We start from the raw sequence: 144,179 nt of genomic DNA, 5'->3' as shown, positions 1-144,179 counted from the left end.
AAACACATGCATAATTACGTTAAACCAGTAATTAAATGTTTTTGCACTCTGTGTATGTAGGTAGTCTGAAACTCGGAGTGATTACACTTCACTTCATTATTTGGTCTGGAAGTATCACCTCTGCAGTAATGAAGGGGACTGTTAAAATTGCATTAAACAGTGATTAGATCTGAGGAAAATCATATTCATTTATCAGTCAAAAGTCCTGCTTCACCAATGTGAATTTGCCTATAGATACTGAAAGGATGCTGATTCGGCAAGAGAGCTATTCCACGAGAAGCCAGGTGGGCCAGAATCTGAATTGCTGAGAAAATGTGTACAGTGTTCAGAGCCTGCAATTCAAGAATAGGTTTAATGCAAATATAGGGACACGTTTTCTCACCGTGCTGAACGCTTTGAACTCTCCCTCCTATGTGGTCTGATGCCTCTAGGACTGTGACATCCGTGAAGCCGTTTTCCTGTAGGATCTTAGTTGCAGCAAGGCCGGCCAAGCCAGCACCAATCACCACTATTCGAGGCTGCCGATGAGTGCGTAGGCCGCTACTAAGAGGATCATCAGTGCTGTCTGACGAAATTTCACAACTTTGCATGCCGTCCAAGCTCCTCTTCTAGGGGGTCTGAGGACAAACGAGAGGACCAAAGTTAAAAACGGCACATGCTGCAGGGAGCCGGCAGGCAACAGCAGTGGAGACTGGACCTCACACACACAAGGAGACGGTATCAATGGGACAAAAGCTGTTCCTGTCAATTTGGTTTCATTTAAAAAGAAGGAAATTATTTTATGACATCAGCATATTTTGGAGACGAAACTCCCATACATGGGACATGAAATAAACCCTGTTGTCTGTCACTATTTGTTGAGCATAAAGAACATAAAAGATTCTTCAGACAACCCAGTTATTGCTGTCAGAGCCTAGACTATACATGAACTAAAATAGATTTCCTAACATCCCTAATTATACTGTAGCTACTCAAAGATGCTTATATTCAGAGAAAATTAGAATGAATACAAGCCATCTTGTTATTCCAGTATGTCAGGCTGGCTTGCTTTGAATGTATGGACAGCTGTGTGTGAGAGGAGCATGCTGGGAGACAGTCCCCTTATCCCAGTAGACAAGTATAGAAAACTATCAAATGGCATGCAAACAATAAGAGTTTTTCCTGGAGAAAACATTCTAGTAACATCTAGTCTGGTGATTTAAGAGTAATTTGCTTTCCCGCTACCACTACCAGTTTTTGATAATATTAAATGGGGCAGTTTTCTCAGTCTTTACATACACAAGCAAATCCATCAACTCCGCTGAGGTAAGAGAGTGCACTCCTGCTGTTACACAATACACACACACACACATGTACACACACTCCCCGCTTTGTTACTACAGCAACACTGGACACATGGCGGCACACATGGTACTATGCCGAAAAAACAGACTGATTTTTCCTCATGTTGAGGTCAAACCAGTTGAATGAATTCATTTGTTCCGAACATCAAACTACAGCTGTGTCTATACGTTGTTCTGTTATACACGAGCCGCGCTGTTCATCTGTGGCCTTAAACAGGTCAGGCAATTCATCTGTCTCTGAACGGCCAGAACTGGGGAGCAGCGTCACGTCCTCTACAAGTTCAACTTCACTTGAGAAATGATGAATGACTCATTAAACTTTTCTTGAACTTTGACGTTTAAGAAACTGCTGTGTAAGCACCACAAAGGTTTCCCATCAGCATCTTCCTTTCTGACCATCAGCTGCTTGGATCACATGACCGCAGAGTGTTGACTAAGGTGTTAAAGAGGGAACCACCAGCTAAACAAGTCTGGATGAGCATCCGCTATGTTGATTTTATATTATAGGTATGTAGTTGGATAAAGGGCTTAGCTTTTACATCCACATATTGTTTTTCTCACCATGAAATAAATAATAAAACTGCAAGTTAATACAGCAGAAAAAAATCCAGTGTAAATATACTAGTAATAACACATATTGACACAACATATTTTTAGTAGCACGTTGTGTTGAGAAGTGACCAAATGTGTGTTGTCCCAAACTATACACATGGATGTGTTGAAAATGTCTTTTTAATGGAAAAGTTTCAACACAAAAAACAGCCTGTTACATCTGTATAGTGACTAATGAATCTAGTCAGAAACACACCCATGGTGATGGTTAAAACGTCACCAAGTTGTGGGTGGTTTGCCTGTGATGCGTTTTCATAGGAAAAGGGTGTAAACAATGCAATTATTTTATGACGTAAGGCATTCATTCGACCTGTAGTCTAGGTAACAACAACACGCACTATTATATTTTTGTGTGAAAATTATATGGTAAATATATTTGCATCCTTTCTCGGGAAAACTTTGAGGTGGTCCTAGCATTCAGCGAGAATTATTCTGTTTGTGTCAGCCAGGCTTGATTTAACAAACAACAGCCCATCCATAGCATTCAGTAACTCCAACTGTAGTGCTGGTACACCGTGAACCTGATGCTATAAATGTGCGCTTGTGCAGAGGGGAACATATGATGTGCATACAGCGACAGCTATATACGAATGACAGATCTAATTCATAGGGAGCGTTTGATCACTTCACACACTGTGGCTTCTCTGACACACACACACACAGATCACGCATCCCTCCCTGGCTCCTTGTAATTCCACGGCTGGTTAATACACTTGCAACATGTCACCGCTCCACGCTTACCACGCTACAGATTACTGCGTGGGCCGGCCTTGGGTAGAGAGGGGGCTGGAGGGTGGGGGAGGGGGGGGGGGGGAGGGGAGGAGGGGCATGGCCACAATTGACCTAGAAATGGCAATCTACGTCTGACAGTGGCCTTTTCAAGGGCAGGGCAGGCCTTCAGCGGGAATGCCTTTAAGTGGCTGTTTGTGAGTCCCAGTGACCCCACCGCCTCCCGTCTTTTTCCCTGAATATACGCCCTGCTTTCCTCAGTCCCTCTCCTTTAATTCTGGACCCCGGCCCTTTCCAGCTGTCCGAACTCACATCTGCATTCGTGCCATTTCCAGTTATCAGTCCCCCTGCGAGTGCCAGCATGGCAGCTAACATCCCACTTCCTACAACATCAAAAAAGCAGAGTGGTCCGGGGCCTCGTGCCAAAGGCCAGACATTCCACACCTCTCTCCCAGCTCTGATGTTCCCAAGCTGGGATGTTGGAGTAGAGATACCCCCCTCCCCTCCCCTCCCTCCACCACCACCACCCTGCTACTGTAGAGTGCACTTGGATGTCATCCTGGGTCCAAATAAACAGGGGAACACTGCACTGGGACTGCAGTATGTAGTAATGACAAAGGTAAACACAAGTTTAGGAAGTGCAGACTCCCCAGAGAACTAGCTTAATACATTCATTCACAAGTGGAGACGACAAGCACATCATCACATTAGGAGGGATAAGGCACTCAAGGGCCTAACAACAAAAAATCCTGAAAGTGAATTATTGGGTAGATATTTTTCACAGAAATGAAGCCAAATATATCCAAACCCGGGACAGTCATTAACATTAAAGGGAATAGACAATATCCTGAAAAGACTTTTACTGTCCTAATAGTGATCCCTCTAGCTTTTTAGACTCAGATACAAGACACAGACAAAGTCAACGAAAATGTGAAAATGTCTAAAATGTGTGATTGAAGAAAGAAAGCAGATAAAAAGGAAAACAAATGATAATCCCACTGTCTTTCTCTATGTTAGCCTATATGCTGTCCGGAAAACTATATAGCATATGACCGGTCACCGCTGCCACGTAATGAAGCCCTGATGCCAAAGTCTCAGCAATTTGAAACAAAGAAACAAGTTCATTGAGTTACTCTGATTAACTCTCTGTGGAAGACAACGTGTGGTGGAAACAGAAGAAAACTTCAAGGGAACACAATTTGAGGCGTCAAATAATACGTAAAACAATAACATATATAGGCTATCCCCCTCTATCTCCAACCGGTGTCCCGTTAAATCACGACCTATAATCTATACGTCGATACACGTTTGGTCTAATGTGACAACAGCACTGCTAGACATATTGTTTATATTCATCGTTTTTGCTGTCTTACCCGAGTTTAACTCGGTTGATATTTGACAGCGGAATAATGTATCTACGCCTATAGTACAGACAACTACAGTAAATAAGCTGTTTAGCCTACTTACGCTCACAACATGAACCGATTTAGCCTTTTCCCTTGGTTAACATTTCTATCAGCGGAATCACCACCACGGTCCGCTGTCTTATCAGTGAATTAAATCGGGCTTTTAGTAGGCTGCTGGTTACCTGACTCTGCTGGTCTTCAGCTTTAAAACCTCTGAGTGCTCCGCTTTTTTCCTTTGTGCCGTTTTTCCCTCAGAGCCGGCTCAGCTTTGTATTTATGTGTGCCTTGAAACCAGAAGCAGCCAGTTTTTCCGTGGCCGCTGCCTCCTGATTAATAAATATGAGGGGCAATGACGCCAAAGACCAGCCCTCCGCTGCGAGCGCGAGCCTGCTGTCCTGCTCTGTGATGCTGACTTACACATCCTCTGTGCATAAGATATACATACATACATACATACATACATACATACATAGGCCTACATGAATGCATACATAAATTTATAAATGACTGCATAAACAAATTCATAAACAAACGCCCAAATAAATCAATAAATGCACAAATACATAAATATTAATAATAACAACAGCAATGTTTAATCATTATTATTTTTGTTGTTACATTGTTATTATATTTTCTCATACAGAGTGTAGTGAGAACAGAAAGGCACCATACGTTTTAAAAACAAATAAGAGCAAAAGATAAAAGTAATGTAGCCTAATAGTAAAAATAAAAGACATCACATGAAGGCAAGTCAATAAGAATACATTTTGAGAAGTGATTTAAACAATGATACTGACCCTGCTAGGCTAACCTTTTCAGGCAGGTAATGAATGTTGACCTACTGTATACTCATGTTTATGCAAGCGCTTTGACTTCTTGTTTGAGATGCTCTTAGCTTCTTTGTATACACATACAAACAAACCCACATTAACAAACAGAGAGATAGATAGATAGATAGATAGATAGATAGATAGATGTTCTATGTATAAAAATGATCAGCCATAGGTGTTAAGATCAACGTTCAAATCCCATTTTGAATAGATAACACTGCATGTGGATGGATGTGTTTCATGTTGTGGAGCAGGAAGCCCCTCAGGAAGCAGGGGCTGTTTGTTTTGGTGGGTTGACCCTTTAACATCTCCAAAGGCCACCCCCAGCTGTTTTGTCTACAGGTCCAAACCCATAAATCAACAGGAAGTCACGTGGACGATTGGGTCGTGCGGTGCACCTCACCTCTCGGATGTCATCAGCATTTGTCTGTCTATGGGCGGAGGTCGCAGGTCGCCTCCCTTCCTGCCCTGTGGCTTTGTTAAAAAAGGAAGTTTATTGTGCAATCTTCTGAATAATCAGCAGAAAATGACACTGGTTGCTAAGAACGCGGATGATGTGCGCAATCTGTTATACCGAAGTGCACCACAGTGGCCTGTCCTGAGAAACCTGAAACTCAGGTGGTTGTTGCGAGGTCGTAGATGAACATGCTGTAAATCTTGATGCAGCTTTATGACTGATTTCCCAGTTGTTTGTTTGAAGATGCCATATTGTTGCTGGTAGCACAAATAGCTATTTTGAACTTATTTAGTGTCCTATTTGTCAGTTTTCTAAAGATACACAAAAGCACGAACATCCAAACTGATACTAGGTGCTGGACAGAAAGACAGTCAATTATTGCAAGATAGAGTCCGCACACTAGAAATTGCTCCAATGATGTTTATTACCACATGTGACGTTTTGAGCGTGAAGCTCTTCTTTAGACAGTCAGTTTTCAAATAGATTGATAATGAGATCTACAACTAGAGTTTCAAAGAAGAAGTACCAGATCCTCAATATTCGTTTCTACCAGCAAGCACATGAGACTTGAAGTCTGGTTTACACTGTGATTCAGACTGACAGCCATCGCTCCCGAGCAGAATCATTAAAGTTTGCAGTGTCTCTAATCCCTGCTGCAGAACATAGTGTTATTGGAAACAGGCCCTCAGTTCAGTAGATTGTCAGAGTTGAGGACGCAAAACAAATTGTAAATTTATTCAAATAATTTCAATAAATTCAAATTAGAATTGAATTTGAAGTTTGATTAAACAGAAAATAAAGTTTGAAAGTTCAAAGCATTTGAAAATAAATTATAAACATTCTGCTACGAATTCTACAACAAATTCTTCTGCTGTTATAAACTGGGATGTTTAGTTGAATGGACATGGTGTGGTGAGGCAATGACAAGCTATGTTATGAGATCTAATTGATAGAAGATGGAGGAATGGAAGCAAATGAAAAGAACAGCATCACCAGCTGGGTGAGGTTACACATTCATTTTCGTCACCGTTTCAAGAAAAAACGGGTGGAACTGATCTAACCAGATTGAGCATAAGGACACCAAACCTGTCCACCCAGCATCTGGGATAAACATTTATAATTTCACATATGAGCCTTTCTTTTTCATTATTTTTTGAAACTGTCATTATGTTATCAACAGCAAGACTTATAACTAAACAGTCGACACATTTCTCCTATAAGCACCGGAGCTGGACACTGCAGACAAGGAATACAAAGGGATAAAAGAAGAAAACAGGTTACAGTTTTTACAAAAACCTTGGTTTGAATGGCACAATAATTTACACTTTTTAACTTCACCATTGTTTTACTTAATTCGAAGTATTACAAAGAATGCATTTGTCATAATATAACACAATATAATTATAACACACAAGAGAGAGAGTGTGCACCTTACTCTAGCCAGATAATTGTCATCCATTTACAAACATGTATGAGCAAGCACAATAAATGCAAAACATCACTGATGTTAGAGTGTTTATTTACATTGTCCGTTGGAGGGTAACACCAATAAATATCATATTTGTTGAACGGAACTGGAATTTCAGACAAAGTCCACAATTCAATTCTCAACTGACTCCACCGCTGAAACACGTGGGCATGCTTTGCTGCTGTCTGCCATGAATGCTGTAGTGGAGAAGGAGGCTGTGGGACAGCAATGTACTATAGCACTAACCATGGACAAAATCTCATTCATTCATTCATTCATTACCTCCGCCAGAGGTAATGTTTTAACCCTCATGTGTGTGTTCACTGGCGGACTCAGGGGGGGGGGGGGCAACCGCCCCCCCCTGGTGCCCCCATGGTTGAAAAAGTGTCGCTAAAGTGCCCTCTAGAGTGGCGAAAACAAGAGGAAGTGCCCTATTGGCTGCCCTTCACATGGGAAAAAAATGATTGAGTGCCCTCTAGGGTGCCCCTTCATGCAATAAATTATGATGATGTGCCCTCTAGAGCAAGAAAATTCGATAACGCGTCTTAATGAGTGCCCTTCTAGTGGAGAAAACATGATGCAGTGCCCTATAAGGTGCCCTTACAATGGTCTAAACTTGACGTTCCCTATGGGTGCCCTTCCAATGGAAAAGGGTGCCGTTATGAAGTGCCCTCTATGCCACCCTACATGACAGTGTCCCAAAGGGTGCCCTTTCCAGTAGAGAAAATGGGATGCAGTGCTGTATAGGGTACTCCTACAGGTGAAAAAACATGATGAAGTGCCCAATTAGGTGCTCCTCTAATGGAGAAGTGCCCCTCCAGTGGATAAAATGTGATGCAGTGCTGTAAAGGGTGTCCCTACATGCGTGAGAATGTGGGGAAGTTTCCTAATGGATGCCCCTCCAGTGGAGAAAATGTGATGTGGTGCCATATAGGTGCCCTTACAATGGGATAAACTTGAGGTTCCCTACAGGTGCCTTTCTGATGAAAAACTCATGAAGTGCCCTCTTAGGTGCCCTTCCAAGTGAGAAAACACGATGAAGTGCCCTTGCAATGGAGAGAAAAAAATCCCAGTGAAGAAAATGAGATGCAGTGCCCTACAGTCTCCCCTACAACGTGCCCTCTCTAGGGCAGGCTTTCTCAAAGTGGGTGCCGTGACGACAGTCTAGGGGTGCCGCCAAATACTTTGATAAGATTTTGAATTTACCTCTCAAACCCTGCTTACATTCAAAACACATTGTACGGCCGCTAACAAATCTTTTCTGCGTTTTTGCAAGGGGCCGATAAGTTAGGCTATTTTGATGTAATCTCATCTGCACTGTCCCTGTTTTTTATTTTTCAATGTACCCTTTAGGTTAGGTTAGATTATGTTAGGTTAACTGTATTTGATAGTAAAAGACAAAGTAAATTGTTGTCAACGGTGACACAATAAAGTTTAAAATACTCATTCCCATTGTTAAAAACTTACATCTATTCCATCCATTTAAGTTTTCAGTTTTAGCCACACCCCCTCTAGAATGTTCAGATGTCAGAGGGGGCTTAATACAGTCTGAGCTGTAACCCTGACATCCTACTACAGTTGTAAAGATTGAGTTTTACCAATGATGCATTACTGAAATACTAATGTATGTACACTGCAAGTGCTTTTATAGATAGCTGTATCACATTTTTTAGCCTAGATGCCTAAGGATCTATGGACTCAATTTGGAAATCAAGCAGAAGTGTAAAAATCCTTCCCTAACCTGTTACAAACAAAGCAAACAAAGCCCCTAACGGCCTATAAGTCTAACTGTTTATATTTTGGGATTATGGAGTTGATAGCTTTTTTGTTATTTTGAAGGTGATAATGGTTAGTGGTGATAGACTATAGCCTATGTGAGTGCAATTTTCATATATTCTTTTTATTCACCATTTCATTTTGCATCCCTAACGAAAAATCACTATATTCTTTTTGGCACTTACAGTGTGTTTGTGATAGCCTACTCAGCGGTGAGTTTATAGTGACCTTGTGGCATAGCCTATAATCTCTTACAGTGGGCTATTACTTAATGCTTTTCTGTGGCATGATATTTTTTGCGTGATAATAGATTATATTCAAGTTGTAAAGTAACCTTCTAAGATGTAGTTACTGTGTTTTACTTCGGAGGTGTTTGTGAAATAAACATTTTAAAGGTTTATAGTTCCCTGTGTGTTTTTATCATAGAGGTGTGGTTATACTTTTAATCTGGATTGCCTAATAACATAATGTTAATCTTAATCAAGGATGAAGACTATTTCATCATACATGATGCATCATAGCTTTTTGCGCGCTGGTGGGGCCCCATGTCGTGCAGTAGGTGCCCTTTTTATTTTTTCGCCCCTGCCCTTCAAACAGCCTGAGTCCGCCACTGTGTGTGTTAATTGTCCGTCCGTCTGTCTGTTAGCAGGACATCTCAAAAAGTTGGGCATGGATTTGTACAAAACTTGGTATGAAGGTTGGTTATGGGCCAAGGAAGAACTGACACAATTTTCATGTCGATTGGTCAAAAGGGGACGTGGTGGTGGCCATGGTCTTCCACGAAAAGGTTCATTTTTGTGCATTTCAGAACAGATTCACATATTACAACTTGCACAAGTGTGCAGGGAAGAACCACTGGGCCATGCCTTCTCACGGTTTTTGTAATGTCTCTGGGTGAAGCCGTGCAGGGTGTTGTCAGACATGGCGGATTTCCATTGGGTGGAAAGCAGGGAAACACCCTGGACAGGTCGTCAGTCCATCACAGAGCCAACACAGATAGACACAGATAAACACTCACACTCGCACGTATGGGGAAATTTAGAGTGTCCAATCCACCTGACTTCTATGTCTTTGGAATCTGGGAGGAAATAAAGTGAATAGGCGTGCTCGACTCAAAACTTAAACTTCATCGACTCAAAAACAGAGGAAGGCCAAGGGCTGAAATGTGTATGTTGCTGTTGCTGCTGTGCAAATTATGTGAGTGCGGACATTTTTCTGTAGTTAATGTGGGAGGAAACCCACGTAAGAACTACTGAGCTATCATGCCACCCAAAATCTCTAGCCTCAAAAATGCAGTTGTAGGGAGTTCAATGCTATGTGGTCATAGTGAGAATGGTAGAGAAAGCAGTGAGATTTGTCTCACTCTCTTCTTTCAATGTGATGTCATTGAAACCCGCCCTCTGCCCAGGCTTTGAAGGGCTGTGATTTCTGCATAGCAGGACTATGTGGCCCTCTTCAGAGTTCAATGCATTTCTGACATGCATGCAAAAACAATCAGTAACGCTATAGCATGCCAAATTACTCTCTTTTGCCCATATTAGCAGAATGTGAAAGCTAATCCCATAAGCCTTGTTAATTTAGGCGTCTAAAACAGACACTGTGAAACTTAAAAGGGTAAAAACACAGTAGAGCGCTATGTTATTGCAGTAATTGGTGAGGTGTCCTTCAGTTTGCTATGCTCATGTGATAATACAGTATCACTTGTTTCAAGGTCACCAAGCTCAAACGAAACTGTTTTACAAACCATGCATGCTGTATATGGTCCTCTCGCACAAACGCTATACTATTTGTGCCATGAAAGGCAAACTAAATCATCAGCATTTACAGCTGTGTGCATAATCTCATGACTGCTTTCACTGGTCTATTGACAGTGCTACCAATAATTGACTTTTTGATATTCACTTCAAATATTCACAGTAATAAAATGATGACCGTTAGCTTCTGTCAATGAGTCGCAAGGTGAGAATATGAACTGCATAATGTTCTATGTGTGCAATGAATAAATGTCTGTGCGGTGGCTAAAGTCACATGTTTTTCTTTTTCTATCAACATCTTTCAGCAGGAGGCATACATTGTCCCAACCCATCATTAATCAGTTGCGATCCATGTTTAGTCATAACTCTGTAATATTACCAAAAGACCTTCTACCTTAAGAGTGATAGAAAGTAGTAGACTGATACCGATCCTACTCTGAACAGGTTTCCTTTACTGTGCTCTATATAGACTACTAGTCTGGTTGTGGCCCTTTGAACTCTGTTGACCATGCTGGTGAATTCATGTTTGAGATTAACGACAATTCGAGATACTGATTGAATTAACTGACTATCACAGCTCTGTTGTTTCCCAATCTGATCTTTTGATGCAGCAGGGTCTGAAGTTCAAAATTGCAGAGGGACTCTCAGTAGGTTAGATTTACAGCTATGTACCTTAGGAGAGGTGGAAATAATTCTCGCTTGCTAACAACTGTATAGTAAAGAATCCGAGTTTAGAAAGCAAAGTTTTTCATCTGTGCAGTAGTGTTGGGAGGAACCCGAGCAATGTTTGTCTACTGAAGGAGACAAATTTCCCTATAATTAGACCATTGTATGAAAATTAGGTGTATAATAGGCTTATTTGATCAAATAGAGTAGACTCCCTTTTCAAAGCAATCAAAATTTTCATTTTTTTAAATTGTATGTATGCTCCTATAAATATAGGTGGCAGTAAACACTTTACTGTCATTACTGTTTACAATGATCTCATTCCAGTGTTTAACCTATGCACAACACTATGGAAGCATGTTCAAAGTACACAGTAATACTCTGTAAGTACTCAATTATTAAGCACTTAAATGCTCTATTCTGTGCACCACTAATCACCTGGGAGAACAGTGCATTAATGAGATTATTGTTTTGACATGGGATGGAACCATACTGTGGGTTCATTAAAGCCTAGCTAAAACCGTAAGGGCACAGCATGAAGCCATGTGGGTCCCTATAAGGCATGTCAACACTCAAAAACAACAACAATCAGCCAATCTTTTATTGACACTGTTACACAGTCACTTACAACACATTTTTGTCCTTTCCATGTATTCGTCTTGGTGGACCAAATGTCCCTTTTCTATCTTAATTATTTTACAGGGCGCTCCAGCCGAGGTGACCATGTTACGTGATTGGCACGTGAATATGCATGTGTTTGCTGCATAATTAAAGTACAGAGGAATGCTGGCGTGGGATTGGTAAAGCAGTTGGATCATGAGAAAGGCCTCTCTGTTTGTTGGTCCACTAGGGTACAGAGACCTCACATTGTGAGTCTGGCCAGCGTTGGGTTTACTGTATTGTCCATCGTTCCCCCACCTCCCTTTCGCTCTCTTGCGCAGCCATGCACAAAAGAGGGGGAAGAAAGTGCCTTTTCATCGATGGGGGAGTTGGACCATGCACAGGAACTCAGTGAAGAGGGGAGCTAGTCAGCTGGCTACAACTGCCATTCATGATTCTGAGTGTTTCCCCAGCAACAACTGACCTGCATGAATCTTACAGAGCGATTCACCACCAAGCAGCGAGGAGGGTGCAAAGGACTGATCAGAGTGCAGTCATTAATGGTTGGTTGATTGCTGTTGTGTAACTTGCTTTGGTCAGACTTCAAGGCCCTCTATGAGTGGGAAAGAATACACGCCAGACCAAGCTTCTCCTCTCTGGTAAGGAAGCGGAGAGTCAGCTGGAGAGTTCAGCTCAGGACGTTTTGGACGTCAGGGTGCACTTCTATTTATGTGAGAGGTTTGCATATTGTCTGAGGCAAATAAAAACCTTGGCAGTGTGCATATTTTGTGGTCAAGAGGTACATACAGCATGTCTCCATAAAGCAGAATAAAACACTTTGACGTCAGCATTTAGTGTGATTGTTCTTATCTACCTGCTGATTCACATTTCCTATGTTGCACCTTAATTCTTCACGTCCTAAGTCTAAGTATACCACAGAATACTTTCCACAATTAAAGTTTTCCACATCTAAGCTCTGAACTTTATACTGTTGCTGAGGGAATTTACAGCAGATGAGATTGTGACAGATAGTTACAGTAGTACCAATTGACGACTCCCGAGCGACTAGTCATATTACAAGAGCAATTGTTTTTCGGAATACTATGATGTTAGATTGGTAATTTCTGCCATCTGAAATTCATTCATTCATTCCTTGTCTTTACCCGCTTATACCTATTCAGGGTCATGGGGGGCCGAAGCCTATCTCAGCATGCATTGGGCCGAGGGCAGGGAAACACCCTGGACAGGTCACCAGTCCATCACAGGGCCAACACTGATAGACAGACGATAACTCACTCTCACATTCATACCTATTGGGCAATTTAGAGTCTCCAATCCACCTGACACGCATGTCTTTGGAATGTGGGAGGAAAGCTACGTGAACATGGGGAGAAAATGCAAACACGGAAATTACAAAAACAATTATAAACACATTTTCTTTTTCTACTTGTTGAGTCACAAAAATAAAGGTACTCTGTGAGGAAGGTACAATGTTTCACTTGATTTCAAACAAACATATTTGATTAGAGCCACAGGAGTTTGATCACCCAGCAAGGAAAGAAGGTAAGGAGCAGAATTTAAAAATGTGATTTTGTTTTGTTAATGTTAATCGGAGCAGGCAAACAGCACAACATCATGCTGGAGAGATTCCATTCACAAGAATCCCCTGTTATCATTCCCGGATATTTTCAGAATTCTCCCCTCCCTCCGTCTCACTCCTTACTCTACCTCACTCTCCATTGTATACACTATCGCACCACCGGTTGCGCAACTGGTCTTGGCCAGAGGTCTCAGTTTTCTGTTGTTGTTGTAGTAGTGTAACATGGAGTCCTGTCGCAAAGTGCTATGGCTAATCCTTTCCCCCTGAAATTGATGCCCCCCCCCCCCATCACAAAGAGCACAGACATGTTAACTAGTAAGCTGCCTTTCTCGCAGAACGGCCCAAAGGACAAAGCAGCTTATCTTATTAAGGCTGAGAAGTGGTGACTATGTGCATATACAGTGGTGTAAACCCTCCCCTCCCTCCTTTATATTCACTTATTCCTAAAATATACTGTTGCCCAAAATATACTGCTGTTGGTGCGGGGATTATGTGAATTTTAGTAATGAGGACACAGTTGAATGAAGTTAAATCTATGACCTGTATGATCCATTCATTGTGCTAATGCACCGAAATCCCCGTTTCCAACAGTTCGAAGCTGGGGAACAAACAGGATCAAACAAAGCTGGGAAGGATTGGAAAATTCTTTGAGATCATAACAGCACTTTCATATCAAAAAATGCTGCTCATACTATGCCTCTACTGTGCTTTAACATATTTTTGAAAAACTGTAATAATATTTCACAAAAGCCAGCTCTTTATAGTGACAAAATATTACAAAAATATTTGGAAGTAATGGTTATTTCAGTTAGAAGCAAGTAAGCGTCAGGAAGTAAGTGTGTGTGTGTGTGTGTGTGTGCATGTGTATGTGAGTGGCATGTAAGTGAACAAGAGCGAGACGGAGAAAAAAGAGAGAAGAATATGGGGAGGAGAGACATAGAAACAACAGTTGCAATTGTACAGTTTATTTGAGAGCTCCCTCCATTACTGTTGTTTTATATTATCTTTCAGCATGATTGTGACCATCTATTGACGAACATCCTGAAGCAAATACAAGCTTTTGTCCGCTAGATGCATGCTTTACTTCTGCTTGGGTGAAATCTCTTTGCCCTCAAACACAGATAGGACCGATGGCTCAGACTGAAAATCCGATACATCATGAGTAAATATTTTGGCCTACTTACCTCGATGCTACAATTGCTTGCCCCTGCTAAACCACTGCAGTGTTTGTGGATTATGGCCAAAAATACATCAAAATGTGAACCTTTTCGCAATATTAAAATCAATCATATTTTCATCACAGAAATGCTCACAAATAAACCCACAAAGACAGATTTTTATCACGTTTAATAATTTTATAAATAATAACTGCGTATTGAAATCAGGCTGATATTGTACCATCATCCTTTCACAGACAAGTCAATACATTTTCTTTTAGTGAATCAGCATTGCATTGAAAGAATGCAACATGACTGGCTTATAAACAGGAGGATTATAGGTGTTTGTATATTGCCCTTATTTAATTCACCCTCCCTGTTGTTTCAGCCTGAAATAAAGAGTTCTGGAGGTGTGGCTCGGCTATAACTGAGGTTATATAATAATATATTGTAATGACACAAACATGTTCACTTTGAGCGTCTGTGTGACTGTCTGTCGGTCTATCTGTCTGTCTGTTTGTTTCACAACTCAGCATATTCAATTCCTTGGTCTATTCCTACTTCTCCATCTGATGCTGTATCAGCAGAACAACAGGCTGCGATGCTTGTTGTGTATTTTCAACTAATTCTGTCTAGCTTGATGGAGTAAACAAACTGTTTGCTAACAGAACAATGGGGACTCTGTGAGGTGATCAGCACTAAACAAAGAGATGGAACATTTCCATTAACAAAGAAACAAGTTTGCTTTGTTATCCCCATGAAAATACTTTTCAATTAGTTGAGTAATTTCTGTTGTGACATGCTCTCCACCCGAATCTGAACAATCGACACGTAGCCTTTTTGCTTGATTTTTGTTGGGAGGGGCAAATGATAAAACTCCACCTGTTAACACCCAAGTGCTGTGGTGGTACAATGTTGTTGTAACCAAGATAATCGATGAACAAAAATTCAAAGCTGCTAGCAGTGGAATTTGAAACTTGATGACTTTGGCAACCCCTTGAGTCTCTTAGCGGTAGTGTTTTACATCACTGTCGCAAAAGACAACTCACCACCTGACTCCAAGCATAGCAATATTGTAGAGTAGATCTATTCTTCTTGACAATACATTGGGTTAATGATGTGGTCATCCTGATTATTCCAAGACTGTAGTAACTTCAACTACAGCAACAGTTGATGCTGCTCACCTAGCTAGGCGCTGTGGGACCGGACAGCATCTGGACTTGTTCATGTATTTGTTCGCCTATGAAAAAGCAGAGTGAGGCAGTCCTCTTCCTGTTTTGGTTGAGGCCGCTTCTTTGTGCTGCAAGTCAGTCCTGCACATTTCGCAGGAAATCATACCCAGGGGTTAAATAGAATAAACACATAGTGCAACACATAGAATAAACCAATTTTCACGCCGATGGTCTCATTTTTCTACAGTCATTATACTATGCTATGAAAATTAATTTGAGAGTGATATATTGAGGTAAATATTCTACACAGAGGGGCTTCATGCGTTGACCCACTATTCATGCCTTGCAGCAGCATTCTAAATTCCATTGGGTACCACTTTGTGGTTCTTGCTCCACCTATCATAAAGTAACAAAATCTAGCTATTTCCTAACAAATACAATAGTTTGACAGTTTCTGCTTGAATAGATTATACCCCTGGGTGGAAGTGTTAATTCTGTGTGAAAATAGTGTGACATTCAACACCTTTTTGTTTCTTTGTTAATTTGTTATGATAGATGTCACCTATTTCTGATAGATAAACAGTTAAATACATGATTTAAGCAGAGGAAACCATTTTCAGCTGTAAACTAGAAATATTACTAGATTAGAAGTAGCATCATTTCAGGCTACATAGAATCCAAAGTATAAATATTCTTAAAAAATGCAAAAAAAAATTATTTTTTTTAATAAATAATATCAAAATGAATGCTCATGTACTCCTTTGATTTTTTTTTTTTTTTTTATGTAACTTATACTAACAAATTTAAAAACTGCCAAAATTCAACACTAGATGTAAACCAACTGGTTATGCAGCCAAGCAGCAGCACAGAGGTCAGAAAAATGGTTTCCAAACAAACAAAGGTTACACTAAATGGAGTCTTTCCTTCAAATAATTGTTTCTAATACATAGCAGCATAACATAACTGCACACTAACTTCTTTCTTAGCAGATAGATACTTTTCCTTTTGCTGAAAAGAGAGTTTTCCCTAATTCTCTCATAGACTTCAATGGAGCAAGAACCACAAACTGGTAGCCAATGGAATTTAGAATGCTGCTGCAAGGCATGAATAGTTAGAAAATTACCAAGCTACTTCCTGGTATGTGAATTTCTACAGGCTGCAGCCAATAATATAATACTTCCATGGCTGCAGTAACAACCCTGTCCAAGCTTATGTCTGTGACTTATACCGTACTGCCTGGTGTACAAGTGCATGCTGTATTTCACTCATAGGCTCTTGGGGCTCTGTGCTGCCCAAAGAGCACATAGCCTACCATAATTCCCCTAAACACTGTGCACTGCAAAAAGCATTCCACACGAAAACACAAACAAATGAATGAACAAAGGCACACAGAGGCCGGCTCTCATAGAAGTGCTCCTCCCGAGCGCCTAAAAAATGCTGCAGGGTGGAAAGCTTGTTGAGTTATTATTTAAGCCAAGTCAATGAGTGAAGTAATTGATTAGTAATGTGATCAACCTTAAAACAAGCTTGAAGACTGTTTCACTATAAGGGGACTGAGGACCTCATGCTTTCTCACTAATAATCTGCTAACTGTAGATGGAATTTCATACTAAACTGGAGCTCAAAAAACTTGAATAAATTAACCGTTGCTTTCTCCTTGCTAGTCTAACAAGAAATTACACTGTACTCCATTGTCAAAGCCCTATAATTTATGGTAGTACCTTGCATCTGTGATGTCTGTGGTGGTTCTAGTCTGATTAGGCTACTTGAGGTCAGGAGTCACCCAACCCTGACACCCCCCCCCCCCCAAAAAAAAAAAGTGAGGATAGGGAGTATGGGTGAGGTTGCAAACAGACACAGAAAACGAGGAGGCGGCCGTTGGATGGGTGTTTAAAAGTAGTGAAGAGTTTTGAGAAGGGAGGGAGAGAGGGATAAAAAGGAGGAGGCAGACAGGAGAAAGAAGCAGGGAGAGAGAGAGAGAGAGAGAGCGAGACAGATGGAGAGGGAGGGGGACATTACAATAACAAATATGGCTTCCTGTCCTGACTGTGGCCTGAAGAAGGAAAAATGACAAACGATTATCACATTAGTGTCCAGGGCCTCGTCTGCAGCTCATCCGGTGGTCCTACAGTGAGGACGTGACTGGGGGGTGGGAGATAACCCTCTGACCTGACCTGTGCACATTAATTTTAGAAGCAAGTCCAGGAAAGGGATGAGTGACCAACGCCCTGATAGTTATTCTTTGACCTGCATCTATGAATACTTGAATATGAAACTGAGTGGTATTCCCCTTTAAGCAGGAAGTGAAAACTAATTTAGAACTTGTTACAGAGTGTCTTGGCTAATAATGTAACGAATGTAAGCATTTTCCTATCAACGTCATGGATACAGACAATAATCTTTTATCAACACCACTTATTGAGATGAGAAAAGGTTTGGAGTAGAAAGATGTTACAAGTCATTTGTTTACAGTGTTGAATAACATTAATGAGTAATGAGGCTAATATGGTATAGGGAACAACATAACATATTGATAATCTAACTTATTATATTGCAGTTGAAATGTAATGATCATTGTAAATAAGTTTAAAAAGAAGTGTGTGGATGTGCGATAATAAAGTGTGCTTGAGTAGCTGCGTAGGTCAGTCTTCATGATAAAGTGTTTAATTGTGCCTATTAGGTGAGAAGATTTAATGAGGCTGTAACAAGTTTGAGAAGTTTGTGATTGTTTTGAATTGCATAGAGTTACATAGATGGTTTACTTGTCGTTTGTATTTTTTCTTCAAGTCTATCATGTTATGTATTATTTGGATGTATCAAAGATTTGTCTAGGTGAGGAGTTATTTATTGCATGTATTGACTGTAATATTGTGGTGGTACTCCCTTAATATTCTGTATGATGGAGGCCACTTATTCCATGATGTTGATGAGTTAGACCTACAGTAAGTATTGGACATTGGCAAGGTTGTGGAGAGTGGTTATTTTAAAATTATAGTTTTAATTTTTATTTAAAAGCACTTTTTTCTTTTGCATCTAGATGTCCTACATTGCATGAGCGGATATCCATCATATCAAATGATTATAGGAGTCAACTAGAATAATTAGTGGTGGTTTTGAGTTGTGTTGAAATTAGCCAGCAAACAAGATCAGTGTGGGGTAGCAGATTGTAATGTAGTTGCAAAGACTATTAAAGTTTAAGCATGGAAATTAAAATTTTATAAGTTTTACATTGCTTGCTAAAGCATATCTCCATACCTCGCTCCATGTGAGGTCAGCATGGACACTTCTGTTTCCATCCCCCCTGTGTTTGTCACTGGATACACTGCCTTGTCACAGGCCACATTTCTATAAGTGTCTCAGTGGAAGAGCTGGAGGAGTTATGTGACCAGGGAACTCTCCTGTTACAAAACATACAGTGCAACGGCCCAGGTTTGCTGAATCCAAATGTCACAAGGAATACAGGAGATGCCATTTGGTTGATAGGGCAGACTTTGTAGGATATTCTCCTAATCTTCAAACCAAGCTGACAGGCTTGATGGGTGACTACAGTAGTAGTTGATTTGCAGTGCAAAGAGCATTGGCCCCTATGTGTGACCTTGTTGACTGGACCTCAGACTATCAAAGTAAATGGCAAAGGGTGGTGGGATACAGTTCTGTGCTGCATCTAGAAAACCATATATCAAACAAAATAAACAATCAAGGTAGTCAAGGAAAATAAGCGTGTATTAGGCTACTTGTCATAGCATGGAAATGTATCACTGTAATACAGTTGAAGAAGTTGATTAAACTCACTCCTTTCATTGAAATACAATTCTTAGGCTAAATCAAGTTTACTTGAATAAGTTTAATTGTCCTCTCAAGCAGGACATAATTTTTCAGCCCAAATAAGGGATTCCAGATCCCGCCTCCTTTCAGTCCAATGAGAAAATGAATAGGGGCCTTTAACTACATCCAACACTAACTCTAATCGGTTTTGAAGCTGCAATAAAAAATAAAAACAAATAGCTAGCCATACTTAGTTTAGCATTCCAGCATTTTTTGGCTTTGTGAAGTGGGGATAATGCAACATCCACACCATGGTTGTTGGTCAAAATATTTTTTTTAATTCAGTAATGTGTTACAATATGTAAGAACTTGTAACATTATTTCACCAATTTAAAGAATAGAACGGTCAGCAAACAGGATCCAAAAATCCTATTCATTTTTGCCATAGGTGAGAAAAAAAAATGGATCCGGGTATAATTCAAAAGCCCTGAAATGACAGTAACACTTGAGAGGATTATGGTCTAAGTGGGTAAATTATTGGGGACATACACAGATGGACTCTAGATCTTGGAAGTGACCCTTTCCCTCACTTAAATTTGTCTAAAAATGTCTGGGCTCAGTGTGACATTCAGCAATGCAACAAAAAAAAATCTATCTGTAAAATCAATCTGGAATGGGTTTGGAGGGTTTGGAATCTATGAGTACCCAAGTGATTGATAAGTATTTCAATGATTTTCATTTTCGCTTTCCCAGATCTTACGTCCCCCCCCCCCCCCCCCCCCCCAATATATGGTAGCTTATAGGCTACTCAGCTGATCAGGCAAATTACACCAGACAAAAATATCAAAATGACCATAAATTGATATTGGTGTTTATTGTTTCTAAATTTTTCTCTGTTGAATATTCCTTTGGGTATGTTATCTCCAGCATTGTTGTTCTACCTTCTGATTATCTTCAGAAGCTATGAATGGATGAATTTTTTTTTAGATACTTTAGTTTTACAACTGTCAAGCTATCATGCTTGCTGATTTGACACTTGCTGAACTTGGCTACTGAACTACTAGCCATGTTGTATTTGTTGGTGACGTTAGCTAACTGCCATGGACGTTGGCCCTATTTGGAAACATGAAATTGGATCAGCATTGTTTTACTGTTGCTTTTATTACATAACCATATAATGACTCTTAAAAAGTGGCCAAATGAAAGTAGCCTAAGGGTAGAGGACACACTATGCTCTTACTCTCATATATTGCATTACACCCACGGAAATTGCGGCCAATCAACCTAACTGGTGGTTTAATGATTCACCTTTATCTGATGACTTATAGTCCAATTTGGCCTATTTTTTACATACTGTGCATTTATAAGGGGGTTGGGATGTGTGCAAGAGAGACTGGAACAGCATAATACAGAAATTCTGGGGTGTGTCGAGTAAAGCACTGCACTCAGATTAATTACTACAAACACAGACCTTAGCTTTCCTCCAACAAAGCTTTCCTCCACTTGCACCTCCCACTTCCTACCTCCCAGCTTCCAGCTCCCCTTCTCACAGCTCCCACCTTGCAGCTCCCAGGTATGTCAGTTGGACTTTCAGTGTAGGAGTTAGAACCTTTCAAAGTTTGAAAGGACACAGAAAACCTACTCACATGTATATGGAAGGTTTGGGGACAAGCTGCCAGACGCCATTGCTGGTAGCTATGTCCAAGGTCAGTGTGAAATGTGTTATGGTCCATTTGGCCCAAACTATTGACCAGGGTTGTTCATTAGAAATCGTATTGCGTTGTGGAAAACATTAGTGCCCTTAAACGCAGGCCAGAAGTTTCACTGTGCAATAGGACACTAAGCAGAAATGGCTGACGCACGCAATAGTGGACTAGCTAGTGGCTAGAGATTGCACACAATGAAAAAACAGAGGAGAAAAATAAAATATTTGATTGTTCCTGCTTTGGCAATTGAGTCTCCCGCCACAGGTCTGCGCATGCATGTCGGCTGTGATTTTGCAGAGAAACCTGTCTATGATAATGCCACGTTCCATTCAAAGTCAGAATTCGGGAAATTCCCAGTTGGTAGGTTGTGTGTTTCAGTCGTCCAGCTCAGAAAAAACAGGAAACATGGACACCTGTGAGCAATACAACATTGTTCCCCATGTAACAGCTTATGTTATATCAATAATGTTAATGCATTAAAATGCATAAGCAACTGTGAGGGCAACTTCGCATTAAAATGTATATGTTTCACTATTTACAACACGTGTCTTAATGGATTTAAGATCATGCAACACTGAAAATTGAATTTAAGCGTATTTTGAGGATTATAAACATGTCAAAGGTAACGCTGTGTAGCACTTACAGTGTATGCTGCCATGCTGACATGACGTCAGATAACTGCATCTGGAAAACTCAGGGTTGTGAAATCTTGGAATCTCCTCTTTGGAATTCTGACCTGAAGGGCCGTTCCATTGCATTTTTCCCAGTAGGAAGTCAGATTTTCACACCTCCCGAAAGCAGCAAAAGACCCCAATTACTGGAGACAGGCACCGACTAACACACAAAGTTAGAATATACAGTTACAATACAGAAAAATCATCTGAACAATATTTTCCCAGGGATGAGTGGTTGTACAGAGAAGAATTTAACAGTGAGCCACCATTTGGCCTAAATCCCGAGACCAACACATTTTTGGAAATTCTTATTTCGAAGTACTTGAGTACTTGTTTTACTTGCCTGACTGCACTGGAATGAGCTTCACAAGAAAATGGAAAAGAACAGAAGAGGGGAAAGAAAAATAACTATTAGGTTAACCAAAGTCATATTTATGAGGATATTTGTAATAATAGGCCACTGAAGTTCTCAAGTACCTATAACAATGAAGTTCTCTTTTAATATTGAGCAATTACATCAGGTTATAAAATGAAGCCCTTCTACATCTAATAACATGTCAGAGTGATGGGGATGGTTTGGGCTGAATGTGTTTCATTTTCACTTGCTTAGACTTCCCTCTAGGTCTGGAAAAGCACCACTCTGCCCTCTACAGGCAGTTGATACTATACCAGCCCAATTGTCTGGTCACAGCACAACAGGAAAACCAAGATACATTCTTACAGAGGATGTCATTTAAGCACAAGGACACATCCTTTGTAAGAGTGTATGGCTGCAGTGTGTGCTATTGCAATATAGACAAATACATGTACTATAGCAGGACATCAACGACATGCCTCTCTGCCTGCTTACTGGCTGACCTGCTTCCCTTATGGGAAGTCACTGGCGGGTCGTCAGCTAATGTGTCACCTGGGTAGTTGGGGCTCAGGATATATTATGCTGTGCTAACCAGCTCTCTTTTCTGTTCCTTCTTCTCTTCTCTTTGTTTGGTCCTAGGTCTCCACCAGCCATTTGGGTTAAACATTTATGTGCTTTTACACTTTCCAGCATTCGCACACACCGTACGCTCCACTCACCCATACATTGTAAACATGACTGATGGTTTATATTTACCTACATTGATACTGTTTGGCATACTTTAGTTTGATTAAGTTAAGATAAATTGCTTCTTTAATTTTGATTCATGTGTGGACTCTCTTTGTCACTGACTAGAGCTGGTTTGTGACACATTAAACCCTCTATATTTTCATGAAAAGCATGCGTTAAGGAGCAATTTTTTGGCATTGAGGACACAGGTATTGATGTTTTAAAATCATGCAGAACGCTTCCAAGCACACGTACATCTATCTTCTACCTAGTTACCATAGCCTAATTAAGATTTCTCATCATATTCCCTGCTTAGTGCGCTTCGGTCTCTAGTCTCAGTTATTTACATTTATTGACTAATATTAATACATTTTTACAGTTTTTTACAGTTTACATTTACAGTTTTTTTAAATCAACTTGCATCCACATGGTACCTACTACCGTGCAACTTAAAACTAAACATATGATGCACTAACTACACCACTAGATGGTAGCAAATATACACTAAAACATCAAGAAGGAAACACCAGGAGGATCATTCAGGCATTTTCTTATGGGTTATCAACCTGAGTCAAAAATAACAGATTCTCACTCTGACCTCTAGAAGGGACACCAACTGAGCAGCAATCAAGGACGCTGTTGAGGTCGTACCTGTCCATTCAAGCCCATGGCTGCTTGTAGTCTATCTGAAATGTACCTAAAACACCTGAAAAACAAAATTACCACATTTGATGAAAATGTCATAGTTACCTTGACGGTGTCACTTTTTTTCCTGAAAAAATCCTCTGGAGAATAATTTCCTCTTCTTCATTTTTTAATCTATTAAGGGACAATAGAAAAAGATGGATTTTCATTTTCAGTGTCAGGGTGTGTATGGTATATTTTCAGATACACAAGAACCAAATGGAAATGGTGAACAGGCACAAAATAGCTACCACATATGGTTAAAGATGATGTTTAATCTGCAGTGTTCATTTGTAGTAACTCCCTATGCCTGTATGGTGATGGTAGACAATTTTGTCAACTGAAGGATATACTGAAGTCAATCCTGACTTTGAATTTTATTGCTATTTTATCAAAATCTGCCTGCCCTGAAATTAAGTTTTCTTCTGCAAACGGGCTGCCACTTTACACACAAACCAGGCTCAATGCCATCCAGAAAATATTTGAGATCCATAATAACATGTCTAGAAGTTCAGGAATCAGTAGCCAAGGGCCTTTAATGTTTTCAATTGAAAAGTCATTAAACCTGATCCTCCATTTGTTGTATCTATAATTATGTACCAGCTATACTTAAACACAGAAGATTATGTACATTGTAAAGTTGACTCACGTCTCCAGACATCAAATTATATGAGGTTAACACCTTAACCAGGTTAAGGAACGCCTAACTCCTGGCCCAATTACATGTCCAACGTTACTTATACCTGTCTAACCCTCTCCCCTTTGTTTGCTCCAGTTCTCACAACTCATTCTGGTTAAGCAGCATTCAAACAGTTATAACCTGCTCTTTGTTCGGACTGAAACACATGATACATAATTTTGTAGAACTGATATTGTTCTTCCATGAATTGTGAAAAATCAAGTTTGTTTTACTGGACTGTGTCACAAATGTGTTTGATGTGTATAGGCATTTTATTTTAGTGAGAGGAAAATGATTGCCATTCAGTACTTCTTTTGAGTAAGCAGTGATCTTTATAGGGGTGGGAGATAATACAACATGTTCGTGGTTGAGCATATCATTATCATCTCCACTTCTTCTAGAAACACAACCATTGCTTTTTGTGACAGTATCTTTTTAATTTGCCAGTGAGTGCATACTGTTACATTACTGTTTACTCTTGGCTTAGTACAAAAGAAATTGTGTTTCCATGACTCTTGTTTTATGGCATTTTACAAGGTCTTTGTGGTGCTGCAAATGCAACAATCTATACTAGGCTGTACGGACAAGAGTCAGTGGTAAATCTAACAAGACACTAGTGTATGTGCAAACTGGGCGTAATGACCACCACCAGACTGGATGAAGTGTAACATGGTGATAATCAACCTCCTCTCTCCAATTCTTCCAAAAGAATCCTTCCATTCAGTCGGTACCAGGCAGCAGCCTCCTCCTCCATCCAGCCCACTCATGCCCGCTGTCCCATGGAAGGGAAGGAGGACCAGTGCCAGTCTTGTACCTAGTATGCAACCCTTCAATGGGCCTTTGTGGATGCTGCCATCCTTCCCCCCCGACCAACCCCCGGCAGCCCATTCAGGAGGGTCACATGGCACTCCCACTCTGTGCCCATCTCACAATGCGCCCCTGTCATTTGCACCTCATTGACATGCACTCATAGTTATCTGCATTGGGGAATGGCCGTGCTCTTCCACTAGCCTCAAAGGAAATGGAGTGCCGGGCTGGGTGGCCGTGGTGTGGCTTCCTGGATACGTTATTCATATTTCTTAGGAAGAAGTATTGTAATGTGTGTGTGTGTGTGTGTGTGTGTGTTGGGGTGTGAGGATCTAGAATTACAGCAAATGTTTCATACCAAGCTCACACATCTTTAACTGTCAGTTACCATACTCTAATATTAGAAATAAAGAAGAGTTTCTTATAGCCCAAGGCAGAGATTGAGTAAACAGAGTCTCACTATGGGAAAACTTGTTCTCACCTATAGTGCGACAGACAAGGGTCTAAATGACACAAGGGATTAATCAGTATTGTGGTATTTGAAGGCATCTTGATGAGGTGTCTGAGACAATCAAGAAAATCCCCCAAATCACCTCTGGATAACAAGGGCTCATTTGTCTATTTCATGCCAATATGTCAATATGACATTTGGCAAAAATAAATAAATAAAACTTTTCAAACAGTTATAGGGTCTAGGCCTGAGGAATCATAACATTATAGTTAAAATGTGTGTATTTTCTGCTAAACCTAACAAAGTACAATTTCACCAAAATTCTACATTCACAGCCTATAGCGAATGATGTGTAAGTCTAGAGTATGGCTCTCCTTAGGGGCTGGTTCAATAATAAGGACTGAGCTTCAAAAGTAATGAGTTTCTGGGCAATACTAAACTACTTTAAGATTACCATTACTACCATTTTTGGTAGTAATGTTGGCCTAAGGTGTTTTTATGTGCTCTAACCCTAACCTAAGCCTAGTTTGGGTTCAGTGGACCATTCCAACCTAGGTGCTTACAGTCTACCTTTCACACCTACTCGGACCACAAAAGGGCTTAACGCCTGATAGGCCTGTTTGCCCCATACGGTTTGTATCTTAATATGCATCAGAAAGGGCAGTCAGGTAGCTGCTTGTGGCTTTGAGACGCTTTAATGCTGCGTTCCAGACATGTCGGAAAGTTGGAAATTCCGCCTTCTTGCTAAGAAAAATGCAATGTCAGATGCACAGAAAGAAGAAGATTCCCCAACCCCGAGTTTTCCCGTGATGCTGTTATCTGATGACACGTCAGCATCGCGGGAGACGGTGTGACATAGCTACAGTTTCAAAGATTCTGTGATAATTAGCTAGCTACCAAACTAATGCTAATGTGACCTGGAAGCTATTGAAAAAAATGCCATTATATTTTCATGACAACATTTATATGAAATAGATGAAGCAGTTATTGACAATAAAATATTTATAGGCTAGTTTGAAATAAATGAATTAGTTACTGACAAATGTAAGTGGTGTGTGCCTCATATAGACTGTAGCCTAGTATAATACTGTGATATTGGTTTTGAGTCACTGTCATGTGACCTGCAAGCTATAAAAATAATAATAAAATAACAACATGCCTTATGTAGGCCTACACTTTCTTGTAGAACACACTTTCTTGTAGATCTTGTAGACTGAGATTGCATGTTGATATTGATTTACAGTCAGTAGGTCATGTGACCTTGAAGCTACTGGAAAAAAAGTTTTTCCATTTGCTCAGTATCTTATTGACGGTCCCGAACCAAGCGCCACAGCGGTGGTACGAGAGTGAGCTACCCCGTCCTCCGATACTAACGTTGGCTCGGATAAATAGTCTTGAACTTGGTCCTACCTTGCAACTGAATTTACAAAAAAAATTTCTCTGACTTGGAAACTACCTGGGCTGACGATTACTTTATCTTTGCAGTCTGATTACCTACATATCCCTCCATGCTGCAAAAATACATTTCACAGATTCAGAATGTGTTGTTTCAAAATGTACAAAATTGCTCAAAATGTGTTTGCACATGCAGATGCCATTGATTCGAAATAAAATTGTTGCCTATATGTCTTGGACTTGCAAGTTGCCAAAAACACATAGGGAAAATACGTTGTCAATTGCAGTCAGAGGCCCTCTCTAACAATGCATGCTCTTACTGCATCTTTCAGAGACATACATCAGCTCTCCTGGTTAATGAAGCAGTAGAGCATCATCATCATCATCATCGTCACTGACAAAGACTGACAGCATACAGTTAACTACAGCAACCAGACATGAATAAACATTGCATGCCGCTGTTGCGATCATCTACGTGACCATGTGCAGCAGCATCCCCTCCCTAATGCTCGCATCACTCGCCTCGTACACGCTGTCCTCAAAACCACTAACGTTAATACGCGCATCGGTCTGTGTATGTTGAACCGACTGGGAGGAGGTGGGATCTAGTCGTCGTGGGCTACGTGCGAACCGTTCAGATTATCAACCATAACTCCCATCGCTGACAACGACTTGGAAATCACAAGAAAAGTCATTTTAGAGGAGCTTTTTCCCCCCGCAGTTCAGTGACCGCTGTCCCTCGCTTTTGTTTGTCGTCGGCCAGCGACAGCTCTCTCCGTTTCCCACTCGGACCCAGCAGCGAGATCCCCGTACCACCATCATTACAACATCACAAGCGGAGGCTGTGTGATGAAGTCGCTTTACAGGGGCTGGATCGCGTTGAGATAAGACTGTTTTTGTCCCCCGAATAGCCGTCCCTTTCGATTTGTATTGACTTGCTTTTTTTTTTTTTTTTTTTTTTTACACCTTGTGTGTCTGAAGATATACATACGGGAAGAATACTCTAAGGCTGAAGGAATCGCTGGTGAGTGGATGATCTTCCTCTAAGCCCCTCATACATTAACGTTTACGTTAACGGCTACGTTGGCTCTGCCGAATTTGGCAACACGCATTGATGCTGTGAATTTTCCAGTTCACAACCAAAGTCGCACAATCTTTTGTCTGCTAGTTTAGTCTGACATTCAATATATGACTCGCCAGACGATGCGCGACTATTTCGTGATAGAGTCAAGGCCATGCAATTAATATTTAATCTGGACCGTAGACTGAGTCAAGTTACGTTTGTCATTTCTAGCTAACTTAAGGTTAGCCGTTAACACTAACCGTAATGCTAGCAAGCGAGCCTACGCCCAGTTGTCTCCCGTCATGAGATAAGGCAAACTAGGCACTGATTAGAGATGCCAGTCTTGCTCTGTTATATAAGTTAAATCATTAAAGCTAATTCACTGCGTCCAGTGGAAAAGGCAACTCGACACCGGCACAATGATGACCCATTGCTATCACCATGACAATCATGCATTTTTCGCACCTTACCCCGTGTCAGTGCGTTACACTGGCCTGCACAAAAAGTGCAGCCATGATGGTGTAAAGTCACTTCATACTGTAATTATGCAGTGACTCAATGAATCACAGCCGGGCAGTGTCCCTTGCGTGGAAACGCATGGTTAGCTTGTTGGCTAACCCTAAACGCTAGCACGCCCTACTCGCAGTGTTTCCGTCAACATTGTCAGCATTGTGTCGGCCCATGAGTGAGCCATCTAATCCTGTCAGTGGAGTTACTCAGCAGTACAAGTCTGTGACTGTACTGTAAAACACCCAGGTTTTAGTGTGTACTGCATCCGCCTGCATACACACATATTTCTTTAGTAAAATATTTGGAAGTTGGGGTGGAAAGTGACACATTGTGTGCCTGTGCTAATGGTCTATACCAAAATAGCCTACAAGATGTGAGTAATATTGTACTGTAGCCTAGATGTTAATGCAAACTAGCTCAGTTTTCAGAGCCCACTTATCACACAGGCCTGTGAGCATGACAGCTGAACCATGCAGCCCCTATGTTGGCAGAAACCAAGTGTACCAAGTGTACACTTTACTGTACAGTGAGTGCTTACCCTGGGAGCAATTAAGAATCAGACTTGTTATTGTGTGCAATGTCCAAAGATGTCACTTATCCTTTAAGCATCTTTGCTATTGAGAGAACAAATAAGTATCTCGAATGGTATCTAATAGTATCTATTCTTCAATACTTTTGTCCTCCGAGAGGCTATACAGAAGCATCGTGCAGCCTCCCAGCGGCCGTGTTGGGAGACAACCATGTAATTCCTGCACAATTGCCTAGTTTGACTTTCTGCTGTCAACACTACAAACACCATGGTCAGCTTTTGTTGTGTGGTTAGCTGTTCCAATAAGTCTGGAAAAATGGTGAACAAGAATCATTTTATAGACAACCAAAAATTAAAGGACCTTCATTTTTTTTTTTTTTTCATTTTTTAGCCCACTTACTACACTGCACGCATACTTTACATTACTACCGGCCATTTTCCAAAGCATACCATACTTTTTTATATTTACCTCCGCCAAGGAGGTTATGTTTTCGGTGCCGTTTGTTTGTTTGTCTGTTAGCAGGATTACGGAAAAACTACTGGCCCGATTTTCATGAAACTTCGTGGAAGGGTGTAGCATGGGCCAAGGAAGAACCCATAAAATTTTGGAGCGGATCCGGATCCGACTCACGAACAAGCAATAATAGCACGAACCTTGGCGGAGGTCTGCGCTCTCCGAGTGCCCTTCTAGTTTTTAAATGCATTTTACTACCTCCAGGCAGCCATTGGTTTCCAGGCAGCCATTTCCTTGCGGTACAGAAATCATCTTGCAGAGACTTAAAACTTGCTTGAGATAGCTAATCCGTCACAGTGAACATCCTGCCCAAGTTTATTTTGTCCGTTACTTTATCGTTGTGTGGTAATTTAGCTGAATGCGCACATCGATTTGTCTGCAGGTCTTCTTGTGCGCTCACATGCTGATGGGAAGCTCTGACATCCAGGTTGCTAGTAATGTAGAGTATGCGTGCAGTGTAGTAAACGTGCTAAAACATGCAAAAACAACTACAACAACAAAAAAAAAATGATCAAGAAAAAGAAGCATCATGGATTTGTTGACACAGCTGTTGATTTAGGCTACCTAACATTACCTAGCCTAGCTAGCTAGTTAGTAAGGTAGGTAATTAAGTCTAGCGCATTAGCATAACATTTTTAAACTAATCAGATAACAGGTTATTATTTTAGAGAATGTACAAGGAAAACTGAAATGAATATCATAAAAAAGCTTGTATTGACACTTAACAGTCATGTTTTTCATGTGTTCATGTCAGTCATATCAGTGGGCCTCTGTGACGAGGTGCTGGTCTTCCACTAACTTGTCAGTGGTCTTCTAACATCACTTTTGCAACAGGTCCATAGATACCCTGGGGCATATGGGGGTCAACTGCATTTCTTGAGGCCCATTGTCACCAAATATAAAAACATACTGCTCTGATGAAAGGGCTTTCTCTATCGGATGATGATCTTAGCAGTGTACCCCTTGACCCTAAACACCTCCTTGCTAAACCTAAAAAGGAGATGTAATTGCTTTTGCTGCGTTAATCCCAATTACAGAATTTTCCTGTTAAGAGTAAAACGGTAAAGAACATCACTGAACATTTGTGAAGTAGCCTATAGTGAACCTTCTTTGGTCACTCATATTGAGGGCAGAGGTTAAATGGTCCAATAATAGATTACATAACCGATTATAGAAATAGTGTCTGACGATGTTGCCTCCAGCCCCTGTCTCAGCTAAATGAAGCTAAGGACATTAAAACTACAACTGGTACGATTAGTTGTAAAACCATAATAAACCAAAATATGTTTTGTTTAGAAATGGTCCAAGGCCCATAACCTACCTTTCATAGGTTAAACATGATTCAGCATGTAAACAGATGCATTTAAAAGTAAATACAATGCAGCTGGACTGGTTTTTCTAACAGCAAATCCATTTTGCTGAGGGCTGTTTTCATTTTTGTTAGTAACTTAAACTGCAACATAGCTTGATCTTAGGCCACAGCTTAACTCTTATCCCATCCTTTTGGCCAGAATAATGGAAACTGTGTTCGAGAAAAGGACGGCTTAAATAGTGCATCCTCATGTGTAACTTTAACAGCAGTTTTTTTCCCTCTCTTCAGTGAAGTTATGTAATTGCTAAGCAGATGTTTGAATGCCTTTAACATACATAACGCAGTCATAATGTACACTTGAACATGATCAAATAGGTTTCTGTCCAGCTCTAAATTTTGTGTAAACTCTAAATTGTGTGCATGACTATGACATATGTGCATGATTTGGTAATGTTGAAGACCCCCAAATGTGCATATCTGTTCTCCCTGTTCTCCGTTTCACTATTTGAGAAGTTCCAAAATCTGGCTAGCTGATTTTAGCTACTTCATTTGACAGATACAATGGGGTGGAGCAGTATACAGTGGCAGAGCAATAGAAATAGATGGTTCTGGACCTTGGCTGTGAACTAGTTGGCTACCATGAAAAAAAGTAGTTATTTAGAAGACATTTATCTTTTGTACAACATTTACCCAATATGAGTTCCTAGTCATGGGCGTTACCTGCCCCATGGAGTGTTTATTCAACACCAACATTCAACAAAGATAAAAATACTATCTCAGACAGTCTGCTTTAAATAGTATGCATCAGAAGCATGATCTTGAGACTATTGAAAGAAAAGTTAGTGACATATCTGCTGATTATTGGGACAGCCAGCATGAGTGGTTTACCACTGAAAACTAATGTTACACCAAGTTAAAGTGCTGCTTTAGGGAAGAAACAAATTGTGCAACACTGATGACAGTCCTCTCTGTAACATCCACTGTTACAACAAAACAAAACTGGAGAGCAATCTCTGTCAGTGAAGAACAGCTTTTGTATTTCTCAATTGATAATAGTTGATATTTTCTCACATCTGACCCAGAAGCAGATGTGTCATTTGTCTTGTGTCATTTTTGGTTAATGCACTGATCACTGAGTTGTTGCTTTTGGCCTCAGCCAAGCAAAAGGAACTTGCCCTATTTAAACTCTAATTTCTCATGTAGATTCAGTACAGTGGTGCATTAGTGTAGTTGTAAATAGATATATCAAATAGAGATAGTCTGTTTCCATTAGAAAATAATGTAAAAAATAGAACATTGTGTTTAGCCAAAGTTTGTGAACTTGACACCATTGTCTTTTCAGTTTGTGACATTACCATCTGAGTTAGACTAGTTGTTTATTCCCAACAGGTCAGTAATAGATAACCCCAGGCACTGATATGACTTGTATTGAGTTCGGGTTGTTTTCATGTTTCAGCTTGGCTTACTCACCCTCACATGACCACAGGTTTTATTTAGCAGCTATGACCCTGTTCTTTGCAGACCAAGGGTCCTGTTTCTCAAAAGTGGGTAGCTATGGCAGGACATTGCTTAACTCTACAAATCAGCTAACCACTGATTTGAAAAACCTAATTTACTAAGCATGAAGGCATTTCCTTTATCACTGAAATATGCTCTTTTTCAGTGATGTTCTACTAAAGAGTATGTTTTATACAATTGAAATGACCCATAGTTATTGATTGAAGGCATGTAGGTGTGTGGCTACTAGACAAACAGTACAACAGAGTGAATGAAAATAGGGTAGAAGAGAAAGCCACTGAAAAGTAAGACTGTCAAGTAGTGACAGTTGTTTTTGAAGTGATGGTGAGGACTGAAAGCAGAGAAAGCCTTCCACAAAAATGTGGCGCTGGATGAGTAGAAGACAAGAGAGCTATGAGACAGCTGCGCGTGTCAGTTCCTCTTGTTTGTGTCAGCTTGTGTTACTGTCCCAGTCCACTGAGAAATGAGGGAATCGAGGAGGAGGAGGAGGAGGAGAGGAGACTTGATGTAGGAATATAACTTTTCCAGATTGGGGTTTTAAGGGAGGGAGCGAGCAAAAGTGAGACCTTAGAAAAAGTCACAACAAACAGTTTAGGTGATGCTTTATTTTCCGGGTCTGGAATCCCCTAGTAATTTCCTAGAATGGAACTGTTAATTTCTTAAGTTTCCAGGAAAGAACCATGACATCATGTACTAGCCTAATTATAGGGGAAACAGAGGAGGAAAGAACCGAAATTATGTAGTAGTAATACAGAAAATGAAAGTGGTCAGTTGGGTGGAGTTGATAAGAATGTAAATTTCTAATAGAGTTTCCTGGAAAGAACTGAAAAATTATATTATATAACTATTTATTGGGAAACATAAGAGGCAGAAGTTGATTTTGGTAACCCAAGTCATTATTCATACAATTATATATAGGAAATTAGAGGAAGATGTTATTTTTGGTGTTTGTTGAATTATTTATCTTTAATTAATTTCTTTCATTTATAAATAGTTGGCAAATGTACTGGTTTATGTCACTTTAAATTACGGGTCTAATCTGTGGAAAGTAGAGAGAAACTAGAATTTATTTTTAGAACTAGAACCGGAAAATAAGCAGTACTATGTTTCAGTGAAGCTGTGTGTGTGTGAGTATGACGGGTCACCTACATGCAGCTGTGCTCCATCTCTGTAGCCATCAACTCAAAGTGCAGGGGAACAGCCTATTGGCCGGCCAGTTTACCAACTCTTTAGTGGCTCAGTGCTGACGAGGCTGCCAACGCTAAGCCAGGATGCCTGCTGGCAGGTTTGTGTTACACTCCACTGAAGCATGGCCTACAGGGTGTTTTGCCCAATGGTCAGCATGTCAGCGGAACAGGCAACAATTATTTATGTCTGTCTTCCTATGAGGTTATAAAAGACAATTCAACAAACACCAAAAATAACTAAGGCTTATAGATTTATAAAATTCAAATTTATATATTATATTAGTGGATAGCCAAGGTAAGGGGAGGTGAACATTTAGGTTTACTGAATCCTACAAGGCAATGGTGAAAGGGTAACTGTGGTAGAGGTGAACAGAGATGATGCTGGAGGAGGCAGGACACAGAGGTATTCTTTAGCCACTTCCATATTTACTTGAAGATTTGGTACCATGTGCACTACAGTAAAACAAGAAAATAGAAGTAGATTATACAAACTTGGCAATAAACAAATTAATCAGTGCACAGTCAGAATAAATCAGCAATTAATAAACAGTTGTGATAAATAATAGGCTAAATAAAATCCAAAAATATTCTCCAAATTCATCATTCCAAGACTCACCTCTACATAATTCCCATGTGTCATTAATAAAACAAATCCAGCCATAAATGAAATCTTTGTTCTTCTGCATGATTCATTACTGTTGTCAATAGGCCTTTCTGTGGCTGGTGTGGGTTAAAGCGCAGAGCGATTGCGCAATTCCTCGTTGAGTCGCTGGGAATCCAAACCCAGGCTGTCCCGTATCAGTGCAAGCAATAATCATAACGATAACACAGAAACCATAAATTTCTCACTCACGTTTAGATGTCAGTCACACGCCCAACTGGGTCAATCTTGTGGGAAAGTTGAGCTGCAAACACATAGCCTGCTTACTCTGGGAAACTGGCCCTGTGTTTGAAACCAGTACCTACTGCATACTGTACACACTGATTCAGTATACTATTACCAGCAGACCGCTGAGACTATACTGAAACAGCACATCACATGACCAGGCCATGCTATAAAACATAACAAATAATTTTTTTTCCCACTTTTATCCAATAATATAATACATACATTAGAATTGTATAAATTATTCATAAATCCATAGTTATTTTTGGCTACATTTTATATGTATTAACATTTAATAAATTTGGCATGCCATTGCTATCAACTCATGAAACATTATCTCCACCAAGGAGGTAATGTTTTCACCCACGTCTGTGTGTTTGTCCGTCTGTCCGTCTTTTAGCAGGACATCTCAAAAAGTTGGGCACGGATTTGCACAAAACTTGGTATGAAGGTTGGTTATGAGCCACGGAAGAACTCGTTAACTTTTCATGTCGATTGGCCAAAAGGGGCGTGGTGGTGGGCGTGGTCTTACACAAAAAGGTGCATTTTTGTGCATTTCAGAACAGATTCACATAATCTGCATGTCGGCAGAGGCCACTGCTTGAGATATGCATGAATTTTAAATTTGTCTCATAAATAAATATTCGGCTAATAATTTGTGCCTAACTAACTAGCCAGCCAAGTTGCTAGCTGACTCCCATTATGTTATTAGATCAGTGGTCAGTTGGTAGTGCTGTTATAGATGTCATCAGGAATTAGGCTATTCCTTACAGTCAAACTCTGTCACATGTTTAACTAACTTTACTCTCCTGTGACACATGAGACTTAAATGTTACAAACTGTCAAATCGCTTCATGTCTCTAATATATTTACAAAAAATATGCTTCATGAAAAGACTGCATTGCATGATCAGATGAATCCTCTAATCTGATTAAATTAATCCTTTAATCACTTTAATCCATTTACATAGATTTGATCGATAAAACATAACAATTAATTAGTAGTATGAAAAATGATCAGTTAAGCCCTGTCCCTTCCTTCGGGCTGGGAGGGAGGTGCAGTGGGAAGTGGGGAGATCCTTTCAGGCCGACTGGACGGTCAGAAAGCTGATGAGGTCACGTTGTCCTCACTCGCTCCCTGGATGAAAGAAGCAAACATGTAAGCCATTGTTGGTGTAAGGCGTTAATGTTAAACACCTAACTGTACATCTTAGTTATTCTGAAGTAGGGATGCACCGATACCGATACTGGTATCGGTATCAGTGCCGATACCAGGCTAAAATGGAAAATCGGTATCGGAGATTTTACCCAAGACTAAAATCTGATACCGAAAGCCATGAGTAACATGTAAGAAATAAAAGCAAACTGTCTTGATTTTATGCATTTGTGGCACATAGAAGCCTGTATTTCTCAAACAGTGGGAAAAACAAGGATTTTATCTCAATAATTTTGTCCATTGACCCCAAACTAAGGAAGTAAGCCTGCACTGTTCAGTAAAAGTAATGGATCGGATCGGTACTCAGTATCGGCCGATACTTAAACTTTCATACTCGTAATCGGTATCGGCATTGAAAAAGTGGCATCGGTGCATCCCTATTCTGAAGTATTTGTTTGTGACCTTTGACGTCAGACTACTACCAGCATCAGCCACTTTCTGTCCACCACTGGAAGTGACACACAGCCACTGAGGTTAAGCAGCAGCGATGCATTGTGGGGTATCTCAGTAACATCGGGCAGCATACTCAGAAATTCTTGCAAATGTAGTATATATCCGGGCACTTTTCACGTACACAAAATGCAGTGGAAACACACTACATACTCATTTTAATGCTGATTGTCTGTATTATCACATGCATGCAACCTATAGTGTGTAATCTGGATTAGACTCATAAAGACAATGCTGAGCAATAACTGAATTTTGGACTAAAACTGATTCATTCATCATACCAACGTATTTTCAACGTTATCAGCAGAAATAATATTCTTTTGGTCCTATCGACTGCTACTCCTAGTCCTTTTTTGTGTAGTTGTCATGCATGAAGTGCAGAATTGGACAAAAGTTTGCATGAGGTCCAAAGAGACTGCCGCATGTGAAGGAGGTTAAATGTCTGCATACGGTTGATAATTTACTCCTGGAAGGGAATGAGAGCGTCTGGACCGCTTCAGTGTGCATGCACAAAACACTTTCTTCCCTGCTTTGGCAACAAAACAGATTGGTTGTGTGCATGTGCAGAGCCTGTTCATTATTGCCTGCAAAGAGCTAGTCCAGTTAACCAAAACGCCCAAGAGAACAAATAAAATATCTTGAATGGCCATGAGGGTAAGATTGCAGCCCCGCACAGCCAGAGGTGTAGGCATACAGTATATGTACCTTGTACTATCAATACAAATTATTACAAAAACAAACAAGAAAATGTGAGGGCAAAAGCTCAAAATTCATCCTCAAATAGCTGTAAAACTGTTGTGTTTTACACATGATTTTAACTGGAAAAGTCTAGCCATTATTTTGCCATTGATTAATCTGTTGATTATTTTATCATTTAATCAATCAATCAGTCATCAATTTTGAATACAAACTTTTGTCTTTTTCACAAAATATGGTCACAATAATGATATTGTCCTTATTTGTTTTACAAGATTTTGGCAGTATTTGCAATCTAGTTGTTCGATGAGGTGTACCTGTGATGCCTACAATAAATAAATATTACATGCAGTGATGATCACAATAGATAAAATTACAATAAATAAACATGGAAAATAGGCTTTAATGTTCAACATACAGTTCATGTACATTATAATAACTTACATTTATTACAAAAGACCAATGCCTATAGTGAATAAACATTATAATAAACATTGAACTGGAAAATAAGCTTTTCAATTAACAATACATTTCATATACAAAAAATATTCATGGTAATATGTACACTTGAAAGTTTAATATATACTCTTCTGTTGGATGGCAGTGGCACATGGTGATACCATGCAGGTGGAAGCCCAATAATTGGATTTCTATCAGCAGATGACATTAGGTTAACCTTGCCAGCTTCTCTCAAGTCCCATGCCTCCCACATTTCCATAACTGGAGTTATAGTTACAGCGACCTACTTATTTCACATCTTGGCATCTGGAAAAACAAGCTTTTTGCAATGCATATTTCAGGGCCTGAAGTGGAAGCACTGTTGGTTTCTTCCAGAACTGATGAGGTGTCTGATTATGACTGTCACTGTCCTCTCCCCTCCCAGCAAATAACATCATGAAACCCTGTGCGTTGTCCCTCAGTTGAAGGAGTTTTTCTAAGGTTTCTCTGCCCCTTAGTGACAGCTGTAGGCTAGGCCTGAACTTAGTATGTTTTGTGACTAATCTGTGTTTCCTCCTCCTGTCTGAGCTGAAAACACAGATTAGCTAGCCACTGTTTTCACAAAACACAGTGACTGGGAGCAATTATATTTTGGCTGATTCTTCCTTAGATTTAAGAATTGGCAACCCCCCCTCCCCCACACCCTGATTGCATAAAACCTGGACTATAAGCTCAATGAACCATCATCAGATGAATGTGGGCGTTACTCTTATGACAGCCAGCACATTTTGAAGAGCCCCTTGCTCTGCCTCTGAGGCCCCGAGGGTTGTTGTTGCCCTTTGGCATATTAAGTTTCAGATGTGCAAACCTAATGGCCGGCCATGGCTGCTAGTGGAAATTTCCACTTCACATTCAGACAGCAGCCTTTGAATGTGGTGTGGTGGGCTCACCATAAGTAAACTGCGTAACAGGGCTTGGGTTTGGGGTTATTGTTAAAGACAATCGGACATTTTACCAGGAAAAAGAGAAAATGTAAATAAGAAAACCATACAGGCAAGTGATACATAACTAGTTTAGCTTGGGGGGAGACAGTTTTGGAAACTGACAGGGCAGAGGAGCAGTAGATACTGTTGCCTATTTCGGTAAAGCATTTGGGTGCTTCTTCCATTGCTGCCAGGATTGTCTATGCCAATATCTAATGACAATAAAGCTCAATAGCTGATGGAGACATTGTTTTGTCTGTGTGATTTGTATGAAACATAATCTCTGGTTAAAAGGTCATCATTTGTCCATGCGATTTATCTACTAATAGCGCAGCCGCTATTGATTATGCGTGGGGTCTAGAGGAGGTCTAGGGATGTGGGGGAGGGGTCTCTTCAGTGTGTTTGGGTGTCATGTTCACAGGCTATGGACCTTTAGAAATATCTGCACAGATAGAATTTGCACTGCGACTCTACAGATTTTTATGCCAGGTAGCGGTAACTAAAAGAAACACTAAAGTAAATTTCTCCTGGTGGTTCTGTACTGGTGAGAGCCAAGAGGTGGAAGGATAGAGGGTGAGTCTTAATGTTGGTGTTTCTATTTCTGTCCGCTTTTTACCAAGCCTTGTACATTGTAGTCAGTCTCATCTTGTTGAGTAGAACTTTCCATAGGTTTATTCTTTTTTCCACCGTCCTTTTAGCCACTGTTTGATATTAGGCCAGGTTACTCCTGCCTGAGTCCTGCCAAGGCAATGGAAGATTACTGGAATTACACAGAGGAGCTGTTCTTTCTTGGGGTTCACTTGGCTTTGGGTTTTGTGGGACGGGCTTGGAGGCAACTCCAGTTTGAGCTTCAGTGTCGATACTGAAGCCATGTCAGTTGGATTCCTTGCCAGCGGGCTCTCAGACTTCAGAGAAAAGCCAAACAGCTGAGCATTCAAGAATAATCCACAGCGCTGAATTTCATCCCTTACATCACAGATATATGATGAATTATGTAATTTGTGAACAACATGGCTGCGCAAGGAGAAACAGAGGGTTATTTGGTCAGAGATGTTTTAAGAAGGATCTTAGATTGTCCATTGAAAGCACTGTGAAGTTTGTCTCATGGTTTGTCATGTGTATGCTGTTACTAGCTAACTATGGTAGTATTTTGTTTAAAGATGCTTATCAGAATGCACCGAAATTATCCTCCTTATTGTATTAAACATTTTATCAGCATGTAGGCTACACTAGCGGCATTAAAAAGGTCTTAAAAAGTATGTTTTTACTCAAAATATGATATCAAACCGTGAATCCAATATCTTGTATCTCACTGAATCGTGAGCTGAATGTATCGTTACATCCCTATCAGTCTGTCTGTTGCCTTTGACATGGCATTGTTATCTAGATAAGTGATGATGACTCAGAGGCATAATGCTGAAGACCCTGGGAGAATAGTGTTTGTGGGTGTAGTGTGGATTATCGTAACACATGGAAGGAAAATTAAATGAGCATACATCGACACATGTTCTCCTGACATGGTATTCAATCAATGGACAAATAGTGAAACTATCAATAACCAACACATGGAGCAAAGAGGAATAATATTGACCTTACCTTTGCTTCACTTTGTCAGGGAGTGATGTTATCCATGTCAGGAGAAGCTTGTAAAATGGATGTTATTCAATGGAGGTTTCACTGGAAATGAAAAGCTTACTGTCATTCTCATTTCTTCCCTCCCACACTAAACAGAACCTGCCTTGTATGTTTGAGTTTGTTGCTCAAACACAGGTAGGGCCAGGGCCTATATTAAGGTTCCACTTCTTAAAGTGAACCCAAGATATAAGGGAGTTCAGTTCATGTGTAGCATGGGTGTTTTTCATGTGTAAAAGTGTGCTCTGATGCACTGACTGAATCGTGTTTTTCAAACAGCCTCTCAGTCTTGAAGTGCTCAGTAACTCAGTAACTGTTAGGTATTTGTACACTAATCAATCACAGAAGAGCGTTCATCTGGTTGGTTTGTGAATAGTCGTCTGGAGAAGGGTCATTTTGTAGGCTGCTTGGCAATGGCTAAGAGGTCCTTCAGTGTGTGTGTGTGTGTGTGTGATTGTACGTGTGTGTGTGCATATGTGTGTGCGTTCTTAAATTTGTTCGGATGTTTGCATAAAGTAGCCAATGCTTGACTTCCTTTATTCAGGATATCAAGTGGAAACACTTTGCTTCATTTACTTAACAATTCCCTGGTGATAAGTGCATTTATCAGTGATAGCTAGGGGTGTAACGGTACACAAAAATCACGGTTCGGTACGTACCTCGGTTTTGAAGTCACGGTTCGGTTCATTTTCGGTACAGTAAGGGGAAAAAATGCAAAACATAAAATTGCTTGTCGTTTATTATGAACTTTTGTAAACATCAACAGTTTATAATTTTTTTTTATAAAATTTTAAATGAAACAAAAAATAAAATATATAAAAATAAAATAGAATAAAAAATAGAATACTGCTGCAAACTACTACTAATAAGTTCTCCAATAAATAAAATATTCTCAAATAAATTAAACAAAATATAAAATATAATAAGAAATATATAAAATATAATAAAAAATATAAATAACTATAATAATCTTTTCTTTTTTTAGGAAATGAACTTTTCCACATTGACTAAAGTGCAGCATTTGTTATTGCTTTGGCCCGATCTGAATTACCAGCGAAAGGCTGTTTAAATGACGAAGGGAGCAGCGTTTGCACTACGCTCGTTTTTTTCCTTGCAGCAATGATATTCACATTCGCGTGGTGCCGTTTCAAATGAGTTATCAAGTTTTGACGTGTTGCCAGAAACATACCCGATCACTACTGAACAAAGGAGACCTTAACGGTAAGGGAGGGTCTTCAAGCTCTGGCTTATCGTTTGCATTGGCCATGACGTTCGCTAGCCAGAGGTTAGGCTAGGCTAGGCTAGGCGTGCTGTCTGTGTAGTGCGCTCAAAGTGCGAGGCGGAGACTAAACAAACGTCCGGTCCGCCACTTAATATGTTCGTGTGGGAACTCTGATTTGAAGTATGTTCCGCACGCAAAACAAGCCTACTAAGATTGCATTCGGTACACATCTGCACCGTACCGAAAGTCCTGTACCGAAACGGTCCGGTACGAATACGTGTACCGTTACACCCCTAGTGATAGCACAGGCAGAATTTTTTAGGGGGGAATATTTTGCCCTTTATATTATTTTGGTCTAGTTTGTACTAATAGTTGTATACCTGATCTTGCAACAGTTGGAACAAATGCGTATTAGAATAAACTTCTAACCATTGTTTGGACCTGCAACACTGCAAGTTAACTAAACAAGCTTCACAATTAAGGCAGAAAGCAAGCATTTTCCATGTACCTAAAAATAATTTTACTCTCTTATAAATATCTCAGGACACACAGGTGTATTTTGGGGGAAACCTCAACCACGATAAGTATGAGGTCTGAATACCGATGAGCATAGTTTTGTATTAAATTCCTGCTACAATGACACAACTCAACTCTGAATAGCAGCCTCTGTGTACAGGAGGAGCAGGTAGACTGAATATTGGATGATGACTAAGATAGGCGTTAGAGAAATAATTGAAGAATGTGCGCTAATGGCAGAAATATGCCATGCCTGTAATGATTAAATATTTACCAGAATCATGATATAATAATTGCTTTTTCTTTCTTAATGGAGAAAGAAATGTGTCAATAAAACTTAAAACATAGAATGAAGGATTTAACTAATGCTTGTAAGACAGCTGCCTCGCCCCAATCAAAACTTCCATGTGGAGCAGACTCTGCACACAAATATTGAGATGCAGCTTCCACAAATAGTGTCAAGGAACACTGTTATTTATTCTCAACACTAGAGTAATCACCCGTAGTTAATGCACATCCTCTGATTAGCGACTGTTGTTAAAAGCTCTAATCCGCTTTAATTATTTGGCCAAAGTGATGAATCGGTCAACCTCTATTGCTTTGCTATCATTTGAATATCACATTCTTCTTCTTCTTCTTCTTCTTCTTCTTCTCTTTCTCCTTCTTCTGATTATTATTATTATTATTATTCTTGTCACACAATGCAAGTAGAGAGTGGAATCCATACTGTCCTGGTCCTTGAGACTGAACTTGTGAGGACAATATCAACAAATTGGACTGTGGCAGCTAGAAATTGTTGTCGCTCATATCCTACTTATCTCCACTTTTGTCTTTTCTTTCATTTCTCAGCTAGGGCAAGAAAACTGTTAGGATTTTGTTTATATCACAAGACAGGAAATAGTCCACAATGACTGTGTGAAGAGTGATTTGCTCACACTCATTTCTCAGGAATGCGATGTTGTGCTGCACATGGCCTTGTTGCTGGTTGTGTAATAGGGTGAGGTTATGTGAAAATGTGAATTTGAGAGAGGCAGATTGTGGGAGGAATGGTGGGATGAGCAGGGCAGAAATAAGTCACATCTGCCATTGGGTGCGGCCTTTTCCAAATTTGTCGCCAGTATTTCTAGTCTTTCCAAATTTGTTGCCAGTATTTCTAGTCTTTCCAAATTTGTTGCCAGTATTTCTAGTCTTTCCAAATCTGTTGCCAGTATTGGCAATTCATCGCATCCTCTGAGTGCTCTGTTTTGCTTCTTGTAGGAATATCCTGTATGTGAAGTGTTTCTGCATAACAAATAACCTTTATACTATGTATACATTGATATGTAGCCTACATTAAAATACATTAAAAGCTCTTCCAGTGTTATACAATAAAGCTTGTGACCCCCCTTTAGCTCTGTCAACGTTGCTTCACTGTACATTCGCATTTCTATCCCCTCTAGTCTTGTCTCCAGTCAAGCGTGCCATGTTGGCTTGTTGGGTCCTGAGTGGGCCCTTCAGTTTTAAAAGGGAAAGAGACAGGAAGGTATTTTTAGATGCACAGGAAGCCATTTACGACCAGGAGGCATCGAAGAGGGAGTTCAGGAATAAGTGCTAGGTCTAGCCTATAGTTCATTGTGAATGTCACTGAGCTTGCTTGCCTTTTCTTGAAATCAGACTGGGAGATTAGAGTTTCCATGACATTAGCCAAATTATTTAATTGCAATTACAATGATTAGTGATCACTATAGTCATCAGTAATGCAATAGTAACTAGGAGGGAGATTGAAATGGCAGACAGGGAGCATTTGGGAGTCATACTGGTCATTGTCCAACTGGCTGAATTAGCAGTTCTCATTGGTGTAGCCTGTAGGCTCCTTTTGTAGTAGAAACGTGTCTGACTGTGTGACACCCCAAATGCATTTTTGTAGTATGCAGGTTGTTTACTGCGAAGGGGTAAGATTTCTAGATGACTGGGTGTACCCAACACCCTCTAGCTCAGCGAATCTTGATACTTGCCGTAGGGCTGTTGCATGGAAGGAGGGGGACAGGCTCATGGGGCAGAGCAGAGCAGATTGACTGAGTCACCCCAACAGAGACATTTTAAATCCTCTGGTCTCCAACCTAACTCACCCAACTTTGAATGCAGCAACTGCTTCTTTGGCTATCTTATAGTTCGTCGACTGGAACCTTACCTGATCATCCTGTCAGTGCTTATCTCATTATTGATCGTTGTTGCTCTAGGCATGACTATTACCTACTGCATAAAATGGCCCTGTAACCCTCTAGCTTTAGCTATTTTAGTTTAAGTGAGAAGTTTAAGGTATGTCTGATCAAGTGGACGTTAAGCTGGGGAAGCTCTGCCCACACTTGACACTTAGTGAAGAGTGAAGCTGAGGTGTGGGTTTGGTTAAGGGGAGGTACCGTGGGTATCTCCAGTCAGACTGAAACTAACTGTCATTTATTGTGGTTGCAGGGGTTTACCACAGAATTTCTGCTTTACAGTGCCTATGCCTTGGGATAGTTTGATGTAGTAAACATTCATTGCCACAAACATGAGAAAACCTTTACTGACTATGTGATGTCTCCAATTCTCAGGCCCATAGAAAATGAGTTATTAAGACAGAAATGGTGAATGACTGGGCATCCTGGTGGATCAGTGGGCTAAGGTGCATGACATGTACCAGGGACTTCCTGGGTTCAAATCCAGCCTGGGATCCTTGTCGCATGTCATCCCCCTGTCTCTCTCCACTGCGGACTGTCAGATAAAGGCAAACTGCCCAAAAACTAATCTTAAGAAATGACTACAGATGGTATGTGGGAGGGTTGTCTGGGTATAAAGTACTTGTTCTTGTTTGGAACTAAGCTATGAAGCTTTTTTGGATATAATTGTCCGAACAGATATTGTATTCTTCCACCGTACCTGTCTCCAGTTCTCCAAAATATCCATGATTACAAATGCTGATAGGACTGTCCTAGACGATGATAAATTCATTGTTAAACAAAAAAAAAAAACATACCAGAAATTGAGTGGTATTCCCTTTTTAAAGCAGTACTATGTGAAATTTTTTGGCTGTATTGTGTTATTTGGTGTACAGGGACTATGTCCATTTGAGAATTTGAGTAAATGGCCATTGACGATTTATAAAGTAGACAAACTGCTGCTTAATCACCTAAATGAAAAAAATATATTAGAAATGACATTCAGAAGCAAGTTTTTTTTTTCTCGTGTAGCCTAAATATTCAGAGTCCTATAGAGGCCTCTCGTCATATTTACCTACATTAGACTATGTAGAACGGAATGTCAGAATGTGTTGGATTCATATTTCCCCTGAGGAGTGTGTGTGTGCGTGTGTGTGAGCTATGTGGTTCCAGCATGTTTGTGTGCTCAGAAAGGCAGGGAGAGGTTGTCGTGGTGGTGTTTTGGTAGTTAGAGAGAGAGAGATAAACAGGGGTTGAGCTTGGCATAGAGCCTTTATGAATGGGCAGAGCAGGGCTTTTTGACGGATAAGCAATGTTGTTTTTACTACCGTAGCCTGTGGTATAGATCTATACAGTGGTTTCTGCTGTGCAGCATGAAGGCACCACTTGGGTAAGTTTGTTTGTGTGTGCATGTGTCTGTTTTTGTGTGTGTGAGGGAGTGACCGTGTATCTGCATGTCCTGTGGAAGTATTAGGGTGATGCCAAGTATTGCTCGGCCAAGCCAGCAGACACAAGGCTACAGGTCACAGGACTGCACACACAGGGTTTTGTCGTTTCTTTTTGACCCGTGCACAGTCCTGTTCTGCTCATAGACGTTTATCTCAGACATAAATCAAACTGACTCCAAAACCAACGACAAAAATTAGCATGGTTCTGGAGTCAGTTTGATTTACGTCTGGGATTAACGTAAGCAATAAATTAGCAGAACAGGACTGTGCATGGGTCAAAGAGAAACTACAAAAGCTCTTGGTGTTGTGTATGAATGAGTGGGTTTGTATGGGGAGGGTTCTGAAAAGAGCACAGCAGTTATTCTTGCTTTCTCCTCTTTTCTGGATAGACTCGGGCATGTCTAGTCATGTCCCTTTAGTCTATCGAGAGGGAGGAGTTGACTGATACACTCCTACACTCTGGAATTGTTGTGTTTTGGCCGTATGTGAATCACCTCTATTGAGGGTAGTTTTTGAGTCACGTTTTTGAGTACCTGCTCACATAATTTATGCGTAACCTTTGTAAACAATGTGCTTTGCCTGTTTTATAATGAAAATAGGCTGTGGTGTTAACTGTTTTCAGCCCGCTACTTTTTTTAGTTTTTAGTGGAGGGTTTTCCTCCAATATTCCAGCCTTGTGATCACGCACCAGACAGGCATCTCCACACTTTGTTTCACTTTATTTTAGTGCTGTGCCAGTGCACTCCTCCTGTATCTCATCCAGTCTGACAGAGCCTTTTGTTGTGTAAATGAAAGTGAAACTTATGATTCCATGGTGTGCTCCAAACTGCACACATTTGTTCACAACGGTGTGTACTAGACAGTAACATGACACTTTTTAGTTGTCAGAGATGTGTAAAATTGCGTAATACTTATATATAAGGCCAGTTTGATCTGTATTTTGAATTAAGGAGTCTTGATGCTTGATTCATGCTTATCAAACTGATTTAAAGGGTTATTGTATTAACCTGTGTCATTGTTGCTCTGTGATTATTGGTGGCAGTTTTGTGTGTCAGTAGTGAAGTCTGTAAATTCTCATCTTTCTCATTTCCCTCTCTCTCCATCCAGAATATCCATGAGCTCCGATTTCCAGCACTACAGTTTCAGGATGCCAAACATAGGGTTCCAGAACCTCCCTCTTAATATTTACATTGTGGTGTTTGGGACGGCCATCTTTGTCTTCATCCTCAGCCTTCTCTTCTGCTGCTACTTGATAAGGTAAGATCCATACAGCCTCTATAGCTTTGGCTTTGGCTCTTTGTTAGGAATTTTCACTGGGTGTTATGTTGCTTTGCTGTTTGGGCTTGTTGCAATAAGTGCCATACAGGGGTTTCTTTAGTCTGTCAACTATTTGTTAAACATGCTTGCTTCAGTGGATGCAACATTTCATTAATCTAGTGATAGTGCATGACAGTGTGTCTTTTCAAAGATTTTAATGGACAATGTGGTGGCAAAGAACCCGATTAGAAGGAGAAAGTTGATTATCTCGGCATAATCCATTAAAACAGTTTAACAGACACCTTGGAGTCCATTATCCTGCTTATGCCATGGCCACTTACCAAAAGGTAGGAGAAAAAATCTGACTATTCATTCATCTGTTTTTAGAGTAGCATGTTATTTAGACTTGGTTAGCTGCTGATGTTAAGAAAGATTATCCATTTCTAACTTCTGTTACAATCTGTTATTGCTCAGCGACCCACTTGTGCCACTTTGGCATGCCTGCTGATGAGCTAATGATTTCTGTTTCCTCCAACAACAGACTGGATAAATATGAGCCCCAAAGTGCTTTGCTGTTGTAACTTAAGATATAAGTTACTGTTTTTTTTCATACATACTGTAGATTTACCTGCCAGAGTTGTAAAGTTAACATTGTAAAGCTAACATTTTATATTTAGAAAGCACCACAGTATTGTACTGTCTGAGAGGTTTGGGTGGTTAAATTGCAGCCCTGATCTACCACATTTGAATTCAGATGTGAACAAAGCTTAGGGCTGCACAGTAAATGGAAAGAAATATTGCAACATTGAATACTGCATTTTTCAAATCATAATAGGCTGACTCGCTGGCCTACAAATTAAGTTGCATATTGGAGAAAACTATTTCATTAAAACTGTGCAAACCCAAATCATTACTACCTTATTCCTGCATTTTTGGAACTTTTTTTTTTTTAAATGCTGAAAAAAAGTTACGAAGACAAAGCTGTGTCCACATGTTTTACAGTTCATATTGCAATATTCAGAAAAAACACATATGATTTGTCATTTTTTTGTACTTTGAAGACATGGACAGCTTTGAACATGAACAAAACCACTAAAATTGTATATATATTGTACTCTTTTGGAATTTGGCTAGAAAGACAATCTATACCTTTACTTATGCGAGACATAATGAGATCTGAGTGTTTATTCTCCCAGATTGCCACTATGCAAATGTACTTAAACTATGGCATTGTTCATTTCAGGTTATAAGGCTCATGAATTAATGGTTCAAAGGTCCCCTTATGTACAATTTCACTGTAGCTGTATTCAGATTAGCATAGACAGGACACATTAACAAGTTAATGTAATGGCTTAGCACCAGTGGCGAAACTTTATTTCTAATAATCTTCTAATAAAGTAGAACCACTGCAGGCTAAGTCAATACCAAACATGTCTGCACTTGGAATTTGTTAAATTTCTGGGATCTATACAACACAGTTATATAAAGCCACCAATAATCAAGTAGTTTTTCTATCCAGCATACTGTATGGCACTTGGAAGTATGATTTTTAGTTCAGTTTGGATCACAAGACTATTGCTTTTTCCTTTGGACATGTGGGTTTTCTTGTTATACCTGATAATTGAGTTCACCCTTTCACAACAGGGTGAAATGTTTCAACAGCACAGTTTGGAGAAGGTAGCTACTGTACTACAACCACTGACTTGATAATCTGAAATGATAGGAAAAATATCCCACCAGTAATATTATGCAGACATTCAAAGCTGCTTCTCTACATTGTTATGATCATGGCACTCGACCTCAAAGAAACTTGTCAAAACACTTTTTTCTGATAGCTCCTTAATGTCTCAATCCTAAATTGAATTTGCATGTTTGCAAATTTAGTTAAATTTCCTGGATGTTGTGTACAACCAGTTCTATTCATCTCTTTAAATCACCCCTTTACTCAATGGTGGCTTTTAAGTGTAATCCTGAAATTGTTTCCCATAGAGGAAAAGAGGAGGTTATTAGTCATTCAATTGGCCCTCTATTCATCCCCTCTGGTCTAATCAAATTTGTCCTGGCCACTGTTGCCGTGGGGGTTATTTCCTGGCTGTGGCAAACAATGGAAATAATGTCCAGCATCTCTTATCTGAGACGGTGAGAAGCAACAGTTCCCAACAAATTTCACCCTTCACCACCTTGTCCTATCCTACCTGGCAGGGCAAATGGTAAGTAGGTTAAGTGCACTCCTGTGTTCCTACAATTCCTCATCTAACCCTAGAGAGAAACGTTTTGACTTTGATTTAGTACCATGATTCAATACTGAAAGTAAAGATGGTCAGATTACCAAGTCATTTGTAGGAAAAAGGAAAAATGGCAATTTTGCTCCATAAAAGGCTTCTAAAGATGCAGTCTCCCAATGCGCTGGCCCAAGATGACTTTAATCTTACCTACCAACAGGCATGGATACACAGTTCAAAGCCTCCATACTGAAATGTGACACTCAGATTACAAGACTGTCAACTTCAGAAGAGCTAGGTGAATGCGTAGGCCCAACTAACAGTAAAACAACTAAATTCTAAAACTACTTCTTCCTGCTTTATGTTAGGGCCACAACTTAGTTGAACCTCAAAAATGGTGCACCAAAAAGGTGGAGTCCTGCAGCTTCGCTGCCCTTGTTTAGACTGCCAACTACACACAGGTGAATGAAGGGGGTGAGGGAGTCGTGCGTTGGAGTTGACCTGTGAATACTCATCACACTGACAAAGACAAACACACACACAGAGACTGACGCAAGGCTGAACATCGCAGCAATACTTGACTACCTCCATCAGAGAGTCCATAGTCCACACACATACGTTGTTAAATATGCAATGCAATACACACAAGGATTGAGAAATATTTCTTGAGTATGGGATGTTTTTGAAGGAAAGCCAGGGACAGTGAAGGAGGCCTTGAATGGTCAATTGATCAGCATGACATAAAGGTTAATGAATGTGCAATGTCATCAACTGCAGGTTGATCTTTCACAAAATAACCTACACCAACCTACAGTGGTTTACATTAGTCAACATTGCACTTTTTTAGTATTTATGTAGCACTCATGAATGTCCAGTGAAATGTCTTATATGTGACATACCATTAGCTAGGCCAAACCATTTGGAGAATTTCAACCCCACAATAAGGGCTTGCATGCATATTTGACATTTTAAGTCGCCCATTGACTGCAGTGAAATTCTGATACTTATTGCAGTAAGAGGAAGGCCGACTTGGACTCCTGTGTTTTTCAGCCAAGAGTTCACCTCGCCCCTTCTCACCACTGTGCTAAAAGGGCCATTCAACAGCCCCCCAGCCCCCCACCCCCACCCCTGGACATCCAGCTCCAACCCCTCACCCTTGATCTTGTCCCTTACCCTTGGGAGTCTCTGCACCTTTACCTGCTGGTCTCTTTCAAAATGTCAGTTTCTCTCCTAGACTGTGCTGCTTGTTTTACAGATCCCTCTCACTCTGCTGCGAGAGGTTAAGGTTACTTGTAATGGAGGTAAATCTTACAAACCTATGAATCTCTCTTCTCTCTCTTGTTCATACTGTCTTCACTTCCCTTCCTTGCTTCCCACATATTTTTATTCTCATTCTCTGCCCCTTAGACCCTCTTCTTATCCCGTGCTCCTCCTGTTCTCTCCTTGTTCACTGAGTTGTTTTGTTTTTGCTTGTTGTTTTAGGCCCAAGAGCTTGGTGTAAACCTGAACAAACATTGGTTTTGTATTTGTATGGACTCTCCTTTTAATGTGGAGTTTTGCAAGCCTCTTCAGAATGCCTCAACACCTACATAAATGTATTTTTAATGTCTGATCCAATGTGTCTATTTTGGTGATATTGTGAGTTGATATTTTACTTAAAGTGCAGTGTTTGCTTTGACAGGCAGACCTAAGGCCTTTACAAATGAAGACTGTTAATATACAAGCTGGTTTACCTTAGCTGGCTCATTACTTGGCAAGATAAATATTTAACTGAGTTCAGTGAATGTCACTGTGTTGTCAGATTTTCACTTTTCCTGTAATTTGCTAATTTGTTTAAATTTGTAGTCAGTCAGTATTCTTATGACAGTTCAGCCTGAGTTATGGAGTTATGGCAGAATCATAATTTCCCCTTCAACACGCACTCTTATGCACATACAGACACATCCCAAAATCGTATTGCACTCAGGAATGTGGACTGCCCTCACCTTGCTTGGCTGCCTCTTTCTGACGTTACATGAGGTGTTGCCTTCCTGGTTGAGTATTGTCCCAGTAGATACAGTATATAGGTTAGTATGCCTGAGTGATTTCCCTCCTTTAGGAAAGAGGAAATTCCAGCAACACTTGCAGTACTGAGAACAAAGAGTTTAGTAGTCAATTTAGTAGTCAAACCAACACGTTTCGGCGCATGGCCTTCATCAGGGTTTGTAAAACATTTAATCTAAAAGCCTAAAATCAAAAGAGTTGTTCCAGAATACTTCTACCTCTGTCCTCCCTCCTTTATCTTCCACATTGATCTATAGTCTAGGAGGTTACAGGGGACTGGGGAGTCCAATTGTAGAATTCATAGTTATTTTCCTTTCCCTCTGAATCCATTGAGCATTATTCTTTGTCAGATAAAAGCAACTACAGGCTTACAAGAATGACTGAGACAGACTTAGAAAAGGTGCAGTGCATCAGTCCCTGGCTGCTAAAGTTAGTGCAGAAGGCCTGAATATTAGAGGAACCGTGGTCTGCCACACCCGAAGAAACCCCATGATGCTTTTAAATGATGTAGCAAAATGCTGTGAAGGGAGGATAACAGCCTCGATGATTAAAGGGGATGCATTATCACGCCACGCTGCCCATATAAGGTTTATTACACCCAACACATAGGAAGGAAATCATTGATGTCTAAGCAAACATAATTTGTTAAGCAAATGCAGACCAAACTGATTTGAGTGTCAGGACTGAGTGTGAGCGCAGCACCACTGCAAGTGAATGCTAGCAGTTTAGACAGAGACAAGGCATTATAAAAGAGGAAAACTACTACATTTAAGAATGCTTCTAAGTTTTTATTATGGCCTTGGACTTTACAATCAATTTGCCGATCATTCTATCACAAGTTCTATCACCAACTTTAGAAACCTATTCATATTCTAATGCCAAACTGATGTACAGCCTGGAGCTGCTCCATCGATAAGAATCAAAGAATGACTTTGCTGACCCGTATAACATTTGTTTGAACTGTAACAAACATGCCAGTGAGTTTTAGATTAAAGTATTACCTTCACTTCCAAGCTAGGAAAGGTTCTATTATCATCACTGTTTCCCTATTTTCCAATTATTTTTCTGTGGATTTGTACATTGGTTTATTATCACCAATTAAAAGGCAGAATAAACTCTTCTTATTTCTGGGTGTGGCAGACAAGTAAATGTTCACAAGCCAGACTGGTGCACTGTATAGGAATAAAACATTTAAACAAATGAAATTCACTGGTGGTATACTTTAAGGACAGAGGCAGCCAAAGCCATGTGGTGGAATGTCACAGCTCCAAGACACAAAAAAATCACAGTAAAACTGACTCATACAGAGGAATAACAGGTGGCCCACACACACACCATAAAATAGACAAGACCCAAAACTGTTAAAGCCATTTGAACACGACAGTTAGAGCCACCTGAAGACAATTACTTTCCTGTATTAACAATGATTCTACAGTACGTTGAAGGCCTGAATTATATTTGGCCATGCTTCCAATATGATGCCATTTTTGCAACCATCTACAATCTGCTCAATCAATATGAGAGACCAAACTTGGGTATAGATAATAGCTCTATTTGTAAAATGTAATCTGTATGGCAAGTATTATGATATACACATTTAGAATTGCTTTTGAATTCTGTCATTTATCCTGTATCACAATAATACACTACAATAGAAACGGGTTTCAAGAGAGTAGTATATGGTAAGAAAATGTCATCTATGTTTGCTATTTTTCCTCTCCTTTTCCAGGATGTTTTCATATGTCAGTTTGTCTGTATGTCATGTAGTTAGTTGAGGCAGGTCCATTGCTAATCAAAAAGATGTTTTGTCTTTACGTCTCCCCAGGTTACGGCACCAGGCGCACAAAGAGCTGTATGCATACAAACAAGTAAGCAGCCCGATGAGACACACACACACACACACACACACACGCAGCACAGAATATGAATAGTTCAAGGCAGTACTGGTGTTTATTTCAATTTTATTGTATCTTTGTCTAACAAGTCATTATTGTTTCTTTAGATAAGTCATAGTTCACAATCGCTTTCCCTTCCCCAACTTGAGTTCCACTGAAGTCATGATAGAAAACATTTTCAATTCCTAAAAAAAATCCTGCAGTTCTAAAATAGACCTCAGGTCATATGACTTGATGATTGATGATCGATAAAGGGATGCATGCAGATGAGTGCTTACTGGATTATGGGACAGATCCAAAATGTCAATGCAGTTTACAAATCAACAGTTCATGAAAGTTCCACATATCAAACTTGAAATGAAGGGAACAGAGAGCAGAGAAAATCATGAGGCCCTTGCTGATTCTCATCCCTAAATGTCAATTCAGCAGATATGCAAATGCATTCTGTGACTCCATTGGGACATTTCCACATGCGTCGTGCACCTCGGCTCAAACACCAGTCAGCATGCCTGCCTCTTTCTGCTGAACTTCATTGTAGCCTACAGACTCTGTTTTATCATACATATTTTAGCAGTCAGACTAACATGAACACTTAAGAATATGACAAGCAGCTACAGATATTTTTCAAGGGTCAATAGATCTGGTCAATATCAGACCGTATACAACCAGTTGTTGAGTGCACCAGTAGGCCCTAAGACTCAGAGGGGGGGAGCAAGTGACTGAGCCGGAAAAATCAGGTTCATGGCTAGTTGGAGCTGACCTTGTCAGTAGAGCACTGGCCTTAAGGGTAGCAAGGGGGAGTGGTGGAGGGCATCAACATGACCCTCATTTATGTAATGCCAGTGTGCGAAACAGTTTACGCGCCCCGCCAAAACACGTGAAAGGCAAACAAACACACACACACACCCGCTGGCATACAGACACGAAGGCACATTCACACTCTCCTCTTTCTGTCTCCCCAGCCCCTAGTTATAAAAGTGGTGAGGTTAACTTGGCTAGCTCCTCTGCGGGTTATATAAGACCACCACCACACACACACACACACACACACACACACACACACACAGGAGACCAGAGATCAGATCACCTGTTACTTCTCTTCTGTGTCCTTCATTCAGCCTAAATGCCAGATTGTGCATAACACATTCACTAGCTGTTATGTCTTTGTATTGCATTTGCACAGAAATCTGTTTCCAAAATAAAATGTGATAAGAAACATTATTAGTGTCAATTTTTTTTTTATTTAGTTGTGAATTAGTTGATATCTCTTCTAATCTATTATCTCCTTCCCCCTGTCAGGTTATTCAGAAGGAAAAAGTCAAAGAACTAAATTTGCATGAGGTAAGCACTTAATCTCATTTCTTATTCTGTTATCTCTTGTTATCAATTGTTGAGGTGACTCGACATTGTAATCCCAAAAACTGTTCTCTTCAACATCAAGGCCTATCTAGTGGCAGGAACATTCTGTAATATAGACTGACAAGCACACACTGTACTGCTACTGTCATGTGCTGAATAATTCAATATTCCTACAGTCACAATGTCTGCCATTTAGATAGATAGGTCATGTTCTTGTACCTCTTTCATTCTCTTGGTTGTGCAACTGAATGGAGTCCCATGATGCACTGTAACTTCAAATGTTGATTTAAAATGACAGGCTAAACCCTGTGACTCTGAAGGGGCAATTCATACTGCCACCATCAATATAAACCATCTCAGCTTCAAGGCAGCCAATAAATTGTTCCAAATGGTACAAACTCCTGTTATGTAATGTGCATCAGGAGCAAACATATGCTCCATGTCCTAACATCCCAGTGCAGTTGGTGATGTTTGGGGTATCCACAGTATGTCAGGACAGTTACATTGTAAACCTCTGTGTGACTGTGTGTGTTAGTTTGGTAATTTACCTTGTGTCATTTAATATTCAGTACATCTATCCTGTTGACACACTGTACTGTGAAAAGTAGCATCTTGTGGTTAAGTGTCCTCCCTGCCGTTATTATTGGTAAATGTTAGCACAGTTGCAAAACTACAACCTCTGACACACGCAGTAGTCAGTATGTAAACAGCAGCACTGGCTGTGTAGCAGTGGAGAAATAGGAGGCCCCAACCAAGAACACTATCTCTTTAACACATTGGTGCAAATGAAATGCTACCAGTAGCATCTATATGTTAAGGGTTGCTGCGCCATGCCGCCATGCTCAACACACTTCATGTCATCAGAGCTGGAATTTCCCACAGTTCACCGCTGGGTTTCAGTCCGCACCTATTGCCCTTTATTTTCTCTGTTATTAGAAACTGAGAGAGTAGCTCAGAATGTGTCATGTGAGTGAAGTGTGTGACTTAGTTGTTGTTTAGTTATAGACAATAACACTCGCACACACACCACACACCTGGGGGAATGACCCAGTTCTGAAGGCAACCAGTCAAAAGGAACACCCTTGAAATATGAGTATGGATTGGGTTCCATGCATTAAATCTTGAGGAGTAGAAGTGCCGGTTTGGTATCAATTCACTTTTTAAGTCATGCTTAATTTTACATGACTGTGTAACCTGACCAGTTATCCTAGATTAGTACTCTTATTCTTAGACGAGCATGAGTATGACCTCAACCTCCATTTGACACTCCTATATATCATATGTAGGAAATCTATATAGCCCAGTTCATTCCATACAACATGGTGGCATGAAATACATACATAAATAAAATAACATGAAACACTGACAAAGGTATCTTCTTATATTATATATTGCAATCACACAAAAAAAATGATGTGTCAACAGCTGGACCAGTAGCACGTGCAGCTGATGTTTTTCCCCCTGTGCTCCAATGCCTTCCTCCAGCTCTCTAATGACCAAGTATAAGCGAGGGCTTGTAGAAAGGACTGGCTGCCTGACTGAGTGTGATGTTCTGTATTAGTCTACAACACTGTTTTGTGCTGTGTTAAGCTGCCTCTGCTCACAAAGAGTACATCTCATTTTGTCCTTTGATGTTTGTGAGGCATTGGATTGTGTTGTGAAGGAGGCCAGTGTGCGGGAGTGGAGTTCCCTGCAGTTAGTGCAGTATATTCTTTGAGCAGCCTCAAATCTTCTTCCTATAACACGTTGCAGGATTTTCTTAAATATCTGTTCTGAGTAGATGTGTCAAATTTTCACACATTTCCCTTAATTTAACACCTGGAGACATTACACATTTAATACCTGTCCTGTGTGTTTGGTTCCACTAGAGTCGCTTGTAGGACTGTATTTCAGGTTTTTTGTTCCAGCTAGAGGTCACAATTTTTGTTTTGTATTCTTCTATCTTAGAGTAAGTCATATCTGGCATTGTAAGGTTCAGTGTAACCCTGCATTAGTCTGGTGCTATCACTTTGACAATTTAACTGGTTCCATGTTGACATTGTTTTTAGAAAGCAGAATAGATTAAAGGCCTGCTAATATTTGTCATACTGTAGTTAGGAAATGACTGCGACCCACATCTGTAAATATTGACATGAGCACTGACTTAATTTAAATATAAACTGTTTGAGATGAAATACGCATACCTCGCACACCAGACTGCATAGGGTCAGTGGAAAGACATGACAAGTGTGTAATCTACATGTGATTACTATCACACTAGTTAGTTTAGTTAATTAGTTTAGGCTTTTGCTCTTGGTCTCCATTCAGGAATATAAAGTTATTCAGTGACTCTTATGCCCACTGACTCTGAGAAACAGAGAGAGACAAGGAAAGATAGAGGAGGGAAATAACCTTACGTGAACTATGTAATGGGTACAGAGAGAGAAGGCCTGTTTCTCTTTTCTTATGTTCATGCCCATCAAGGTTAACTGGTGCCTAGTCTGGCCCCAAATTGCTCCTGAGGATTATTCTGATTCTTGATTGCTCTCTTCCTCTGTCACTACCTTTCTTTTACTCTCTTGCTTTCTCACTCACTCACATGTACACAGTCTGGTGTATGCATCATGGCATGACCTAAAAGAAGTGGCATAGTCGAAGTAATCTGACACTGTCAAGCCGGCTTATTGGTGTGTGAAAGGGTCAGGCCATCATTTTTCTGACCACCAATAAGCTGCCAACCTAGTCATGAAGCCGGTGCAAAGCTGGCTTCCTGTGCTGTGTGAAAGGAGGAAGCCTACTTTAAAAAGCTGTCTTTCTTGCGCATTATGTGGTATAGGTTATTATGGTGTGTTACGCTTTAACCAATAACCAATCAGAGACTCAGTCAGAGTGCCTGTAGGTACCGTTGCCATTTAAGACTCATTTTTGCATGATATCTTTTCCTGGCTGCAGTTAAGTGTTTTACAAGACTGATCTGCATTACTAGTAGCTGTATCTATAGCTTCCATTGCCTTGGCACGTTTTCAAACAATAAAAATGATATTAAAAACATAAATGAGATGTCTTCTATAAGTCAGTGGCCATCTTTAACAGCTGATCAGTGTAAACAAATGCTTGTGCGTGTCTTGCGTTGCTTAGCAACAAAGACAGTAGTGATTGTGTGTGAAAGGGTACAAACTGGCAGATTGATGGCTTGCTAAAGGCAGTGTGAATGGGTTTGGAACTAGCAATGTAGCATTTCCAATAACGCCTTTTGCCGGCCTCTCTGCCTGAAAGGGGCTTAAGTCTCCCTGATTAAGCTTGTTCAAAATTGTTGTACATTCTGTGGTATTTCAGTAACAGAAATTTCTGCTATACTTCTTTGTGTGTCTTGACATAGGCACTGCCTTGATTCACCTTTAGTATAAAGTTGAATAATATCTCTAAACATTATATAATCTTTGGTATGGACAGTGGTAGGTAATTCATTAATTGCTCTGTAACAATTATTTTTGTTAATTTTTGTTGAACATTAATTGTTCTGTAACTGTACAGATTGTTATTTTTTTTTACAAGCAGGCCAGGAAATGCTTTCTAAGAATCAGTTCTAAGAAGAAGTTTCCCAACAACATTTCATATTAAGCAGTATTCACAACCATAGCTTCATAATTTCACTGTTAAAGTGTACAATCTGGTCTTGGTCTTCATTAAAATTTGCAAAACCTCTAAAACTTAAATGGCTCAGTCAACTGTTGGGGAAAAAAGTTCTGTAAAAAAGTTGGCTAAGGCTTCCAGGTTTCTGCTGTGAGTGTGAGACCATAGCCAAGGCACTGAAAAGAACAGAAGCATTGATCTATTCAGCAATAAAGAGAGCAAAGCAGGTGTCTATAGAGGGACTTGTTCTCTGTATCCAAAAAATCCCCAGGAGAGAAACCTAAGAGCCCTCGCACTGCTCCTTTTCATCCTCAGCCGTCCAACCACCTCCATTACAAAAGAGAGGAGAGAGAAAGAAAGAGAAGTATGCCCTTTGTCCCTAAAGGAGTTCTAGTTGCAATGTTAGACAACAGCCAGAAAAAGAGCCAACTGCAAAACCTCTGCCATGAAAGTGATGCCTGCTGGTTGGGTGCAGTTGTGTCATGGGAAGTCCGCATTCACGTGTGCTTTCTCTCTTGTATGGAAGAACAGAGCTGTTTTTCTAAGGCACTGCCCCCATCAGTGTTGCTTTCAGTCTATTTAGTGAATAATGTAGATTTGTCCTGTTTTGATACTGTAATCTACAGCCTCTTATTGGGAATTGGTCATCCATAGTAATTTCACAACATATAATGAAGCGAAGCCTGCGAAGCTAGTTCAGGTAGACAGCTCGAGTCGTGCTGCCGTCACGTGATACACACACTACTCATACAACTCTTATCAAGCGCCCCCCTCTCAATAAGGCGGCCTATTTAAGCTTCCTGCGCCTGCTAACACACTTTTGCTTTCGCTGAGTATTTAATGTTTGATATTGGCTCGTATGATGTTGCAAGCTTATCCATTTACAATTATTGCATTCATACTAATATGACTCATTAATGGGTGGTTGGCTGAGGTCAATTTTCATCCAGGTTATTTGCGTGTTTCCCACGGCTAATCGATCTTATGTCGATTAGCCGTGTAAGACGTCTGAATGGTTGGACTTCCAGGCTAAAATTAAGCTACATACTGTTTAAAGCGAAGTTTTTTTTTTTAAATCTTGTACATGGACTAGGTGCATGTTTTGGTATTACAGCCATTCATGCATTGTTATTATGCTCATGTTATGTACTGCATGGTCAAAAACTGGGGTACAGATTGCCAGGATCCCGGGCTATATGAGAGCTAAGCATAGACAATGTTGATGACATCTAGTGCTCAGTGGGTAGACAGCATATTTTGGCATATGCATGAAATGCTGTCATGCTGCCGGCTGCACCTCACTGAAAGCATGCCTTCGGGCTAGGTTCATTAAGTGTTGTATATATTTCTCTTATTCAAGATACTGCAAGCGCATAGTTTGCCAAATGTCATCAGAGGGTGCTCTGCAGCCGCTTAATTTTACACGCCTCAAGTGTAGGGATGGGAATTGATAAGATTTTATTGATACCAATGCCATTATCGATTCTGCTTATCGGTCCGGTTCTTTATCGATTCCCTTATCGATGCCCGATCAATTTTCTGTGTGAAAAAAAAAGTAGGCCTACACAGGTTTTCAGTGTCAACGCAGCTGTTTTATTATCTTGAGTCTGAACACAGTGTAGAATGTATGCCTAATAACATTTGAACATGTTAAAATAAATTACAATGTTCCTTTTCTTAAAATTATATAACTTGGAAAACAAATAAGATCTTTAGATGGTTACCCTAAGATGTTTCAACATATTGCTGGTGTTTCCACCCTTAAGGCTGCGTTCACACATAGCGTTTTTTCCCCAACCACCAGCGCCCTTTTCTCATTAAAAGCAATGGGAAGCAGCCGCAAGGCGCACAAAAGGCAGCCGCTCCCAAAAAGCGCTGCAGCGGCGTTTTTTTTCGTCAGAGCGGAGCGCTTTCAAAAGTTGAGAAATGTTCAACTTTTCAGAATAGCGCCGGGTGACGTGAACCGCTTTTTCCCAGCCGACCAATCACGATGACAGAGACGCTGGCCGTTTCCCATAGCAACAACAAATATGGAGAAAGTGAAAGTGCCGGTGGAGAAATTGGACATTGTAATAAGTGAATTTCCGTTACCGCAACAGCGATCTTAAAGGTAGTATGGATTATACTGGACATGTATTGGAAATATCTGGTAAGCCTTTGCTTGTTGCACAACACTGTTCTGTCTGCTAGAAGTGCTAACCAGCTGGTTAGTGAGCTAGCAGCCGCTCAGCTAACCAGCTGGCTAGTGAGCTAGCAGCCGCTCAGCTAACGTCAGGTGACGTTGCCGTGATCCGCTTTTTATTTCTCGTCACAAAAAGCGCTCCAGGCAGCGCTTTTTCCACATCAAAAAACTCTATGTGTGAACACAGAAATGATAATTTTACAGACGTTACAAGTAGCACTGTTGTCATCTTTCTTCATGAAATGAAGCCACGCTTTGGACCATTTCTTCCTCTCCGCCATGACTCCTTCTTGTTGCAAGTTTCCAGCAGCGTAGATGCAGAGTTTGACGTCAAGACGCGTGAGTTTTTGCAATGCGCATGCGCAACTGTCAGAAAAACATGCCGGCATCGATAAAAGGAATTGATAACCTCGGAGGCATACGATTCCGATGGATCAGACAATTTGGAACCGGTTCTCAACTGGAACCGGTTCTCGATTCCCATCCCTACTCAAGTGAGAAGGCAGTGTTCATTTTCTCTCATAGATAGATAGATAGAGAGGTAGGTAGGTAGGTAGGTAAGCCATAGGCCAAGCTGGCCCCGGCTCCCATAACAAGGCGGTTCTACTGTTCCATATGGATCACAGTTGCATTACTTTATGTGCCGAGGATTGGCTCATAATTGCAGCTTATTCATTTTGGTGGCTTAGGTGTGCTGCTTTGGGGGGTTATGCGCTCCCTGATTAAGTCTAATGCAGCGACGAGCTATTAAGCAGATCTATTCTGACAAACTTATTGTTGCCAACTATTTAGGAATATTATGATATCATATGTGAGTTGTCCTGACTGATGGGCTGTTGGTCTTCTGCAGCTTACCTTTGGTCTGCTGCTGCATATCAGGTGGATCGCAGGGTAAGCAGACTGTATCCCACTGGAAGCTGCCAGTAGAGTTAGAGGGGTGGCACACATATTGGCGTTCACTAGATAGTATATTCCCCTCGATGGTCAATGGTGCCTGATAGGGGAATGGCCACACGGCGCCTAGTGCCCGGCCCACACATTGGAAGTTCACTAGAAGTTTTACTAGATAGTATATTCCTCTTGATGGTCAATGGTACCTAGTAGGGGAATGGCCACAGGGCGGTGGCTGCTGCTGATGATGAAAAAAATTAATGCTACTAGGCCTGACTATTCAGCTTGCTAGTTTGGTTACACTGATTAAGAAATGTATCATGTAAATTGTTTGTATTAGGTAATTATTGACTCAATTATTGAAATAGTTTCGGCTTAACTAGCTAACGTTGGCGTAAGCGAGCTAACACTAGCTTGCTATTGTCCAAGGCAAGTGAGAATATAGCGACTGTCCCTTTCCCTGGCTGTGATGTGCCGAATAATGAAGGTAATTAGCTACACTAGGTTAGATAGCTTAGTAGATGTAGGTAACTATAATGTTAGTAAATATGTGTTATTGTGTACAAACTACTATAGAAATGCAGCGATGAGCCACAATGTTGCGGAAAGTGTTGATTAAAAAGCTTTGGTAACAGATTTTGATCCACTTATTGTTATATCACTAACTTGTCCAGTAGGAAGACAGCCAGCTCAATGTCGGTCTCTCTCCAACGAGAGAAAGCCCATTGGGACTGTTGAGAGTGGTGTTTTTCACTGGTTCCACAATCTGCTATTTTGACCAGCTTCATGCTGTTCATTTAAACTGAGGCAGTCCTCTTTTTGTTTGGTTGAGGCACTTTCTTTGTGCCGCAAGTCAGTCCTGCACAACTCGTGGGAAATCGTATCCGGGGACACACAGAATAAACCAATTTTCTCTGCAATGGTCTCATTTTTCAAAATGAATTTGAGAATGATCTCTTGAGGTAAATATTATACACGTAGAAGCTTTAAATGGCTTTCAGAAACGTGCACAATACTCCCACAGCATGGCCAACAGGTCAGTGAATGAGCTGTATTCAGTCTGCCCGTATCCTTAATGTCTCTGACACTACTGACTGCCCCGTCACTTGGCTCTCCATTGTGTCAGAGGGCATACTGTTGCGAATACGCATGTGGAGAGCAGACACTCAATCTCCCAGTCCACACACTACTGTTGTGACAGTGGGTTTTTTGTGCTTTATCATCACTGTCAGTTCCTCTAATTCAAGACTGAGGCAGTCTTTGTCAGGATCCCAACCACCATCATCCCCCATCTTCCAGGACGATAATGAATCCAAGCTGCATCCTCCTATTCAGTGACTGTATTTTTTTGGATAGTACACATAGTACGCTAATGCTTATTGATTACAAGCAAGTCTTTATTCAAAAGACATTTTCCAGTAGATAGGATTGTCCCACAGCCTTGGCAAAAGCTATTGTTTTTACCAGTTAGAGATAATTTATGGCCCTTTGGAAACATGCTTTCAAGTCGTTAGAGTACATCACTGGTGGAATGTAGCCGAGCAGCATTTTTTCACTCAAAGCCCTGTGCAAATATTCTTCCTGTAGTACTTGCCAAGGACTTCAGTACGTCTGTAAATAAACCCGACTGCAAATAGTTGTGTTGGCGGTGAGCAGTCCTACAGTAGCGAACAAAAGTTGCATTTCAGAGTTTCATTTCAAATCACAGGATCTAGTTTCAACTGGTTTTGGCCAGAACCGCCCTGATCATGGCACAGGTGTGGCAGAGTGAAGCTGGCTTATGGCACAGTTGCATTGATCGAGCGGGCAGAGTTGATTTTTGTGTTTGTGTGTGAGTGAGTGAGTGACACAGACAGACAGACATGGTGGGGATGAAATTTATGTGCTAGTCAGCAGGCTATGATGGAAAAAAAATTCCACTCCCACGTTAGTTACATAAAAGTGCTTCTAAGTAGTTCTTCAGCAACCACAGTGTTTGCAAACACAAGCCCGTCTTTATATGCATCTGCCTCTTGTCCTTCTCTCTGTCTTACATAACAGATTCATTACTGACACTGTTCAAAAGAGTTTCAAGAGGTACCCATCCTCCCTGTCACTGCTTTAGCTTGGATGTGCACTAAAGAGTGTAAGAGTGTATACTGGTGGCTGTCCTTAACACCTGGCCATCATGCAAATCTTCCTCAGGCCTGGAAACAAAAGCTGGACAGGGAGCTGCATCTTCATCCTCACCACAGTGATTTCTGGCAGTTTTGTATTGAAAGAAAAATGACTCCCAGTAAAAGTTAGCCTATGACCACCAAGTGATCGAGTCCCCAAGTCAGTGTATGTAGGTCGGTTACTGTTCTGGTGTTCGTGTCACACTTCTCTTGCTTCACACTTGAATTCAATTAATGGGTCATTATTAGTTTAGGATTAGTTTAGTTTTTTTCAACAGTTGGCCAATGGTTGTCTTTGGGTACTTGACCTTTGCTTTTTGAACAGCTGTTCTCCAATCATATTATTTTTGCCGCTGACACCATTTCAAATTAGGATATAAAGTGTCAAAGAACAACCAATGAATTCTTGAGACAAAGTTGTTACATGACCTTCTACAGAAAGTATATCTCTCTTTATCTCCCTCTCCCTCTCCCTCTCTCTCCCTCTCTCTCAGATATGTGCAGTGTGCTTGGAGGAGTTCAAACAGAAAGATGAGCTGGGGATTTGCCCATGCAAACATGCCTTTCACAGGAAGTAAGTATAAAACACGCTTTGTTGTGGCATGCATGCACGCACACACACACACACACACACACACACAGAGCAACAGGTTTGGCATAAAGAATTAATTCGCACTTTCTACATAGTTTTGTTGTTATTCTATTCGTTTTAATAATTAACAGTTTGTTGGTGGAGACTTTGCAAAGTGATGCACATTCTGTATTCCTAAACAAAACAGAAGCTAATCTTCCTGCATGTACCCTTAGCCTCTCTTAGACACAGTAACCTACACAGAGTAGATTATGTAAAAAGGGGAAAAAGTGAGAGACAAAATTGAAAAGTGAGGCAAAGTGACAGAGGGAGGGGGAAAAAAACTGAACATAACCCGATTCCACACAAGACTGAAGCCAAGTGTGTATGAAGTAGGGAACTGCTGCAGGGCATGATGGATTGCATGTGGGAGCCTGGTGGCGATGGGCCAACTTTACCCCCCCACAACCCCCAGTCCTGACCATTTCAACTGAGCTGTTTATCTCAGCAAGGCACCTCCCTTGGCCTAGTTTTGTTCCACTAGTCACAGCAAGAGTGGACGCCACTCGCTGAATACACTGAATACACACTCCTTTTTAATGTGTGTGCGTGTGTAGCCATGCTGTTACAGAGGTGACACACACCACACACACGCCACCGCCAAAATAGTCCTCCAAGCTCAGCAAATAATTTAGTAGCGCAGGGCATGCTCGCCCCTCTCCCACGCTCACACATAAATATACAAAACAATGAATTGGCAAAGTGGATAAAAAAAACATTACATTCATGAGTTATTCAGTATATGATATTGCACTGTGGCCACTACAGACTACACTGTGTATATACTGGCAGGGGGAGTCACTCCAGTCCCCCGATCTCGCGATGGCCGTAAATAACGTCTGTAACCATAGTAATGTTAATGCTTCAACCCAGTATGGCTCCTGCCATTGCCAGTTTAGACAGTATTTTCAAATTGCTCAGTAACCGGAGGCGTCAATTTATCCGTCTAGTTTTAAGAAACCTCACCGACAGCGGCGTCGTTTTCTCTCTTCTTACGAACAGGTACTTTTAAGCAATGTGCTGTCTGTGGACTGCAACCTTTGGGCTGCTTCCAGACCAAGGGAGCAACTGCAATGGGAGGAAACAGACTGGATGGAAAATTTGAGACTGTCTTGCTACACTTAGCTTTGTCTCAGTGATTTATTAGCACCACACCTGGAGAAGAGAGAGACACATCCTAGAGCAGTTATAAAGTTAGGTTACGTAACGTAACGAGGGTTGCGCCTTGCGTAACTCAACAACCAGTTGTCCAGTGCAGTTCTGGCACACACTACTGGGACTAACCGAATCTGCAGCCAAATTTGCGAGTCAAGACCTGAATCTTTCTGGTACGGTTGTAGAATGCAGCTGTCACTTGCTTTCAAAAGCGATCTGTGTGTGGACTTTACAGGATTAAGCTCTCCAGTGAGGAGTGACAATCGTATTTAGCTGCAGTGTGTACATGGCCAGTAAGTCCTGAGCTGTACAGCCGCCCCTCCCTCACCCCTCAATTGAGTACTGCTGTGGGCAAAGAGAGTGAGAGGTGGGGCAGCGCTGCCGAAGTGCCCCTGAGCCACCCATATGGTGGCCTATTCCACTGACCACCATAAAAGCTGTGATTGACTCATGCTCGGCTGTCACAACATCTGTCAGCGCTGCTGTGTGAAGTAGAGTACGTAGGAGAGGTGCTCCATGAAATGGTCCTTCCATTATTTTCCCCTCATCATACTGTTAGGCTTAGGGAGGAACCGAAACTTAATGTAATCTAGAGCCATACAGAGGCCAGAACAGTGACTTTGAACATGCTTTGAGAGTCAAGCTTAACCATGTTTACATTTCTATACCGCTCCACGCACTTCCATGTGTGTTCCTCTCTTTCACCCTGCTCCTACTGCTCTTTCCTCCTCTCAGGTGCCTCATTAAGTGGTTGGAGGTGAGGAAAGTGTGCCCGCTGTGCAACATGCCCGTCTTGCAGCTCGCCCAGCAGGCCGGCACCACAGACCCCCCTGTGCCAATACAGCAGCCTCTGCCTGGCGTCGAGAACCTGGTGTAGCAGACACAGACCCTCTGTTACCGTACACTACAGACACACACACACACACACGTACACATCACACCACACATGCTCTCACCTGTACAGGTACCCTTGTATATGAGTCTGAGTACAGACAGGAGAAACTGGAGTTACTATGCAGAGACTCGCAAACATGTGAATCTGCTGCTCTCCTTTCCTCTCTTATCTTTGCCTTGGTTCACAAAAGGATTCCCTGATATCAGTTCTTGCTGATAATCTCCTGTTATTTCTCATTTCATTTTGTTCTTTTCATGGACAATGAAGAAGAGTTCCAAGTTTTCCTCTCGGCCAAGCCTTGGTCAATAACTGTTTCACAACCAAAGCACTTTTCTGGGGACACCAGCGGAAGACAAGGAGAAAAAACAAAACACAAAGGCCAAGAACTACAAAACATTAAAATATAAATGGTTGCTTTTTTTTTTTTTTTTTAACAAGCACTTTACGAGAAGTCAAACCTTAATTGCTTGTGATCGTAGTAGCAAGGTCATATTTTATATTTTATTATCATTAACTATTATTTCTTTATATGTACAAAGCCACATGGGTTTTCATTTTTAATCGAGTGAACTTTGATTTTTAAAGGACAAAATATATCTTAAAGGGACGACATTACTTATGTCAGTGTATGTCAGGAAATGTGGACAGTGTTTTGTGTTCTGATTGCACACAAGTACACACACACACAAGAAAGCAAGCTCAAAGCAACCTCGGGACTCGATGTCCAACTAAATGTGAATTAAGGTTGAAGGTTTGAATGTGTTGTAACCCAGAATTTTATACACACACACACACACACACACACATACACACACCCCTTATATGAAGGCTATACAGTTTATTCTCTCATCACCAGTTTGTCTTTGTTGCAGTGTGACCATTGTCATTGTCCTTCCAAAAGAACCAACCATGTGGCGTAAAGTTGTGGATGCCCTAGCATAGTGCATCAATGTTGAGGTTGTTTAGTGCAAACGAGAAAATACTGTGAATGCAGAGGAGGAGATACAGCGAACAAATTATATTTTGCCTAAAGGAATTTACCGGGTATAATCATCTGTATACGCGTGTTGCTTTGACGAGCACACCCAGACTGGGACAGGATACTTCCTGTGTTACGGAGACCAGGAAGTAGAGAAACCTGGCCCCTCGCACCAATGATTCCCCCAGAGCCACAGCCAATCACACATCAGGATTTGTGTTACATAAGTCAAGGCCCCACATAATTATGCACCAGGCATTACTCATGAAATTGGCAAGTCTTTATTGTGAAAACACTATTGAGATTTCCTTGTGGTTTTGTTTTTCTTACTTTTCTTTTTGCTTTTTTTTTTACAACTGAAAATGACTCCAACATGAATCACCTTTAAAAGTAACTAATTCAACTACTTTATGATCTATGTAAAACAATTTTAGTGTGTATAGCCTGGTGCTTTATCTGCCAAATCGTCTTGAAGCTCTTTAATACAGTTTCACAGAACAAACACCAAGCATTGTTGAATATGAGGCGACAAAACAACAAAATGCTAGAAAATGCCAGAAAATTTTCCATTTTTATTTTGTTTTGTTGCTTTATCATTTTATTTTAGTGAAGCTGAGCTATGGTAGTGAATGTCACAGTGGCATACTTCAGATTAAGGCTGAATTGTTCTCTCAAATTGAGATATTGTGCAAAACAACAAAGACGTAACTGTTGTTTCTTTACTCTAAATTATGTGGAATCACATATCTTGCCAGAAAATTAATTAATTAATTATTATTAGTAATTCAATTTAGGGAGAGACCAGAGTGAACCAGGCTTTTGCCTCCTTTGCTGTTCAACTCATATTTAAAATGTGCTGCATACACAATTACACAAATCTGTTTTACCTTTGCTATTAACCTGATAGGTTTTTTTCCATCATGTAATCGCTGTAGCTACCTGCACAAACTGTGCGAGTTAGTGGATTGACACATGCAACAGAATTACTGCACTCAGCATATCAATACACTTCATCAGCATACCTTTTGTTAAAGTACACACTACTTGGTACCCCCAACACACACACACACACAAAACACACACACACAGGGAGGGACACGAGTACATACTAGCCATCCCTAGCAGGGCTGCCAGACAGGCGGTGGTCAGCAGGTTGGAGTGAAGCAGCATTTTCATTCATACACACACATAGTAGTCCTGCTTTTTGGGCCCAGTATTCTGGTGCTTTCCCCTCTCTCCCTCTTTCTGTACAGTACAGTGTTTTTTGTTCAGCACTACACAGACCTCTGAGCCATGCCTTTGTGCATATTTTTTGTCCTCATCCCCCTGTTAGCTTCATTGGGTAAAAGTGCTGTGCTGATGAGTTTAGCAAGGAGGGGGAAAGGTGTGCCACAGAGTGATGGACCGAATATAGGTTAGAGAGCGTGTCTTATTACCTATGATATGTATTGTCAAATGACAATCATGCATTATCTTTAACAACACTATATTCCCGATTAGCTTTTAAGCCAAACTCTATCGAAGATTGCCTTGCAAGCAGTTCAGTTGGATCTTACCTGATGGTTTGCCTTTAGTGAGACCCATCCCTCTTCCATTGATGCAGCATGGTAGTATGCTACCATTATGCAGAAAACTACTGGGCGCAGTGTAACACTTTAAAGAAACTCACAAAGATATTTTCCACATTAGCTTTACTTAAAACAAAAAAATAATATGGGCAGACTGCCATAATTACAAAAAAAGGCACAGATTTGTGTTGATTGCCAATATCAAACAGTTTCACTCCAAGGTGATGGTGTATTTTGAGGTCAGAAAGGGGTGAAAGTTATTTTTTATTACGCTTTGCCTTTGTTCATGTCAATGTTGGTGAGGAGATTGTGGGTTTATGTTGAACAAGAGAAGAAAACATGTGCGGGCCCTCTTCAGTGTGTTGTGTGATGTATTTGGTACCTTTTTGCTTCTTGACCTTTGGTTATACAGAGGCTGTGACTGTTTCATTGACCTTGTATCTCACTACAAATGTAACAATCTGAGAACCAACATTGATTCTTGTATTTATCGTTATCCCCCACACTCTCCTGGCCAGAGTGTACATTGGCTAGTAGCCGTGCCACTCTGCCTAAAAACAACATATTTTTGTAGCATAATGCTAATAATAACACAAGTCTTAAAGCTTTGTTCCTCTGTTAAAGGTTTTGTCTTTGAATGTATGGTTCATGGGAGAAAGAAAAGAATATGAGAGAAGGTTTAATGTGAAAGCATGCTATTTTGCATAAGCAAATTGCCACTGAAATCACCATTGTTAAATGTACATAGAGAATAGTATCGGTAGTACCATAGTAGTGTATTTATACATAACAGAAGGTGCACTGAAGATCGCTCCTTCACAGAGAAGAAATGGCAGCTGAGCACTTCCTGCCATTTTGTCCCTCTACGCATTGTGTTTGATTGTAGACCGTTTTAGTCTTTTCACCTGAATTCCCTGTTTCTTCCTGTGTGCCGTCCTAATCCCACTTAAGACAAAGTGCCAACACAGCAGTTAAAATGAACAGTCACGTACACATTGTGGCAAAAATGATGTAAACTGTGTCAGTAATAATTTAGTAATAAATGGCTACTCCCCATTGTAATCACCATTGACGTCAGCGCTGCTTCTGAGTGAACTCGGTTATAAATAGACAAGGCACATTCGGACTGAAATACCACATTAAGGAAAACAAACATTGTACTTGCGTCACATCAGTAATAACTACTTACTGATATGCGACTGACCGATGACATCAGAAACCCATTTTTGCAATTGTCCCCCAACTGCACAACATATTACACCAGACAATGTTATTTAAAAGAGCTTTTAAAGTGGAAGTGTTTTGGCAGAATATAGCAAATTGTTATATGAAAAGTAACATTCAATTGGTACACACACCTTCATAGATGAGGGGTTTCATTGTCCCTGATATTTCCAGGATTGATTTTAGCGACCAGACCATTTGGGCTTTTTAATCTCTATCACTGCCTCCCTGAACTGAACTTTCTTCTTGTTGTATGGTGTGTATTTATTCCTTCTGTAGCTCTAGTAGTGCCCTTCCAACCCTCCACTAACTCCTCCCTCTATGTCCAAACAAACCCTTCCTACCTGTACCAGCGTACCCTGTCCTCCATCCACCACCTGCCCCCCTACTCCCACCCCATGTACCACACCCTGTTTGTTAACACTGATTATGTTTGTGGACTCTCACAGACATTGTTTGTAAAACTAAGAATTCTGCAGCAGAATATTTTTGGAGACAATTGCTGTACAGTATTTGTAAGCTCTATTTTTGTATATTTAATTGCTATTTTGGAGAAAATAAGATGCATTTTTTTCTTTTCTTGTTTTTGCTAATTTCATGTTTATTCATTTTAAGAAAATGTTGCATGTGACTGACTTGAATTGTAAATAAAATTTCCAAGTTTTGGAAGTAATCGAGTATTTTGCCTTGCATACATATTCGTATTCTCTATTCATAAAGAAATACTATCCTGGATATGATCCAGAAACCATGATATATGATGCTTACAGTGTGCTGAAGTGACTGAAGTTGGAACGACTGACAAAAACATCTGGTATATCGTTTCCACCTCATACTAGTTACATAATCCCTGATTTTGTTTTTCAGATGTGGACTTGCCACAAATAAACTCCCAAGATCAATTATAAATACCTTTAACTTGAGTTTTAAAAGTAGCAGCTATAGCAAATGAGGTGCTACATGCATGTGGTCAAGTTGAGAAGAGACATCCAGATAGTAATATATCCCTCTCCTGTGGATAAACACTGTTAGAGCTGTTACAGCGGTTTACACAAACATGTCTCTGATAGTCGACCACACATTTTCCCTAGGCTTTCCTAGTTCTGATATTCAATCAAGAGATGTGTCAAATTACAATCTGAATAGAATTCCAATTGAATAGAAATTTGAGGCAGTAATACTTCTCTGAGAGTCATAGTTTTAAAGGAAAATGCCTGAATTGGATCACATTAACTAGAAGGGGAATTACCTACAAAAAGACAATTGTAACACAACAGAGACATCTGGTGGCGATGTTTTGCCACCTGAATGTTGAAAAGTGGAGTCTCGAACGATCAACCATGGCTTGGCCCAACAACATCTCAGCCCCAGCGACTTCACATGTGGATCTGACTGAAATAATTAGACAAATGTCAACAATAAAGTAATTCATGTCATGGCTTACCTGCTATAGTAAGTGGTTATCATAGTCTGAAGCCCATACATCATTTAACACAAGGATTCCAGGTGAGGGGAAGGTTCTGGACAAGGACCCTGAAATATCAACCTCAACTTTAAAAAAGACTGTAGGAACATATCTGTACATAACTGTGGTCCATTGTCAGCAGCATAGTAAAGATGAAAAACTGCTACAAAAATGTAAAGAAGTAATAATAGAAATATATATTGCATATTTGCGGGGAATTTACTAATATGCCATATTGACATATTTCACAGTGATATTTAAAATATGTAACCGAGGTATTCAAAATAAATGGTTGAGACTGTAAAGGTGAGAGAGGTAGATCATGCGTAGGTAAAAAAAGGTCTAAGAATGCTCAATGGTTTAACAATCAATTTTAAGATTTTATTGATTACTTTCAAATGTACGTATGGAGATTTACCTTCCTGTGTACAGAAGGATAGATTTAAATAGTCAAAGCGAGCCACCTGGGGGCAGGAGTTAGCCAAGATGTGTACTGTGGAACCATGACAACCTGTGCTTTTCCACGTCATCTCCTCCTGTCAATCCTGTCTTTCTCTTCTGTACCTTGTCCAATACAGCCAAAAAGCCACAAAAATAATCTTAAAAAAGCTCTTTTGACAGTCTAGATTAAGCACAAAATATGATCAATGATTTTCAACCAGCGACCATAAGCCATAATGCCTGCAGAAATCTGATAACTGATAACTTGTTACTGCTCTAAATATGCAACAGTAGTAGGCCTATTGTCCAATATGTTTTCTGAGCTTTGCTAAGTGGGCCTCAAAAGCCAGCAGAATCAGTTTTGCTTTTGGCTTCAGTTTGATGGTGGATTTACAAGTGTAGTTAAATAGCCTATTAATAGTAATAGGCTATTTCTGTTGTGGTGTTCAAGTGTTAATGGAGCCAGCAGGTTAAAGTAACAACATACAACTTTTGTTTTTGTTTACATTAAAATAACATTAAATAAATATCTGTGACCCTATGTGTACATTCCTAAATCCACCCATTTGGCATTTCAATTGCGTTTTTGGGCGTTTACCTTTTGCTGTGCGTGAGTGTGAGTGTGAGCATAGGTGCGGCCAGCGGTGAGCTGGGCTGTGGCTATCAATTGCAAGCAGGTCATAGCAACAATAACAATGGCAGAAAGCAGTCAGAAACAAAAGAACAATGATGATACTTACCTCCGCCTCAGGCTGGATATCATTTCAAGGTTTACAGCTCATCAGGATAAAATGAAATGTTGGGGTGTGAACTGACCAAATGAGGAGGAGGAGGGCGGACTACACTTTCTGCCTCAAGGCGAGAACATGCAAATTATAGCATATAGGACAATTCTGACAATGGCCGGCCTGAGCAACTCAGGCTGGCAGAGTCATAAAATCTCTTCTTAAAGTCTGCATGTAATGAACTCCCATTATGTTTACTTCCTGATGAACAGTATGGCCCCTCCGCCCCCCCATCAAATAAAACTGCCTTTCTCTCCCTGATTGATATCCCATTGGTTTACACTTTTGAATGATCCCTCACTGCGTTATGTCCCACCCCAACATCCTGTTTCAACAGGAAATACATAAAATCAAGGAAGTAAAGATGCTGTTTCATGGGGTCTTTAAAAAACACACTTTTATCGTAAGCCCTTTTTATAACCTTTGACTTTTATTTTTTTTTTTTTTATCCCTCTTGCCTTGTCTGTTATATTATTACATTTGTTGTTATCCCTATGGCTGGATCGATTTATCTTACCTTTTGTTATTTATTGTATTATTATAATTATTATTATTATTATTATTATTATTATTATTATTATTATTATTACTATTAAGAATAATAATAATAATAATAATAATAATATATTTACTATTACTTTTACCTCACTGATGTATTGATCTGTATGTTGTCTTTTATCTCTCTTGATTGTGCGACACTTTGTAACTTTACTTTGAAAAGTGCTAAGTAAAGATGATCATTATTATTATTATATTATTTTCAATCAGGACCTTATTTTCCTAAAATTGAATCACTTACTTCACTGTAGAGCTTTACATACCTCTAGTTTGCCAGGAGCGCTGCTGTCCAATACACAACAGGAGGGTCAAAGCAATCTCCAACCTTTCAACACAAGTTCAAGTATTGACTGAACGGTCCTGGGGCACAGGAATAACATGTGAATTCTTAAGGTTGGCATTCCAATTTAAAGGACAAGGTCAGCAATTTTAGACCTAATTTTGGACATAATTTGTCTTTTACATACCTGTAGTACTTAGACCCACAGAGAATATTGTCTCTTGAGTCAGCTGTCGGTTGAAACGGCGAGCTCTGTTGCTAGGCCTCTTTCTGCTAACGATGAGACCAAACGGGGTAAGTAAAAAAACACCAAAAAAGCCAGCCTATGAAAACGATATGGTGACCAACTGATGTATCTGATGTATCTGTCCACAGCCAGAAAAGCAGCAGCACCACACCATTTCCACTCAGTGGGATAGTCTTCTACGAAACTCTAACTGGTTCCATGTGCAATTGTTTACAATCTGACCTGACTGTCCACAAAACTAGATCATGCTGCCAGTAACACACTTTCACCCCACAGCAGGCTGTGCTGCGGCAGGGAAAAATGTGAAAGTGAAAGTGTGCGTAAAGGCAGAATTGTGTCATGAAATCAGATCTAATTTTATTTAATGTACTTTGCAACTGTTCCGTTTACTCTCAACTCTCCTGTGCAGCCTACAAAATGGCTTTTTAGGACATATTTTGACAAACCCCATTTGGACACATTGGTAGCAGCAAGAGGCCTAGCAACTTGAGCTTGCCATTTTAACCGACAGCTTATGGACCCTCATACTTTTGGACCATTAACACTATAAGGAGAAATGTCGTGCTTGACAACTTAATGAGACTCATAAGCTATAAAAGGTTTTTAACAGTACCTTTTCTCAGTCTTTAATCAACTTCTTGTTCTTGCCTGATTTCAATTTGAATTGCATTGTAGTGAATTCATATTTGATTTGTGAGCAATAAATAATAAGAGTAATAAACACGATAATGGTACACATACATGACCCCAGTTTGAAAATCTGTTTCACAATGGCTGTTACCAAATGTACAAACTTTTAAATACTAAACGTTTCCAGTGCTTTTACTCCATTCCCTTCCATAGTGAAATTGCTTAGGAAAACCCCACTGACATTGCACCATCTGTAGTTTCAAATATTTGCTAGAGGATTCTGAGGTGTCCACCCTGGATGGAGACGGATACCTTTTCTTCAGTTCCTCTGCTCAAAACACAAGCATCAGCGCAACTCTATACAGGAACAGGTGATGGTGACAGCAAAATCACCTAGCAACAAAAGACACAGGCACCAATCAAAACACAGGTAAACAGGTAAACAGGTAAACGTAACTGTTGATTTTATAAAACAATTCATTGTGTCTTTTTAGCAACTACTTCCTTTTACCTTTTGAACTGTAAGCATTATTTAAGGTTAATGAGATCCTGAATGTGGTGGGTAGGAGAAAATGTTTAACAGTTAAGGGGAAAGGAATGGTTGGGGGCGGGGCTCAAGTGGAGATGATTGTCAATACTTTTATTAACGTCTGATATGTCTATTATGTTTGTATACATGTCTGTCCTTGATAGCAGTCAACCATCACTAATTAGACAGCATTGTTGCTGAGATCTTTACTGTATCATTATTGTCTAAGTGCCTCGTGGTTTATATTGTATATTTGTCTACTGGTGATTATACCATTTTTTAAAACCCCCAGATGTTTAATAAAAATTTGATCACAAAAACATTAAAGTGTTCCTAATTAACTCAAAATATTAAAAGATGTATTGAAGGAACATGGTCTTAGATGTGTTAGTAGTTAGTTTACAATGCAAAAGCACCAATATACAATGCATCTAAAAGATTGTCAAGGATGACAAAGTGACTTATTTCCAATGTTGTTCCAATGTCCCAATGTCCTTGATTATAAATAAAATTCAGTAGCAAGTTATACAAGAATTTCACAAGCACAAGACTATTGTATAACTACTCAATACAATAAGTGACCTTTGCTATACAATGTTGGCGAGGAAGACAGAATAGATAGATAAAAAGAGGAGGACTTTACAGCTTTACTGTCCCAGCCTATGCTGCAGGACCAGGCCCAGAAATGTTGGGCGGTTAGTTTCTTAACAATGAGATGCCTTTAACCTTTCTGCCTTTAGTCTATACTTGTACATTCAAGTGATCTCTTGTAAAAGTCACAGTAGTAACAGTTCAAAATCTCTAATATTGTCTCATTATCTCATGTCAAATTACACCTTATAAAATGGAATGATGCGTAGGTATGTTTTGACATTTTTCCCCATCAAACAGCAAATTTATACATTTGTTCCCTTGAATTGAGGATGATCAGAAATAAGTAGGGGAGACAATTCATCCACCTCCCAATTTGGAGGAGGATGCGTCTCCCACACCTCCCCGCAAATCTGTGCATATGCCACAGTTTATACACTTTGATGTCATATTCTGCTTATCTGAAAGGCCATCTACCTTCCCTCAGGGGCAGGACAGGGTCAAAGAAATTATTTTTACATTTCAGTCTAACCTGTTTGGGCACATTATTTTCCACCTATTCTAATAAGCTCGTAACTCAGTCCATGAGAGGTATTAGGCCAACGATCATGCTGTGCCCGCATGCTACAATGCATGGGTGATTCATGAAAAGATAATGTCAACTACACACCTCAAAAATGGCATTGCTGAAGAATGCTTTGCCTCTCATCTCAACTTCAAAGCTGGGCAACTTGGCTGATGTAGAAAATCATCAAATTGTCACAAAAGCAAAACTCATACTTTCTAAATGGCAAAGGCATATCAGAATAATTAAATAAATTATAGCTGCTGTGCAGCAGTGTCGGGGCCGGGCATTTTGAGGAGGAAGATGAAGAAGAAGAAGAAGAAGAAGAAGAAGAGGAGGAGAAAGAGGAAGAAGAGGAGGAGGAGGAGGAGGAAGAAGAAGAAGAGGAGGATGAATAAGAAATACATGAGGGTCCATCAGGAGAACTGCCAGGACCATAATTATCATTAAAACACCTTTGAAATCATGTGTCTCTAATCCACACAGCACAATGCCTGAGTAGGCATAAGCATGTTTATTCTGCATCCCCCAGGGCTCGAACTCACAACCTTTGCCATCAATGGCAAGTCGTGATCGAGTTCAGCTACCTGAGAAGTGGGAAAATTAGAGGTGGCTTCACACTATGACTTAGCCAACCACCAGGGTGCAGGATAACAGCTGTCCATGCATGTAAAGGCAGATTTCAAACTAGTGTCAAAAATTCAGTTATCAAGACAAAATTCTGAGAGTTTGTGTACTTCATCTAGACAACATAGAGATGTCTGTAATTTCTTTTTACAAAGATTGATTGCTCCATAAGTGAAAAACTGATGTTTAAAGATGCTCTATTTCCATTGACTGCAATAGTTTACATGAGGGCAGAATTCAAAATGCTGTCAAAAATTCAGTTTTTGAGATATAATTCATCTACCGTGACAGCAAAATTTTGTCAATTTCTTTCATGTACATTGAAGATTTATTTAGTGAGAATTTGCAGTAGCTGTTTACAGTACTGTTTACAGTAAAACATTTTGATGCACTGCGGGCTCAATTTTTTATAATTCAAAAATCTGGCTGGATCGTTTGTGGAGGACAGTCTGGAGATGCAGTGTAGCAAGCTTGGTGTCAATTGAGCAAAAAATGTGGGAGGAGATAGGTTTAATTAGTTTTACAGTTTTTGATAAAAACAGAGTGATGGACTTCATAATTTGCACTAGGTTGAAGTTACAAAAGTTTCTTCACACTTGGGCCTACATTGAGGTTGAAGTTGCAAAGCTGTAGTACATACGGCCCCTAATTACAAGTTACTAAAAAAAAAATTTTAAAAAAAGATTCCTATTCCTAACCAATAAATGAAAGGGGCATCAGTTGCACATCTTCACTGTATTGAATTTATGTGTACAGGTAATCCACATCAATGTCATTTTTCACAGACCTACAACTCAGTGTAAATGTTTTGTCAGCCCCAATATGACATGTGCACAAAGAGAAGTGAAAGATGAAGTGAATATACCAGCAACCTGTTGAGATGAAAGAAAATACAGTATTGGCATGCAGCATACTGCATTACACAACATGTGATGAGAGCCAGCATGCCATAGCTGCCATCCATGTCTTGTGAAATAGCCAACCTCTCAATTATGGTTAAGCATTGACGTCCACTATCGTGCGTGTGTGTGTGTGTGTGTGTGTGTTTGTTTATATGTTTGGGCAGGGTGGTTCACTGTTTCAGTTCTGATTCATTTGGCAGAGATGTGTTTCCGTGTTTGTTGGCAGGCGGTGCCACTTTGATCAGATGGGGCAATCAGTTCACACCACCCTCCCCAAACCACCAACACAACCCTCATTCAGAAAAAAATGCAGGAAGAAAAATACAAATGAATTAGAACATCTTGAATGCCCCTTGTTTCTCAACATTACTTGCACTCTTCAGCCTTCAAAGACATCAGTACAATTTGACTGGTGTTGTGTAACCTAGATTGGTTACGAACCAGGATGATTTTGTGTAAGGGGTCAAATTAGCCGCTTACCACTTTTCTAGGTGGTCAGTGTTTGTCTGAGGGGATCAAAAGAAAACAATGATCTGGAGACTGCTTCACACAAACTAATGAATATGTCACCTTGTGAAATATACTGTACTGTATCACAATATATTGTCACATTTACCTCAATAATGATAACTGAACTGATGTATGTACTTTTCTTTTTGCTTTGTTTTTACCTTGGTTCACAAATATCACATTTACCACTTGTTGATAAATACATGTATTACAAACAATGCTTGGAAATGTGAACACAATGACTCTTTAGTGAACATTTATTCAACATTTTAACATATTGCACTTTTAATAACCAATTTGTTTACTGATGGAGAAACTACACATGGATTGTCTCACGTCTTTTCTAATTTTCATAATAAATAATGCTTGTGCTTGTTTTTTCGTTGCCATACACTCATCATATTCTATGTGCTTTTTTGCTATTTCAAGTGATAAACTACATTGCTTGTGTTACCTTTCGTAGTTGGTACTAATTTCCAACAGTGCACAGTTACTTACACTTACAGTAACTGCATTCTGTTCCGTATCATGTTTTTTGCGAAATTTGCAAAATAAAAATAAAAAAGACAAAATTTGCCCAAACTACCAACAGGGAATGCTTTTTCAGTACCAGGTCTTCTTCATTTTCATTCAGGTCATTGTTCCTACCTGGTTCAGGATCAATATTTGCACTCAGGTAAATTCTTCCTGTCTAGAGTCAAGAGCGGTAGTGAGACTAATGAGGCTATTGTTGTTTTGAAGGAAGTGCAGCGGTCGGATGAGGCAGGTGTGCATGGACTGAATGTGACTGGGTGTTGTAATTTTGTAATTTTTGCAAGCAGTGGAGCATGAGTAAAGTTAAGTCAGAAGTTAGATTCATAATGTAGGTATTGGTGAATATTTTGTGATATGCAAATTATTCCACATTTGTCTAAAGTAGTGAAAGATTCACGCCTCATCCAGGTGGTGATAAGAATTTTGTTTATTTACTTTCATTGAGCAATTTTCATAGACAAATATTGTGCCAATAGTTAAAATGTCTGTGTATAGTATAATTTACAGTAAGACAGTTACAGTCACTATGGGCTCAAGCCCCTGGGTTCGTTTTCTCCATCTACTTTCAGGTCTCGGGGCCCCAGTCCCATCCACAGTCTCTGCTGACAAACTTCCTTAATGTGATGTATTTCCTGTTGAAACGGGATGTTGGGGCAGGGATCATTCAAAATTGTAAACCAATGGGATATCAGTTAGGGAGAGAAACTGTTTTATTTGATGGCAGGGATGGAGGGGCGAGATTGTTCACAAATCTGTGATGGTTTGATTGGTTGGAATTTTTATGTGGCCTCCCGGTACACTATGATGTCACCACTAAAGATTTCCCATTTTCGAGAATGTAAAAGTGATGAGATTTTGATATAAAAATACAATAAAATAAAATGTTTGTCATTTTTTGGGCATAAATTGTCAAATAGGTGTATGGTATGATAGTTAGAATGAGCTAAAAACGCATTTTTCATTTCAGTGTGACTTTAAGAGGGACAGGTTGCACCTTAAAAGTAGAGGCACAAAGCTTCTGGCCAGACATTTTGAGGTTGCTACCATCAGACTAGAGTGCAGAAAAGTTGTATGCCAGTGGAAGAAATGCACACTGCAAAATATTTTATTATGAAAGACCAAATGCTTGGCTATCAGAAGGATGCGAGATCAGCATATTTCTCAGATATGATATAAAAAAAATTGTCAGAACTCCAGAGAGTATCAAAAATGCATGGGAGCAAGATGTTTCTACCACCTTTCCTAATGAAACGTGGGATGCAGTATTGGAGCAAGTGGCAGAGTTCCTCCTCATGCAGAAGGCAGGGGCTTATCCAGTTTAAGATTCTGCACCGTATCCATTTCTCCAAAACCAAACTTGTTAGAATATATCCACATTACAATCTTACAACAACAACATTGATCCTACTTGTAACAAATGTAAACTGGCACCTGCTATTCTATTTCATATGTTTTGGACTTTCCCCAGCCTGCCTGGCTTCTGGAAAGCTGTGTTCAGCTCTTTAGTATTTGTATGGCAAGGTTATTGAGGCACAACCCATCACCGCAGTGTTTGGAGTAAAACCAGGCAATGCGGTTCGGTGAGTTGATACAACATGATACCTTTCACCACACTCGCCTTCCTTAACTGAATTGGAAAGGTTCCAAACTACCATGTTAGATGGATATTCTTATATCACGGTCACCTTGTTCAGTGACAAATGTAATGAACTAGGAAGACTAGTGTATGTGCTGTTTTGATGTGAATGATTTAAATCCTCTTTGTACTTATATGGGGGAATTTAATTTATTTTGTTTCTAACCATTGTTAAGTGATTTATTCCATGGCAAGAGGTTGTATTGAGTACTATTCAAGGTGATTGATTCTGTTGTTAACCCCTCCCCTAGCCACACTACTGATACATGATGCTCCCCTGTGGAGACATTTTATTTCTGCTGAGTTTTGTACATACCCTTTAAAGGGAGAAAATGGAATATAACTGCATTTCTGACCTCTCACTGAAATTAAAATGTAATCCAATCTAAAAATGTATGTGTTTATAATGAAATGCAGTATTTAATTGAACAACTTCAAAATATCAAATTGGACCCTACCAAAGTAGTTGTTTAGCAAGATAATTTCCATTTCCATTTTTCAGAAACTAAGAAAAAATATGTTTCCATACTATACAACATAAGAAAACACTCAGTTTCTAGAGTAGTACTTCTATTAATAAGAGCCAATGCACAACTCTTTTTGGGGTCCACAGGCCCTTAAGGAATCCAGTTGAATTTTCACGAGGTTGCTGAAAGTGAAGAGGCATTCTGAGAATCACTTTATTGATAGTTTAGCGTGCTATTCAAAGAAAAAAAAGGCCCATATTCATATCAAAAAGTAATCACAGTTAATGGTGTGAAAATTAGACAAGATAAGTAGATGTCAGCATACGTTTAAAATTGTGCTTACAGGCACTGATAGCTGCTTCTCTGCAGTTTGGCATCTCTCACAATTTTGGGAGTTTATTTCGTCCGATGGAGCTACAGACATTTTTTTCTGCACAGATTGGATCAGAGAAGGAAACTGTCATGTAGATTTCATGTAGAGGATGAAAACATTCATGTGGCCTCAATGCTCTTCACACTTGAAGGGTAATTCTGGTAATTTTCAACCTGGGCCTTATTTAAGAATAAACAACTTCAATTTGAAATCAAAGCAAGCGGGGGAAGGTCATTGCCTGTGATTAATGTATGTAGAATGAGAGGCGGCTAATGTGTATCAGTGACTCTTCTCAGGCCCAAGCTCCTCCACATTCAATCAAGACACCCAAGATTAGAGTTTATAAATATAACACTATAACTGGTTTGACAGCAGCAGAAAATCTCATATGAGTCAGAATGAATGAAGGCATCAGGAAGTGTTTTTGATTCTTAGGAAATAAATCAGAGATCAGATCAGAGTCAGGTGGCCTCATTTCAATGGAATCGGCTCCTTTGTTTTTCATTTCTTTCATTCTGTTTTCTTCTCAACTAAATTTAATTTCTCTTTACATTATTTCACCCATTTTACAAACAGAATGATGAATGCAAAATAATTCCATTCATTTTCAATGATTCGTAAACCTGCATCAAGGACTATTACATTTCTTTTAGATTTTGTCCATGTTAAAAGCAGCTAACGTATATGTCTGTATGCCTTGTAAATGGCTATTGCTTCTGTTTACAGCTCGGCTTCCATTTACTTGCACTGTAAATTGTAATTGTTTACTTTGTAAACAATGAGAATCCTTTGAACACCCAACAAAGTCTTTTTACATGTGTGTAGGAGACCAAAAGCATCAACACAGATCAGCCCAAAGAGTGGGCTGGTCTGTGCTCTTGCATAATCTATGTTCTTGCATAATGTAATTTCTTTATAAATTAACCTTTTGGTATTAAAACCTTCATCCTTCATGGATGAACATTAGTAAGGTTAATAATTCTGAGGATATTGTATTCCTTTAAACTTATTCTAATTGCCAATATCATCTTTAAAAAGTAGATTTACTCATTTATGCCAAATTGTATATGTACCCTTGTCAAAAAATAACTCTGCATATCTGCAGGTTAATCTGTTCCTTCTGTGACACAAGGAAATATTTAACAAGATTTGTAAAATTGTTGTCCTCACCTCATCAATTACCCAACCCATACATGAAAACATACATCACAAATCGATCTTCCAGTCTCGGTGAACAGAGCAGCTTCTGCCTGCCTGTATTTGATTTGAATAATTGAACATAGTCATAGGAATAAATGATTTCTTAAATTGAGTGGTATTCTCTGTAAGTATATATGCTACTATATGATTATACATTTTAAAAACAAACATCTAAACTGGTCACCCATGGACAATGTTCACTTTCAAACAAATATTTAATGTTGATCGTAGAGCTGGATGCTGAAAGACGAGTAGACGCATGCACAAAACATTGATTGTATTAAAGGTCTCTATTCAAATTGTTCCTTTTCTATTTCTTTTGCCTTGCTGCCAAAGCAAACTAGAGACCAATAAAAAGATTGCCGTCAAACAAGAAAGCTGCTATGTCACTGTACTGCTGTCTCCCACGGTATTTTGGGCCCACACTGAAAGGAGCCTCATTGAAGTCTCTGACGTAAAGAAAACAGACTTTACACACCTGCTTCTGATGTTGAAGGGTTACAACACAGTTCATTATAAGAAGTCAAATGGTCTGTAAGCAGCTTTTGGTTGACAGTGGAACAACAGAAAAAAAATGTTGCCATAGAGTAAAGAAAGCAGTTCTATGAAAACAAAGGTGAATAGTAAAATAAAAACAACAATCCTTATTCTAGCCCAAGCTATCATCACTGATCATTTCATCAAGTCAGTGCTGTTACAGTGAGTATGTATGCCTATATGTGTGTTGGCCTGTGTGGGGATTTGTATTTTACAGTGTGTTTCTGTGGCAAATACAATTTTCATGAGAACTGAGCAATCAAGTTACCCCAGTGCCATGGAGTTGTAGAGGGACATTTGCATGTTGAAAATAAGCTCGTCAGATTCCTAGCTGTCCACAAAAGAAAAAATGTGGTGTGCCTTTGCTTTAAGAGTTTCACCTAAAAGGGAGGTGTGCTTCTCCTGAGAATCTCTTCTGTCATATCATGCACATATTGTCAGAAGAGGCTGGGTGTAACAAACAGAGCTTTAAAAGATAAGCAACATGGATTAAGTGTAGGTGAGGCTGGAGGAGGTCAGCTGACTGGTAAACGTGATACTCCTACACAAGAGTGGAAGTAACTAATTACATTTACTCACTTTACTGTGATTGAGTAGCTTTACTGTATACTTCTTTTAAAGTCAGTATTTTTACTTTTACTTAAAGGATTATTTTGCTCATTCCTGCACTAACTGTACAGCTTTTCCATTTCACTTTAATAGCAGATATATTGCACATTTTTTATTATATTTTTTCATATTCTGTATTGTAAATATCTCTTTTTGTTTTTTATATTTATGTTCTTGACTTTGACTTGCAGTACTTGTTGTGCTTTTTACTTCTACTTTCTTATTTTTCTCCATGTTTATTGTATGCACCTACATACCAAGGCAAATTCCTTGTATTGTTAACTTTACTTGGCAATAAACCTGATTCTGAGGATAAGGCCGGTGTTTTTTAATGCATTGCTTACCGTCAACAAATCCTATGAAAACAACAAAATCAGCAATGATTTTGTTTTGCCAACAAGTCTCGTCCATGTAGCCGGTGCCCAATGCAGCCATGTCCCAGCAGCCATAGAACTTCATTGTATTAAAAAAACGATTTAAAACACGTCAAAGAGCCATGCCGTTGCTCTGGGCAGCATATTTCATCATCGCGATGCACCGGGCCAGCCGACTTTTTCCTCAAACAACTTAATAAGCCGGCTGTAAACACGTTTGCGATCTCAGGAAAGTAGTTCCGTAGCACCGAAAATAGTCCCCGGCGTAATGAAGAATTTGTTCCCATTTGAATTTGATTTGGTAATAACTATAACAGCCTGACTTTTCATGGTAACAGTTAGCGATTTTTAAAATTTAAACTATGTCTTTGTGAGCTGTATTTCAAGGTTTTTAGCTTACAATTGGAGCCAATGACTTCCGGGTTGACGGCTAAAAACGGTACGTGGGAAGTCAGAAAGTAACGGGAGTAGAGCAAACGCATTGTTGATTTTGTTATTTTCATAGGATTTGTTGACGGTAAGCAATGCATTAAAAAACACCAGCCTTATCCTTTAAGGATGTTTTTATTTAGGTATTGTACTTCAATACATTTTAAATCATCCATTACAGAGTACAATTTGGGGTGTGCGGCTTTGGGGGTGGGGATTGGGTTGGACAATGATCATTATTTTTACTGTGTCTTGTCTTGCCTCATTTTGCTTTTTGTGTTTCTATGTTTCTCTATTGTCTCATCGCATTGAATGGGATAATAAAGTTTATCTAATCTTATCTAATTATGGAGCCATTTTGCCATTTCAAGTAAACTGCACACTCTTCAGACATTAATTTCTTCTTTGTGACTGGTGGGGGTGGAGATGAAAAAAAAAATATTTGCAGCAGATTCAACTGTTGTTGGTGAGTCGTTATTGTGACCATAGCCGATACGTGAAGTTAATTTGGACACTATAGGGGAAATCTACTGCACCTCAATTAGGGGTGGGTGGGATGTTCTCCTCTGTTGCAGCCTCTAGACTGATAAGACAGCTTTAACCGCTATTACCGACACAGACACAGTATTCGAAAACATGTGGCCAGAGATATAATTATGGGAAATATCGAAGCCTGAAACGTTTGTGTATTTTTGTCCTCCCGTGCCAAAAAAATAAAGAAGATAAGCATAATTTATTGTTTTGTGTGCAACCTATGTTCTTCACCAGAGATTATGAAATGTAGCAGACCAGTGAGGTACATAATAAGATTTAAAATTTGCAGTGACATTAGCTGTCAAGGTCTTCTCTTTGTCCCAGCATTCCAGATGCTGAACTCTCTTGGAACAGAAAGGAGAGGAGTTTTCTTCCATGTCACATCTTCAGGACGTGTCCTACTCAGTGTATCTATAGTGCTCCAAATCATGTGGACAGTTGAGTGGAACTGATGAAATGTTGTTTAGCGATACATGCCTCTTGTTTTCCCTTGAGTGTTTAACCACCCATATTCTCAGTGTTTCCCCAAAATTCATTTAACTCTTAAGATTTTGTCGTGTTGAGTAGTCTAGTCAACAGCTTGTTCTGGCTCGGAGGAACAGTCGAGCCAATCAGTGCCTTTGTAGGCGGGACTAAAGTTTGAACCATTTATGAAACGGTTTTTCATTGGCGTTTTCGGCATAATAAATTTGTTGAAATCATCACCTTAACCTGTCTGCAAAAACAATATTTTTGTCACAATCAACCGACATTCTTGGTAAAGTTGGTAAATACACTGGTGGCTGGATACGTCAGTAACTACATCAGTCTCTAGTGACACACACACACACACACACACACACATACACTCTAGTGACACACACACATACACACACACACACACACACACTCTAGTGACACACACACACACACACACACTGAAAACAGTTAACTAGGAGGCAATGTCAGTCTGAATAATGGAGTGGAAACAAAATGGCCATTCAGTCTGAATATCAGAATACTGGTGTTTCACAACAGCAAGAAACCTGACACCAATGCTTGACAAAATGTTAAATGCAGAAAGAAATTAGTGCCAGCATGAGAATATATTTGAATTGCATACATTTGAATTTGTCATGCTCATACAGAATCATTGATTTAAAGAAATGGATTTGTCGAATAAATGAATTAAAAAAACTACATCAAGGCACAATTTGAAATTGAATGCAATGGCTTGAAATTGAATGTGATTAGTATTGAATTAAACTTTGTACTATCATTTTCAAATTCGGTTTTCACAACTCAAATTCAGTTTTCTTAATTCAGATTCAGCTTCCTGAGACACAAGGACTTTTGATCCTTGAAAAAAAACAAAAGCAAACAGAGAATTTCCCTACGGAGTCAATAAAGCATCACATTTTTATTACATTAAGAACTTCCTCTGATGTTTGAGTGCATCTCAACTGGATTTCAGGTATGAATCTGGTTTGCCTATTATTTGTACAGTGTAGTGTGTCGACTGCATGGTTGACTAAATAATGGCAAGGTATTGATACTCAGTCAGAGGGAGTAAGCCTTAAACCATAATTGTGTTAAAACTGTGCATCTACATACTGACCTCTGGGAGAAAACCATCCTTCTCAGAATAAAAAATGTCAAACATTGAAATCAAATATTTTCTGAGGAAATTTGAATAAAATAGTAGTCACCTCATTTTACTCAAAATAGATGACAGTTTTTACTTGGGTTTGCATTTTACATATTAGTCAATTTTATTTTCTCTTTACTTTTTTCCTACCTGCCTTGACGACGTGAATGGAATATCTTTACTGTGCTAGTACTTTCCATTCATTAGTCCATCCAATATTCATCCATACTCACATAAGGACATTGTAATTATTATTTTTATCAGGTGCATTGTGCTCACATTCTTTGCTGTTTTTTGTTCATCACATCTTCAATCATTGAAATGTCACCACCAGGGTGTGGACAGCAGTGTGACTGGAGAGTCCTGTTTGCCAGAAGTATGACATCTATATCTTTGTTATGCTAATAAAAATATTAGTCACCAGTATCATATGTCTGCCTCCTTAATTGGCTTCAAGAGTGCATGTCAGGAAGAATAATTTTGTAAACAGACAAATATATACTACTACTACTAATACTACTAATAATAATAATATCAATAATAATAATAATAATAACAATAATAATAACAATAATAATAACAATAATAATAATAATAATAATAATAATATCAATAATAATAAACTTTATATAGCACTTTTCAAAACAAAATTACAAAGTGCTTCACAGTGGAAAGAAAATAATAAATAAATAAATAAATAAATAAATAAATAAAACATTAGTTACAAAAAATAGAGTGACATCAATATCATATATACAATAAAACAGAGACAGTAAAAACATACATTTAAAATGAGATACCAAGAAAAAGTACTTAACATCTGATAAACATTATAAATTTGTATTAGAATAAAGCCATGCTCATTTCAAATAATAGTGTAGTGGTAGTTGAAGAGGTGGGTATGCTATGATCCCTCAATCCATTTGTATGTGCCAATAGTCAATTGCCTGATAAGTAGGTTTAACCTATTATGCCTAGAGTAGAAAGTAATGTAAGCATGAACTGAATATCTATGTCTACTTAAACCACTGGGGGAACTGGATCTTCAACAGGCACTTCCAGTATGCAGCAATATATTGCAGTGACGTTTCCCTGCATAGCTTACATTATGTATAAAATATAACTTGTGGGACAACTGGAAATACAAGTTCACCATGAGTGAGATCAAAATAGTCTATATGCTATGCAATTGTGAAAACAAAGATGGGCTTGGGCTAAAATGATGCCTCCATGGTGCAGTCAATGGTGCAGAGGGATGCACAATAGTGGAGGAATGTTGGGAGGGTTCTTATATTGACAGCAGCTTAACAGCATAAAAGGAATGACAAGGCCACTGAACGTTAAGTACAGCAGTACAGTTTCAGGGAAATTCATGTTTTCAAGAATTTTGGTTCTTCCTTCCATCTGCACCACTGTACAAGAGAGTGAAAGTCATAAAAGGCTTGAGACAACTGGTGAAACAATACGATTTAAGGGAATTTTATTTATTTCATTCAGGAATTTAAGGTGAGTAATTTTTCTCATGCAGAATTTAAGTATGAGAGATGCAACTGATCTCTATTTCAGCAAAACTTAAGAAAATTCCTTTCATTGTGGTATATTAATGTGTTTAAAATAATATATTCTTTAAAAAGCAGGAACAACAATTCTTTATTATCATTTTTAACCTTGATTATCCTCTGCAGCACTTTATGTTGATACATTTAATATCTTCACATTTGTGTTTCATTGCATTTTGTTGGTACGAGTCAGCTTGTAAATTTTAAAACATTTTCTCAAATTTAAAGGAAACAATGCCTGTTGAAAATTGTACAGATGTTTAATGTGGAGAGAAATAGTTTTTATGCTTTTAATGTTAAGCAGCCTGAATAGATAGAGCTGAATGGGAGGATGAACCTGCCAAGAGTGTACTTCAGCAACTAACTGACTAACTAGCTGCCAGACTGGAGTCACATTGAGAAATTTTGTTTAGAAGGATCCATTATTGTGTTGACTCTAGTAAAGATGGGAAAATCCATTTTGCATTTGGAAACAATGAAGAGTTTAGCTGTAGCTTGTAGACATCTAACCATGAACCTATCACCCAAGTCAAGTGTCAATCCAAGCTATTACTGTCCATTTCAAGTTCCTTAAAGATGGCAGTTAGATGTGAGATGAAATAAGTTTAATTTTATACAATTTTACAATTTTAACTGAATCAAAAATTAAGAAAGGTATATTGCCTTACAATTATTAACTATTGCAGTTAGTGTATTTTGCCCTAAAAAGGCAAAAGACATTAACTGCTCATTGTGAAACTGAGAAAAATAACCTTTTATCTAAGTTTTTGTCTACTGCCTAGTGAAATGTTTTGTAAAAAGGTCCTGACCTCTGGCTTGGGTGTTTCCCAGGGGCATTGGTAGGATTTTTTAGAACACAATGGGCTCAGCCCAGAGGCAGTTAGCAGGTGGAATTCTCACCTGGGAGAAAGGCTTTTAAAATTTCAACAGCAATGCTCACTTTGATGTGAACAGACATGGATCTAAATTAAGAAGCACAGTAAACACTTATAACAGCAGTCTGTACAGGCCTACACACTAATTTAAGCTGGGAGTTATATTGTGTAGTGTGCTGCTCACCACTTCTCATCTTAACTGATGCTGTCTCTCTCTTCACTCCTCCCCCTCTGAATTCTTCTCTTGCCTCTTCTTATTTCTCTCCTCCCCTCATCTCTCTTTGTCTCTGTCCTCTTCTCCCCTCTCTTGTTCAGTTCAGGTTTTGCAAAAGGTGAACAGAGAGATGTTTCATGTGAAGGGAAATAGTTTTTGCTTTTAATGTACAGCAGCACAAACAAATAGAGCTAAAAGGGAGAATGAACCTGACAAGTTCGTACTTCAGTAACTAATTAACTAGCCAGCAGACTGGAGACACAAGAGACATTTTGTTTACATCCAATATTATATTGAGTCGTTCTGCTTTGCTAGATGTCAAGCCTCTGAAAAGCCATTTTGTAGCCTAATGAAGAGTTTAGCTGTAGCTTGTAGGCATCTAACTATGAAGCTATAAACCAAGTCAAGTGTCAATCCAAACTAGCCGCTGATGTCAGCTCACCAGCACACAAGTGTTTTGCTGTGTTTTGATATTTGGATAATCAATCACCCTTTTAACCAAACCTAGCTCTACTTTTGATCTTTTGACCCCTAGCCTAAATCCTGGCCTACATCCTGGTTAAACTTATACAGTATGTGTGAATAATCGCTTGTGCATGTTCACTATAACATATTTCTCTTTCTCTACATTATTCTCTTTGATTATTATCTGTTGATAAGCATGGCTTATGTCCAGTTTGCTGTATTTCTCTCTGCCAGCTATGGATTCAAACATGTCTTCCATTTTTGGAATGGGGTGCTCTTAAAGTTATGCCAAATTGTTTACAGTCAACTTACAATCACCACACAACTCTAGCTGTAGAATCTGGTTTTACTACTGGGACAATTGGTGCTGCCCATTCTGGGAACTTCACTGGTTCTATGATTTGCAGCAGTCGCTCTATCTTGGCCTACACCTTCTTTATATAGCAATTTCATAATCCACTTTTCTTTATTTTACCATTAACTGTTGTCTAAGAGGCTCTCCTCTGGGAATGGCAATTTCCTGATTTAGTATATGAATAGTAACATTCTCCCTACTGTCCATACTGTAAATAGTGAAAACATCCTCATTACTGCATTCCCCCTCTTCCTGAATGAAATATGCACTTTTCTTGTTTCTCTCTTCCCCCTTAAAGGATAACACTGGTGTTCCATTACTGCGCACTGTTACTTACTTCTGGTGGCAGTGAAGAGGCAAAACAAAACTTAAAGCAGAGTCGGGGAGTTGGGGGGAAATACGCACAATGATCTCTTCACATTCAGTTCTGACAGAATGGAATTACTTTTGATATGATTCCAACTGCAGTGATTGTGGTGTTACAAAGTCTTGGTAGGAGAAAATACAATGCACATGTTATTTGTGCATTGTGTTTTTAATGGATTTTTGTAAACAATGGGAGCCTGTGACTTCCGGGAGGTAGGGCAAACCTGCAGTAGAACAGACAGTAGTTCCCACTGTATTTACACTCAACTTCTTATCAAGTGACTACAACGTGTCACTAAAAAGTCTACTGAGTTTCAAGTGATACTCAAAATTGTGTAAAAAGTAGTCCACTATTCAATGTCTGATCTTGGGTTAATCTTAGGGTTGGGTTTAGGTTTAAAAATGGGGTTAGAGTTAGGGTTGGGTTTAGGGTTAAAAATGGGGTCAGAGTTAGGGTTGGTTTAGGATTCATTTGTTAAGGTCAGGGTTATATAATCTGTAGAGGTGTACCAAATAGATTAGTGACCCGTTGTCGAACATTTACTTTTTGTCACCTGATAGTTGAGTATCAACTTTGGACAATCCAAATAAGGTGTTACCATAGCTTCTGACTGTGGCAAACACATTGGTGGGTTTAGACTTTTTATGCGCAATAATGGAGAAAGGAAAAAGGTAAAATTACACTGGTGTTATCCTTTAAGCCTTTTTTGTCACTTCGGCACTCTTATGTGATCCACCTTACTGTAGAGGTGACACTTTTTTTGTATCTCGTTCTGCCACATCTGTAGGACTTTCAATTTCTGGTTTGAGATTTTGTACTGGCGTCAGTCACTTTGTTCACAGACCCCATGCTAACTCTTTTCCATTTTGCATTTTCTCTCATACTGCTCCTGTCTATGTCCTTGTTATGGCCTGTACTTATTTGCGTGCCTTATTGAATATCAATCCATCCATTGACAGCAGTCGCCACAGTATTCCATCCTCATTTATTCCACACACCAGTCTGGCCCTTAACATTGTTAGGGTTTCTCCAAAATTGCAGTCTTGTGGAACTTTCCTCAGCTCTGCCACATATTCAATCACACTTTCCTTGCCCCTCCTATTTCTTGAATTCCATTGCTGAACAATTCCTCTACGATTTGAATTAAAATGTGTTTTTAAGGCCAGTCAGGGTTCTGCAGGTTCTCATCAGCAATATGTATGTTTGCCTCCCATGTATTAGCCACTTCATTTTCTTGGTTTGGGATCTTGCAGTGTTCCTCGAATGTCTGTGTCCTGCTATCAAAAGGTATCACAGATCCTGCTGTGCCAGCCATGTCCAGTCTAATCTTTGTCTGTATCTAGCACTTCCTAAAGAAAGCAACCAGCTTTTAGTAGCTTGAAGCACAATGTTGATAGCTTCTCTATGAGGCACCAAACTGGACAAAAGAGAAGTCCAAATGAGATGCTGTGCGAGAGGCAGATCAAATGTGCACGCAACGTGGTTTCATTTTTAACTTCTAACTTTTAAATAGGAGTTATAAGTATGAAATCATGATTAAAAGTGACAGTGCATGAAGGGGACAGTTCCTGTGTATTTGGAGACATAATATGTTCTATCTCATAGGTGGCTGAGAGATGGCTAAGAGTGGGAACAGATGGAGAACCACACTTCTATATGTCATGGGTAAGTAATGCAAATCTGGGTGTACTTCTGCTGTGGGTTCAGGGAGGAATGTTAGGTTACGTTAGGTAACGTTATTACCTCTGGTATTTAAATTACATTAGTGGAATTATTTAACTGATAACCGTGTCATAATGCTTCAGTGCACTGAATTGAATTGAACACACACGATGTGACTCTGTGCTTGTTTAGCTTCTTGTTCTTAGCTGATAGGAGTGATAGGAGTGAAACCCAGCTTCAAGGTTTGACAATGTGTCTGTTCTGCCATGCCCTTCTACACATCACTGATGTACTGTGATTTGCATACTGCTGGCCTGCCTGCTTGAACGAGTCTCCTCTGAACTCTCCCATCAACAAGATGCTTTCCCCCACAGGACTGCCACTGACTGGATGTTTTGTGTTTATCGCACCAGTCTTGGTAAATTCTAGACCGGGGACTGTCACCATGTTCCATGGAGGGCCAATAGTATGCATGTTTTCCTTCCAATCAGACTCCACCAGGTGATTTCACTGATTAGCACACCTTCTCCCAGTGAAGGAGGAACTCCTCAGTGAAATAACCTGGTGTAATCTTGGGTTGGAACAAAAACCTGCATACTGTCGGCTCTCCATGGCACAGAGTTTGAGACCCCTGCTCTAGACACTGTAGTGTGTGAAAAAAAGGGCGGCTGTTTCTGTGATGCTGGAACCGGTGTGTCTGGATGATCATACCCCAATCAAACATTTCTAATGTTTAATAAAACTACACCTGAACCTCTCGACCCTGTCTGCGTGTGTTATATACGCCAGTCAGTCACTTAACTCACTGTCTAGAGGAGTGAGCTGTTTGATTAACCAAAGTCTACCAAATAAAGTTGCCACTGACTGTAAATGATGGCTACTAATTAGCAAAAAAGTATAATTTTGGTCATGATAAATCAATTAGGTAAGGAGGGTGCCATAATGATTAGTGAAACCATTCTACACCCGGTAGGCCAGGGTAAAAACACCCTTGACAGAAAGCATCCGCCCTGCTAAAGTGTTGCTGAGCAAGAGACTGAACCTGTACCAGCTTTAGGGGCAATATTCTGTAACTGACCTCCCTGTGGAGACAAGTTGATACACTAAATTCTCCTGCCGGTGAGCTAAAGAAAATACCTTTCAAACATCAAAAAAACAAAAAATAAGATCAAAATCAACCCTAATAAAAAAAAAAAACATGCACTTCCCAGCAAAATGTATGATATATTTTGGATAGACTCTTGAAAAAATGACAGAGCTCAGGAAAGACAAATGGAACAAAAGCTTAGGTGTCTATTAAAAACACAAACATTGCACATTTTATTCAAAACATCCAATTAAATAAATTGGGTAACCCTTCATTTTACAGGTCCCTAACAGCGTATGAACTATAGTTCATACGCTGTTAGGGCGTATAGTTCATACGCTGTTAGGGACCTGTGAAATAGTTTTTTTTGTTAACGTCTAATTAGAAATTTCTAATTAGACGTTAACAAAAAAAACTATTACACAGTAACGTGGCTAATAATTATATAACAACATATTTGCTTTCATATGTATTTACATAGTACCGGACCTGTAAAGTGAAGCGGGCCTATCTTCTACAATTCAATAGTAATTCCTATGTATTTACATGGTACCGGACCTGTAAAGTGAAGCATGTCTATATTCTACAGTTCAATAGTATTTCCTATGTATTTACATGGTACCAGACCTGTAAAGTGAAGCGGGTCTATTTCCTACAATTCAATAGTAATTCCTATGTATTTACATGGTACCGGACCTGTAAAGTGAAGCGGGTCTATTTTCTACAATTCAATAGTAATTCCTATGTATTTACTTGGTACTGGACCTGTAAAGTGAAGCGGGTGTAATTGGACAATGAATCATACAATGTGATCATTTTTATTTTCTTTAATGGCATTTAAATGGTACATTTAAATGGGAGCTTCCAGTCGTGTGCCTGCGTTCGTTGTGTGTAAATTAATTCTCCACACCCAGGGGTCCACCTCTCCGTTAAAACACATCTGTTAGTTAGCTAACATTAGCCATGCCCATGTTAGCTTCGGGTGCTTGCGCCGGGGATATCTCTGCATGCATGTCGCTGTAAAAAGAAACACATCTGTCCCCATTCAAAAAACGTTTGCACTGTGCGCTCATCATCATCGACCCCCTCACCAAACAGAGACCATTCGAAGTAACTGTCACAACTATGTCATCCTGGCTTGTGTTAGTCCTAGCCATAGCCACTTGGAGCCAGCTTGGAGCTAATGAAAAATAGGTCCTAGCAGAATCCCAGCCGAAACGTCGACTACATAGATCTAAACATAGAGCTAGTCGCCTTTTTGCATGCATGCAGAGATATCCCCGGCGCAAGCACCCGAAGCTAACATGGGCATGGCTAACGTTAGCTAGAGACATGCATGGACCATGTATTAAACTAGGCATGGACCCCTGGGTGTGGAAGATTAATTTACGCACAATGAATGCAGGCACACGACTGGAAGCTAACATGGCCAAGTGCTAGCTAACTAACACAGCCAGCACTCTAGAACAGTTAGTCATGTTAGCTCCCAGGCGGGTGCTAAAGTTCATAGCATGCATAATCTTTCACTCACCCCGGGATAGGCTAAAGCTAGAGAACGGCTCAATATCTGTAAAATTGACCCCCGACACTTTACGGTCTGGTCTGTATGGAATGTAAGCTGCTGTCCTGTCCTACCATTTATATGCCAATAAAGAAAATAAACATAGTCACATTGTATGATTTATTGTCCAATACACCCGCTTCACTTTACAGGTCCGGTACCATGTAAATACATAGGAATTACTATAGGGTGACCACATTTTCAAACCCCCAAACTGGGACCCTTAAGTGTACCGCACGTTCATGCACGCGCACATGTATGCGCTTATGCACGCACCATAGGCGTTTTCATCAGGATGGGGGACAATTATTTCAGCGCTTAGCACACCTAGTGACTGCACCTTTCAACACCATGGACAGCGCCTCAGCAAACGAAAAATGATGTTTTGTCTCCAAAAATCCAAAACCAAAACATAGTTTATTTGAAAACTGTATAATAACACTAGTAAACACAAAACACAAGGATTGCACTGGTGTTATATAACATATTTATTGATTGTCAGATACCTTTAAAAACTGCCAGTTTCAGATCACTGTCACCGGCGTTCGCCCCGCTGAAGTAGGTCGCAACGGTGCTACTACTAGCTTGTAGCCACTGCTTACGTTTGGCCGTCTTAATATGATCTTTTATGTCGGCGTTTCCACCGTGCGCGACCGAAAATGTACTCTTGCAGTGTGTGCAGAACGCAGCACTTTCGTTGCCGGCTACTTCACGAAGAAAAGAGTAAGCCTTCTGGAGGTCTTTAGAAAAGACCGACTTTCTCTTCGGCATGACAGCTAACCGTTAGCGTACTGACAGATTCTGTCGGACAGAGCCACAAGCGTCATAGGCTAGCAACAGCCTGGACAACGACACATTGATTGATTGACACACATACAGACAAATCAGTGTTGAATTCAGACGCGTGGTGCATTGTTTATGTTTTTTGATTGGGTTGGGTAATAATGAGCGGGACAGAACATGATAAACGTCTATGTAAGCGCTGAAAACAAGTATAATACTATTATTATTATTTTAATTGTGGTGAAAACCGGGACAATTTGGTAGTGAATGTTGAAAACCGGGACATTTTAGTGTTTTACAGATATTTGTCGGGACTCGGGACACCCATCTTGAAACCGGGACAATCCTGGACAAACCGGGACGTCCGGTCACCGTAAATTACTATTGAATTGTAGAAAATAGACACGCTTCACTTTACAGGTCCGGTACTATGTAATTATATATGAACGCAAATATGTTGTTGTACAATTATTAGACACGTTACTGTGTAATAGTTTTTTTGTTAACGTCTACTTAGAAAGAATACGTTATTAGGGACCTGTAAAATGAAGGGTTACCAAACAAATTGTGAAATTTTAGTGATAGTAATGACCTACACTTAAATGACAAAATAATTTTATATTTCACAGGACTCTTAATATCACTGAAAATGGACATCTCCAGTGAAGCTACAACTACTCCAATCACCACAACGGCCCAAACTACATCAGCAGCTCCCACGACAACAACAGGAGCATTAGCATCTACAACAGCAACAGCAGCTCCAACAACTACAACAGCTACTCCAACAACTTCCACAGTGGAACCAACAACTACAACAGCTCCTCCAACTACCACAACAGTGGCACCAACAACAACAGCTCCTCCAACCACCACAACTGTCCAGACAACAGCAGCTCCCACAACTACGACAGCAGCGCTAACAACTACAACTGCTCCTCCAACAACTACAACAGCAGCACCAGGCACTACAACAGCTCCTCCAACTACCACAACCACAACACCAACACCAACAACGACAACAGCTCCTCCAATCACCACAACTATCCAGACTACAACAACAGAAGCTCCCACAACTACAACAGCAGCACCAACAACTACAACTGCTCCTCCAACCACCACAACTGCCCAAACTACAACTACAATAGTTCCTCCAACAACTACTACAGTGGCAGCAACAACTACAACAGCTCTTCCAACCACCACAACTTCGGAACCAACAACTACATCAGCTCCAACCACCACAACTGTCCAGACTACAACAGCAGCTTCCACAACAACAACAGCACCAACAACTACAACTCCTCCGACAACTACAACAGCTCCTCCAACCACCACACCTGCCCAAACTACAGCTACAACAGTTCCTACAACAACTACTACAGCGGCACCAACAACTACAACTGCTCCTCCAACCACAACAACTGTCCAGACTACAACAACAGCAGCTCCAACGACTAGTACAGCAGCACCAGGCACTACAACAGCTCCTCCAACCACCACAACACCAGCACCAACAACGACAACAGCATCTCCAACCACCACAGCTGTCCTGACTACAACAGCAGCTCCCACAACTACAACAGCACCAACAACTACAACTCCTCTGACAACTACAACAGCTCCTCCAACAACTACAACTGCTCATCCAACTACAACAACAGTCCAGACTACAACAACAGCAGCTCCAACAATGACGAGTACAGCAGCACTAGGCACTACAACAGCTCCTCCAACCACCACAACACCAGCACCAACAACGACAACAGCTCCTCCAACCACTACAACTGTCCAGACTACAACAGCAGCTCCCACAACTACAACAACAGAACCAACAACTACAACTCCGACAACTACAACAGCTCCTCCAACCACCACACCTGCCCAAACTACAACTACAACAGTTCCTACAACAACTACTACAGCGGCACCAACAACTACAACTGCTCCTCCAACCACAACAACTGTCCAGACTACAACATCAGCAGCTCCAACAACGAGTAGTACAGCAGCACCAACAACTACAACTGCTCCTCCAACCACCACAACTCTCCAGATTACAACATCAGCTCCCACAACTACAACAGCTTCTCCATCCACCACAACAGCAGCACCAATAACTACAACAACTCTTCCAATCACCACAACTGTCCAGACAACAGCAGCTCCAACAACTACCACAGAAACACCAACAACTACAACTCCACCAACCACCACAACAGCTGCACCCACAACTACAACAGCTCCTCCAACCACCACAACAGCTGCAACCACAACTACAACAGCTCCATCAACTCCCACAAATACCCAAACAACTACAACAGTTTCTCCAACAACTACTACCGCAGCACCAACAACTACAACAGCAGCTCCCACAACTACAACAGGCGCACAAACAACTACAACAGTTTCTCCAAAAACTACCACAGCGGCACCAACAACTACAACAGCTTCTCCAACCACCACAACTGTCCAGACTACAACTACAGCAGCTCCGACAACTACAACAGCAGCACCAACAACAACTGCTCCTCCAACCACCACAACAGCTGCAACCACAACTACAACAGCTCCTCCAACCACTACAACAGTGGCACCAACAACTACAGCAGCTCCTCCAACTCCCACAACTACCCAAACTACAACTACAACAGTTTCTCCAACAACTAATACTGCGGCACCAACAACAACTGCTCCTCCAACCACAATAACTGCCCAGATTACAACAGCAGCTCCCACAACTACAACAAGCGCACCAACAACTACAACAGCAGCTCCCACAACTACAACAAGCGCACCAACAACTACAACAGCTCCTCCAACAACTACAATAGTAGCACCAACAACTACATCAGCTTCTCCAACCACCACAACTGTCCAGACTACAACTACAGCAGCTCCCACAACTACAACACCAACAACTACAACAGCAGAACCAACAACTGCTCCTCCAACAACTACAACAGCAGAACCAACAACTGCTCCTCCAACAACTACAACAGCAGCACCAACAACTACAACAACTCTTCCAATCACCACAACTGTCCAGACAACAGCAGCTCCCACAATTACAACAGCAGAACCAACAACTACAACTGCTCCATCCACAACTACAACAGCAGCTCCCACAACTACAACAGGCGCACAAACAACTACAACTGCTCCTCCAACAACTACAACAGCGGCACCAACAACTACAACAGCTTCTCCAACCACCACAACTGTCCAGACTACAACTACAGCAGCTCCCACAACTACAACAGCAGCACCAACAACTACAACAGCAGCACCAACAACAACTGCTCCTCCAACCACCACAACAGCTGCAACCACAACTACAACAGCTCCTCCAACCACTACAACAGCAGCAACAACAACTCTCCCAACCACAACTGTCCAGACAACAACAGCAGCTCCCACAACTACAACAGCCCCAACAACTACAACAGCTCCTCCAACTACCACAACTGCCCAAACTACAACTACAACAGCTCCTCCAACCACTACAACAGTGGCACCAACAACTACAGCAGCTCCTCCAACTCCCACAACTACTCAAACTACAACTACAACAGTTTCTCCAACAACTACTACTGTGGCACCAACAACTGCTCCTCCAACCACAATAACTGCCCAGACTACAACAGCAGCTCCCACAACTACAACAAGCGCACCAACAACTACAACTGCTCCTCCAACTCCCACAACTACCCAAACTACAACTACAACAGCTTCTCCAACCACTACTACTGCGGCACCAACAACTGCTCCTCCAACCACAATAACTGCCCAGATTACAACAGCAGCTCCCACAACTACAACAGGTGCACCAACAACTACAACAGCAGCTCCCACAACTACAACAAGCGCACCGACTACAACTGCTCCTCCAACAACTACAACAGCTTCTCCAACCACCACAACTGTACAGACTACAACTACAGCAGCTCCCACAACTACAGCACCAACAACTACAACAGCAGAACCAACAACAACTGCTCCTCCAACAACTACAACAGCAGCACCAACAACTACAACAACTCTTCCAATCACCACAACTGTCCAGACAACAGCAGCTCCCACAATTACAACAGCAGAACCAACAACTACAACTGCTCCACCCACAACTACAACTGCTCCTCCAACAACTACAACAGTAGCACCAACCACTACAACAGCTTCTCCAACCACCACAACTGTCCAGACTACAACTACAGCAGCTCCCACAACTACAACACCAACAACTACGATAGCAGAACCAACAACTGCTCCTCCAACAACTACAACAGCAGCACCAACTACAACAACTCTTCCAATCCCCACAACTGTCCAGACAACAGCAGCTCCCACAACTACAACAGAAACACCAACAACTACAACAGCTCCTGCAACCACCACAACAGTGGCACCAACAACTACAACAGCTCCTTCAACCCCCACAACTTCCCAAACTACAACTACAACAGTTTCTCCAACAACTACTACAGTTGCACTAACAACTACAACTACTCCTCCCACCACAACTGTCCAGATTACAACAGCAGCTCCCACAACTACAACAGCAGCACCAACAACTACAACTGCTCCTCCAACAACTACATCAGCAGCACCAACAACTACAACAGCTCCTCCAACCACCACAACTGTCCAGACTACAACAACAACAACTCCCACAACTACAGCAACACCAACAACTACAATGGCATCAATAACAACTACAACTGCTCCTCCAACAACTACCACAGAAACACCGACAACTGCAACAGCTCCACCAACCACCACAACAGCTGCGCCCACAAGTACAACAGCTCCTCCAACCACCACAACAGCGGCACCAACAACTACAACAGCTCCTCCAAGCACCCCAATTACAACAACAACTGTATCTCCAACAACTACTACAGTGGCTCCAACAATTACAACAGCTCCTGCAACCACCACAACTGTCCAGACTACAACAACAGCTGCTCCCACAACTACAACAGCAGCACCAACAACTACAACAGCTCCTCCAACCACCACAACAGTGCCACTGACAATGACAACAGCTCCTCCAACCACCACACCTGTCCAGACAACAGCAGCTCCCACAACTACAACAGCAGCACCAACAACTACAACTCCTCCAACCACCACAACTGCCCAAACTACAGCTACAACAGTTCCTCCAACAACTACTACAGCGGCACCAACAACTACAACTGCTCCTCCAACCACAACAACTGTCCATATTATGACAACAGCAGCTCCCACAACAACAACAGCAGCACCAACAACTACAACAACAGCATCAGGTACTACAACAGCTCCTACCACCACCACAACTGACCAGACTGCGACAACAGCAGCTCCCACAACTACAACGGCAACCACTACAGTGGCAACAACAACCACAACAATTCCTCCAACCAGCACAACGGTCCAGACTACAACTACAGCTGCTCCCACAACTACAACAGCAGCTCCAACAACTACCACAGAAACGCCAATAACTACAACAGATCCTCCAACCACCACACCTGTCCAGTCAACAACAGCAGCTCCCACAACTATAACAACAACTACAACGGCTCCTCCAACCACCACAACTGCCCAAACTACAACTACAACAGTTCCTCCAACAACTACTACAGCGGCACCAACAACTACAACTGCTCCTCCAACCACAACTGTCCAGACTACGACAACAGCAGCTCCCACAACTACAACGGCAACCACTACAGTGGCAACAACAACCACAACAACTCCTCCATCCAGCACAACTGTCCAGACTACAACAACAGCTGCTCCTACAACTACAACAGCAGCACCAACAACTACCACTGCTCCTCCCACAACTACAACAGCAGCTCCAACAACTACCACAGAAATGCCAATAACTACAACAGCTCCTCCAATCACCACAACAGCTGCCCCCTCAACTACGACAGCTCCTCCAACCAGCACAACTGCCCAGACTACATCAGCTTCCACAACTACAACAGTATCACCAACAACAACAATAGTACCACTTACAACTACATCTGCTCGTTCCCCGACTACCACAACAGCAGCTCCCACAACTACAGTGGCAACTACTACAGTGGCACCAACAACCACAACAACTCCTCCAACCAGCACAACTGTCCAGACTACAACAACAGCTGCTCCCACAACTACAACAGCAGCACCAACAACTACAACTGCTCCTACAATTATCACAACTGTCCAGACTACAACAACAGCACCTCCAACAACGACAACAGCAGAACCAACAACTACAACAGCTCCTCAAACCACCACAATTGTCCAAACTACAACTGTAACAGTTCCTCCAGCAACTACTACAGCGGCACCAACAACTACAACAGTAGCACCAGGCATTACAACAGCTCCTCCCACCACCACAACTGTCCAGACTACAACAACAGCAGCTCCCACAACTACAACGGCAGCACCAACAACTACAACAACTCTTCCAACAACCACAATTGTCCAGACAACAGCATCTCCCACAACTACAACAGCAGCCCCAACAACTACAACAGCTCCTCCAACCACCACAACAGCGGCACCAACAACTACAACAGCACCTCCAACCACCACAACTGCAACAACTGCAGCAGCTCAAACAACCACCACAGCAGCTCCAACTACTACAACAGTCCCTCCTACCACCACAACTGCCCAGACTACAACAGCTTCCACAACTACAACAGTATCACCAACAACTACAATAGTACCACTTACAACTACATCTGTTCTTTCCCCAACTACCACAACATCCCTGACAAGTACATCGGCAGCACCATCTACCCTACCTATGCAGTCTACAGTCTCCAGTAGCAGCACAGTGGTAAGTAATATTGTCATGTTTTGTCCCATTATTTCTAAAACATTTTAGTAGTTGGTTTTAGCATTCAAATACATATTAACACAGAATTAATATCACACATTATAACACATTACGACACTTTATGACACAGTAATTTGACTTTTGTTTCAAGTAGTGAAACAAACAATTCTAATCACAGCTGAATAATAACTTTTCCTTTTGTGAGCACATTTTAGTAGCAATTTGATATATGTTATGGATGTGCCAATAATGAATTCCATTGCCAGACATGAGAACATTTGAATTCTTCAGATCCCCCCACCTCCCATACCTATCTACCAACCCCTAAGACACATTTTCCTTTGTTCAAACTCCAATTAAATTATAAACAAATGACATTTAAGTGACGTTAAAGACATCGTCAACTACAATTCTAAAATAGGTAGGATGAGACGTCATATTTGACTAGCTATATACTATCTATAGAAAATAACTAATACTTTTTGTATTTTTAATATTTTTAAGTCTTTTCAAGACAAATAACACTTTTGCTCTCAACAGCAAAAAATACAGACCTATGATATGAAATAAAATGATCACTAATTCAATTTTTAAAATGATCTCATTCTGTATTGTTCTGAGAAAACCTCAATTACTTATCAAAATACTGTTCAATACAATGTAAATATTTGTATTTTTTTAAAACCCAAATACTTCTTTTTGACCATACACAAACCTTTTCATGTTAAAAAATGTGTCTCAAAGCAACATCTAATCTCAAAGCAGATGGCTTTGAGATTTGACTATGTGTGAAACTCTTGGATTCTTTTACTTGAAGACTCTAATCCCATTTAGGACTTAACAATAATAAACTTTATAATAATAATATTTTTTTATAGAGCACTTTTCTTAACACAAGTTACAAAGTGCTTTACAGGAATAAAACAAATTACAATAAAAATGGAATGAGAAGAATGAGAAACAACACAATTAAAAAAAAACACCTTACGAGTAGTCTTAAAGCTATAAAATCTCAATAAAATATAAAATATCTATATATATATAATATATATATAAAATATCAATAAAATTGTAATAAAAATAAAAAGAAACAACACCATTTAAAAGAAAACAGCACAAAGAATTTATAGCCTCAATGAGAGGCTATAAAATGTAAAACACATTATGAACAAGTATATTAACAAGAGACATTTAAAGATAACGCCACACAGGTAAGTCCGCATTCGCAGAAATCCGGAGACCTTCTATACTTTGCACTATTTGTCCACTTTCAGATTTCAGCAGCAGCAACAACAGAAACATCTCCAACTAGAACTTCGACAACTTTAGCCCCTACTGCAGTTTCTATTACTGCTGCAGCCGGTGCACTGATAACCACAACCATCCTGGCCACTACCAACGCCGGAACTACAGCATCAACTGATCCCCCACAAGAAGATGAGGGCTTCCTGACTCTGCTGTTTGACATTGACCGTGTTTTCATCCAAGCATACAACAACCCACAGTCCCCAGAATACATAGCGCTGGCTAATAATGTTACAACAGAGGTAATATACTACTAATTTATTCAAATTTCCTGTTTTGAGAAAAAAACAGATGTAAAATGGATTTACATATGTAATTTACATTACCGTATTACATGACATTAAAGTTTAATAATTTAAAGGCATTAAACAAACTAATCAACATTTATATTTTCCCATTCTTTAGTGCAACAGAGCATTCAGCGCTCAATATGCGACGACTTTCAGGAGATGCATTGTGATACGTTTTAGGTAAGTAATACTCACACTTTTAGAAATGTTTATGATGTTTCAAAGATTCATGATTGCTCCTAAAATATTCCAAACTGACCAACTTTTCTCTCATTAGCCCTGGTTCTGTTAAGGTGGAAACCAATGTGATCTTTAACAACCAGACAGTGGTTCCAACAACCACCAATGCAGCAGAATCTCTCCAAATGGCAATCAATACATCAGTTGCATTCCTCAATGTCATCCCCAACAGTATTAGTGCAGGTTAGTGTCCTTGTCATGCATCATGTCACCTTACAATTGTGAACATGATTATTCATAGTATTTGTAGTTTTACAAACATCAACATAATTGTTTATAACCATGGAGTATTCTGATTTAATAGCTGCTTTAATGTGCTATCGTGATTTGGTGAGAATGGAAAAATTATTTGGAAAAAGTAACCAAATATACTGTATGTCCACAAAGACTTTCAGTTACAACTAATATGTTTTTCTTTTACTTTTTTAACAGTTTTGCCAAATACCCCAACAAATACAACAGCAAGTACAACTACAGCTGCAGCACCAACAACAACAACAGTATTAACAGCAACAACAACTGTTGCTGCAACAACAGTAACACCGACAACTACAACTATAGATACAACAACATCACCAACACCAACAACGGTAACACAAACAACAACAACTGTGACGTCACCTACCACCAGCAGAGCTATGACATTAAGCAGACCACTTAATGTGGTCAGTTTAATGCTAATTTCTCTTGCTTACATTGTAACAGACTGGCAATGGCTTCTCTAGGAGTTGATTACAAATTAGGGAAATCCAAAGCAGACAATCAACTGTAATCAACATCATTGAAAAGATTTATTTCAAGATCTGGGTATAATTGCAATTAAGAGAACATCCACTTATTTCTGTAGCACATGTAAACGTACCATTTATACCTCAACTTAAACACTATAGAGTATATTTTGCAACAAATCATAGTGTCAGACCATGTATCTTAATTTATTGCATTGCTCAATTAGTAACTAGTAGTAGAAATCATAATACAAATGAGTCTATATATTATTTGTTGTACATTAATTGCACCTTCCTTATCTTTGCTTCTTTCATTGCACACGTGTTAAATGTTTTGTTGGATTATTCTAATGGCAATAGTTTTTCTTGAATAAGAGGGACATTTGATCTATGTCTAATGTAAGAAATGCCATTATTGTTAACTTAATGGGCTACTTTTTGATTATTGACATGGTTATTATTATTATCATTACTATTATTATTATTATTATTATTAATAATATTTTCAAATAAAATGATACAAATCTCTCTCTCTCTCTCTAATAATATACAAGCAAAAAATAAAAAAGAATAAAAAACACTGTAAAGGGTAAAAGGCAATGTCAATTTAAAGCTAAGTTAAAAAGATGGGTTTTGAGCTGTCTTTTTAAATGAGCTCACTGAATTCGCCTGTGTTCTACAGTTTGGGGGCATAATTGAAGAAAGCTGCATCCCCAATCTTTTTATGACTGTGGTTGTGAGAGGTCAACAATCCAACATTTGAGGGCCTGAAGGCTCATGCAGGGACGTATGATAGTAAAGAATATATATATATATATATGTATACATATTTTTTTCCAGTAATAAAAGCAATTGTAATAAAGGTACACAACAATAATATGTCTCTTTATGAACACATTGGAGTAGCAATGGGTTTTATGTTCTGGATTTGTTAATCATGAATTTCAGTGCCAGACAAAAAAGACTTTTGAATTCCTCAACCCTCAAACCCAAACCCCATCTACCAAACCCTGAAACACACACATTTAAATGCTGTGCATTTATGTCACATCTTACAAAGGTCTAACAATTTAATTCAAAACAAAAGACATATCTAATTTAATCTTCATATATGAAGTATATGAAGTATATGATCATATCAAATATATGATATATACAGTATATGATATCATATTTGTAAAATAGGATGAGAAATAATATTTTACGAAACATTTTGAAATCTTAATTTCTTCTTTTTTATCTTACGTTCTAGATAATCACCCCAGCTTGCTCAAATATGCCAAAGTATCGCATTTTCTTTTATTGCCATGCAAATATGCATCTTTTAAAATGAGTTACTAAATATTTTTGGAATTAAAAGATTTTTCTACCATAAAACCTTTCTATAAAGCCACATGTTTGTCCTCCAGATTTCTGTGGCAAAAAGAACAAAAACAAAACAAACAAACAAACAAAAACTTTCACATAAAAACCAATAATGCAGATTTATGATACTGAATAAAATAATCAATAATTTGATTTTTAACATTTCCTCATTCCATATTCCTCTGGGAGAAAACTAAATTCACTGCTCAATACACAATAAAATGTTTTTAAAAGTACTTGACCATATAAAACTCTATTCCTACTAATATGTTAATAGAAGTTCCTCTTCCTCAGGTTCTTTCAATATTCACTGCTCCTCTCAAAGGACAATGTCCCCTTAAATATTTAATTCATAACTAATCATTTAGGGCTCCCATGAAGAACTCGTACAGCGCCACTGGCACATGGAGGTGACCAAAAAACCAAGGACGAAAACATCAAACAACACAGAACTACACAGTTATTCTGTGATAGAAGATCTTGCCAGAAGGACAAGAAAATGATTCTGTGGTCTGAAGAAATTAAAATTGAACTCTTCAGCCTCCATCCAAGCACTATGTCTGGCAGAACCTAGGCACAACTCAACACCCGTCTAACACCATTCCTAATGTGAAGCATGGTGGTGGCATCAGCATGCTGTGGGAGGGCTTTTCAGTTGCAGGGGCAGGGAGACATGTAAGGCCAGAGGAAACAATTAATGGAAAAATAAAGGCAAATTCCTGAGGAGATCCTGTTTCAGATTGTCAAAGAACTTCGACTATGGCGACAGTTTATGCTCCAACAACACAACCCTAAGCATACAGCCAAATCAACACTTGAATGGCTTAGAGATAAAAATTACAAAGTCCTTGAATGGTCCAGACTTGAAACCCTTTGAAAATCTAGGGAATGACTTGAAGATAGCTCTTCCCAGATACCCCCTATCCAACTTGACTGGCTAGCATCCAACGAGCTTTAGCAAATCTCAAGATCCAGATGTGCAAGGCTGATAGAGACATAGAAGACTGTAACTACTGCCAGAGTTGGTCCTCTGAGGGTTCAGTACTTGGTTAATGAATGAGTCGATTTTGAATTCAGGATGGAACACCAAAAATAAATAAATAAATAAATAAAACAATAATAAAAAATAAATAAATAAGAAAATATAAAAAATGTAGGCAATAAAAACCCTAAAATAAATCTTTATCTCAACATGGATAGTAGTATCAGTGGAATAATTTAGGCTGTCAACACCATTAAGTATGATGATTTATTAAAAGAATTGTTAAGCTTAAATCATACATACACTGTGCAACACACACTGTATGTAATGCGGACATTTGAAAAAACACTAATTACAAAAGATTTGGGGATGAACCCATTTTCATCTAACACTGCAACAAAATTTAGAATTCCTCATACCCACAACTTCAAAACTGTATGGACAATATATTTGGAAGGTGAGGTGGCAATGTCAAATGATCTTCTACTAAGGTAAGAATACAATTTTTGTTCAAACCAAACTAAAATTATAACTGCTAAATACACTGTTTTAAAAAACTATACATTTATTTAATTATTATTGAAACCATTACCAGTGCAAAATAAGATTCAAAAAAACAAAAACAAAAACAAAACAAAGCCAGAAATAAAAGACATTAAAAACAAAATTATGTAATATATAACTTTTTTTAAAAGTTGATGGAAAAAACTAAGAAAACAAAACAAAATGAAACCAACAAAGAAACAATATCCTATTAAAAATTGAAATATCTGTCATATGAACCTTGTGAACCATATGAACCAGTCTTGTTGATAACATTTCTTTCTTTTTTGTGTTTATACTTAAATCTCATTCAAGAGCACAACTAATGGTGCTGACACCACAACTACAAGATCAACTACGACTATCTCAGAAACTACAGGATCAACTAAAACATCTCCTCCAACAACTACCACAGCTGCACCAACAACTACAACAGCAGCTTCCACAACTACAACAGCTCCCACAACAACTACCACAGCTCCTCCAACCACCACAACAGCAGCACCAACAACTAAAACAGCTCCTGCAACGACCACAACAGCGGCACCATCAACTACAATAGCGCCTCCAACAAGTACAACAGCTCCTTCAACAACTACAACAACTCCTCCAGCCACCACAACTGTCCAGACTACAACAACAGCAGCACCAACAACTACAACAGCTCCTCCAATGACCACAGCGGTCCAAATTACAACTACAACAGCAGCCTCAACAACTACAACAACTACTTCAACAACTACCACAGTGGCAACAACAACTACACCAGCTTCTCCAACCACCACAGGTGTCCAAACTACAACTACAACAGCAGACCCAACAACTACAACAGCTCCTCCAACAACTACCGCAGCAGCACCAACTACTACGACAGCTCCTCCAACAACTATGACAGCTACTCCAACAACTACAACAGCGGCACCAACAACTACAACAGCTCCTCCAACCACAACAACAGTGGCGCCAACAACTACAACAGCTGCTCCAACAACTACAACAGCAGCACCAACAACTACGACAAGTCCTCCCACTACTACCACAGGGGCACCAACCACTACAACAGCAGCCCCAACAACTACAAAAGCTCCTCCAACAACTACCACAGCAGCTCCAACCACCACAACAGCAGCCCAAACAACTATGACAGCTCCTCCAACCACCACAACCGTGGCGCCAACAACGACAACAGCTCCTCCCACTACTACCACAGCAGGACCGACCACCACAACAGCTGCTCCAACAACTACAACAGCTTCTCCAACAACTACAACAGCAGCACCAACAACTACAACAGCTCCTACAACAACTATCACAGCAGCACAAACAACTACAACAGCTTCTCCAACAACAACCACAGCTCCTCCAACAACTACCACAGCAGCACCAACAACTACAACAGCGGCCCCAACAACTACGACAGCCCCTCCAACAACTACCACAGCGACACCAACAACTACAACAGCTCCTCCAACCACCACAACAGTGGGGCCAACAACTACAACAGCTCCTCCAACCACCACAACATCTGCTCCAACAACTACAACAGCTCCTGGAACGACTACAACAGCAGCACCTACAACTACAACAGCTCCTCCCACTACTACCACAGCGGCACCAACCACTACAACAGCTCTTCCAACCACCACAACAGCTGCTCCAACAACTACAACAGCTACTCCAACCACTACAACAGCAGCCCCAACAACTACAACAGCTCCTCCAACCACCACAACAGTGGGGCCAACAACTACAACTACTCCTCCAACCACCACAAGATCTGCTCCAACAACTACAACAGCTCCTGGAACGACCACAACAGCAGCACCTACAACTACAACAGCTTCTCCCACTACTACCACAGCAGCACAAACAACTACAACAGCTTCTCCAACAACAACCACAGCTCCTCCAACAACTACCACAGCGGCACCAACAACTACAACAGCTCCTCCAACCACCACAACAGTGGGGCCAACAACTACAACAGCTCCTCCAACCACCACAACATCTGCTCCAACAACTACAACAGCTCCTGGAACGACCACAACAGCAGTACCTACAACTACAACAGCTCCTCCCACTACTACCACAGCAGCACCAACCACTACAACAGCAGCCCCAACAACTACAACAGCTCCTCCAACCACCACAACAGCTGCTCCAACAACTACAACAGCTACTCCAACAACTACAACAGCAACACCAACAACTACAACAGCTCCTCCCACTACTACCACAGCGGCACCAACCACTACAACAGCAGCCCCAACAACTACAACAGCTTCACCAACCACCACAACAGCTCCTCCCACTACTACCACAGCAGCACAAACAACTACAACAGCAGCCCCAACAACTACAACAGCTTCACCAACCACCACAACAGCTCCTCCCACTACTACCACAGCAGCACAAACAACTACAACAGCAGCCCCAACAACTACAACAGCTCCTCCAACAACAACCACAGCAACACCAACAACTACAACAGCAGCCCCAACAACTACAACAGCTTCACCAACCACCACAACAGCTCCTCCCACTACTACCACAGCAGCACAAACAACTACAACAGCTTCTCCAACAACAACCACAGCTCCTCCAACAACTACCACAGCGGCACAAACAACTACAACAGCTCCTCCAACCACCACAACAGTGGGGCCAACAACTACAACAGCTCCTCCAACCACCACAACATCTGCTCCAACAACTACAACAACTCCTGGAACGACCACAACAGCAGCACCTACAACTACAACAGCCCCTCCCACTACTACCACAGCGGCACCAACCACTACAACAGCAGCCCCAACAACTACAACAGCTCCTCCAACCACCACAACAGTGGGGCCAACAACTACAACAGCTCCTGGAACGACCACAACAGCAGCACCTACAACTACAACAGCTCCTCCCACTACTACCACAGCAGCACAAACAACTACAACAGCTTCTCCAACAACTACAACAGCAGCACCAACAACTACAACAGCTCCTACAACAACTATCACAGCAGCACAAACAACTACAACAGCTTCTCTAACAACTACAACAGCAGCACCAACAACTACAACAGCTCCTCCAACAACTACCACAGCAGCACCAACAACTACAACAGCAGCCCCAACAACTACGACAGCCCCTCCAACAACTACCACAGCGACACCAACAACTACAACAGATCCTCCAACCACCACAACAGTGGGGCCAACAACCACAACAGCTCCTCCAACCACCACAACAGTGGGGCCAACAACTACAACAGCTCCTCCAACCACCACAACATCTGCTCCAACAACTACAACAGCTCCTCCCATTACTACCACAGCGGCACCAACCACTACAACAGCTCCTCCAACCACCACAACAGTGGGGCCAACAACCACAACAGCTCCTCCAACCACCACAACAGTGGGGCCAACAACTACAACAGCTCCTCCAACCACCACAACAGTGGGGCCAACAACTACAACAGCTCCTCCAACCACCACAACAGCAGCACCTACAACTACAACAGCTCCTCCCACTACTACCACAGCAGCACAAACAACTACGACAGCCCCTCCAACAACTACCACAGCGACACCAACAACTACAACAGCTCCTCCAACCACCACAACAGTGGGGCCAACAACCACAACAGCTCCTCCAACCACCACAACAGTGGGGCCAACAACTACAACAGCTCCTCCAACCACCACAACATCTGCTCCAACAACTACAACAGCTCCTGCAACGACCACAACAGCAGGACCTACAACTACAACAGCTCTTCCCACTACTACCACAGCGGCACCAACCACTACAACAGCTCCTCCAACCACCACAACAGTGGGGCCAACAACCACAACAGCTCCTCCAACCACCACAACAGTGGGGCCAACAACTACAACAGCTCCTGCAACCACCACATCTGCTCCAACAACTACAACAGCTCCCCCCACTACTACCACAGCGGCACCAACCACTACAACAGCTCCTCCAACCACCACAACAGTGGGGCCAACAACCACAACAGCTCCTCCAACCACCACAACAGTGGGGCCAACAACTACAACAGCTCCTCCAACCACCACAACATCTGCTCCAACAACTACAACAACTCCTGGAACGACCACAACAGCAGCACCTACAACTACAACAGCCCCTCCCACTACTACCACAGCGGCACCAACCACTACAACAGCAGCCCCAACAACTACAACAGCTCCTCCAACAACAACCACAGCAACACCAACAACTACAACAGCAGCCCCAACAACTACAATAGCTCCTCCACCCACCACAACAGTGGGGCCAACAACTACAACAGCTCCTGGAACGACCACAACAGCAGCACCTACAACTACAACAGCTCCTCCCACTACTACCACAGCAGCACAAACAACTACAACAGCTTCTCCAACAACTACAACAGCAGCACCAACAACTACAACAGCTCCTACAACAACTATCACAGCAGCACAAACAACTACAACAGCTTCTCCAACAACTACAACAGCAGCACCAACAACTACAACAGCTCCTCCAACAACTACCACAGCAGCACCAACAACTACAACAGCAGCCCCAACAACTACGACAGCCCCTCCAACAACTACCACAGCGACACCAACAACTACAACAGATCCTCCAACCACCACAACAGTGGGGCCAACAACCACAACAGGTCCTCCAACCACCACAACAGTGGGGCCAACAACTACAACAGCTCCTCCAACCACCACAACATCTGCTCCAACAACTACAACAGCTCCTCCCACTACTACCACAGCGGCACCAACCACTACAACAGCTCCTCCAACCACCACAACAGTGGGGCCAACAACCACAACAGCTCCTCCAACCACCACAACAGTGGGGCCAACAACTACAACAGCTCCTCCAACCACCACAACATCTGCTCCAACAACTACAACAGCTCCTCCCACTACTACCACAGCGGCACCAACCACTACAACATCTCCTCCAACCACCACAACAGTGGGGCCAACAACCACAACAGCTCCTCCAACCACCACAACAGTGGGGCCAACAAGTACAACAGCTCCTCCAACCACCACAACATCTGCTCCAACAACTACAACAGCTCCTCCCACTACTACCACAGCGGTACCAACCACTACAACAGCTCCTCCAACCACCACAACAGTGGGGCCAACAACCACAACAGCTCCTCCAACCACCACAACAGTGGGGCCAACAACTACAACAGCTCCTCCAACCACTACAACAGCAGCCCAAACAACTACAACAGCTCCTCCAACCACCACAACAGCAGCACCTACCACTACAACAGCCCGTCCCACTACTACCACAGCAGCACAAACAACTACGACAGCCCCTCCAACAACTACCACAGCGACACCAACAACTACAACAGCTCCTCCAACCACCACAACAGTGGGGCCAACAACTACAACAGCTCCTCCAACCACCACAACATCTGCTCCAACAACTACAACAGCTCCTGGAACGACCACAACAGCAGCACCTACAACTACAACAGCTCCTCCCACTACTACCACAGCGGCACCAACCACTACAACAGCTCCTCCAACCACCACAACAGTGGGGCCAACAACCACAACAGCTCCTCCAACCACCACAACAGTGGGGCCAACAACTACAACACCTCCTCCAACCACCACAACATCTGCTCAAACAACTACAACAGCTCCTCCCACTACTACCACAGCGGCACCAACCACTACAACAGCTCCTCCAACCACCACAACAGTGGGGCCAACAACTACAACAGCTCCTCCAACGACCACAACAGTGGGGCCAACAACTACAACAGCTCCTCCAACCACCACAACAGTGGGGCCAACAACTACAACAGCTCCTCCAACCACCACAACAGCAGCACCTACAACTACAACAGCTCCTCCCACTACTACCACAGCAGCACAAACAACTACGACAGCCCCTCCAAGAACTACCACAGCGACACCAACAACTACAACAGCTCCTCCAACCACCACAACAGTGGGGCCAACAACCACAACAGCTCCTCCAACCACCACAACAGTGGGGCCAACAACTACAACAGCTCCTCCAACCACCACAACATCTGCTCCAACAACTACAACAGCTCCTGCAACGACCACAACAGCAGCACCTACAACTACAACAGCTCTTCCCACTACTACCACAGCGGCACCAACCACTACAACAGCTCCTCCAACCACCACAACAGTGGGGCCAACAACCACAACAGCTCCTCCAACCACCACAACAGTGGGGCCAACAACTACAACAGCTCCTCCAACCACCACAACATCTGCTCCAACAACTACAACAGCTCCCCCCACTACTACCACAGCGGCACCAACCACTACAACAGCTCCTCCAACCACCACAACAGTGGGGCCAACAACCACAACAGCTCCTCCAACCACCACAACAGTGGGGCCAACAACTACAACAGCTCCTCCAACCACCACAACATCTGCTCCAACAACTACAACAACTCCTGGAACGACCACAACAGCAGCACCTACAACTACAACAGCTCCTCCCACTACTACCACAGCGGCACCAACCACTACAACAGGAGCCCCAACAACTACAACAGCTCCTCCAACAACAACCACAGCGACACCAACAACTACAACAGCTCCTCCAACCACCACAACAGTGGGGCCAACAACCACAACAGCTCCTCCAACCACCACAACAGCAGCACCTACAACTACAACAGCTCCTCCCACTACTACCACAGCGGCACCAACCACTACAACAGGAGCCCCAACAACTACGACAGCCCCTCCAACAACTACCACAGCGACACCAACAACTACAACAGCTCCTCCAACCACCACAACAGTGGGGCCAACAACCACAACAGCTCCTCCAACCACCACAACATCTGCTCCAACAACTACAACAGCTCCTCCCACTACTACCACAGCGGTACCAACCACTACAACAGCTCCTCCAACCACCACAACAGTGGGGCCAACAACCACAACAGCTCCTCCAACCACGACAACAGTGGGGCCAACAACTACAACAGCTCCTCCAACCACTACAACAGCAGCCCAAACAACTACAACAGCTCCTCCAACCACCACAACAGCAGCACCTACCACTACAACAGCCCCTCCCACTACTACCACAGCAGCACAAACAACTACGACAGCCCCTCCAACAACTACCACAGCGACACCAACAACTACAACAGCTCCTCCAACCACCACAACAGTGGGGCCAACAACTACAACAGCTCCTCCAACCACCACAACATCTGCTCCAACAACTACAACAGCTCCTGGAATGACCACAACAGCAGCACCTACAACTACAACAGCTCCTCCCACTACTACCACAGCGGCACCAACCACTACAACAGCTCCTCCAACCACCACAACAGTGGGGCCAACAACCACAACAGCTCCTCCAACCACCACAACAGTGGGGCCAACAACTACAACAGCTCCTCCAACCACCACAACATCTGCTCCAACAACTACAACAGCTCCTCCCACTACTACCACAGCGGCACCAACCACTACAACAGCTCCTCCAACCACCACAACAGTGGGGCCAACAACCACAACAGCTCCTCCAACCACCACAACAGTGGGGCCAACAACTACAACAGCTCCTCCAACCACCACAACAGTGGGGCCAACAACTACAACAACTCCTCCAACCACCACAACAGCAGCACCTACAACTACAACAGCTCCTCCCACTACTACCACAGCAGCACAAACAACTACGACAGCCCCTCCAAGAACTACCACAGCGACACCAACAACTACAACAGCTCCTCCAACCACCACAACAGTGGGGCCAACAACCACAACAGCTCCTCCAACCACCACAACAGTGGGGCCAACAACTACAACAGCTCCTCCAACCACCACAACATCTGCTCCAACAACTACAACAGCTCCTGCAACAACCACAACAGCAGCACCTACAACTACAACAGCTCTTCCCACTACTACCACAGCGGCACCAACCACTACAACAGCTCCTCCAACCACCACAACAGTGGGGCCAACAACCACAACAGCTCCTCCAACCACCACAACAGTGGGGCCAACAACTACAACAGCTCCTCCAACCACCACAACATCTGCTCCAACAACTACAACAGCTCCCCCCACTACTACCACAGCGGCACCAACCACTACAACAGCTCCTCCAACCACCACAACAGTGGGGCCAACAACCACAACAGCTCCTCCAACCACCACAACAGTGGGGCCAACAACTACAACAGCTCCTCCAACCACCACAACATCTGCTCCAACAACTACAACAACTCCTGGAACGACCACAACAGCAGCACCTACAACTACAACAGCTCCTCCCACTACTACCACAGCGGCACCAACCACTACAACAGGAGCCCCAACAACTACAACAGCTCCTCCAACAACAACCACAGCGACACCAACAACTACAACAGCTCCTCCAACCACCACAACAGTGGGGCCAACAACCACAACAGCTCCTCCAACCACCACAACAGCAGCACCTACAACTACAACAGCTCCTCCCACTACTACCACAGCGGCACCAACCACTACAACAGGAGCCCCAACAACTACGACAGCCCCTCCAACAACTACCACAGCGACACCAACAACTACAACAGCTCCTCCAACCACCACAACAGTGGGGCCAACAACCACAACAGCTCCTCCAACCACCACAATAGTGGGGCCAACAACTACAACAGCTCCTCCAACCACCACAACATCTGCTCCAACAACTACAACAGCTCCTCCCACTACTACCACAGCGGTACCAACCACTACAACAGCTCCTCCAACCACCACAACAGTGGGGCCAACAACCACAACAGCTCCTCCAACCACGACAACAGTGGGGCCAACAACTACAACAGCTCCTCCAACCACTACAACAGCAGCCCAAACAACTACAACAGCTCCTCCAACCACCACAACAGCAGCACCTACCACTACAACAGCCCCTCCCACTACTACCACAGCAGCACAAACAACTACGACAGCCCCTCCAACAACTACCACAGCGACACCAACAACTACAACAGCTCCTCCAACCACCACAACAGTGGGGCCAACAACTACAACAGCTCCTCCAACCACCACAACATCTGCTCCAACAACTACAACAGCTCCTGGAATGACCACAACAGCAGCACCTACAACTACAACAGCTCCTCCCACTACTACCACAGCGGCACCAACCACTACAACAGCTCCTCCAACCACCACAACAGTGGGGCCAACAACCACAACAGCTCCTCCAACCACCACAACAGTGGGGCCAACAACTACAACAGCTCCTCCAACCACCACAACATCTGCTCCAACAACTACAACAGCTCCTCCCACTACTACCACAGCGGCACCAACCACTACAACAGCTCCTCCAACCACCACAACAGTGGGGCCAACAACCACAACAGCTCCTCCAACCACCACAACAGTGGGGCCAACAACTACAACAGCTCCTCCAACCACCACAACAGTGGGGCCAACAACTACAACAGCTCCTCCAACCACCACAACAGCAGCACCTACAACTACAACAGCTCCTCCCACTACTACCACAGCAGCACAAACAACTACGACAGCCCCTCCAACAACTACCACAGCGACACCAACAACTACAACAGCTCCTCCAACCACCACAACAGTGGGGCCAACAACCACAACAGCTCCTCCAACCACCACAACAGTGGGGCCAACAACTACAACAGCTCCTCCAACCACCACAACATCTGCTCCAACAACTACAACAGCTCCTGCAACGACCACAACAGCAGCACCTACAACTACAACAGCTCTTCCCACTACTACCACAGCGGCACCAACCACTACAACAGCTCCTCCAACCACCACAACAGTGGGGCCAACAACTACAACAGCTCCTCCAACCACCACAACATCTGCTCCAACAACTACAACAGCTCCCCCCACTACTACCACAGCGGCACCAACCACTACAACAGCTCCTCCAACCACCACAACAGTGGGGCCAACAACCACAACAGCTCCTCCAACCACCACAACAGTGGGGCCAACAACTACAACAGCTCCTCCAACCACCACAACATCTGCTCCAACAACTACAACAACTCCTGGAACGACCACAGCAGCAGCACCTACAACTACAACAGCTCCTCCCACTACTACCACAGCGGCACCAACCACTACAACAGCTCCTCCAACCACCACAACAGTGGGGCCAACAACCACAACAGCTCCTCCAACCACCACAACAGTGGGGCCAACAACTACAACAGCTCCTCCAACCACCACAACATCTGCTCCAACAACTACAACAGCTCCTCTCACTACTACCACAGCGGCACCAACCACTACAACAGCTCCTGGAACCACTACAACAGGAGCCCCAACAACTACAACAGCCCCTCCAACAACAACCACAGCGACACCAACAACTACAACAGCTCCTCCAACCACCACAACAGTGGGGCCAACAACCACAACAGCTCCTCCAACCACCACAACAGCAGCACCTACAACTACAACAGCTCCTCCCACTACTACCACAGCGGCACCAACCACTACAACAGGAGCCCCAACAACTACGACAGCCCCTCCAACAACTACCACAGCGACACCAACAACTACAACAGCTCCTCCAACCACCACAACAGTGGGGCCAACAACCACAACAGCTCCTCCAACCACCACAATAGTGGGGCCAACAACTACAACAGCTCCTCCAACCACCAGAACATCTGCTCCAACAACTACAACAGCTCCTCCCACTACTACCACAGCGGTACCAACCACTACAACACCTCCTCCAACCACCACAACAGTGGGGCCAACAACCACAACAGCTCCTCCAACCACCACAACAGTGGGGCCAACAACTACAACAGCTCCTCCAACCACTACAACAGCAGCCCAAACAACTACAACAGCTCCTCCAACCACCACAACAGCAGCACCTACCACTACAACAGCCCCTCCCACTACTACCACAGCAGCACAAACAACTACGACAGCCCCTCCAACAACTACCACCGCGACACCAACAACTACAACAGCTCCTCCAACCACCACAACAGTGGGGCCAACAACTACAACAGCTCCTCCAACCACCACAACAGCAGCACCTACAACTACAACAGCTCCTCCCACTACTACCACAGCAGCACAAACAACTTCGACAGCCCCTCCAACAACTACCACAGCGACACCAACAACTACAACAGCTCCTCCAACCACCACAACAGTGGGGCCAACAACCACAACAGCTCCTCCAACCACCACAACAGTGGGGCCAACAACTACAACAGCTCCTCCAACCACCACAACATCTGCTCCAACAACTACAACAGCTCCTGCAACGACCACAACAGCAGCACCTACAACTACAACAGCTCCTCCCACTACTACCACAGCGGCACCAACCACTACAACAGCTCCTCCAACCACCACAACAGTGGGGCCAACAACCACAACAGCTCCTCCAACCACCACAACAGTGGGGCCAACAACTACAACAGCTCCTCCAACCACCACAACATCTGCTCCAACAACTACAACAGCTCCCCCCACTACTACCACAGCGGCACCAACCACTACAACAGCTCCTCCAACCACCACAACAGTGGGGCCAACAACCACAACAGCTCCTCCAACCACCACAACAGTGGGGCCAACAACTACAACAGCTCCTCCAACCACCACAACATCTGCTCCAACAACTACAACAACTCCTGGAACGACCACAACAGCAGCACCTACAACTACAACAGCTCCTCCCACTACTACCACAGCGGCACCAACCACTACAACAGCTCCTCCAACCACCACAACAGTGGGGCCAACAACCACAACAGCTCCTCCAACCACCACAACACTGGGGCCAACAACTACAACAGCTCCTCCAACCACCACAACATCTGCTCCAACAACTACAACAGCTCCTCCCACTACTACCACAGCGGCACCAACCACTACAACAGCTCCTGGAACCACCACAACAGTGGGGCCAACAACCACAACAGCTCCTCCAACCACCACAACAGTGGGGCCAACAACTACAACAGCTCCTCCAACCACCACAACATCTGCTCCAACAACTACAACAACTCCTGGAACGACCACAACAGCAGCACCTACAACTACAACAGCTCCTCCCACTACTACCACAGCGGCACCAACCACTACAACAGGAGCCCCAACAACTACAACAGCTCCTCCAACAACAACCACAGCAACAACAACAACTACAACAGCAGCCCCAACAACTACAACAGCTCCTCCAACCACCACAACAGTGGGGCCAACAACTACAACAGCTCCTCCAACCACCACAACATCTGCTCCAACAACTACAACAGCTCCTGGAATGACCACAACAGCAGCACCTACAACTACAACAGCTCCTCCCACTACTACCACAGCGGCACCAACCACTACAACAGCTCCTCCAACCACCACAACAGTGGGGCCAACAACCACAACAGCTCCTCCAACCACCACAACAGTGGGGCCAACAACTACAACAGCTCCTCCAACCACCACAACATCTGCTCCAACAACTACAACAGCTCCTCCCACTACTACCACAGCGGCACCAACCACTACAACAGCTCCTCCAACCACCACAACAGTGGGGCCAACAACCACAACAGCTCCTCCAACCACCACAACAGTGGGGCCAACAACTACAACAGCTGCTCCAACCACCACAACAGTGGGGCCAACAACTACAACAGCTCCTCCAACCACCACAACAGCAGCACCTACAACTACAACAGCTCCTCCCACTACTACCACAGCAGCACAAACAATTACGACAGCCCCTCCAACAACTACCACAGCGACACCAACAACTACAACAGCTCCTCCAACCACCACAACAGTGGGGCCAACAACCACAACAGCTCCTCCAACCACCACAACAGTGGGGCCAACAACTACAACAGCTCCTCCAACCACCACAACATCTGCTCCAACAACTACAACAGCTCCCCCCACTACTACCACAGCGGCACCAACCACTACAACAGCTCCTCCAACCACCACAACAGTGGGGCCAACAACCACAACAGCTCCTCCAACCACCACAACAGTGGGGCCAACAACTACAACAGCTCCTCCAACCACCACAACATCTGCTCCAACAACTACAACAACTCCTGGAACGACCACAACAGCAGCACCTACAACTACAACAGCTCCTCCCACCACCACAACAGTGGGGCCAACAACTACAACAGCTCCTGGAACGACCACAACAGCAGCACCTACAACTACAACAGCTCCTCCCACTACTACCACAGCAACACAAACAACTACAACAGCTTCTCCAACAACTACAACAGCAGCACCAACAACTACAACAGCACCTACAACAACTATCAGAGCAGCACAAACAACTACAACAGCTTCTCCAACAACAACCACAGCTCCTCCAACAACTACCACAGCAGCACCAACAACTACAACAGCAGCCCCAACAACTACGACAGCCCCTCCAACAACTACCACAGCGACACCAACAACTACAACAGCTCCTCCATCCACCACAACAGTGGGTCCAACAACTACAACAGCTCCTCCAACCACCACAACATCTGCTCCAACAACTACAACAGCTCCTGGAACGACCCCAACAGCGGCACCAACAACTACAACAGCTCCTCCTACTACTACTACCACAGCAGCACCAACCACTACAACAGCAGCCCCAACTACTACAACAGCTCCTCCAACAACTACAACAGCTACACCAACAACTACAACAGCAACACCAACAACTACAACAGCTCCTCCCACTACTACCACAGCGGCACCAACCACTACAACAGCAGCCCCAACAACCACAACAGCTCCTCCAACAACTACAACAGCTACTCCAACAACTACAACAGCAACACCAACAACTACAACAGCTCCTCCCACTACTAGCACAGCGGCACCAACCACTACAACAGCTCCTGCAACAACAACCACAGCTCCTCTAACAATGACCACAGCAACACCAACAACTACAACAGCAGCCCCAACAACTACAACAGGTACTCCAACCACCACAACAGCTGCTCCAACAACTACAACATCTGCTCCAACAACTACAACAGCTGCTCAAACAACTACAACAGCAGCACCAACAACTACAACAGCGTCTCCAACAACTACCGCAGCGGCACCAACAACTACAACAGCTCCTTCAACAACAACCACAGCAGCACCAACCACCACAACAGCTGCTCCAACAACTACCACAGCTCCTCCAACAATGACCACAGCAACACCAACAACTACAACAGCAGCCCCAACAACTACAACAGTTCCTCCAACAACAACCACAGCAACACCAACACCTACAACAGCTCTTGGAACGACCACAACAGCAGCACCAACAACTACAACAGCTCCTCCAATAATTACCACAGCAGCACAAACAACTACAACAGACACTCCAACCACCACAACAGCTGCTCCAACAACTACAACAGCTTCTCCAATAACTACAACAGCAGCACGAACAACTACAACAGTTCCTCCAACAACTATTACAGCAGCTCCAACAACTACAACAGCAGCCCCAACAACTACGACAGCCCCTCCAACAACTACCACAGTGGCACCAACAACTACAACAGCTCCTCTAACCACCACAACAGTGGCGCCAACAACTACAACAGCTCCTGGAACGACCACAACAGCAGCACCAACAACTACAACAACTCCTCCCACTACTACCACAGTGGCACCAACCACTACCACAGCAGCACCAACAACTACGACAGCCCCTCCAACAACTACCACAGCGGCACCAACAACTACAACAGCTCCTCCAACAACAACCACAGCTCCTCCAACAACGACCACAGCAACACCAACAACTACAACAGCAGCCCCAACAACTACAACAGCTACTCCAACAACTATCACAGCGGCAAGAATAACTACAACAGCTCCTGCAACGACGACAACAGCAGCACCAACAACTACAACAGCTCCTCCAACAACAACCACAGCAGCACCAACAACTACAACAGCAGCCCCAACAACTACGACAGCCTCTCCAACAACTACCACAGCAACACCAACAACTACAACAGCTCTTGGAACGACCACAACAGCAGCACCAACAACTATAACAGCTCCTCCCCCTATTACCACAGCGGCACCAACCATTACAACAGCAGCCCCATCAACTTCAACAGCTTCTACAACAACTGCCACAGTGGCACCAACAACTACAACAGCTCCTCCAACCACCACAACTGTGGCGCCAACAATAACAACAGCTCCTCCCACTACTACCACAGTGGCACCAACAACTACCACAGCAGCTCCAACAACAGCTCCTCTAACAACTATAACAGTTGCACCAACTACTACAACCGCACCACCTACAACTACATTTACTTTTTCACCAGCTACCACAGCATCTCTTACAAGTACATCGGCAGCACCAACAACTACCCTCCCTAGCCAGTCTACATCCAGTAGCAACACAATGGTAAGTCATAGTCATTGTATCGTCATGTTTTGTCCCATTATTTCTACAACCCTTTAATAGTTTGAAATTACCATTCTCCAATATATATATTAATGCATAATTAATATAAGACACATGAATATTCACAAATATGCATGAATATGTTCATTTCGTTAACGCATTTTAATAGCAATTGGATATACAGTATGTTTTGGATGTCACAATAATGAATTCCATTGCCAGACATGAGGACCTTTGAGTTCCTCAACCTCCACCCCCTATACCCATCTACCAACCCCTGAGACATATTTTCCAATGTTCGAAATCCAATTAAAATTATAAATAAATGACATCTTTTAGGTCATCTTCAACTACATTTCTAAAATTGATAGGATGATAAGTCATATATGACTAACTATATATTATTTAGAGAAAAGAGGTATTCATTTTTGTTTTTGAAATGTCAATATTTAATCACCCATAGGTAGTTCAAACATGTAAAAAAAAAGAAAAATAGTACTTTTTATCATTACATGTTTTTCAATGGCATGTAAACAAGTTCTCACAGCAAATTTTACATCTTCTTCAAGTCTTTTTCAAGACACTTTTTCTCTTGTTTGGTAAGTATGTGATTTGTAAGTACCTGACCAACTGGGGATTTTTATAGAAACCTTTAATTATTTGTCCTCCAGATTTCTGTCAATAGAATTCCCTCATTCTGTATTGTTTTCAGAGAAAAACTCAATGCACTTATAAAATACTGTTTAATACAAAATAAATAAATATATATATATATATGTTTATATATTTAAACCAGAATACATTTTTTGACCATACATCAACAATTACATATTAAAAAATATTTTAATATCTATCCCACTTCCTCAGGTTCTCTCAATATTAACTGTCCCTTTAAAGTGATGTAGAACTTTGGTAGTACCTTGGGTTGTGTAGCTTCTTGGCCATGATGTAACCCCAAAATCGGCGATTATTTGTTATCTGTTGCTTCGGTAGAGGTGATTGGAGAATTGTGTCTTTTTCTCTCTCCATTTACTGCCATTGTATGGCTGAACGGGTCTCAAAATCACACTTCTAGCGCATAAATGAACGCAAACAAAACAGATTCTGACAATACATAAAAAATGTGTCTCTCACTTATTTTCACCTATTTACAATTATTGGTAAACATACTATTTTCTTTGTTCTATTGGCATGAGTTTCCTCCGACCGGATTTCGGAGTTACACGGTTTAATAAAGAAAGTGATTCTTTTTTTTTTTGTGATCAACTTTTTTCATTTTAAAGAATAAGTTGGTACACATCATTATAGCAACAATAACAAATATGCTCACAGTATGAACACCTTTCCTCCCAATCTCCCAATATTGTCAGAATCTGCTTTGTTCACGTTTGTTAATGTGCTAGAAGTGTGATTTTGAGAGCTGTTTCGCCATGCAATGGCAGTGAATGGAGAGAGAGAAAAAACGCAATTCTCCAAACGCCTCTACCAGAGCAACAGATAACAGAACTGCTGATTTTGGGGTTATATCATGACCAGTTTGACATCACTTTAAAGGACAAGGTCCCCTTTAATATTTCAGGCATAATCTCTAGAAAGAAAAACCTCACGCAACATCATCAGTCACATTTCAGAACAATTTATGAAATTTCATGGATGCTGATATTTAAAGTGTATTGTAGCACCATGACTGCATACATTTTCAACAGAGTGGAACCAGTGGGAATCAATCCATTATTTCCATTATGGTCTGCACATTGACCAGCACTGACCATAAATCATATTAAACTGATTTGACAGTTTATGCAGCTCAGTAAAAGAAACAACCACAATGACAAACAAACAAACCAACAATAAAAAAAAAATACACAACAAAAAAAAAAAACACTCCACGGTATAACACCAAAGACAGCAACAAACTGCAATGGTTTTCAAAACCAGAGCATACAATATTGCTGTTGAAAATATGTAGTGAACATATCACTTCTCCTTCGCTCCTATTAGTTGCTCGGGAGTGATCACCTCTCTGTGAGTTCGTCAGTGCTGGCGGAGTATGTGGCTATGAGGATGTATGCACAGGAGCCTCATTGACACGCTAGATGGCTTTAAGATTGGATGTGCAAGCATGCCCATTTTTAGTGTTGCTCTATATCACTCCAATAATGCATACCCCCTGAGCACCTAAAAAGGACCAGCGCACATGTAGAATACTCAGAGAACTTTTATGGACTTTATTCAGTTGTTTACAGAAACTGAGAGGATTCAACATCAGATTATGTGTGAATTCTGCATGATTATTTTACTTGATGATACGCTGAAGAATCTAATCCCAACAATTGAGGCTTATTTCTCTTGGGGAAAATACTATGGCCCGGATCTACTAAAGCTTTGCGGGTGCTAAAACCGTGTTTTCTGATCTACTAAGCCAGCGCAGAGGGCATTTGCGCCTGAAATCATGGGTTGATCTGTGTGCGCCGTTTTTTGCGGCTTGGTCTAATTGCATATGCAGTTGTGGGTGTTCCAAGGCTGAGGCGCAAAATAGAGGGAGGGAATGATGCAAATTGGCAGTGGACGTGATTTATCAAAAGGCGGTGGCCGTTAACACCTGCTGATTGCGCACAGAATTTAAGACCTGGGAAAAGCATGTCTTATCATTTTGCGCATAGGATAGCTCTGCCGAAACTGTCTCTGGAACCGGCTCTAAGATCAAAGTGACACAATCATCTACACAGCATAACATGCAGTCATTAGATCGCAGGGTTTAAACGAGTGTGCTGACTTAAAAATGTACAATTTAAGCCTCATTGGCAGAGTAACAGAATACGCACTCAACATGCAGACTCTTACCTAAATATACATAAAAGAAAATTTGCAGGCTCTTCTCTGGATTTGCTGACACTTATTATGAACCAGTGTCTCTGCGGCATTGCCTTGATGAAAACAATGCAGCTAAAACATGTGTGCGTAATAACTGTCACGTCAGTGGAGAGGTGTGTGCGCGGCTTCTCCAACTATATCTAACCGTACTTTCACCAGGTCTCCATCCCTCCCACACTGGCACGAGGTGCCCAAGTGCATTCACTTTATGTCGTTCCAGAGTGACTTTTTACGCGCTGGTAAATGATCTCTTCTCTGCAGCTCTTTGGGGTTTTCTCTGCCACCAACACTTCCAGCTCCACTGGAGAGACATTTGCGCTTCTTTTGCCCACCATTACGTTGCCGCTAATGGGCTAGTGTGCGCATTAGGTGGCCCTTACATTAGCGCAGTCGCAATTCTAATTAATTATCTGCGCCTCCGCTCATTTGCGTGCCCTACTTTAGTAAATACCTTGTGCTGGCGGTACCAATTGCACCCGCAATTGCTTTTGCGCTGCGCCAGGAATTGCGACATGTTAGTAGATCCGGGCCTAGGTCTGCAGTCATAGAAATCCGGGGGACCTTCTATACTTTGCACAACATTTCAATCAGGAGAGACAAGTGAATGAAGTAAAGATAATTGTTTATTATAACAGATGATATAGTGAAAATTAAGACTTGTCAAGAAAGTCTTTGGCGCTTAGACTCTACAGGGAGATTTTGTAATCGAGGGGTCAGGCTGATGAGTGAAGAAGCTGATGAAGCTGATGAATCTGCGAAGACTGGGCGGTGACGGGGAGGTGGAGGGGTGCGCATAACAGCAGCATGAACGGACTAAAGCGGAGAGAGAGAAACATATTTAAAAAGACAGCAGCAAGATGATAGGCTAACAATGGAGGTGTGTCGCTGTGCTATTGGATAGATGTGAACAGCTGATATCTCAACTGACGGCCCGGGAAAAGACAGCAAGGAAATAATGAGTGAGCATGCGTGAGAGATGTGAATGGCAGGATGGTATGAGAAGTAAAACTACAGCCTAAGCATGCTAAAGATAGTCTTCCAGACTGAACCTTCGCTAAAGCTCCATTTGTCCACTTTCAGATTTCAGTAGTAGCAACAACAGAATCATCTCCAGCTTCGACAACTTTAGCCCCTACTGCAGTTTCTATTACTGCTGCAGCCAGTGCACAGATAACCACAACCATCCCTGCCACTACCAGCGCCGGAACTACAGCATCAACTGATCCCCCACAAGAAGATGAGGGCTTCCTGATTCTGCTGTTTGATATTGACCGTGTTTTCATTCAAGCATTCAACGACCCACAGTCCCCAGAATACATAGCGCTGGCTAATAATGTTACAGCAGAGGTAAAATACTACTCATTTATTCAAAAGTCCTCTTTTGAGATAAAACAGATGTAAAATGGATTTACATATGTAATTTACATTGTCTTAATTTACATGACAATAACATTTAAAGACATTAAACAAACTAATCTACATTCATATTTTCCCATTCTTTAGTGCAATACAGCATTCAGCACTCTGTATCCACTGACTTTCCTGAGATGCATTGTGATACGTTTTAGGTAAATAATACTCACACACTTTCAGAAATGTTTGAATGATTGCTGCTAAAATATTCCAAACTGACCAACATTGCTCTCATTAGCCCTGGCTCTGTTAAGGTGGAAACCAATGTGATCTTTAAGAACCAGACAGTGGTTCCAACAACCACCGATGCAGCAGAATCTCTCCAAATGGCAATCAATACATCAATTGTGTTCCTCAGTGTCATCCCCAACAGTATTAGTGCAGGTTAGTGTCCTTGTCATGCATCATGTCACGTTTTACTGACAACTCTTACAATTGTGAACAATATTTATAATATTATTTTTCATACTATTCTGTACTATACAATACAATACTATACTACACTATACTATGTTATAGCCATAATTTTACATACAGTAACATGATTGTATATAACCATGGAATATTCTTTTATGATTAAACATTTAATAGCTGCTTTAATGTGCTATTGTGATTTGGTAGTAGTGGAAAAATGATTTGGAAAAAGTAACCAAATATACCAAATGTCGACAACGACTTTCAGTTACAACTAATATGTGTTTTTTCTTTTACTTTCATAACAGTTCTGCCAATTACCACAACAAATACAACAGCAACTACAACTACAGCTGCAGCACCAACAACAACAACAGTATTAACAGCAACAACAACTGTTGCTGCAACAACAGTAACACCGACAACTACAACTATAGATACAACAACATCACCAACACCAACAACGGTAACACAAACAACAACTGCGACGTCACTTACCACCAGCAGAGCTATGACATTAAGCAGACCACTTAATGTGGTCACTTTACTACTTTGTTCTCTTGCGTACATTGTAACAGACTGGCAATGGCTTCTCTAGGAATGGACTAAAAATGATCACATGCATGTCTCAAAGGACTAACTAGGACTAACATGGAACAGAATGGTATAGAACAAACATCAGGAAAAGCACAAAACACACAAAAGCAGATTTTAGAAAGACATAACAGTGTACCTCTTTTACATAGCCTAACCTACTCGGCACTGCCAGCCTTAGACCCTCAAAGCAAAGGGGGGACCAAGTCCATATTAATACCCATGATTTTGGAATGAGATATTCAACGAGCAGGTGCCCACATACTTTGTGCCATGTAATATATTTCTGTAGCACATGTAAATGTACCATTTATAGATCAACTTAAACACTATACAGTAATTTCATATATTTTGCAACAAATCATTATGTCAGAACCTGTATCTTTTGCATTGCTCAATTAATAACTAGTAGCTGAAATCATAACACAAATGAGTCTATGTATTATTTATTGTACATTAACATTTATTTTTGTTGATTAAGAGTCTGTATCTGTATCTAATCTGTATCTAATGTAAAAAATGTTAAAATATGGTAATTTTCTTTCCACATTTTTCAACAACCTTTTAATGGTTTGGTGTCACATAAAAATATATCACTGAACTATTGATATAAGGCATATAACTATGTGTGAACATATAGATATGGTAGTTTTATATACACGTCCTTTTAAAGCTGTAATATCAGCAATCATAATTGTAGTGGTAAGAATTAACAATAAAATGTCCCTTTATGAACACACTGTTGTAACAATGGGTTTTATGTTCTGGATTTGTCAATAATAAATTTCATTACTAGACAAAAAAAGACTTGAATTTCTCAACCCCCAAACCCAAACCCCTTCTACCAAACACTAAGACACACGTTTAAATGCTGCGCATTTGTGTCACATCTTAAAAAGGTCTAACAACAACACTTTAATTAAAAGCAAAAGACATATTAATTTCATCTTCATACACATTTGTAAAATAGGATGAGAGGTCGTTTCACGAAACACATTTTGAAATGTCTTTTTTTATTAATCTTTCTTTCTAGATAATCAGCCCATAGCTTGTTCAAATATGTCAAAGTATTTGCCATATTGTCTTTTATTTCCTTGCAAATATGCATCTTTTAAAATGAGTTACTTAATATTACTATCTTATCTTTAGTAATCATATACAATCAACTTTTGGAATTAGAAGATTTTTCTATGACCTGCTACCATAAAACCTTTCTATTAAGCCACATGGTCCGGATGGGAATTTGAACTGAAATCTTAAAATATTTGTAATCATGATTTCTGTGGGACAAAACAACAAACAAACAAACAAAAAAACGGACTAAAGAACCTTCCAAATTAAACCCAATAATGCAGACTTATGATGCTGAATAAAATATATATTTTTTTATTTCCTCCCATTCCATATTTCCTCTGGGAGAAAACTAAATGCACTGCCCAATACACAATAAAATGATTTTTTTTTAATGTACTTGTTTTAAACCATATAAAACCCTATTCCTACTAACAAATATGTTAATAGAAGTTCCACTTCTTCAGGTTCTCTCAATATTCACTGCCCCTCTCAAAGGACAATGTCCCCTTCAATATTCAATAACATCTGCATTGAAAGAAACTCATGACAGATAATCACTCACATTCCAAAATGATATAAAGAGTATTGCATTACCATGACTGCACATTTTCAATGGTCAGCACAGCACTGCACCTTTGCAGTTCTTGAAGTCATCATTGCTATAAATTAGAGAGAGTTCAGTTTTCAGCTCCTTCTTGTTTAATAGTGGGTAAGCCTCCATGTCCAGTGCTGCACAACTGTCTTACTGCTGGAACATCTCCCTGCAGCAGAACTAGTGGGGTGTTTGGTGAATGACATTTGACCCTTAGCATGTGTCACACACCTATAAAATAAAGGCAACATTTTTATGATTATGGTACACACCTAGACAAATAAGATTGCTTTACACAGTGTTGCCCAAAATAATAAGATCTCTCTGGATAACCATCCAAGTACACTGTTACTACAGTCTGTTATAATCAGTAGTGGGCACCAATATACACATATGCAGATATGATTTGACAAAACCAATATCACTGTGTGGAAGTGGATGTCAAAATACTGTATATCAGTTTAGCCTTTATAAAACATTTGAAAAAGAGACCTGAGAGAACAGCATCTGAAGTAGTTACAACAGAAAACCACTTGTGCAGCAATTCATTGATCCGCAGTTCCTTTACAAAAATGCCCAGGACAGACTGGCTCTTATGTGTTCAGTTCTTTTGTGCAACATGCACATATGTAGCATGAGCTAATGGAGCCATTTCAACCTGCCCCCCATGGACCGAAGTAAGGGTTTGGTGGCAAAAGTAGAGGGCCTTTTTCATAGAGATAATGCACTGGCACACAATCTAGAGCCATAAAATATGAATAACTATTATTAAAAATGATTCTAAACTAACTTATTTTCAATGCAAGCTTAGATAAGACATCATCCTCCATTGACTGACTACTGCTGCACGGTCTAACACCACTGACAGTGACAGACTGGAATGGTCATTTGAATTTTTCAAAACACAGGCATATAATATTCCTGTGAAAAAGGAACATGGGGAACAGTAAAACACATCACTTCTCCTTGGCTCTCAGGGAGTAATGAGAGCAACTAGATGGATGACTCTAATCAGTTGCTTGCAGACATCAATAGTTTATCAGTAAGGTGTAATTACTTATTATTAAGAAGAAGAAATTGCAATATTATTATTATTGTATTTTGCATATTACTGTTTCACTAGACATTTCTGTTTGATCTCTCCTCTAATTAGGTAGCTTACTTGTTAAAAGTGTTATTGTGCAAAAGTGATTACTTTTTATGTTAATTATAGGCCACCATCACTCAAGGTGTTGGGAGGGGTGAGAGGTTTGAAGGGTGAGGTCTGTGCCACCCTCCATTATTTGGCTTTCTTATATTTTTAGAGGTGGTAAAAAGCTAAATGTAGAGAGCTAAAAATGGTCTGTCTGCATCTAAATCTATATCTGCATGTCTATCTGTCTTTACTTTTGTCATTCACATGAACATTTTAAAACGATGATAGATATTTGCAATAAAAAAAATTCTCAAAAGATGTATTTTGAATTCAGGATGTAACACCACAGAAAAAGTCAAGGGGAGTGAATATATTCTTAAAGCACTGTATAAACCTTCAATGCCTGAAGATCCAGGAATTTGGTTGTAGACAGTTGCATGTTTTTCGCCACTTATATAAATATAATTCATTTAACTCAGTGTGGAAAGGGGCACCTTGGTGGCTGAATGGTCTAAGGGGCATACTTTGTCACATGTCATCCCCCTGTCTCTCCAAATCTCTCCTGTCTGTCTCTACTGTGACTTGACCAATAAAGGCAAAAAAGTGCCCCCCCTCCACATTTTTAAAAGAACAGGTGTGCTTGCTTGCGCAGTACATATGTGACCCCTTGTGTAAGTTTATATATAGTGCCAACAAGTGTAGTAGGAATAGTTCCTAGATGACAAATGTTAGGCTGAGGAAAAAATAGGAGAACATTTTAGAAAAACTGCATTGCTGAAAAACTGTCCCTTCTGAAAAACACAAATTAAAAAAGATTTAGGGATGAACCCATTTTCATCTAACACTGCTACAAAATTTAAAATGCCTCATAATCACAGCTTCAAAACTGTATGGACAATGTGTTCGAAATGTGAAGTGGCAATGTCAAATGATCTTCTACTAAGGTAAGAATACTATTTTTGTTCAAAATACATCTACAATTTTAAGTGCTAAACAGTGTTAAACAATATAGATCTGACTTAAATTAAGTAATAATGAAATAAAATGAACTGAAATAAATCTAATAATATATTTGAAAAACTATGATTTTATTTTATCATTATTGAAACAATGCTTGGTATGTAAACAAGTACAGACCCACAGCACGTGTGTCGAATTCCACTAGCTGCCGTTGGCTGTGCCGTGGGAAAAAAAAGACAGAAATAACTAAAAAACAAAACAATGCTAATTTATTTCAACAGCTAAAATACTTTGTTAAAAGTTGATTGTAAAAGTAAAAAAAACAAAAACAAAACAAAACAAAACAAAAACAAACAAAAAAAAAAAAATTATCCCATTGGTTAAATATATAGATTGAGATATAAGTGTCATACTATGAACTTATGTTGTTGATAACATTTTTTCTTTTTTGTGTTTATACCTGAATCTCATTTAAGAGCACAAATAATGGTGCTGACACCATATCTACAAGATCACCTACAACAACAGCAGCCAAACCAACAACTACAACAGCTCCTCCAACAACTACAACAGCAGCACCAACAACTACATCTACACCTCCAACCACCACAACTGTTGAAACTACAACAGCAGCTCCCACAACTACAACAGTTCCTCCTACTACCACAACGGCCCAGTCTACAACAGCAGCACCCACTACAGCTGCACCAACAACTACAACAGCCCCTCCAACAACAACCACAGTGAGACCAACAACTACAACAGCTCCTCCAACCACCACAACAGCTGCTCCAACAACTACAACAGCTCCTGGAACAACCACAACAGCAGCACCAACAACTACAACAACTCCTCCCACTACTACCACAGCGGCACCAACCACTACAACAGCAGCCCCAACAACTACAACAGCTCCTCCAACCACCACAACAGCAGCCCCAACAACTACAACAGCTCCTCCAACGACCACAACAGCTGCTCCAACAACAACTACAGCAACACCAACAACTACAACAGCAGCCCCAACAACTACGACAGCTCCTCCAACAACTGCAACAGCTGCTCCAACAACTACAACAGAAACACCAACAACTACAACAGCTCCTCCCACTACTACCACAGCGGCACCAACAACTACAACAGCAACAGCAACAACCACAACAGCTCTTCCAACAACTATCACAGCGGCAAGAATAACTACAACAGCTCCTGCAACGGCCACAACAGCAGCACCAACAACAATATCTCCTCCCACTACTACCACAGCCGGACCAACCACCACAAGAGTGGCGCCAACAACTACAACAGCTGCGCCAACAACTACAACAGCTGCTCCAACAACTACAACAGCTGCTCCAACAACTACAACAGCAGCACCAACAACTACAACAGCTCCTCCAACAACTATCACAGCGGCAAGAATTACTACAACAGATACTGCAACAACCACAACAGCAGCACCAACAACTACAACATCTCCTCCCACTACTACCACAGCGGCACCAACCACTACAACAACAGCCCAAACAACTACAACAGCTCCTCCAACAACAACCACAGCTCCTCCAACAACTACAACAGCGGCACCAACAACTACAACAGCTCCTCCAACCACCACAACAGTGTCGCCAACAACTACAACAGCTCCTCCAACCACCACAACAGCTGCTCCAACAACTACAACAGCTCCTGGAACGACCACAACAGCAGCACCAACAACTACAACAGCAACACCAACACCAACAACTATCACATCGGCACCAACCACTACAACAGCAGCCCCAACAACTACAACAGCTCCTCCAATCACCACAACAGCTGCTCCAACAACTACAACAGCAACACCAACAACTACAACAGCTCCTCCCACTACTACAACAGCAGCCCCAACAACTACAACAGCTCCTCCAAGAACAACCACAGCAACACAAACAACTACAACAGCAGCCCCAACAACAACAGCTCCTCCAACCACCACAACCGTAGCGCTAACGACAACAGCTCCTCCCACTACTACCACAGTGGCACCAACCACTACAACAGCAGCCCCAACAACTACAACAGCTCCTGCAACCACCACAACAGCTGATCCAACAACTACAACAGCTGCTCCAACAACTACAACGACAGCACCAACAACTACAACAGCCCCTCCAACAACTACCACAGCAGCACCAACAACTACAACAGCAGCACCAACAACTACAACAGCTGCCCCCACTACTACCACAGCGGCAGCAACCACTACAACAGCAGCCCCAACAACAACAGCTCCTACAACCACCACAACGGTGGCGCCAACGACAACAGCTCCTCCCACTACTACCATAGCGGCACCAACCACTACAACAGCAGCCCCAACAACTACGACAGCTCCTCCAACCACCACAACAGCTGCTCCAACAACTACAACAGCTACTGAAACAACCACAACAGCAGCACCAACAACTACAACAGCTGCCCCCACTACTACCACAGCGGCAGCAACCACTACAACAGCAGCCCCAACAACTACAACAGCTCCTCCAACCACCACAACAGCTGCTCCAACAACTACAACAGCAACACCAACAACTACAACAGCTCCTCCCACTACTACCACAGCGGCACCAACCACTACAACAGCAGCCCCAACAACTGCAACAGCTCCTTCAACAACAACCACAGCTCCTCCAACAACGACCACAGCAACACCAGCAACTACAACAGCAGCCCCAACAACTACAACAGCTCCTCCAACCACCACAACAGCTGCTCCAACAACTACAGAAGCTGCTCCAACAACTACAACAGCAGCACCAACAACCACAACACCTCCTCTAACAACTATCACAGCGGCAGGAATAACTACAACAGCTCCTGCAACGACCACAACACCAGCACCAACTACAACATCTCCTCCCACTACTACCACAGCCGGACCAACCACTACAACAGCAACACCAACAACTACCACATCGGCACCAACCACTACAACAGCAGCCCCAACAACTACAACAGCTCCTCCAATCACCACAACAGCTGCTCCAACAACTACAACAGCAACACCAACAACTACAACAGCTCCTCCCACTACTACCACAGCGGCACCAACCACTACAACAGCAGCCCCAACAACTACAACAGCTCCTTCAACAACAACCACAGCTCCTCCAAGAACAACCACAGCAACACAAACAACTACAACAGCAGCCCCAACATCAAAAGCTCCTCCAACCACCACAACCGTAGCGCTAACGACAACAGCTCCTCCCACTACTACCACAGTGGCACCAACCACTACAACAGCAGCCCCAACAACTACAACAGCTCCTCCAACCACCACAACAGCTGATCCAACAACTACAACAGCTGCTCCAACAACTACAACAGCAACACCAACAACTACAACAGCTCCTCCCACTACTTCCACAGCGGCACCAACCACTACAACAGCAGCCCCAACAACTACAAAAGCTCCTCCAACCACCACAATAGTCGCGCCAACAACTACAACAGCTCCTCCAACCACCACAACAGCTGCTCCAACAACTACAACAGCTGCTCCAACAACTACAACGACAGCACCAACAACTACAACAGCCCCTCCAACAACTATCACAGCAGCACCAACAACTACAACAGCAGCCCCAACAACTACAACAGCAGCACCAACAACTACAACAGCTCCTCCAACCACCACAACAGCTGCTCCAACAACTATAACATCTGCTCCAACAACTACAACAGAAACACCAACAACTACAACAGCTCCTCCCACTACTACCACAGCGGCACCAACAACTACAACAGCTCCTCCATCCACCACAACAGCTGCTCCAACAACTATAACATCTGCTCCAACAACTACAACAGAAACACCAACAACTACAACAGCTCCTCCCACTACTACCACAGCGGGACCAACCACTACAACAGCAGCCCCAACAACAACAGCTCCTACAACCACCACAACGGTGGCGCCAACGACAACAGCTCCTCCCACTACTACCATAGCGGCACCAACCACTACAACAGCAGCCCCAACAACTACGACAGCTCCTCCAACCACCACAACAGCTGCTCCAACAACTACAACAGCTACTGGAACAACCACAACAGCAGCACCAACAACTACAACAGCTGCCCCCACTACTACCACAGCGGCACCAACCACTACAACAGCAGCCCCAACAACTACAACAGCTCCTCCAACCACCACAACAGCTGCTCCAACAACTACAACAGCAACACCAACAACTACAACAGCTCCTCCCACTACTACCACAGCGGCACCAACCACTACAACAGCAGCCCCAACAACTGCAACAGCTCCTTCAACAACAACCACAGCTCCTCCAACAACGACCACAGCAACACCAGCAACTACAACAGCAGCCCCAACAACTACAACAGCTCCTCCAACCACCACAACAGCTGCTCCAACAACTACAGAAGCTGCTCCAACAACTACAACAGCAGCACCAACAACCACAACACCTCCTCTAACAACTATCACAGCGGCAGGAATAACTACAACAGCTCTTGCAACGACCACAACACCAGCACCAACTACAACATCTCCTCCCACTACTACCACAGCCGGACCAACCACTACAACAGCAGCACAAACAACTACAACAGCTCCTCTAACAACTACCACAGCAGCACCAACAACTACAACAGCAGCCCCAACAACTACGACAGCCCCTCCAACAACTACCACAGCGGCACCAACAAATACAACAGCTCCTCCAACCACCACAACAGTGGCGCCAACAACTACAACAGCTCCTCCAACCACCACAACAGCTGCTCCAACAACTACAACAGCTGCTCCAACAATTACAACATCAGCACCAACAATTACCACAGCTCCTCCAACAACTACCACAGCAGCACCAACAACTACAACAGCAGCCCCAACAACTACGACAGCCCCTCCAACAACTACCACAGCGGAATCAACAACTACAACAGCTCCTCCAACCACCACAACAGTGGCACCAACAACTACAACAGCTCCTCCAACCATCACAACAGTGGCCCCAACAACTACAACAACTCCTTCAACAACAACCACAGCTCCTCCCACTACTACCATAGCGGCACCAAACACTACAATAGCAGCCGCAACAACAACCATAGCTACTCCAACAAGGACCACAGCAACACCAACAACTACAACAGCAGAACCAACAACTACAACAACTCCTCCAACCACCACAACTGTAGCGCCAACGACAACAGCTCCTCCCACTACTACCACAGCAGCACCAACCACTACAACAGCAGCCCCAACAACTACAACAGCTCCTCCAACCACTACAACAGCTGCTCCAACAACTACAACAGCTGCTCCAACAACTACAACACCAGCACCAACTACAACATCTGCTCCAACAATTACAACATCAGCACCAACAACTACCACAGCAGCACCAACAACTACAACAGCAGCCCCAACCACCACAACAGTGGCGCCAACAACTACAACAGCTCCTCCAACCACCACAACAGCTGCTCCAACAACTACAACAGCTGCTCCAACAATTACAACATCAGCACCAACAACTACCACAGCAGCACCAACAACTACAACAGCAGCCCCAACAACTATGACAGCCCCTCCAACAACTACCACAGTGGCCCCAACAACTACAACAACTCCTTCAACAACAATCACAGCTCCTCCCACTACTACCATAGCGGCACCAACCACTACAACAGCATCCCCAACAACTACGACAGCCACTCCAACAACTACCACAGCGGCACCAACAACTACAACAGCGACACCAACAACTACAACAGCTCCTCCCACTACTACCACAGCGGCACCAACCACTACAACAGCAGCCCCAACAACTACAACAGCTCCTTCAACAACAACCACAGCTACTCCAACAAGGACCACACCAACACCAACAACTACAACAGCAGAACCAACAACTACAACAACTCCTCCAACCACCACAACTGTAGCGCCAACAACAACAGCTCCTCCCATTACTACCACAGCAGCACCAACCACTACAACAGCTGCCCCAACAACTACAACAGCTCCTCCAACCACTACAACAGCTGCTCCAACAACTACAACAGCTGCTCCAACAACTACAACACCAGCACCAACAACTACAACAGCTCCTCCAACAACTATCACAGCAGCACAAACAACTACAAGAGCTCCTGCCACTACTACCACAACGGCACTAACCACTACAACAGCTCCTACAACCACCACAACAGTGGAACCAACAACTACAACAGCTCCTCCAACCACCACAATAGTGGCGCCAACAACTACAACAGCTCCTCCAACCACCACAACAGCTGCTCTAACAACTACAACAGCTGCTCCATCCACCACAACAGCTGCTCCAACAACTACAACAGCTGCTCCAACAACTATAACAGCTGCTCCAACAACTACAACAGCAGCACCAACAATTACAACAGCTCCTCCAACAACTATCACAGCGGCAAGAATTACTACAACAGCTACTGCAACAACCACAACAGCAACACCAACAACTACAACATCTCCTCCCACTACTACCACAGCAGCACCAACCACTACTACAACAACAGCCCAAACAACTACAACAGCTCCTCCAACCACCACAACAGTGTCACCAACAACTACAACAGCTCCTCCAACCACCACAACAGCTGCTCCAATAACTACAACAGCTCCTGGAACGACCACAACAGCAGCACCAACAACTACAACAGCTCCTCCAACCACCACAACAGCAGCCCCAACAACTACGACAGCCACTCCAACAACTACCACAGCTGCTCCAACAACTACAACAGCAACACCAACAACTACAACAGCTCCTCCCACTACTAACACAGCGGCACCAACCACTACAACAGCAGCCCCAACAACTGCAACAGCTCCTTCAACAACAACCACAGCTCCTCCAACAACGACCACAGCAACACCAGCAACTACAACAGCAGCCCCAACAACTACAACAGCTCCTCCAACCACCACAACAGCTGCTCCAACAACTACAGAAGCTGCTCCAACAACTACAACAGCAGCACCAACAACCACAACACCTCCTCTAACAACTATCACAGCGGCAGGAATAACTACAACAGCTCCTGCAACGACCACAACACCAGCACCAACTACAACATCTCCTCCCACTACTACCACAGCCGGACCAACCACTACAACAGCAACACCAACAACTACCACATCGGCACCAACCACTACAACAGCAGCCCCAACAACTACAACAGCTCCTCCAATCACCACAACAGCTGCTCCAACAACTACAACAGCAACACCAACAACTACAACAGCTCCTCCCACTACTACCACAGCGGCACCAACCACTACAACAGCAGCCCCAACAACTACAACAGCTCCTTCAACAACAACCACAGCTCCTCCAAGAACAACCACAGCAACACAAACAACTACAACAGCAGCCCCAACAACAACAGCTCCTCCAACCACCACAACCGTAGCGCTAACGACAACAGCTCCTCCCACTACTACCACAGTGGCACCAACCACTACAACAGCAGCCCCAACAACTACAACAGCTCCTCCAACCACCACAACAGCTGATCCAACAACTACAACAGCTGCTCCAACAACTACAACAGCAACACCAACAACTACAACAGCTCCTCCCACTACTTCCACAGCGGCACCAACCACTACAACAGCAGCCCCAACAACTACAAAAGCTCCTCCAACCACCACAATAGTCGCGCCAACAACTACAACAGCTCCTCCAACCACCACAACAGCTGCTCCAACAACTACAACAGCTGCTCCAACAACTACAACGACAGCACCAACAACTACAACAGCCCCTCCAACAACTATCACAGCAGCACCAACAACTACAACAGCAGCCCCAACAACTACAACAGCAGCACCAACAACTACAACAGCTCCTCCAACCACCACAACAGCTGCTCCAACAACTATAACATCTGCTCCAACAACTACAACAGAAACACCAACAACTACAACAGCTCCTCCCACTACTACCACAGCGGCACCAACAACTACAACAGCTCCTCCATCCACCACAACAGCTGCTCCAACAACTATAACATCTGCTCCAACAACTACAACAGAAACACCAACAACTACAACAGCTCCTCCCACTACTACCACAGCGGGACCAACCACTACAACAGCAGCCCCAACAACAACAGCTCCTACAACCACCACAACGGTGGCGCCAACGACAACAGCTCCTCCCACTACTACCATAGCGGCACCAACCACTACAACAGCAGCCCCAACAACTACGACAGCTCCTCCAACCACCACAACAGCTGCTCCAACAACTACAACAGCTACTGGAACAACCACAACAGCAGCACCAACAACTACAACAGCTGCCCCCACTACTACCACAGCGGCAGCAACCACTACAACAGCAGCCCCAACAACTACAACAGCTCCTCCAACCACCACAACAGCTGCTCCAACAACTACAACAGCAACACCAACAACTACAACAGCTCCTCCCACTACTACCACAGCGGCACCAACCACTACAACAGCAGCCCCAACAACTGCAACAGCTCCTTCAACAACAACCACAGCTCCTCCAACCACGACCACAGCAACACCAGCAACTACAACAGCAGCCCCAACAACTACAACAGCTCCTCCAACCACCACAACAGCTGCTCCAACAACTACAGAAGCTGCTCCAACAACTACAACAGCAGCACCAACAAACACAACACCTCCTCTAACAACTATCACAGCGGCAGGAATAACTACAACAGCTCCTGCAACGACCACAACACCAGCACCAACTACAACATCTCCTCCCACTACTACCACAGCCGGACCAACCACTACAACAGCAGCACAAACAACTACAACAGCTCCTCTAACAACTACCACAGCAGCACCAACAACTACAACAGCAGCCCCAACAACTACGACAGCCCCTCCAACAACTACCACAGCGGCACCAACAAATACAACAGCTCCTCCAACCATCACAACAGTGGCGCCAACAACTACAACAGCTCCTCCAACCACCACAACAGCTGCTCCAACAACTACAACAGCTGCTCCAACAATTACAACATCAGCACCAACAATTACCACAGCTCCTCCAACAACTACCACAGCAGCACCAACAACTACAACAGCAGCCCCAACAACTACGACAGCCCCTCCAACAACTACCACAGCGGAATCAACAACTACAACAGCTCCTCCAACCACCACAACAGTGGCACCAACAACTACAACAGCTCCTCCAACCATCACAACAGTGGCCCCAACAACTACAACAACTCCTTCAACAACAACCACAGCTCCTCCCACTACTACCATAGCGGCACCAAACACTACAATAGCAGCCGCAACAACAACCATAGCTACTCCAACAAGGACCACAGCAACACCAACAACTACAACAGCAGAACCAACAACTACAACAACTCCTCCAACCACCACAACTGTAGCGCCAACGACAACAGCTCCTCCCACTACTACCACAGCAGCACCAACCACTACAACAGCAGCCCCAACAACTACAACAGCTCCTCCAACCACTACAACAGCTGCTCCAAAAACTACAACAGCTGCTCCAACAACTACAACACCAGCACCAACTACAACATCTGCTCCAACAATTACAACATCAGCACCAACAACTACCACAGCAGCACCAACAACTACAACAGCAGCCTCAACCACCACAACAGTGGCGCCAACAACTACAACAGCTCCTCCAACCACCACAACAGCTGCTCCAACAACTACAACAGCTGCTCCAACAATTACAACATCAGCACCAACAACTACCACAGCAGCACCAACAACTACAACAGCAGCCCCAACAACTATGACAGCCCCTCCAACAACTACCAGAGTGGCCCCAACAACTACAACAACTCCTTCAACAACAATCACAGCTCCTCCCACTACTACCATAGCGGCACCAACCACTACAACAGCATCCCCAACAACTACGACAGCCACTCCAACAACTACCACAGCGGCACCAACAACTACAACAGCGACACCAACAACTACAACAGCTCCTCCCACTACTACCACAGCGGCACCAACCACTACAACAGCAGCCCCAACAACTACAACAGCTCCTTCAACAACAACCACAGCTACTCCAACAAGGACCACAGCAACACCAACAACTACAACAGCAGAACCAACAACTACAACAACTCCTCCAACCACCACAACTGTAGCGCCAACAACAACAGCTCCTCCCATTACTACCACAGCAGCACCAACCACTACAACAGCTGCCCCAACAACTACAACAGCTCCTCCAACCACTACAACAGCTGCTCCAACAACTACAACAGCTGCTCCAACAACTACAACACCAGCACCAACAACTACAACAGCTCCTCCAACAACTATCACAGCAGCACAAACAACTACAAGAGCTCCTGCCACTACTACCACAACGGCACTAACCACTACAACAGCTCCTACAACCACCACAACAGTGGAACCAACAACTACAACAGCTCCTCCAACCACCACAATAGTGGCGCCAACAACTACAACAGCTCCTCCAACCACCACAACAGCTGCTCTAACAACTACAACAGCTGCTCCATCCACCACAACAGCTGCTCCAACAACTACAACAGCTGCTCCAACAACTATAACAGCTGCTCCAACAACTACAACAGCAGCACCAACAACTACAACAGCTCCTCCAACAACTATCACAGCGGCAAGAATTACTACAACAGCTACTGCAACAACCACAACAGCAACACCAACAACTACAACATCTCCTCCCACTACTACCACAGCAGCACCAACCACTACTACAACAACAGCCCAAACAACTACAACAGCTCCTCCAACCACCACAACAGTGTCACCAACAACTACAACAGCTCCTCCAACCACCACAACAGCTGCTCCAATAACTACAACAGCTCCTGGAACGACCACAACAGCAGCACCAACAACTACAACAGCTCCTCCAACCACCACAACAGCAGCCCCAACAACTACGACAGCCACTCCAACAACTACCACAGCTGCTCCAACAACTACAACAGCAACACCAACAACTACAACAGCTCCTCCCACTACTAACACAGCGGCACCAACCACTACAACAGCAGCCCCAACAACTGCAACAGCTCCTTCAACAACAACCACAGCTCCTCCAACAACGACCACAGCAACACCAACAACTACTACAGCTCCTCCAACCACCACAACAGCTGCTCCAATAACTACAGAAGCTGCTCCAACAACTACAACAGCAGCACCAACAACCACAACACCTCCTCTAACAACTATCACAGCGGCAAGAATTATTACAACAGCTACTGCAACAACCACAACAGCAGCACCAACAACTACAACAGTTCCTTCAACAACAACCACAGCTCCTCCCACTACCACCACAGCAGCACCAACCACTACAACAACAGCCCAAACAACTACAACAGCTCCTCCAACCACCACAACAGTGTCACCAACAACTACAACAGCTCCTCCAACCACCACAACAGCTGCTCCAACAACTACAACAGCTCCTGGAACGACCACAACAGCAGCACCAACAACTACAACAGCTCCTCCCACTACTACCACAGCGGCACCAACCACTACAACAGCAGCCCCAACAACTACAACAGCTCCTTCAACAACAACCACTGCTCCTCCAACAACAATCACAGCAACACCAACAACTACAACAGCAGCCCCAACAACAACTGCTCCTCCAACCACCACAACGGTGGCCCCAACGACAACAGCTCCTCGCACTACTACCATAGCGGCACCAACCACTACAACAGCAGCCTCAACAACTACCACAGCCCCTCCAACAACAACCACAGCGGGACCAACAACTACAACAGCTCCTCCAACCACCACAACAGCTGCTCCAACAACTACAACAGCTCCTGGAACAACCACAACAGCAGCACCAACAACTACAACAACTCCTCCCACTACTACCACAGCGGCACCAACCACTACAAGAGCAGCCCCAACAACTACAACAGCTCCTCCAACCACAACAACAGCTGCTCCAACAACTACAACAGTTGCTCCAACAACTACAACATCAACACCAACAACTACAACAGCTCCTCCCACTACTACCACAGCGGCACCAACCACTACAACAACAGCCCCAACAACTACAACAGCTCCTCCAACCACCACAACAGCTCCTCCAACAACTGTCACAGCGGCAGGAATAACTACAACAGCTCCTGCAACGACCACAACAGCAGCACCAACAACTACAACATCTCCTCCCACTACTACCACAGCGGCACCAACCACTACAACAGCAGCCCAAACAACTACAACTGCACGTCCAATCACCACAACAGCTGCTCCAACAACTACAACAGCTCCTGGAACGACCACAACAGCAGCACCAACAACTACAACAGCTCCTCCCACTACTACCACAGCGGCACCAACCACTGCAACAGCAGCCCCAACAACTACAACAGCTCCTTCAACAACAACCACTGCTCCTCCAACAACAATCACAGCAACACCAACAACTACAACAGCAACCCCAACGACAACAGCTCCTCCCACTACTACCATAGCGGCACCAACCACTACAACAGCAGCCTCAACAACTACCACAGCCCCTCCAACAACAACCACAGCGGGACCAACAACAACAGCAGTCCCAACAACTACAACAACTCCTCCAACCACCACAACAGCTGCTCCAACAACGACAACAGCTGCTCCAACAACTACAACAGCAGCACCAACAACCACAACAGCTCTTCGAACAACTATCACAGCGGCAAGAATAACTACAACAGCTCCTGCAACG

The 144,179-nt window shown here is 41.9% G+C and overlaps 2 protein-coding genes and 3 long non-coding RNA genes across 5 annotated transcripts in view; 4 read left to right on the top strand and 1 right to left on the bottom strand.

Moving 5' to 3' along the window:
- smox (spermine oxidase) overlaps positions 1 to 4,402 on the bottom strand; it is a 19,003-nt gene extending 14,601 nt beyond the window's left edge. Inside the window, exons 1-2 of the mRNA XM_071912972.2 lie at positions 4,273 to 4,402; positions 383 to 617 (exon numbers count right to left, since the gene is read on the bottom strand). Of these exons, the coding sequence (XP_071769073.1) occupies positions 383 to 590 (208 nt within the window). The 5' untranslated portion in view covers positions 591 to 617; positions 4,273 to 4,402. The remainder of the gene's footprint in view (positions 1 to 382; positions 618 to 4,272) is intronic.
- Positions 4,403 to 27,511: 23,109 nt separating this feature from the next.
- Positions 27,512 to 69,833, top strand: rnf24 (ring finger protein 24). The gene is made up of 6 exons (XM_071912967.2): positions 27,512 to 27,839; positions 46,219 to 46,368; positions 52,459 to 52,501; positions 53,828 to 53,869; positions 63,223 to 63,302; positions 65,250 to 69,833. Exons 2-6 carry the CDS (start codon positions 46,226 to 46,228, stop codon positions 65,389 to 65,391), a joined length of 450 nt encoding a protein of 149 aa, XP_071769068.1. The 5' UTR covers positions 27,512 to 27,839; positions 46,219 to 46,225; the 3' UTR covers positions 65,392 to 69,833.
- A 17,160-nt stretch (positions 69,834 to 86,993) lies between these two features.
- LOC139922459 (uncharacterized) lies at positions 86,994 to 95,263 on the top strand. The gene is made up of 3 exons (XR_011785142.2): positions 86,994 to 87,136; positions 91,071 to 91,130; positions 95,188 to 95,263. It is a non-coding gene; the product is annotated as an uncharacterized LOC139922459 (long non-coding RNA).
- A 5,818-nt stretch (positions 95,264 to 101,081) lies between these two features.
- On the top strand, positions 101,082 to 104,295 carry LOC139922458 (uncharacterized). The gene is made up of 5 exons (XR_013504294.1): positions 101,082 to 101,393; positions 102,668 to 102,940; positions 103,104 to 103,168; positions 103,266 to 103,411; positions 103,661 to 104,295. It is a non-coding gene; the product is annotated as an uncharacterized LOC139922458 (long non-coding RNA).
- A 17,471-nt stretch (positions 104,296 to 121,766) lies between these two features.
- Positions 121,767 to 128,341, top strand: LOC144538495 (uncharacterized). The gene is made up of 5 exons (XR_013504295.1): positions 121,767 to 122,320; positions 126,275 to 126,541; positions 126,698 to 126,762; positions 126,846 to 126,991; positions 127,330 to 128,341. It is a non-coding gene; the product is annotated as an uncharacterized LOC144538495 (long non-coding RNA).
- The last annotated feature ends 15,838 nt before the right edge of the window (positions 128,342 to 144,179 follow it).

Source organism: Centroberyx gerrardi, chromosome 3 (genome assembly GCF_048128805.1).
Source record: "Centroberyx gerrardi isolate f3 chromosome 3, fCenGer3.hap1.cur.20231027, whole genome shotgun sequence".
Taxonomy (NCBI): domain Eukaryota; kingdom Metazoa; phylum Chordata; class Actinopteri; order Beryciformes; family Berycidae; genus Centroberyx; species Centroberyx gerrardi.
The sequence above is the reverse complement of the archived record's forward strand: the minus strand, read 5'-3'. Positions and strand labels throughout refer to the sequence as shown.

Coding starts and splice junctions, on each gene's coding strand:
- rnf24 (XM_071912967.2), top strand. CDS start 46,226: ATGAGCTCCGATTTCCAGCACTACAGTTTCAGGATGCCAAACATAGGG. Junction 52,502..53,827: donor AGCTGTATGCATACAAACAA/GTAAGCAGCCCG, acceptor TCCCCCTGTCAG/GTTATTCAGAAGGAAAAAGT. Junction 53,870..63,222: donor AAGAACTAAATTTGCATGAG/GTAAGCACTTAA, acceptor CCTCTCTCTCAG/ATATGTGCAGTGTGCTTGGA.